Source organism: Xiphias gladius, chromosome 2 (assembly GCF_016859285.1).
Source record: "Xiphias gladius isolate SHS-SW01 ecotype Sanya breed wild chromosome 2, ASM1685928v1, whole genome shotgun sequence".
NCBI lineage: Eukaryota > Metazoa > Chordata > Actinopteri > Istiophoriformes > Xiphiidae > Xiphias > Xiphias gladius.
Genome location: NC_053401.1, coordinates 16,070,272 through 16,208,912, shown reverse-complemented (window position 1 = coordinate 16,208,912; position 138,641 = coordinate 16,070,272). Strand labels below are relative to the sequence as shown.

At 38.4% G+C, this 138,641-nt stretch overlaps 5 protein-coding genes and 1 pseudogene across 22 annotated transcripts in view; 4 read left to right on the top strand and 2 right to left on the bottom strand.

Annotated features, from left to right (window-relative positions):
• The first annotated feature begins 21,135 nt into the window (after positions 1–21,135).
• On the top strand, positions 21,136–23,570 carry LOC120803947 (annotated as a pseudogene).
• A 9,276-nt stretch (positions 23,571–32,846) lies between these two features.
• On the top strand, positions 32,847–81,836 carry LOC120800797 (cyclin-dependent kinase 17). 2 transcript variants are annotated; one of them, XM_040147160.1, is made up of 17 exons: positions 32,847–33,144; positions 56,641–56,785; positions 60,020–60,184; positions 70,348–70,481; positions 73,969–74,094; positions 75,188–75,244; positions 75,350–75,464; positions 75,857–75,951; positions 76,428–76,490; positions 76,868–76,991; positions 77,243–77,363; positions 78,221–78,318; positions 78,444–78,549; positions 78,799–78,841; positions 80,342–80,432; positions 80,548–80,625; positions 81,307–81,836. In XM_040147160.1, the coding sequence occupies exons 2-17, from the start codon at positions 56,659–56,661 to the stop codon at positions 81,345–81,347; spliced, it is 1,584 nt and encodes a 527-aa protein (XP_040003094.1). In that variant the 5' UTR covers positions 32,847–33,144; positions 56,641–56,658; the 3' UTR covers positions 81,348–81,836. The 2 variants fall into 2 exon arrangements, with proteins under 2 accessions (XP_040003094.1, XP_040003103.1); XM_040147169.1 differs by lacking the exons at positions 32,847–33,144; positions 56,641–56,785 and adding an exon at positions 60,503–60,607 and having other exon boundaries at positions 60,093–60,184.
• A 4,349-nt stretch (positions 81,837–86,185) lies between these two features.
• LOC120799409 (ETS domain-containing protein Elk-3-like) lies at positions 86,186–97,010 on the bottom strand. Of its 6 annotated transcripts, none has more exons than XM_040144586.1 (7): positions 96,993–97,010; positions 95,329–95,545; positions 94,126–94,280; positions 91,199–91,434; positions 90,311–91,036; positions 88,796–88,918; positions 86,186–86,654 (listed from the first exon to the last, which is right to left on the bottom strand). In XM_040144586.1, the coding sequence occupies exons 1-7, from the start codon at positions 96,994–96,996 to the stop codon at positions 86,559–86,561; spliced, it is 1,557 nt and encodes a 518-aa protein (XP_040000520.1). In that variant the 5' UTR covers positions 96,997–97,010; the 3' UTR covers positions 86,186–86,558. The 6 variants fall into 6 exon arrangements, with proteins under 6 accessions (XP_040000520.1, XP_040000557.1, XP_040000566.1 ...); XM_040144623.1 differs by lacking the exon at positions 96,993–97,010 and adding an exon at positions 94,471–94,501 and having other exon boundaries at positions 91,315–91,434; positions 95,329–95,438; XM_040144632.1 differs by lacking the exons at positions 95,329–95,545; positions 96,993–97,010 and adding an exon at positions 94,471–95,319 and having other exon boundaries at positions 91,315–91,434.
• Positions 97,011–97,429: 419 nt separating this feature from the next.
• On the top strand, positions 97,430–103,613 carry hcfc2 (host cell factor C2). 2 transcript variants are annotated; one of them, XM_040146786.1, is made up of 17 exons: positions 97,430–97,673; positions 98,442–98,590; positions 98,683–98,843; positions 99,021–99,223; positions 99,429–99,513; positions 99,629–99,732; positions 99,898–100,128; positions 100,249–100,458; positions 100,681–100,745; positions 100,906–101,023; positions 101,301–101,357; positions 101,478–101,530; positions 101,606–101,749; positions 102,037–102,234; positions 102,373–102,670; positions 102,768–102,834; positions 102,944–103,613. In XM_040146786.1, exons 1-17 carry the CDS (start codon positions 97,508–97,510, stop codon positions 102,951–102,953), a joined length of 2,319 nt encoding a protein of 772 aa, XP_040002720.1. In that variant the 5' UTR covers positions 97,430–97,507; the 3' UTR covers positions 102,954–103,613. The 2 variants fall into 2 exon arrangements, with proteins under 2 accessions (XP_040002720.1, XP_040002725.1); XM_040146791.1 differs by having other exon boundaries at positions 97,431–97,673; positions 101,606–101,707; positions 102,944–103,610.
• A 327-nt stretch (positions 103,614–103,940) lies between these two features.
• Positions 103,941–113,081, top strand: cep83 (centrosomal protein 83). Of its 8 annotated transcripts, none has more exons than XM_040146815.1 (17): positions 103,941–104,039; positions 106,051–106,255; positions 106,472–106,622; positions 106,811–106,903; positions 107,494–107,625; positions 107,749–108,000; positions 108,206–108,337; positions 109,033–109,147; positions 109,644–109,788; positions 110,037–110,186; positions 110,737–110,812; positions 110,920–111,077; positions 111,196–111,325; positions 111,708–111,811; positions 112,043–112,229; positions 112,316–112,356; positions 112,869–113,081. In XM_040146815.1, the coding sequence occupies exons 2-17, from the start codon at positions 106,056–106,058 to the stop codon at positions 113,020–113,022; spliced, it is 2,220 nt and encodes a 739-aa protein (XP_040002749.1). In that variant the 5' UTR covers positions 103,941–104,039; positions 106,051–106,055; the 3' UTR covers positions 113,023–113,081. The 8 variants fall into 8 exon arrangements, with proteins under 8 accessions (XP_040002749.1, XP_040002758.1, XP_040002783.1 ...); XM_040146824.1 differs by lacking the exon at positions 103,941–104,039 and adding an exon at positions 104,660–104,683; XM_040146834.1 differs by lacking the exon at positions 103,941–104,039 and adding an exon at positions 104,742–104,966 and having other exon boundaries at positions 111,196–111,283.
• Positions 113,082–113,548: 467 nt separating this feature from the next.
• Positions 113,549–138,641, bottom strand: part of plxnc1 (plexin C1) — a 26,870-nt gene continuing 1,777 nt past the window's right edge. Inside the window, exons 2-31 of one of the 4 annotated variants that reach the window (XM_040146754.1) lie at positions 138,508–138,630; positions 135,605–135,739; positions 135,358–135,458; positions 135,184–135,289; positions 134,930–135,095; positions 134,144–134,246; positions 133,766–133,841; positions 132,914–132,955; positions 132,648–132,781; positions 130,406–130,585; positions 129,492–129,600; positions 128,835–129,014; positions 128,584–128,751; positions 128,335–128,434; positions 128,086–128,187; positions 125,990–126,093; positions 125,824–125,865; positions 125,607–125,731; positions 124,811–125,009; positions 123,178–123,324; positions 120,620–120,788; positions 119,740–119,840; positions 118,242–118,317; positions 117,313–117,347; positions 117,088–117,183; positions 116,447–116,610; positions 116,134–116,281; positions 115,797–115,937; positions 115,346–115,420; positions 113,549–114,075 (exon numbers count right to left, since the gene is read on the bottom strand). In XM_040146754.1, coding sequence (XP_040002688.1) covers positions 113,971–114,075; positions 115,346–115,420; positions 115,797–115,937; positions 116,134–116,281; positions 116,447–116,610; positions 117,088–117,183; positions 117,313–117,347; positions 118,242–118,317; positions 119,740–119,840; positions 120,620–120,788; positions 123,178–123,324; positions 124,811–125,009; positions 125,607–125,731; positions 125,824–125,865; positions 125,990–126,093; positions 128,086–128,187; positions 128,335–128,434; positions 128,584–128,751; positions 128,835–129,014; positions 129,492–129,600; positions 130,406–130,585; positions 132,648–132,781; positions 132,914–132,955; positions 133,766–133,841; positions 134,144–134,246; positions 134,930–135,095; positions 135,184–135,289; positions 135,358–135,458; positions 135,605–135,739; positions 138,508–138,630 — 3,552 coding nt within the window. In that variant the 3' untranslated portion in view covers positions 113,549–113,970. The remainder of the gene's footprint in view (positions 114,076–115,345; positions 115,421–115,796; positions 115,938–116,133; positions 116,282–116,446; positions 116,611–117,087; positions 117,184–117,312; positions 117,348–118,241; positions 118,318–119,739; positions 119,841–120,619; positions 120,789–123,177; positions 123,325–124,810; positions 125,010–125,606; positions 125,732–125,823; positions 125,866–125,989; positions 126,094–128,085; positions 128,188–128,334; positions 128,435–128,583; positions 128,752–128,834; positions 129,015–129,491; positions 129,601–130,405; positions 130,586–132,647; positions 132,782–132,913; positions 132,956–133,765; positions 133,842–134,143; positions 134,247–134,929; positions 135,096–135,183; positions 135,290–135,357; positions 135,459–135,604; positions 135,740–138,507; positions 138,631–138,641) is intronic. The other 3 variants (XM_040146768.1, XM_040146762.1, XM_040146774.1) reach the window with 3 other exon arrangements.

The following is a 138,641-nucleotide window of genomic DNA, read 5'->3' as shown; positions in this document are numbered from 1 at the left end:
TAGATGAGCTTGAGGGGTCGACAACATATCTTATATACATATGTATATAGGTATGTTCCAAAAGAAACAAGCTGTTTAGACTATATTATGTTCAAATTCCCTCTCTCGTCGCGAATGAACATCAAATCAAACATGTACTGCGTTTTCAAAAAATGCTTGTACAAACTCAATTCAAAGCACATACTTAGCTTTCTTATGGAGTCTTCTTAAAGTAGAAAGTTTTCTAAAACGATCTGGCAAGAATTAAGAGCCTAGCAGCTCAAATGAATATTTGAGTCAAATGAAGTTTTCTCGGCGAATAGACGCCAAAAATCAACATCTGCTGTGATTTTGGAAAGTCTGCGCACTGAAATTAAATGAAAGCATGTTTGCCATCATCAGTCATGCAATTTCTTGAGTTCCAAAATCTTAAAGTAGTTAGATGAGCTTGAGGGGTCGACAACAAATATCTTATATACATATATATATATATAGGTGTGTTCCAAGAAGAAATAAGCTGTTTAGACTATATTATGTTCAAATTCCCTCTCTTTTCGCGAATGAACATCAACTCAAACATGTACTGCGTTTTTAAAAAATGCTTATGCAAACTCAATTCAAAGCACATACTTAGCTTTCTTTGGGAGTCTTCTTAAAGTAGAAAGTTTTCTAAAACGATCTGGCAAGAATTGAGAGCCTAGCAGCCCAAATGAATATTTGAGTCAAATGAAGTTTTCTCGGCGAATAGACGCCAAAAATCAACATCTTCTGTGATTTTGGCCCGTCTGCGCACTGAAATCAAATGAAAGCATGTTTGCCATCATCAGTCATGCAATTTCTTAGCTTCCAAATTCTTAAAGTAGTTAGATGAGCTTGAGGGGTCGACAACATATCTTATATACATATAAGTATGTTCCAAAAGAAACAAGCTGTTTAGACTATATTATGTTCAAATTCCCTCTCTCGTTGCGAATGAACATCAAATCAAACATGTACTGCGTTTTCAAAAAGTACTTATGCAAACTCAATTCAAAGCACATACTTACCTTGCTTCGGGAGTCTTCTTAAAGTAGAAAGTTTTCTAAAACGATCTGGCAAGAATTGAGAGCCTAGCAGCTCAAATGAATATTTGAGTCAAATGAAGTTTTCTCGGCGAATAGACGCCAAAAATCAACATCTGCTGTGATTTTGGCCCGTCTGCGCACTGAAATCAAATGAAAGCATGTTTGCCATCATCAGTCATGCAATTTCTTGGGTTCCAAAATCTTAAAGTAGTTAGATGAGCTTGAGGGGTCGACAACATATCTTATATACATATAGGTGTGTTCCAAAAGAAACAAGCTGTTTAGACTATATTATGTTCAAATTCCCTCTCTCGTCGCGAATGAACATCAACTCAAACATGTACTGCGTTTTCAAAAATTGCTTATGCAAACTCAATTCAAAGCACATACTTAGCTTTCTTTGGGAGTCTTCTTAAAGTAGAACATTTTCTAAAACGATCTGGCAAGAATTGAGAGCCTAGCAGCTCAAATGAATATTTGAGTCAAATGAAGTTTTCTCGGCGAATAGACGCCAAAAATCAACATCTGCTGTGATTTTGGCCCGTCTGCGCACTGAAATCAAATGAAAGCATGTTTGCCATCATCAGTCATGCAATTTCTTAGCTTCCAAATTCTTAAAGTAGTTAGATGAGCTTGAGGGGTCAACAACATATCTTATATACATATAGGTATGTTCCAAAAGAAACAAGCCGTTTAGACTATGTTATGTTCAAATTCCCTCTCTCGTCGCGAATGAACATCAAATCAAACATGTACTGCGTTTTCAAAAAATGCTTATGCAAACTCAATTCAAAGTACATACTTAGCTTTCTTTGGGAGTCTTCTTAAAGTAGAAAGTTTTCTAAAACAATCTGGCAAGAATTGAGAGCCTAGCAGCTCAAATGAATATTTGAGTCAAATGAAGTTTTCTCGCTGAAAAGACGCCAAAAATCAACATCTGCTGTGATTCTGGCCCGTGTGTGCACTGAAATCAAATGAAAGCACGTTTGCCATCATCAGTCATGCAATTTCTTGGGTTCCAAATTCTTAAAGTAGTTAGATGAGCTTGAGGGGTCGACAACATATCTTATATACATATAGGTATGTTCCAAAAGAAACAAGCCGTTTAGACTATGTTATGTTCAAATTCCCTCTCTCGTCGCGAATGAACATCAAATCAAACATGTACTGCGTTTTCAAAAAATGCTTATGCAAACTCAATTCAAAGTACATACTTAGCTTTCTTTGGGAGTCTTCTTAAAGTAGAAAGTTTTCTAAAACGATCTGGCAAGAATTGAGAGCCTAGCAGCCCAAATGAATATTTGAGTCAAATGAAGTTTTCTCGCTGAAAAGACGCCAAAAATCAACATCTGCTGTGATTTTGGCCCGTCTGTGCACTGAAATCAAATGAAAGCGTGTTTGCACATCATCAGTCATGCAATTTCTTAGGTTCCAAAATCTTAAAATAGTTAGATGAGCTTGAGGGGTCGACAACATATCTTATATACATATAGGTATGTTCCAAAAAAAAAAGCTGTTTAGACTATATTATGTTCAAATTCCCTCTCTCGTCGCGAATGAACATCAAATCAAACATGTACTGTGTTTTCAAAAACTGCTTATGCAAACTCAATTCAAAGCACATACTTAGCTTTCTTTGGGAGTCTTCTTAAAGTAGAAAGTTTTCTAAAACGATCTGGCAAGAATTGAGAGCCTAGCAGCTCAAATGAATATTTGAGTCAAATGAAGTTTTCTCGGCGAATAGACGCCAAAATCAACATCTGCTGTGATTTTGGCCCGTCCGCGCACTGAAATAAAATGAAAGCATGTTTGCCATCATCAGTCATGCAATTTCTTAGCTTCCAAAATCTTAAACTAGTTAGATGAGCTTGAGGGGTCGACAACATATCTTATATACATATGTATATAGGTATGTTCCAAAAGAAACAAGCTGTTTAGACTATATTATGTTCAAATTCCCTCTCTCGTCAGCTAATGAAAATCAAATCAAAAATGTACTGCGTTTTCAAAAATGCTTATGCAAACTCAATTCAAAGCACATACTTAGCTTTCTTTGGGAGTCTTCTTAAAGTAGAAAGTTTTCTAAAACGATCTGGCAAGAATTGAGAGCCTAGCAGCTCAAATCAATATTTGAGTCAAATGAAGTTTTCTCTGCGAATATACGCCAAAAATCAATATCTGCTGTGATTTTGGCCCGTCTGCGCACTGAAATCAAAAGAAAGCATGTTTGCCATCATCAGTCATGCAATTTCTTAGCTTCCAACATCTTAAAGTAGTTAGATGAGCTTGAGGGGTCGACAACATATCTTATATACATATAGGTGTGTTCCAAAAGAAACAAGCTGTTTAGACTATATTATGTTCAAATTCCCTCTCTCGTCACGAATGAACATCAAATCAAACATGTACTGCGTTTTTAAAAAGTGCTTATGCAAACTCAATTCAAAGCACATACTTAGCTTTCTTTGGGAGTCTTCTTAAAGTAGAAAGTTTTCTAAAACGATCTGGCAAGAATTGAGAGCCTAGCAGCTCAAATAAATATTTGAGTCAAATGAAGTTTTCTCGGCGAATAGACGCCAAAAACCAACATCTGCTGTGATTTTGGCCGTCCAAGACTGAAATCAAATGAAAGCATGTTTGCCATCATCAGTCATGCAATTTCTTGGGTTCCAAAATCTTAAAGTAGTTAGATGAGCTTGAGGGGTCGACAACATATCTTATATACATATAGGTGTGTTCCAAAAGAAACAAGCTGTTTAGACTATATTATGTTCAAATTCCCTCTCGTCATAATGAACATCAAATCAAACATGTACTGCGTTTTCAAAAAATGCTTATGCAAACTCAATTCAAAGCACATACTTAGCTTTCTTTGGGAGTCTTCTTAAAGTAGAAAGTTTCCTAAAATGGAGTACTTTGACTTGTGTAAAAGTACTCTATCAAAACGTTGTTTAAGGTTGACGTTTGGAGCGACTTTCGCTGAGAAAAGTCATTTGGGAAAAGTGGATTTGCACATGCTTGCCGGTTTCGTTCCAGAATGTTGAACAAGCACATTTCTTGTTTTACAGACGTTGCAAACTTGCAAGCAATACGAAGAAAGACGTGCTTGTTTTTTTGGTTTCTGTCAGTGCTCGTTCAAAGCACAAGCATATAAAGTTGTTTTATTAATACATTTTCCGAGGACGGTACATGACTTTGAGTTCAGGATCAAGTTGAGCTGTGTTTCCTTTCCAGAAGGTTGCAGAAAAAAAAAATCCTTGTGTCCAGACGCGCAAAACTGGAAGGGTTTGAAGGAAAATTCACTTTATCTTTGAGTTCTGTGAAAAAAAATCCATCTCAAAAGAGTTTATATGTTCACTTTTATTTACTTTGGGCCGGACAGCTCATTTTCAAAATCAGGATTGCATTCTTTTTCCTGTTTTATTTCAAGAGCTCTTAAGAGACATCCTTCTTCTTGGCAGGCATAATGAGTAAAGCTATGAAGTCAGCCACGGTTAATTTGGAGTTTGTGTCAGTGCTTGATTAAATTAAAGCACAAGTCTCCGTTTTTACTACGTTTCAAGGAAAATATGTGAGTTGAGTGTTGAGCTGAGCTCATTTCTCCTTCCCAATGGTGTAAAAAGGAAAGCCATTGTTTCCAAACACTGAAAACTTGAAGAATAAGTAGAAGAAGATGTTTTGGGTTTGACTTGTGTAAAGTACTCTATCAAAACGTTGTTTGAGGTGCAGAGCGACTTTCGCTGAGAAAAGTCATTTGGGGAAAGTGGATTTGCACAAGCTTGCGGGTTTCGTTCTATAATGTTGAACAAGCACATTTCTTGTTTTACAGACGTTTGAAACTTGCAAGCAATAGGAAGAAAGACGTGCTTGTTTTTTGGGTTTCTGTCAGTGCTCGTTCAAAGCACAAGCATATAAAGTTGTTTTGTTAATACATTTTCCGAGGACGGTACATGACTGTGAGTTCAGGATCAAGTTGACTGTGAGTTCGGGATCAAGTTGAGCTGAAAGACGTGCTTGTTTTTTGGGTTTCTGTCAGTGCTCGTTCAAAGCACAAGCATATAAAGTTGTTTTGTTAATACATTTTCCGAGGACGGTACATGACTGTGAGTTCAGGATCAAGTTGAGCTGTGAGTTCCAGAAGGTTGCAGCTGAAAAAAATCCTTGTGTTTCTGTCAGTGCTCGTTCAAAGCAAAACTGGAAGGGTTTGAAGGAAAATTCACTTTATCTTTGAGTTCTGTAAAAAAAATCCATCTCAAAAGAGTTTATATGTTCACTTTCATTTACTTTGGGCCGGATAGCTAATTTTCAAAATCAGGATTGCATTCTGTTGCCTGTTTTATTTCAAGAGCGCTTAAGAGACATCCTTCTTCTTGGCAAGCATACTGACGTGTAAAGCTATGAAGTCAGGCACGGTTACTTTGGAGTTTGTGTCAGTGCTTGATTAAATCGCAAGCACAAGTCTCCGTTTTTACTACGTTTCAAGGAAAATATGTAAGTGTGAGTTGAGTGTTGAGCTGAGCTCATTTCTCCTTCCCAATGGTGTAAAAAGGAAAGCCATTGTTTCCAAACACTGAAAACTTGAAGAATAAGTAGGACAAGATGTTTTGGGTTTGACTTGTGTAAAGTACTCTATCAAAACGTTGTTTAAGGTGCAGAGCGACTTTCGCTGAGAAAAGTCATTTGGGAAAAGTGGATTTGCACAAGCTTGCCGGTTTCGTTCCATAATGTTGAACAAGCACATTTCTTGTTTTACAGACGTTTGAAACTTGCAAGCAATGCGAAGAAAGACGTGCTTGTTTTTTGGGTTTCTGTCAGTGCTCGTTCAAAGCACAAGCATATAAAGTTGTTTTGTTAATACATTTTCCGAGGACGGTACATGACTTTGAGTTCAGGATCAAGTTGAGCTGTGTTTCCTTTCCAGAAGGTTGCAGAAAAAAAAAATCCTTGTGTCCAGACGCGCAAAACTGGAAGGGTTTGAAGGAAAATTCACTTTATCTTTGAGTTCTGTATAAAAATTCCATCTCAAAAGAGTTTATATGTTCACTTTCATTTACTTTGGGCCGGACAGTTCATTTTCAAAATCAGGATTGCATTCTGTTGCCTGTTTTATTTCAAGAGCGCTTAAGAGACATCCTTCTTCTTGGCAAGCATAATGAGTAAAGCTATGAAGTCAGCCACGGTTACTTTGGAGTTTGTGTCAGTGCTTGTTAAAATCGCAAGCACAAGTCTCCGTTTTTACTACGTTTCAAGGAAAATATGTGAGTTGAGTGTTGAGCTGAGCTCATTTCTCCTTCCGAATGGTGTAAAAAGGAAAGCCATTGTTTCCAAACACTGAAAACTTGAAGAATATGTAGGAGAAGATGTTTTGGGTTTGACTTGTGTAAAGTACTCCATCAAAACGTTGTTTAAGGTTGACGCAGAACGACTTTCGCTGAGAAAAGTCATTTGGGAAAAGTGGATTTGCACAAGCTTGCCGGTTTCGTTCCATAATGTTGAACAAGCACATTTCTTGTTTTACAGACGTTTGAAACTTGCAAGCAATAGGAAGAAAGACGTGCTTGTTTTTTGGGTTTCTGTCAGTGCTCGTTCAAAGCACAAGCATATAAAGTTGTTTTATTAATACATTTTCCGAGGACGGTACATGACTTTGAGTTCAGGATCAAGTTGAGCTGTGTTTCCTTTCCAGAAGGTTGCAGAAAAAAAAAATCCTTGTGTCCAGACGCGCAAAACTGGAAGGGTTTGAAGGAAAATTCACTTTATCTTTGAGTTCTGTGAAAAAAAATCCATCTCAAAAGAGTTTATATGTTCACTTTTATTTACTTTGGGCCGGACAGCTCATTTTCAAAATCAGGATTGCATTCTGTTTCCTGTTTTATTTCAAGAGCTCTTAAGAGACATCCTTCTTCTTGGCAGGCATAATGAGTGAAGCTATGAAGTCAGCCACGGTTAATTTGGAGTTTGTGTCAGTGCTTGATTAAATCGCAAGCACAAGTCTCCGTTTTTACTACGTTTCAAGGAAAATATGTGAGTTGAGTGTTGAGCTGAGCTCATTTCTCCTTCCCAATGGTGTAAAAAGGAAAGCCGTTGTTTCCACACACTGAAAACTTGAAGAATATGTAGGAATAGATGTTTTGGGTTTGACTTGTGTAAAGTACTCTATCAAAACGTTGTTTAAGGTTTAGAGCGACTTTCGATGAAAAAAGTCATTTTGGAAAACTGGATTTGCACACGCTTGCCGGTTTCGTTCCAGAATGTTGAACAAGCACATTTCTTGTTTTACATACGTTGCAAACTTGCAAGCAATACGAAGAAAGACGTGCTTGTTTTTTGGGTTTCTGTCAGTGCTCGTTCAAAGCACAAGCATATAAAGTTGTTTTGTTAATACATTTTCCGAGGACGGTACATGACTGTGAGTTCAGGATCAAGTTGAGCTGTGTTTCCTTTCCAGAAGGTTGCAGAAAAAAAAATCCTTGTGTCCAGACGCGCAAAACTGGAAGGGTTTGAAGGAAAATGAACTTTTTTTTTGAGTTCTGTATAAAAATTCCCTCTTAAAAGAGTTTATACGTTCACTTTCATTTACTTTGGGCCGGACAGCTCATTTTCAAAATCAGGATTGCATCTGTTGCCTCTTTTATTTCAAGAGCGCTTAAGAGACATCCTTCTTCTTGGCAAGCATAATGAGTAAAGCTATGAAGTCAGCCACGGTTAATTTGGAGTTTGTGTCAGTGCTTGATTAAATCGCAAGCACAAGTCTCCGTTTTTACTACGTTTCAAGGAAAATATGTAAGTGTGAGTTGAGTGTTGAGCTGAGCTCATTTCTCCTTCCCAATGGTGTAAAAAGGAAAGCCATTGTTTCCAAACACTGAAAACTTGAAGAATAAGTAGGAGAAGATGTTTTGGGTTTGACTTGTGTAAAGTACTCTATCAAAACGTTGTTTAAGGTTGACGTTTGGAGCGACTTTCGCTGAGAAAAGTCATTTGGGAAAAGTGGATTTGCACATGCTTGCCGGTTGCATTCCAGAATGTTGAACAAGCACATTTCTTGTTTTACAGACGTTTCAAACTTGCAAGTAATAGGAAGAAAGACGTGCTTGTTTTTTTGGTTTCTGTCAGTGCTCGTTCAAAGCACAAGCATATAAAGTTGTTTTGTTACACATTTTCCGAGGACGGTACATGACTTTGAGTTCAGGATCAAGTTGAGCTGTGTTTCCTTTCCAGAAGGTTGCAGAAAAAAAAAATCCTTGTGTCCAGACGCGCAAAACTGGAAGGGTTTGAAGGAAAATTCACTTTATCTTTGAGTTCTCTAAAGAAAATCCATCTCAAAAGAGTTTATATGTTCACTTTCATTTACTTTGGGCCGGACAGCTCATTTTCAAAATCAGGATTGCATTCTGTTGCCTGTTTTATTTCAAGAGCGCTTAAGAGACATCCTTCTTCTTGGCAAGCATACTGACGTGTAAAGCTATGAAGTCAGCCACGGTTACTTTGGAGTTTGTGTCAGTGCTTGATTAAATCGCAAGCACAAGTCTCCGTTTTTACTACGTTTCAAGGAAAATATAAGTGTCAGTTGCGTGTTGAGCTGAGCTCATTTCTCCTTCCGAATGGTGTAAAAATGATAGCCATTGTTTCCAAACACTGAAAACTTGAAGAATATGTAGGAGATGTTTTGGGTTTGACTTGTGTAAAGTAGTCCATCAAAACGTTGTTTAAGGTTGACCTTTGGAGCGACTTTCGCTGAGAAAAGTCATTTGGGAAAAGTGGATTTGCACATGCTTGCCGGTTTCGTTCCAGACTGTTGAACAAGCACATTTCTTGTTTTACAGACGTTGCAAACTTGAGAGCAATAGAAAGAAAGACGTGCTTGTTTTTTGGGTTTCTGTCAGTGCTCGTTCAAAGCACAAGCATATAAAGTTGTTTTGTTAATACATTTTCCGAGGACGGTACATGACTGTGAGTTCAGGATCAAGTTGAGCTGTGTTTCCTTTCCAGAAGGTTGCACAAAAAAAAAAATCCTTGTGTCCAGACGCGGACAACTGGAAGGGTTTGAAGGAAAACGCACTTTTTCTTTGAGTTCTGTATAAAAATTCCCTCTCAAAAGAGTTTATACGTTCACTTTCATTTACTTTGGGCCGGACAGTTCATTTTCAAAATCAGGATTGCATCTGTTGCCTGTTTTATTTCAAGAGCGCTTAAGAGACATCCTTCTTCTTGGCAAGCATAATGAATAAAGCTATGAAGTCAGGCACGGTTACTTTGGAGTTTGTGTCAGTGCTTGATTAAATCGCAAGCACAAGTCTCCGTTTTTACTACGTTTCAAGGAAAATATGTGAGTTGAGTGTTGAGCTGAGCTCATTTCTCCTTCCCAATGGTGTAAAAAGGAAAGCCATTGTTTCCAAACACTGAAAACTTGAAGAATATGTAGGAGAAGATGTTTTGGGTTTGACTTGTGTAAAGTACTCCATCAAAACGTTGTTTAAGGTTGACGTTTGGAGCGACTTTCGCTGAGAAAAGTCATTTGGGAAAAGTGGATTTGCACATGCTTGCCGGTTTCGTTCCAGAATGTTGAACAAGCACATTTCTTGTTATACAGACGTTGCAAACTTGCAAGCAATACGAAGAAAGACGTGCTTGTTTTTTGGGTTTCTGTCAGTGCTCGTTCAAAGCACAAGCATATAAAGTTGTTTTGTTAATACATTTTCCGAGGACGGTACATGACTGTGAGTTCAGGATCAAGTTGAGCTGTGTTTCCTTTCCAGAAGGTTGCAGAAAAAAAATCCGTGTGTCCAGACGCGGAAAACTGGAAGGGTTTGAAGGAAAACGCACTTTTTCTTTGAGTTCTGTAAAAAAAAAAAATCCCTCTCAAAAGAGTTTATACGTTCACTTTCATTTACTTTGGGCCGGACAGTTCATTTTCAAAATCAGGATTGCATCTGTTGCCTTTTTTATTTCAAGAGCGCTTAAGAGACATCCTTCATCTTGGCAAGCATAATGAAGTGTTAAGCTATGAAGTCAGCCACGGTTAATTTGGAGTTTGTGTCAGTGCTTGTTCAAATCGCAAGCACAAGTCTCCTTTTTTACTACGTTTCAAGGAAAATATGTAAGTGTGAGTTGAGTGTTGAGCTGAGCTCATTTCTCCTTCCCAATGGTGTAAAAAGGAAAGCCATTGTTTCCAAACACTGAAAACTTGAAGAATATGTAGGAGAAGATGTTTTGGGTTTGTCTTGTGTAAAGTACTCTATCAAAACGTTGTTTAAGGTTTAGAGCGACTTTCGATGAAAAAAGTCATTTGGGAAAACTGGATTTGCACACGCTTGCCGGTTTCGTTCCAGAATGTTGAACAAGCACATTTCTTGTTTTACAGACGTTGCAAACTTGCAAGCAATGCGAAGAAAGACGTGCTTGTTTTTTGGGTTTCTGTCAGTGCTCGTTCAAAGCACAAGCATATAAAGTTGTTTTGTTAATACATTTTCCGAGGACGGTACATGACTGTGAGTTCAGGATCAAGTTGAGCTGTGTTTCCTTTCCAGAAGGTTGCACAAAAAAAAAAATCCTTGTGTCCAGACGCGGAAAACTGGAAGGGTTTGAAGGAAAACGCACTTTTTCTTTGAGTTCTGTATAAAAATTCCCTCTCAAAAGAGTTTATACGTTCACTTTCATTTACTTTGGGCCGGACAGTTCATTTTCAAAATCAGGATTGCATCTGTTGCCTGTTTTATTTCAAGAGCGCTTAAGAGACATCCTTCTTCTTGGCAAGCATAATGAATAAAGCTATGAAGTCAGGCACGGTTACTTTGGAGTTTGTGTCAGTGCTTGATAAAATCGCAAGCACAAGTCTCCGTTTTTACTACGTTTCAAGGAAAATATGTGAGTTGAGTGTTGAGCTGAGCTCATTTCTCCTTCCCAATGGTGTAAAAAGGAAAGCCATTGTTTCCAAACACAGAAAACTTGAAGAATATGTAGGAGAAGATGTTTTGGGTTTGACTTGTGTAAAGTACTCCATCAAAACGTTGTTTAAGGTTGACCTTTGGAGCGACTTTCGATGGAAAAATTCATTTGGGAAAAGTGGATTAGCACAAGCTTGCCGGTTTCGTTCCAGAATGTTGAACAAACACATTTCTTGTTATACAGACGTTGCAAACTTGCAAGCAATACCAAGAAAGACGTGCTTGTTTTTTGGGTTTCTGTCAGTGCTCGTTCAAAGCACAAGCATATAAAGTTGTTTTGTTAATACATTTTCCGAGGACGGTACATGACTGTGAGTTCAGGATCAAGTTGAGCTGTGTTTCCTTTCCAGAAGGTTGCAGGAAAAAAATCCGTGTGTCTCCAGATGCGGAAAAGTGGAAGGGTTTGAAGGAAAACGCACTTTTTCTTTGAGTTCTGTAAAAAAAAAAAATCCCTCTCAAAAGAGTTTAATCGTTCACTTTCATTTACTTTGGGCCGGACAGTTCATTTTCAAAATCAGGATTGCATCTGTTGCCTTTTTTATTTCAAGAGCGCTTAAGAGACATCCTTCATCTTGGCAAGCATAATGAAGTGTTAAGCTATGAAGTCAGCCACGGTTAATTTGGAGTTTGTGTCAGTGCTTGTTCAAATCGCAAGCACAAGTCTCCTTTTTTACTACGTTTCAAGGAAAATATGTAAGTGTGAGTTGAGTGTTGAGCTGAGCTCATTTCTCCTTCCCAATGGTGTAAAAGGAAAGCCATTGTTTCAAACACTGAAAACTTGAAGAATATGTAGGAGAAGATGTTTTGGGTTTGTCTTGTGTAAAGTACTCTATCAAAACGTTGTTTAAGGTTTAGAGCGACTTTCGATGAAAAAAGTCATTTGGGAAAACTGGATTTGCACACGCTTGCCGGTTTCTTTCCAGAATGTTGAACAAGCACATTTCTTGTTTTACAGACGTTGCAAACTTGCAAGCAATGCGAAGAAAGACGTGCTTGTTTTTTGGGTTTCTGTCAGTGCTCGTTCAAAGCACAAGCATATAAAGTTGTTTTGTTAATACATTTTCCGAGGACGGTACATGACTGTGAGTTCAGGATCAAGTTGACTTTGAGTTCGGGATCAAGTTGAGCTGAAAGACGTGCTTGTTTTTTGGGTTTCTGTCAGTGCTCGTTCAAAGCACAAGCATATAAAGTTGTTTTGTTAATACATTTTCCGAGGACGGTACATGACTGTGAGTTCAGGATCAAGTTGACTGTGACTTCGGGATCAAGTTGAGCTGAAAGACGCACTTTTTTGTTTGGGTTTCTGTCAGTGCTCGTTCAAAGCACAAGCATATAAAGTTGTTTTGTTAATACATTTTCCGAGGACGGTACATGACTCTGAGTTCAGGATCAAGTTGACTGTGAGTTCGAGATCAAGTTGAGCTGAAAGACGTGCTTGTTTTTTGGGTTTCTGTCAGTGCTCGTTCAAAGCACAAGCATATAAAGTTGTTTTGTTAATACATTTTCCGAGGACGGTACATGACTGTGAGTTCAGGATCAAGTTGACTGTGAGTTCGGGATCAAGTTGAGCTGAAAGACGTGCTTGTTTTTTGGGTTTCTGTCAGTGCTCTTTCAAAGCACAAGCATATAAAGTTGTTTTGTTAATACATTTTCCGAGGACGGTACATGACTGTGAGTTCAGGATCAAGTTGAGCTGTGTTTCCTTTCCAGAAGGTTACACAAAAAAAAAAATCCTTGTGTCCAGACGCGGAAAACTGGAAGGGTTTGAAGGAAATTGCACTTTTTCTTTGAATTCTGTAAAAAAATTCCCTCTCAAAAAGAGTTTATACTTTCACTTTCATTTACTGTGGGCCGGACAACTCATCTTCAAAATCAGGATTGCATTCTATTGCCTGTTTTATTTCAAGAGCGCTTAAGAGACATCCTTCTTTTTGGCAAGCATAATGAATTGTAAAGCTATGAAGTCAGCCACGGTTAATTTGGAGTTTGTGTCAGTGCTTGTTCAAATCGCAAGCACAAGTCTCCGTTTTTACTACGTTTCAAGGAAAATATGTAAGTGTGAGTTGAGTGTTGAGCTGAGCTCATTTCTCCTTCCCAATGGTGTAAAAAGGAAAGCCATTGTTTCCAAACACTGAAAACTTGAAGAATATGTAGGAGAAGATGTTTTGGGTTTGTCTTGTGTAAAGTACTCTATCAAAACGTTGTTTAAGGTTTAGAGCGACTTTCGATGAAAAAAGTCATTTGGGAAAACTGGATTTGCACACGCTTGCCGGTTTCGTTCCAGAATGTTGAACAAGCACATTTCTTTTTTTACAGACGTTGCAATCTTGCAAGCAATATAAAGAAAGACGTGCTTGTTTTTTGGGTTTCTGTCAGTGCTCGTTCAAGGTTGACGTTTATGATTTGCACACGCTTGAGGTTCAATGAGTGTGAGTAACAATAACTTTTAGTTTTTTATAAAGTTCATCTCTGTCTTCTTTACTGTGTCTCTGGCGAGGTCACAGTTTGTATCTGACATAAAGAACCATTTTTAAATTTTGTCAATCCACTTAATGTGCTAATTTGAGCTTAACTTGAGGGGAATCAGAAACAAAACATGCACTCTGCACAGAAAGGCCCCTGGCAGACAGATGATTCATTCCCAGGGCCGTCTTGCTGTGAAACAAAAGTGCAAACAACTGAGCTTCTCTGGTACAGCCTAGTCAGGTTAACTATATAGACACTGACTTATTAGTTTGTTTAGTTACCCATATAAGAGTAAAATCCAGCACAAAGCATTTTGTTTTCATTCAACATAACTTTAAAGTCTTAAAAATACACCCTCGTTTACCAGCCACAACATGGGTAAGAAAAAATCCATCTTATGGATGCAAACGTCTTCAAATTAAAGTACAAGGTAACACTTAAAGACCTCCTATTGAGTTTTTATTTTTGATTTTAACTTAAGTGATATGTCGCCAAACCAAGCTGATGTAATATACTGTCTATCACAGCCTGATAAAATGACATCATAACCCTCTGTCCAACCCCAAACACATGGGTCTGTGAAAGTAGAGTCGCTGTTGGATCCTAATGCATACAGAATTCATATGGATATTCCAAGACAGATTATAGTCAATATGTACACCCAAGTATTTGCAAGAATGAGCCTGGGTAATACAAGCGTTACAGACCAGGAGTGGAGACTGATCCCTCAGATGTCCTGGATCAAAAATCATTCCCCCTATTTTCTTAGTTTTTTACAAGTAGATGATGGTCCTCACAGCACTGTACAAACTTTTTAAACTTTTTTAGACAGAAGCTTTCACTATCAAATCTACAATTGGAACTGAAAAGGTTTTGGGAGTTAATCTGCTGGTTCCATGAGACAGGGTCAATTAAGATTTAATCTGTGATCTAACTATTTACTGTAGAACCAGTCCAGCTGAAGGACTCGAATATTAAACTGCCCTCTGGATGTGAACTTTGGAAGCACTATATTCTGAGTTTTGCTATGAGTAGTGATGTGTCGGTCGTGAACGATTCTCTCTATGAGCCGACTCATTTACGTGAACAATGGGAGCCAACTCCCGTTTGAGAAACGATTTATTTTTTCTTACTTTTTTTGGTGAATTAATACAAAACAGTCTAATATTATGATCTTTTCACCACACTGATCAGCTACGGGCACTCCATGCACTGACTGAATATTTTGTTGATGTGCGTGCCCTGCAACCAATCACGTGTGATGACAGACAAGGCTAATACCAACAGGTTAAAAGGGGGAGGGGAGGGCTGACGGTCTACAGAGCACAGAGACGAAAAGAGTGACAAGATGAGTGACAGTCGCGAACACATAAAGAATCTAGAATTTGTATTGTAGAACTATTATATCGAGCAGGGTCTTGTAACAACTTTGACAGGCATATTATAACTGTATATCCAATAGTGCAAGCTAGCATACCATGAGCTGTGCATCTCGCACCCCGTTCTTTTCCTCTCTCCTTTCCTGTCTTTATGCGCAGGGGGTATATACTGAAGTGTGTGTTTATAGTCTACATTGAACCAATTAAATGTTATCAAACAAGGAAGCATTATCATTATAAACAGCAATAATAATTAATAACAATTATCACCATTATTTTTTATTGTTAGGATAATGCTGCTTCCTTATTAGATAACAATTACCCCCTGAGACAAGCCAAAATATATATGGATTGTTGTGACACTGTGGTGATTGTAAAGTGACAGCAGTTGCCAGTTGGCCACCAAAAGATACGTTTTTTTAAACTTTTAGAGATAATTACCTAGGGCAGCCCCAGCTATTGGAAAAGTCACGCCATGCCACTAAATGCTGAGTGCAGTGTAATAGAAGATTATGCCATGATAACATGACAGGAGTAAGATTTATCCTGCTGGAACATTTTATGATCTATATTCATTTGAAATTGTTAACTTTAAATTTAAACATACTGGTGTCAGACAAAGTAGGGACAATGACATAATTTTACATAGAGACTAATTTTGTTTACAGTGACATATATACATGTGTCATGCTGCGTTCACACATAAGTGTAGAGTGGCAAATGCCACAATGATTCCATTGATTTGAAAGACAATGTTCTGTTTACAGTAAGTAAAAGAAGTCTTGTAAAAGATTTGTCAAATAAACTGTAAAATAAAAACTGATTTTTGCATCTGTGCTTCTGTTTCAGAGGCGATCCATGTAAAAGAATACAAGTAAGTAAGATTTCCTCTCATTTACTTTTATAAGACCATAATTTAAAACAATGGAATCATTGTTGAATTTCCCAGTCTCCACTTGTCTGTCGACGCACAATGACAAATATGATGAGTGCCATTTTTGTCGCTGTCAACATCACATAGTTACTCATGGTGATGGGTTTTGTCAATGACCCTCCAGTGCCTAGGAAGAGGATAAAGAAATCTTTTTGTTCAATGATGCAATGGTTAGCAGGGTTTGAGTTAGTTAGAGGGGTGAACTTTCACGCTTATTCACGTACTCTTCTGAAAAGGACGAACTGACAACCTTAAGTTCAGTCAGGGAAGTGACCAAAATCCCTCATAAACAGATCTATCAACCCTTCTTTACAGCTGCATACTACATAAATACTGGATTTCTTGATGAAAATCGAAATAATTTGTAAACTGAAAGATCTGCTCCCTATGACCCTCATAAAAATCGTGTTGAACCCTTAGTAAACAGTCAGGATGTCTGAGCTCTCTATGCCGCTGTGTTCAGATTGCAGTCTCCCCTGTGGCTGTTGGTTCGAATCCCACTTCTGACATCGCAGCTTTTCATCTGAGCAGCACCTGTTCTGTGACACTGTCGTGGAAAGTGTGTGGGCATCTGTTCGACATACACGGTGCCTACTTTGTTGTTACATGGACCAGCTTTTACAGCACATAAAAACTGCTGCATTTCACATGTGCTTTGATTCGCCAGTTTGCACAATCTTGTACTGACAATGTCCACTAGAGCAGTAAACATCTGAAAGTCTGTGCATGCTGCTTAGTTAATGGTATGCTGAATTTACCAAACAGCCTCCATACTGTCTGGGATCCCACTTATACAGGTAGTTCGGTCATATTTGATCAGATTTGATGACATTATTAACTGGTCAATAAAGAATACAGTTAGATATTTATGTCATATTTAGATCTTCAGGGGAACTATAAACTTGTAAGTAAAGGGAATTTCTAGTAATATTTACAAATGAGAAATTTTATTGATAGTACATTTAAGAATCGTGAATCACTGAGTAACCCTTTAACTGAGTACTTAACATCACCTCAGGAAGTTCACAGAGCTTCAGTGTTTTACAAAGTGCTCTGCTCCTCTATAGGTGATTCCTGTAATAATATAAAATTAATATGGTAGAAGGACCTTACAGCTGATATTGAAGCTAAGGAGTGGTGAGATATCAAATGTGGCAAAAAACATCAGAGAAGTGAGAGGGAAATTTATTCACTGTAAAATTCTACACAGATATTACTGGACATCAACTAGGCTTCATAAAATGGGAATTGCTAAAAACAATTGATGAAGTGTAAGAGCAAGTTGGGCATATATTTGCGCATGATCTGGGAGTGTTCCATGGTTCACCCAAAATTGTGTAAAATCTCAGATATGGCCAAGGCTTTGCAACCATGGCAATAAGACAATGTAACCTAATATAATCCATAGCAAATCGAATATTTTAAAAGTTTGTCTTATCACAGCGGCAAGACGTGCAAACGTGAAAGAACCCTAGCTGTCCCACTGCGTAGGAATGAATTCATGAAATGATCAAGATTTCCTCATATGAACACATGTTCGGAAGAATTAATGAAGGGGGGAAACAATGAAGACATGGGTTCACTTTTGGTTGCATGTTAAACTGAATTTACAATAGAATGTAAATACGTGTTTCATGTCCGTTTATGTTAAGGGATGACTTTCAGCTTTAATTCAAGGGTTTAACAAAAATTTCACATTAACCGTTTAGGAATTACAGCCATTTTTATACATAGTCCCTCATTTTCAGAGGCTCAAAAATAATTGGACATTTAATAATTGATCACTTTCATGGCCAGGTGTGGTCTGTTCCCTCGTTATTTCATTACAGATTAAGCAGATAAAAGGTTTGGAGTTGATTCCAGTTGGCGAATTTGCATTTGGTAGCTGTTCATGGGAACTCTCAAAATGTGGTCCTAAAAGGTTTTGATGCAAATGAGGGAGGCCATCATTAGGCTGAAAAAACAAAACAAACCTATTAGACAGATAGCAGAAATTTTTTGAGTGGCCAAAACAACAATTTGGTACATTCTTAAAAAGAAGGAATGCACTTGCCAGCTCAGCAACACCAAAAGGCTTGGAAGACCACAGAAGACAGCTAAAGTGGATGATTGCAGAATTCTTTCCTTGGTGAAGAAAAACCCCTCACAGCATCTAGCCAGGTCAAGAACACTCACTGGGAGGTAGGCATATGATTGTCAGTCTACAATCAAGAGGTCCCTTCGGGAATGTAAATACATGTGTGTGTGTGTGTGTGTGTGTGTGTGTGTGTGTGTGTGTGTGTGTGTGTGTGTGTGTGTGTGTGTGTGTGTGTGTGTGTGTATGTGTATGTATAGGAAAGAGTGCTGTATGAGTTTGTGTGTGACTGGGTGAATGTGGCAGTAATGTAAAGTGCTTTGTGTGGTTGATAATACTAGAAAAGCGCTATATAAGTGCAGTCCATTTACCATTTAATATCTCATGATCCAAAGCCCACCACATCATCTGTCAAACGTGGTGGAGACAGTGTTATAGCATGGGCATGTATGACTGCCAGAGGAACTGGTTTACTGGTGTTTATTGATGATATGACGACTGATAGAAGTAGTAGATTGAATTCTGAAGTATATATGGCTATACTACCTGCTCAGATTCAGTCAAATTCTGCAAAACAGTACTTCACAGTAGAGATGGATAATGACCCAAAACATATTGCGTAAGCAACCAAAGATCTTCTCAATTCAAAGAAATGGCATATTCTTCAAAGGTCAAGTCAGTCACCTGACCTCAACCTAATTGAGCATGCTTTTAACTTACTGAAGACAAAACTGAAGGCAGAAAGACTCACAAACAAGCAGCAACTGAAGGCGGCTCCAGTGCACTCGGGTTAACACAGACTAAAGTCTAAGCTGTTTGGGTTTTTCTGTTTTTTCTATTTTATTTTTCATAAGAATTTGTTTTGTATTTTGTTATGTGGAATATTTACATTCAGTTAATACAAGGTTGAAACTGAGATACTGTGTTTGTGCTGTTGTTTCACCACATGCTGTATTTAACTGAATATGTTCATTCATACATTTCTGTATTAACATTATATTGGGGTTATTAAAGCCAGGATTGTTCCCTTAGTATCTCATTAGTAATTACCGAGAGTGAGAGTCATAGTTTACCCTAGACACCTTTATTATCCAATGAGATGTCCCTTTCACCAATTTACCAGTTATTTGAGTTTAATAGGATTTGATACTTTATTGAGTACTGCATAAAGTGTTCTTCATATCACAAGCCTATGGTGAAAGGGTTACAAATACATAAATGAGATTGTGTTAAAATATTAATTAATTAATTTCAGACTCTGTACATTTTTAATCTCCCATTGTTTATGCATGTATGTTATTTGATTTATTTGTTATTCCCCCTGGAATCCTTCTTTCATCCCAAAATAATAAAAATTACTAAAATGATTAATCAATTATCAAAATATTGTTCTGTTGATAGATTGACAGAATTTTTTAACACTTGAATATAATCAGGCTTTTAATTGAAAGTAAAATAAAATCATCAATAACTAATAAATAATATACTTTAAATATAATTGTGCAACTGTTTGTATTAAATAAATAATCAAATATAATATTTAGTTTCAGTAAGTTCATTTGTTTGAACCTACATCACTAACATATCACTGAAGTCATGGTGATGATGAGTGACTTGTTGAGCTGCCTCTATAAAAGCACAACCCACAATTCTAATTTGATTCTCCACCTGAGTGCTGACAGAAGCTGAACTCTTGAAAAGTGAAACTCTTCAACTGTGACAACCCTGAATTAACAAAACAGCCTTTGAACTGTGGACATCTTTTATCAATCCAGCTGTTTAAGTGTCAAAAAATGCCCTCCACTGGTTTACACCATGAGAAATACCTGCTGACCTTAGGTATCCATGTGCTGCATGACCGCTATGGTAAAACACAGTAGACCACATTTAAGACCAACATTAACCATTACACCTCAGTTACACTTGTTATTTTGGTGGCAAACTGTTACATACGATGGAATGTCATGAGTGTGCATGTGACGGGTGGAAAATGTATGAATATCAATGTCATGTTTGAGAAACATCAGTTTTGAGGGGGTGCACAAGTGTCGATGAGTTACCATTGAAAGTATAGGACAAAGATGGCGACTGGGCCATTTTTTTAAGAGATGCTAAAAGTTGTATGTATGTTGAACACACCATCGAGACATTGTCAAATATCGGAACAAACCAGAGACAGAGGTCTGACGTCAGTGTGGCCAACGTGGGGCCCTGTTTTTTGCATGTGGATGTTGAGTTTGCATTTTTTAGTTGCTTGGCGCTGGAGCAGAGCATCAAATCCATAAATCCAAACCTGTAAAAGTGCAAGTTTATTCAAACCTGAGTGGAAAGGTCCTTTTAAAGCATTTTCTGACTTAATTTTTGCATTTAGATTTAAAGTTCCTCTGTGACCTGTAGATCAGTGTTTGAAAAATGAGAGGTTATTTCCATAACTTTGAAGTGTACAGAGCTGAGTACTTTATCTTGTGTGCAATGACCGATATTAGGCGAGCATGTCGTTATATTGTACACATAAAATAAAAATATCACCTCACAACTTAGATGGTATTGTTACTGATCATCTGACGTTGATGTAAAGAAGAAGGTGACTAGTCATGGAATTGTATGAGCCGTGAAGACATTATGCTTTGTATTAATTTATAACAGTTTGAAGCACTTATATAACCTGCTTGAAACATGAACCTTAGACCTTAATCACTTGTCAGTCTCTGCACAGCACACCAGTCAACTTAAATGCACTAGAGAAATACACCATTGCTATAACCTACTTAAGTTCTAAATTCAAATGCAGCCATTTGAGAGAAGTAGACAGTCATTTCGAAGGATATTTAAATCACGTTTCATTGGTGTCACTTATACTAAGTGCCAAAATGTAACAGAGTTTGTTTGAAACTGTTTTAAAGTCATGACTGCAAAGCTATCTCCACATTTTAACCAAGGCTTTAAATAGTCTGATCATTTCATGGCTAATGTTTTTCATTTGTTTTCTTTTTCTTTCCATTTAGCTCATCTTCTGAGGCGAGAACAAATCCTTCAAATGATTCAACAAACTTTAGGAAACGTCAGAAAGCGGATGCAGAGCAGGTTAAGGTTGAGCAGATCAAACACTGACTCCTTGTGCAAGTCAATATTCAGGCTGTACCACAGCCTCGTCACAGGCTCTAAGGACTTCCCTGTAATCCCATTGAAAGGACTATTTTGCTTGCTCCAGATGTTTACGCTCTTTGCTCATAGTGAGTAGAGCCAGAGGGAGAATACCACACCATCTCCTCTATCACAAGCACCAACAGTTACGATGGTGCCCACTGCAGGCTCCAGCTCTTTTCCAAATTTACTGACTCCAGTTCTTCCTGAGAAGCTCAGAGCACTGAAGGACGACCGCAGGTACTGTGTCCACAGCATGGAGTTTTATGGCAGCACTGTCACCAGAGTCATCTCCACTGTGTACTGCACTGAAAGCACTGAGCTGACCAACCAGAGAGTGACCGACTACAGTGCAGTCGTTCTCATGGAGTCCTCTGTCAGTTTACCAAAATGTCAGCACAGTGTGCAAAAAATTGGACACAAGGGAATAATAAGGATACAGAGGGAGAGAGCAGCAGCCTGTCCCCACCAAAGAAGCGCTTGAGAGTTTGATGGGAAGGCCCAACTATCCATCAGTCCTCATGCACCAACCAGGACATTAAGCAGCTGCCGAGGACCTATGGGCTCCAGGTTCTTTAAGGTCAGGTGTCTGACCGGTTAATAAGAGTGATGATTTTGAACCCTGAGGGCTGGCTTGTGGATCTGGCAGGGCTAGAGACCACCCAGGTCATGTCTTTGACCGGGGCCCATGCAGACAAGCTGCACCATATGAAGGAAATAGTTAGTATTTTACATTTGTATATAGTTTGTTGATTACCAGCTCAGTGTTTTTGGTGCATCTTGGACCAGTGCATCTTGCACCTTTCTTTATTTCTTAGTGATGTCCTTTGTGTCTGATATGGTGGAAAACATGAGGGAGCTGCCAGGAACTCTTGCAATAAGAGCTCTCTTGAAAGAGAATTATTTTATTTTTTCCAAATTAATTATTAATAATTTTATCTTTTTATCAAACAGGATGAATTGAAATTGCCTGTGCCCTGTTCAGGGTTTACCTCACCTACTGATCCACCAATGAGAGACAGGTCGACAAGGAAACAGATAGAAGAAGCAGGAAATGATAGGAACAGCAAGACAGGGACCAGTGAAGGTATCAACCCCACCTGCACTTCTCTGCCAGCTAACTAGACCAGCCAGTGGTGAACAGAGTGGAAAAAATGTGGCTGTTCTTCCAGGATCAAAACCTGGGACACCAAGATGCATTTACTTTTAAAGGACTTTGACTTTGATTTGAAACCTCACTTGGTAAGTAGTTCTTGAAAAAGCATCTAAAAGTTAAAAATATTGTGTTCATGATGTAGTAGCCCCTTCTAAATTCATTTACTTACACTAAATACATTTTTTTACTCTTACTTACGCTTACATGTTCTTATATTTCACCTTTATTGGTAATAAAGGTCTCATTTAAAAAGATAAGTATACATTTATTATATATTATTATCGGGATTGTTTATAATGATAACTAGTTCTTCTTTTTACATAATTTTGATGGTGAGCCCATGGCACCAACATCACCCCTGACCATATATGCGCCTTTCTTGACCTCTGCCTGATAGCCACCTATTTCCAATTCAATGAAGCTTTCTACAGACAGAAGCACAGCTGTGCCATGGGCTCACTGGTGTCACAGATAGTGGCTAAACTCTACATGGAAGAGGCAGAGAGCAGAGCCCTGACTTCTTTTCCAGGAAATGCCTCCAGCCACTGGTTTAGGTATGTGGATGACACCTGGGTCAAAATCAAAACCAATGAAGTTGAATCCTTCACTGAACATATCAGTGCAGTGGACAGCAACATCTAGTTCACTCGTGAGGATGTCAGTGGAAATAGCCTAGCTTTCTTGGATTGTATGGTTCAATTGAAGACGACAGAAGCCTCAACATTGAAGTATACCGGAAACCTGCACACAGATCAATACCTACTGTTTGACTCTCACCACCCTCTGGAGTACAAAATGGGGGTCATCAGAACCATCGGGCTCAGAATGTTCCCACAAGGTCAGAGGGGAAAGAGAAGGAACATAAACATGTCAAGAAAGCACTTAGAACTTGTGGTTACACTAACTGGGCCTTCGTCAAAACCATCAAAAAGAGGACAGCAAAACTGCAATAAACAAAATAACATTGTCATTCACTAAGTTGCTTGATTATCTGAAAAACTCAGGAGGATCTTCTACAAACATAACATCCCTGTGCATTTAAAGACCAGTAATACACTAAGGCAAAAACTTGTCCACCCTAAGGACAAAATACCCAGGCACAAGCAGAACAACGTAGTTTACGCTGTCCAATGCAGCAAGGAATGCAAAGACCTGTACATTGGGGAAACTAAACAAGTGCTACATAAGCAGACGGCACAACACAGGAGAGCCAGTTCCTGAGGTCAGGACTCAGCAGTCCACCTGCATCTTAAGGACAAAGGACACTCTTTTCAGGAGAGTGATGTATGCATTTTGGCCAGAGAAGACCGATGGTTTGAAGAGGAGTGAAAGAAGCCATTTTTATCAATCTGGAACAACCGTCACCAATCAGAGGAGATGGTCTGCAACACTGCCTGTCAACCACCTACAATGCATCCCCAGACAGCTGAACACCCATCCACACCGGGACTCATGTGACCAACTCACATGATGGCAGGGTGGGTCAACGACTCAGTTGTCACCCTAACGACCCACAAGGTGTTAGCACCCATTCACACCTTGACCCATGTGATCCTAACGACTCACATGATGCCCAGGGGGGTCAACGACTCATGTAACCTCAACAACTCAAAAGTGTTGCTCATCTCACCAGAGGATAAATACCTAGAACTCCCCACTAGTCACTTAGAACTGAAGAAGCATTTCGGATGAGAAGCGAAACATCTTCAAGAACTTTAAACAAGTCCAGTTGCCTCCGCAAGGCACTTACAGAATACCTGTATAAATGAAATTTCTTGTGTTGTTGAGGCTGTTTGGTAAATTCACATACTATTAACTAAGAAGCACTGACCGTAAATGGACTTCCAGCTGTACACTAATGTTGCCTGCTCTCTAGTGGATTTATATCGGTACTAAACTGTGGAAAATGGCAAACATGAAATGTCTATGTGCTTCAGCTGAGGCTGATAACTCTTACCTCTACAATCTCAAGGTACAGTACTATACAGGCGCTGCTCCTATTAAAGGTTGTAATGTCTGAAGTGGGATTCTCCAGGCGAGATTGTAACCTGATTGTAACCTTCAAAATATCAAAAATTGTGGAAAAATAAATGAGAAAGAAAAACAAAAAGGTTATGCATAACTTTATATCTGAATGGGCAGAATGGGTAACAAATAACAAATTGGTGCTTTATGTTGGCAAAACAAAGTCTTTTATAATAGGATCAAGGTATCTACTAAAAGCTGCACCAACACTGAAAACGAGTGTACATAATATTCCTATTGACCAGGTACAAGAGACAAAACCTGTGGGTATAAGCTTGGATCATTAATTATCATGATCTAAATAAAATGATAACATTGCGAGTAAAATGGGTATATCTCTGTCAGTTTTGAGAAGAGTTTTAAAAGCTATGCCACCAGATGTCATTAGACAAGTACTGCTTTAGTTCTGTCACAGCTCAATTACTGTGATTTTGACCAGTGCTTTAGTCAAAGAGATTTTTTTTTTAATTACATGTTGCTCAAAATAAAGCTGCATGGGCTTTGCATTGCTTTTACAGAACAAATGGAACAAACATGCATGACAGCCTGGGCTGGCTCACTGTCAGACAAAGATCCACCTATGCTTTAGTAAGTTCAATCAGAAATATACTGGTGACCAGATCACCCAAAATATTATATGAACAGTTATTTTCTCAGTGTGTTCAAACATAATCATCAAACAAGATTTACAACACAAAGAGGGTCAATGTTACCTGAAGTGAAAACAAGTATGATACAGAAAACAGTAACATACAGAACCATGAGCAGGTGGAACTCATTACCAGAACATGAAAATACTAAAGTTTGGTTCAAACTTTCCTTAAAACAGTATCTCCAGTATTTACAGCAGGAACTTCAATTGAATTGTGCGTTTACATTAGTGACAACTTGTTTAGGAAAGAAAAAAGAAACTTTGGTGAAAATAGAATTTATTATTATATTATTACTGTTATTATTCTTATTATTAAGTTTTTTATTATTACCAACCATATCTATTCATTTCAGTGTTTTTTTTTACAATTTATTTTTTTATATCGATCTCTGTCTGTGGCCAAAATTCAATCAATGCAGCTTTAACAGATATGTTGATTTGTCTGAGACAGACTCAGACTAAGACTCAACAAGTTCTCCAACCTGAGTGACCATATAAGTTGTTTGTCCCTATACTCTGATATGACCCATTGGAGCGTGTCCTGAAATAGTTTTACTACAGTGACAGTGGCAGGTGTCATAGAACGGTCATGGTTTGGTTAGGTTTAGGCACAAAAACAACTTGGTTAGGTTTAGGGAAAGATCACGGATTGGGTTAAAGTAAGTCTTTCCTTAAGGTTAAAGGACCTTCATTGACATGGTTAGACTAATAAACACGCAGTTGAGGATGTGGAACAGTCATGGATAAAACAATGATAATTAACTATTCGTTTCAAATGAGAAATGAACAGTGAACTTGTGTCAAAGTTCTGTATTTTTCAAGTTGAGTTAGGCTACATCACTGATTGCTGCAAACAAATTCCAGACACTGACAAGCTCAGGTGAAGGCAGATGATTTCCCCACAGTGCACAAGTGCTATTCTTCTACCTACAACTTTCAAAAGCAGGTTCTACCAAGAATTGAACAGAACACTGGATTCAGAGTCCACAGTGCTAACCATTACAGCATGGACCCACTACACAGGTGTCCTGCACTATAATAGAACAGATTCAGACTGAACAGATTGCAAATTATGGTTAGTAACAACCTAGTGAGAAGTTTGTGACGTTATTGACTGAACTCAGCACCAAAAATCTTATTTATTTACCCTTTTTCCTTAAGTGCAGTTTTTGGGAGAGCCATTTTCACAAAAGTGGATACAAAGAAACAGTCCTTTGAAGAACTCAGGATCTGTATGTGTTCCCATGGGTTAGTGGTGTTGATTAATTTTTCTGCCAAGGCTCTGAATGCAGGCTGTGACTGAAAACTGCTCGGAAAATCACTGATGACCTCCTCTAACTTAAAGTTCCCTACTTCTGACTGTCCTGCACTATAAATGCTGCTAATTTATTTTATATTATTGCAATCCAATTATTACCCTGTTCTCACGAAGGACAAAAGCATACCAAAGTCCTGTTATGGATTTCGTAGTTATGGTTAAATCAGGATAATGTACCTATAGACTTCCTTTATATGCAACAATCTGGAATGGAGTGCCCTCATGTGTGCCCTTTCAATGGAAAGTCATGTTGATGTATGCCCATATGATCAGGATGGCCGAGCAGTCTAAGGTGCTGCGTTCCGGTTGCCGTCTCCCCTGGAAGTGTGGGTGCGATTCCCTCTTCTGCTATGAACATTTCAACAGGAGCAACTCCTGAACATTGGAGAGTTATTTATCAGCATCTGTCTGAGATGTACTTAGTGCCTGTTGTCTGCTTACATGGATCAGCGCTGTAAGACATTTCAAAACAAATATATTTAGGGCCCTGATTTCTTATTCTGACGGCACCGCACAGAGCGTAGTCAAGTGCATCCTTCCCAGTTTGCCTACTGCTTCTCAATCGCAGTAGGGTTTTTTTGTGCCCCCCAACTGCGGCCGGAAGTGTGGTGGGATCAGACAGAATACGTTTTCATATACTGTATTATACGTGGTCGCGTTACAGGTTGTGAAAATCATGGCCAATCACATTCTCTACTTTCCTCCGCTTCAAACACAGGACTCTCCTGTCATGACGCACTGACAGTTTGGGAATGCTGTGGAGAGGTTTTCTTAGAAGAAACTTATTGTTGTCCGGAACATACAGATTTTCAGAATATGAATGCAACAGCTCAAACATAAAGCCAAGAGCAGATCTTTTAAGTTGAATTCATCTTTGAATTCATTTTGGATGTGTTGAAGATCTTATGATCATCATATTTTCCTTGCATGATAGTGCCCCGTTTTGTTTGTCATACATTGATCCATAACCATCTGCCGTAAGTGCCATTTGTACAGTGAAATTTGAGTTCAAAATGTGGTATATTTGTTTGTTTTTGTGGGGTTTTTGTATTTTTTTATTTCTGAAATTATTTTTGGTGATTAATTCATTCTAGATTTGCCTCTTTCACATGTCTGCTTAATCTCCATATAGTGACATAAACTTGATCCTGGTATGATCCAAAAATAAATGATTACTTTTAAATTAGCATTCTTATTTGGAAACACCACTATGAAATGTAACCCGAAAAGTTGCTATCACATCATGTTTGTGATCGCAGCAACATGTCTACCTGTATTCTAGTCAAAAATGCAGCGCTCCAGGTGACACTTGGGCCAGACTTGTTAAAAAGAAGATGGAGTGTACAGCCATTGCCCCAGTTAGCAAATGTTTTGGAGGGAGACACCGGGGAAGGAGAAGGGACCAGAGTCCTCAGGGAGTTATTACCAGAGGGAGAGGTATTAATTGATCTGAGATTTTTCATCAGACTGTGTGAACTATTTTCATTGTGTCAGTATCCAGCATGCCTGTTGATCTGCAGTAGAAATTGTACTGTAATTAATACAAACAGAAAGGTGTGCACATAAGCAGGGAGGTTTCTGTTGTTATTTTGCAGCAGTTTGGTGCTGGTTGCATAAAATGTATCCAACGGATCTACCGTGCGTAATAGTGCTTTGACAGTGCATGACATCACTCCTATTAGAGCTTGCAATTGTAACAGATACCTGCTGCCTTCAGATGGCTATGAAGAGAGTGACCAGGGTAAAGAAAAGGCCTTCTGTGTAGACCACCTACTAATTGTCGTGGATTACTGGATAGCATTAATGGCATAATTGGAATACAAATTTTTTATCTGAATGACCACATAAGCTGGATGAAAAACATAATATCAAATAGGAAAGACAAGAAAAACATGAATAAAGGGGGTTGCGTGATTTTTTGGGATCATTATGCACAACTGTCATTCTTCCACCTACACAACCTTGCTGTTAAACCAAATTACACTTTCCAGAGCCAATTTCACTAATTTAGTGGTACCTTAACAACACTATCTTTTCAGTCTAAATTGGTATTCTTCTGTCTATAAACTGATTTAAATCAGGTTACACTGAGATTTTAACTCAGATCAGTGGATTCAGAGTCCAAAGTACTAACCATTACACCATGGAACAACCACATAGGTTTCCCTGACTATAATGAAGGAGTTTCTTACATGTAACAACATATGGTCGTTCAGCTTGAGAGACTTGTTGATTATTTGTCTGTGTCTGTCTCAGACAAATCAATATATTGGTTAAAGCTGCATTAATTGATTTCTGGCTGGTAGAGGGTAGAAGATCTCCAAAAGAAACTGACAGGTACACAGTGGGATTATCGAACAGCTCAGCTTCTGCTTTACACATTTTTAATACACCAAACAGTTCCAACATTGACCAGAGAGAGAGAAAGTGCGTGTGTGTGTGTGTGTGTGTGTGTGTGTGTGTGAGAGAGAGAGAGAGAGAGAGAGACAAGGCTAAGGTAGAAGTTTTTTTTTAATTTACAGTATTTATACTGATACTCAATGTTGTTTTTGCTGACTGCTTCAGATCAGAAACGGGTGATTAAAGCAGTAAGGATGGCCAAGCAGTTTAAGGCACTGTGTTCAGGTCACAGTCTCCCCTTGAGGTGTTGGTTTGGAACCTATAAGATGCGTTGCCCAGTAACATACATCACACGTTCGTGGTAGATACTTTTCACTGTTAACTCCGTATTTCTACTGTTTACCTCACGATAGTCATGATGAACTATAAAACAGTTCCTACTGTGATAATGGCCCACAGTTGTAAAACCTTGTGTTTGAATATCATAAAACATTACATTGTGTTTCACCATCTGATGATCCTTCAGAAAAACGGATCTGTTACTCCTACTTTCCAAATCCAATTTCATTGACTAAGCGGTACCTTTAACAACACTACCTTAGTGTTTATGAACTAAATCACAGTTCTTCTGTCTGTAAACCACTTTAAATCAGGTGCATACACTCATCATGTATGCCATACAGAGCATACGAAATATATAACATTTAGCAGTGACACAGTGGTTAATGTTATTAAAAAGAAATGTTTACTGGCTGTAAATGTAACTCATTTATTTAACATTTACTACATAGTCAGTTCCCTCTTTGGCAGCGCTCTCACTTAAGGGTCAATACCAAAGGTATTTGAGACAATAGAAAATTGGGTTGGTTATTTTTTCTGAATATATAATTTAATCATTAAAAGTAGTAGAAGAATTCACAGAACTTCAGTAAACTGTAGGCAAAGAAGAGGGAAAAAATTACTTATTAATGAATAAATAAATAAATACACAAATAAATGTTAAAAAATGATAAAAATAGAAATGAATAAAGTTAAATAAATAAACACTGAAATTAATACACAAATAAATTTGACTGTAAGAAATAACTAATAATAATAATAATTCAACTATGAACAAGTTGGACAGAGGCAGACACATCTTACCACTACAAGGTCACAGTACAGGCTCTGAACCATTAAAAAGTTGTGATGTCAGCAGTGGGTTTCAAATCCAGGCCTCCTTATAGTAGAGCTAGAGTTCAACACTAATTTTCTGAGGGTCTTAGGGAGCAGATTTATCGTTTTACCAAATAGTTTGATTTCATGAAAAAAATCTTTGTTCTGTACTCAGTATGTTTATTCTTCGGTGGCAAATAACTTAGTCTTTTCTCTCATCAATGTAGGCCAAAGATATCCATGCCGCAGCTATAGTTGTTCAAGACGTTCACACTAAAGAGCTATTTATGAAAGACTTTAATTGATTTAATGGACACAAATAAATTAAACCATTACAACATGGAACCACTAGACGTAATGTTACAGATTGTGCTACCAAAAACTTCAGGGACAATGACATAACTTTTCAATGGGACTAATTTTGTGATGTTTAAAATAACACATACACTCTTTCCATGCTGCATTCGCACACAAGTGTAGAGTGGGAAATCCCACAATATTTCAATTTGTTTGAAAAAATGTTTTTAAAAAAAGTGTAAAATAAATTATCAAAAAAGTCTGGTTTTTGCTTCTGTTGTTCTGTTTCAGGTAAAAGAATGCAAGTAATGCACTGTGGGAAAATTACCTGGCTTTGGAGTCTACAGTGCTCATCATTACACCATGGAACCCCTACATACTGAGTGCACTTCTACCACACAGTGGTGGCACACTGTCATAACACCTGTTTTTACCAAATAGCATTAATATCGGCTTAATGTCAACTGTAGTCCAGACAGCCTCTGAAAACATCTCAACATTGTGTCTTGATTTTAATGAACTCTTTCTGTGCGACAACTATTAAAAGAGATGAATAAATGGACAGAAAAAATGGTACAGTAATGGTACACAAACACAATCTCCATCCCTATGTGGAGTAGCAGTGCAGATAATCTTCTTTGGAGCTAGTTAAGCATAATTAGTATATTCATTTGATGTATTTCAAATTTCTCCACAGGTTGTATTTGAGTTTCTCTATTTGTGTTTTTGTAATCACACTAAGAATTATATCAAGATATGGGGTTAGTGTTTTGATATATATAAAAAAAAAAACATCCCACTAATAGAGATTACTCAGACTGGATGGCACATTTCATTGTCTGATGACTTTTAAAGGTTGTCTTTTAAATCCTCTATCTGTAATCTTATCCTAGATCAGGTTCCACTGAGGTTTGAAGTCAGGTCATTGGATTCAAAGCAAAGAGTGTGAATCATTACACTATGGTATCAATGCACAAACAATGTTATTTGTTTAACAGATGTATATTATGCAAAGAATATGACTTTTTTTTTGCCAAGGTTCATCAAGTTATCAGAACCAATAGAAACATTTATTGTTTTTTCAAATATATATATATTAAACATATACATATAAATAGATAAATAGTTAAATAAATAAATAAACACTGAATTGAATACATAAATAAGTAGAAAATAAATAAATAATTTTACGTAATAAAAAGCCTAGTATTCAACACGAACGAAACAGATGTATAAGTGCTACATTAATTGTCCCAGCTGACGATTATTTTCATCATCGATTAGATTATTATATTGTTAATGTTCTATATGAAATGTCAAGACATCTTCAAATTATTATCTATATATTTATTTTTTTGTCAATAAAAAGCCCAAAGGTTTTCACTGAGCAGCAAAATTCAGATAGTTGAGAAGCTGGTGCCCGCGAATGTTTGACATTATACCTGGAAAAAGCAGTGTAGATAACTGTTGTTGAGTCTAAAGGTACCCAAACGAGAAAGGTTATATACATAACTTTGACGTGTAAAGATCCCACAGAGATAATGTATTTTTTATCTTGTGCGCATTAGCCTATTTTATGCGCACAATCAATACACTTTTGTGCACACAAGAAAAAAAAACATCATCTCGGGACTTAGATGATATTATGTGACCGTTCGTCTGGTATTTTTTGGTCTTGCAATGTGATGTATTGCTTCACCTACTTGACAGTATAGGGACATGAGTTCTGAATGTGAGTGTATATAAATTCAATAAAAGTGAGCAGTTAACTTCTGACAATGTGCCAATAGGTCAGATAAACATCATGGTTTGTGTTCAGAATGGGACATATGCTGCAGTCATAACCTGCTTAAAACATGGAGTTAAGAGCTAAATCACTCTTGTATTATATGATTCTAGTAAATAAAGAGGAAGCTGTTTAAGCTTTACCCGCTGCTGGTAGCACACCAGGAATCAATCGGACACAGCTTACCAATACACTCCAGTAGAGTCTGCGACCTGAACACAGCGCCTTAGACTGCTCGGTTGTCCTAACAGTGGACCTAGAGTTCAAAGTGAAATCTATGAGGGCATTAGGGAGCAGATTTATCGTTTTACCAAATAGTTTCATAGTTTGAAATGCAGTATGTTTAGTTAATACGTTGGTGCAGTTTTTTCTTCTGTCTGACACATTCATTTTTTCAATTTGAAATTAAGAAAACTAATTTCATTGTTAATCTTTTTATATTCAGGCTATGGTTATAATCTTAGAATTTTATTGTAAAAAACGAACAGCAAGCTATACATGCAAGGATAATTTTAAAATGAACCATTGGAAAATATATATGGTACAGCTGAACTATTGAATGTAGAATATTGTCTTTTTTATGAATACTCCTTTTTTATATTGTTTTATTTTCTTTTAAATGTCTGTAAGCCTATACCTACCTATTTTCCATATTTCACTGAAATCTTACACAAAAAACTTAACCAATGTTTCACACAATGTTGCAATGTTAGAAGAAAATGAGAAACAAGGAATTATTCAAATAACTATTCAAATAAAAATACTATTGTTTAGTTTGTCTGCATTTCATACCCCTACTTCCAGTTTCGTCAAACTCACTAGAGTTTGCTAGCATTATAGCGGAACTAAGTTGACTTTCCTATTAAATTAGCCTATATATCATACCTATATGTCATATGATTATCTAAGAACATAACCTGAAGAATTTATGTAACGTATGTATTTCTATTTATGTCCATAGACATTATAGGATGAAAACACTTTGACCGAAAAATTTCAAAATCGTCACTGACGCGTTTTTCTTTTTGAAAGTTGTTAAATCAACATAAATGGTCGCTGTATGGCTGCATAGGTTTTATTTTGAAATTAAAGGAAGTTCCGTTATACTTGTGTGGCGCTTGACGGCAGGCTCGAACCCCTCCCGTCTTCTCTGTCGACAACGGATCCTCCTCCTGCCTCTAGAAACTGCTTTCACCACCACACAAACGACATTTCGGTGGTTCGGTCTGTAGCTCTCCGTCCTCAAATCCCTCATATTTGTGTGTGTGTTTCTGATGATATTTCTTTTTCTGTCGGAGCGTTTGGAGCCCAAACCGAACACAGACTGAGCTGTGTTTTAGGCTACTTCAGTGGGCGGATAAAGTGGAGGAGGGCATCTGGGCCTGGCAGCTCCGAAGAGTCGGCTTGAAAAGACGGAATTAATAATTTCAGGTAAATTTGCTCAAATTTTATTTTCCGCATAACATTCAGTCTGCCCGATAATGGACTCCCTGACGTTAAATTCTGTCCGGCAGCGACTGACGAAGACTGAACAGTTTGGTGTGTGGAAATGACAACACAGAGGAAACGGTAGCTGAATAATAATCCAGCCTAACTCTAGCTATATGTCATATTTTACTGCTATTTTCCGTTTTAGACTTTAATATTATGACTATAATTTTCGATCCTCGCACTTATTTCCGACATAAGAGCTTTCATTTGGTTCATTCGGATACAAATATTTTGGTTTGTTTACATAGCGTAAGTATTGGCATCGAGGCTACCCCCCAGCGACAGGAACCCCATGGTAAATTGTAGAAAGATATTATTAAGAGCAAGAAGAACATTCCTGCATTATTTGTGATTTCTGGGAAAGTATGTAATACCAAGAATGCAGGACTGTCATCCAAAAATATAATTAATTAACACCACAAATACACCATAAGACCTTATATCACTGTTATAGCAATATTATAAATTTTCATCATTAACCTTTGCCTACAACTACTGATTCATGCCTGCACCCGACTGTACCTTTTCATGTGTATTTTATCAATAAAGTGAGCTTATCCTTTCACAGTTAAAGCAAAGTTGCATTTTTGACAGTGAAAATGTGGGTATTTGAGTACCTCAGGTTGAAAAAAGTTGCATTTTGACATGAGTTTTCTTAATATGGCATAATATACATTTATAAACATGGGCTTTTCTGCTAATGGAAGGGCCTTTAGTTCTGCTTGTGTTGAGTCCAAGTCAAAAAAAAAAATGCTTAATGCAAACTTCAAAGCATCTGTTAACTCGGTGAAATGCCCATGCTTGAAAAGATTTGTTTTCAAAGTGATGGTGGCTTTTAAATGACTGTTGACTTATGCCAGTTCCATCAAGATCCTTTTGTGATTTGTGACTTCAGGAGGGCGATAATGGTGACATTCTGCTTGGAAATAAACACTAGGGGATAGACATAACTATGTTTTTTGCAGCCACCGCAAGTGTACGATAAATCCAACACAACACCAATGCACCATCGTATTGTCACCCTGGAAACTGAGATATTAAGGGAATAGATGCCAGATTAAATGGCGTCTTAACTCTTAAAAAAATTGTTAACCTGTAAAATCGTTTTTAGTCTCTTTTCCACTTCCTGTCTGACCTGGATTTACTTCCATCATCCTTCATCTGGAACAACTAGCCACTCAATTATGTGTATGTGTTTCTCTGCATGTGTGTGTATTGACCCATATTCAGATCCAGGCTGTTGGCTGTGAGAGTGTTACAACCCCACAGGACAAAGTAATTATCTTGACAGCCCCCTCCTGGGGCCATATAGCGGTGTTTGTATTGATCTGTCTTTACATTATATCGCATACAGCAGGAAGGTTAGATCTGAGAGTACATAATGTGAATATGTGCAAACACACTCATGCACACTGACACTCGTTCTTGCTTTTTCTCCTGGGATTGCAAGATAAGGATTTCAGGTGAAGTGAATTGTCTCATAGCAGAGTTAAGTTTTTAGATGTGTGAGAGGTTTCCGTTTGAGAAGTTAAAGTGCCGTGTAATGGAACCACAGCGGGTGTTTGTGATTGGCTTGAAATTTCCTGTTTGGGCAAAAGAGTGTGAGCAGAAGCCAGGTTGAGAGTTTTAGGTGAGACCGGGTGAAGCGTTCCTGTTAGCAAATGATTTTATTCCTGTTGAGAATCTGATTTTGTTGCTGCTCAAGTGTTTACTTTTTAGAAAGATGGATGCTGACAAGTTTGATGCTCGCATTTAACTATTTTCTAATCTGCTGTTAAAGGAGCACTACACTTATTTTCCACATTAAAATCAATTTACTAAGAACAGTACTGCTCAGCCTGTGAAAATAGTTGAATAATGTCTTCTGTGGCTCTGGAGGAACATTCCAAAGTCTGATAAAGTAACCCTGCTGATGTCATTAGACATCTGTGGCGCAAACCATGGTGATATCCCACCATGCTTTGCAGCAGAGGTAACTGCACTTACTGATGACCAGCCTCCAAAACACTGTTACTATTGACAACCAAGCCAGCAGCTTGCTATCTCTCTCTCTCTCTTTCTCTCTCTCTCTCCCCCTCTCTCTCATTTATACAACTCCAACTTGTGCAGTGTTTTATTGATATATATATATATATATATATATATATATATATATAGAGAGAGAGAGAGAGAGAGAGAGAGAGAGAGAGAGAGAGAGAGAGATATGTATATATAGATATAGATAGATAAATATGTGTGTATTTTCATGTGTTCACACTTATTTTTGTCTGTCCTTTTGCATGCTTTTCTATGTGTCTGTGTACTTGTGTGTCTTTCAGTGTGTGAGTTTGTTTCCACATATGTATGTGTGAGTAAACGTGTACATGAGTCTATGATTGAATGTGTTTTAATGAGTAGAGCACTATATGTTTCAGTGTGTCTGCCACTACACTGCCACAGGATGGGGATCATGTAGGTGAAGTAGTAATTATTGGGCTTTTTTGGGGTCTGGCTAATTCTAGGGTTTCAGAATGAATACAATTAGTGTGGGCTGAGAGCAGCTTGAACACACAGCTGCACACATTTGTAGCCATATGAATTAACATACACACACACTCACACTCACACTCACACTAACACAAACACACACACGCACACACTGATCAGGAAAGTTATGTGAGCCATGCAAAGAATGTGGTGTGGTGTGAGTTCATTCTCTCACAGCGCATCAAACATCTCTGTAATTTTACGGGTGTGTGGTTGTCATTTTGCAGTAAAACAAAGCTATCTTTTATTTGTGTGTGTGTGTGTGTGTGTGTATGTTTGTGTGAATGCTGTTATCCTGTATGAATGTGTTTGGGTGTCAGAAAGGATGTTTAATCTTATAGGATGGCTACAGGTGTCTTTTACTGTGTGTGTGTTAGTCGAAAAGTGAATGCAACTTGTCTTTGTTCTCCTTCAGTCACATAGACACAATTTACTTAACTTGCTTTTCTCTCTTGTACATTGTCTCTACACAGACACACACACACACTCTATCTATCATTATTCCTGTATGCTTTGGCATCATGCCTTGTCTCCCATCATGCTTTGCAAGGTTGTGTTGGGTGAATGAGACTGGCTCATAATCTGGAGATTAACCAGTGGCATTGTTAGAGCAGCAGCACACAGGGATTATACACACGCGCACACACAGTGTCTCTCTCACTGCGCACACACACACACACACACACACACACACACACGCACACACGCACACATACACGCAAACACACAAACACAGAGGTTACACATTAAAATAAAAAACCTGCAGTTTCATTCATGAAGTCACTTTCCTTCATCTGGTGAACACTCACTGTAAACTCAAGTGGTATCATTTGACAGTGAAGATCGTGAAATATTCATTACACACATGCTGACATACAAACACACACACACACACACTAGTGAGGATCTAAAGAGCACTAGAAGCTCAGGTGATGTTCCACTCTGTTTGCTCTTTATTGTCTCTGAACAGAATCTTAATATGTTATTGTGAGTTTTCTTTTCTGCGTTGCTTACAGTCACTTAACCCTTAAATTCACCTCATGAACCCAAGCTAACCTTAACTTTAAATTTTAACTTAATTTAACACAAAACCCTAGGCTGGCTTCTTTAAGAAATGCAGCGTAGACTGGAATGGTATCATGCTGCTTAAATGTTGTCACTCCTGAAATAGGACTGAAAAGTTTGAAGAAAATAACTATTTGTGATTTTTCTGACAACATTTTTTAATTGCACTTATTTCCCATAAATACATAAAAAAAACAAACTCCAGGCCTTTTGGTGATCTGCATAGCATTGAACAAGATAAGTTTGTATCAAACTAAATCACAAATTTACTAAGTATTTAAGTTAGAAAAGTGGAACAATTAAGCCTTCATTTAGTATTTTATTACATTAGTGGCATTGGCAATACTTCTGTTTAAAAATTGGCATTATGTGTATCAGTAACAGCAACATATTGACAAATTTGTGATTAGTCATGTCTAAAAAAGATATTGGTAAGGATACTGCTGACATCTCTGTACCTTAGCTTCTTCAGTTAACGTTAGCTTCACAGATTAACAGCACAAGCAAGTTTAGAGCCCCAAATCCAGAAGATTCTAAGTCAGTTCTTTCAAGAGGAGGACCTTAAAACAGCGATAAGATCTGCTTAGAAGGTTAAGTGGGAGATTCCAACTACTGTTCACTATCTGCCGGCTGTCAACAACAGCTGGTAACTGTAATCTGAAAGTTATATGACGCAACTATACTCTACTTTGGTAAGCTAATTTTACAGCTTGCTAAGTAATGGTTTTAAAAAGTGCAGTCAAATGCTGTTTTTGGTATAAAAAAATTAATTTTTCAGCTCTGTCCTAAGATATAAGTTCAAAAGGGTTTCCATAATACAAGCTCATAGTAAAAGATTGTTTGTCCACACAAACAAATACACACGCAAATAAGTGGTACAATTAGCGGTTAGTCCCAAGTACAGTCAGCTGTAGTTGTCTGCTGTTCAGTACATCCCATCCTACACAACTCTCACCATCTCCGTGCTTTTCTAAAACAATTTTTAGAGAACAACTCATAATCATAAAAATGAAATTATTACACATGCAGTTTGATTTTTTTTCACTCCTTTCACTGTCAGATTTTGTTTTTAGAGTTTGTTGTTTAATACAGTGCTCCTACTGGGGTTGAACTTGAGACAGACTGTGTAACCTTGTTCCCATTGCCTTGTCTTACCCTGCTTCCTCCTCTAACTTTAAATTGTAGTCTGTATATAAAAACGATTTTCCTTTTTAATCTCAAGTAGAAATCTCTAATTATCTTTCTTTCTTCCTGCTTGGTTAATCATTGTCTGCCAAACAGACATTATCTGCAATTAGTGTCATCAAAGTACATCGAAAGTTCACAGGATATAGTCACGAAAATTGGACCACAGACATTCATGAAGCCTAGAGAGAAAATTGTCAAGTCTTGTCGCTTATTAATTCAGCCATTTCATGAATTCTTTCAGAATTGTTGCTGTACTGATACTCCTCTTAGGTTTTATATTTTATTTTTCATGGTCTTGACTGTATTAGCATAACTAAGGATCTCATTCATCACTATCTGAAAGGCCAGATCAGTTCGAGGCCAGTATCACAGGGATGTTTACACATACACTAATAATCTGGTCTAATCAGATTAATGCAAAACTCCTGCATGAGTGGTGATACATGTAGGTGCTATGGCTGAACAGACTATGACACTACAGAAACTCAGAGAGTACAATTCTAGACAGATGGACAGGAGGTTTCTCAGACGCACCCCACAGCCATGAGCACATGGCACCAAGGATAGAAACTAGATAAAAACAATAGTCATCCCTCGTCAATGCTGCAGAGATGCAGTAAGGCAAAAATTCAATGCCCTATATGTGAATTGAATGGACTTTTACTCCTGGCTGGTAACACCCTAGAGGATTCCAAAGCCATTTTAGGAAATACACTTATTCACTTTCTTACTATATGCCTGTATGTTATGTATAAAGTTACCTTGTCTGCAGCCAGTTAGTTTTGCCTAGTATGAAGACTGGAAACAGATAGAAACAGCTACAGGGGCTTATGTGCCCGACTATTTCTTGGCCGGGCAGAGTAACATCATGTAGTCTTGTCATCTGGCCAAGAAATAGATGGGCACATAACCCCTGTACAACCACGATGTGTCGTTTTAACACTCTGGTTTTTGTATGAATTAAACAAACAAGATATAATATGTTAAAGTACTGAGCTTTAGAGGTGTTGGTAGACATATTTTCCCTAAATTGGACAGAGCAGGGCTTGGTGTTTCCAAGTGTTACTATTCTTTCTGCTAAATTAAGCTAACTGGCTGTTGGCAATAGCTTCATATTTAGTGTACAGCTATGAAAATAGCATCAATTTTTCATCTAACTAAGGGCAAGAAAGTGAATAAGTGCATTTCCCAAAAGGTTGAGATATTCTTTGAATATGAAGGCAACTAGTATTTGTTTAGATATAGAATCTGAGTTCTTTTGTTCTGACTGAATTCCAGCAATCAGAAATTCCAGGTTTAATTAAGCTTAATGCATCACAACACCTGAAGTAGGAGCAAAGATATTCTTTTGCCAACAAATGGCTGACGTACTGAATTTATGAGAAATGCTGCATCTTTGTCTCAAGCTGGGATGTCCCACCTGCCTTGGTAAAAAGACAAGAAAAAGCCCAGGCCAATTTGTTGGATGGTGTGAACAGAAAACACACACACACACACACACACACACACACACACACACACACACACACACACACACACACACACACACACACACACACACACAAAACACATACATTGCAAAACAAGCCACCTTGGGTAGGCAACACCTGTTCCTAAAGGTGTCGGGAGAATGGAAATGCATTTGGAGACTGTTCAGGGGAGTGGTGTTTCATGAGAATGGAAAGCCATAAAACAGATAGAGGAGGAGGAGAGGTGATAATAGAAGGGGAGAAGTTAAAGTCCTGTTGTTCAGTTGTGTAAGACGACCTGACATCCCTAGAAATCTCTCTGTGGTTAAGCATTGCTTTTGTTTTTGTGTTGTTGGGTGTGTTTGCCTGAAGCTGTTGTTGCTTTTATGTGACTGCAGAGTGAAGAGGTAACTGATTCAGAATTCTCTGAATCATGAATTAGTTTTTTCATTTCAATGCAGTTTTTCAAAATTAAAGCAATCGGAATTTGCCAAATTTGGCTCAATATTCAGCATTCAATTTTGTAGTGCAAGAGAAAAGAGGGAAACACTGAACACTTGGAAGCAAATTTTCTCGGCTTTTTAATGATCTAAACAAGAAGATGTCCACGCCTGTTTTGCAATAAGTTGTTTTTCAGACAGATCATCGCTGTGTCATTATTTATGAAAGAATGCATTTTAATTCTTGTCAAAAATTTTCACAATACTAAGAACTAACTCTTTGATTGAGTTTAGAGGTTTATGTTGAAAGTTTTTTTTTCCTTCCAGCCTTTCTATTTTAGAATTATGTAACAGACAGACCAGAGAAGAATGCTAGTGTTGATTTCACAAATACAATGGGGGAAACATTGTATATGTGTGCAGGAGCAGCAGCAGATCATAGTGGCTGGAGGAGCAAAGAGATAGTTAACAGCAGATGGTTATTTTTTCCTAACAAAATTAAAAGGATACAACACTTATAATAATTCTATTAATACTATAAATGATGATTTTTTTTTTTACCTCCATAAAAGGATTATCTATTTTTTTCTTCTGAAGGCCTAAACCCCATCCTAACATTAAATGCATGCAAGTGCGTCAGTAAGCTTAAGATATGCATCTATGCGCATAGTTAAAGATGGTAAGCTACAATGAGATAAACGGCCACATGAACATCATTCAGCAAAAGAAATGCCTGTCTTATGTTGTAGACAGAGATTTTTAACAAACACTTAAGTACACAGACAACAGAGTGACTGTCTACAAACTGAAGAGGCAACAGCATGACTGAAAGAAAGCAGTAACACTGACTAAAATAGCAGTAGATTCCTACTTGGCTTATTATTAACCCTAATCAACATGAGAGCAACCTGGAAAACTGATCATACAATACACATAAATTATCTCCTAAGTGTATCAGCTACTGCTAAATTCCTCCTGCTGATAGCTAAAAGCCATGAGACATGAGCTATCTGGGGCGCACCAGTAGCTCACCTGGTTAAAGGTACGTTCAAATTCCATGTCATCCCCCCTCTATCCCCTGTCTTTCCTGTCTATCTGTCCGCTATCACTGTCATTAAATGGCAAAAAAAATAAAAATGTGTGCTATCTAGTCACAGAATCTGCCCATCTTTGTATTTTAAAGCAAAAAAAAAACATTTTGAAAAACAAAAGCCAATTGATTCAGAGCAAAATTATATAAATTGCTTACTTAACAGCAGCTAATCCAGCAAACCTCCTCTCTCCACCATGTTACTTCTGAAAAAGCATTTATTTTGGTAAACTTCATACCTGTATGGAACAGTTTTTAGGACACATAGCAGCAGAGCAACGCGCTCTAAACACAACATTAACATATTATCACCTATTAAAGTTGATGTAGAGAGTATGTTAGCAAAGACTAACTTTATCAGTCTGTAGTTGGTACTAAGCAAGCAGCACAGTTTTTGCTAAAAACAGCAACAACAAGGTTGATGAGAGCAGTAAGACTTGAAGCAAAACAACAAAGTTGTGGTCTGTACAACCAAAACAATGAGCTGAAAAACACTAACTTCCTTGGTTGAGCTGAGGTTAACTGCAGTGTCTGGTGATAATTTTCTGTGGGTTTTTACCTATGATGTAGCTTTTAAAAAATCAGGGCTGCTCTTGAAAGCATAGTTTATTTCAGGCTTCTCTAGTTCCTGCTTGCTGCTGTGCTTCTGTGTGTGCTTGTTAGCTTCCAGTCAGCATTCACACACAAACTTGTATACACATGTTGGCACACAAAATACTGTTAGCCTAGGTTGCACTAGAGTAGTCTACCTGCTGCTGACTCCACCTCCTGCTAAGTTTGTGTATGTATGTATGTGTGTTTGATTACAATGACGGTGTGAACAATTGATAAGAGGATCATCTATCCTGCACACGGTCTCTGTTTGGTAATTGGAAGACGGATGAAGTGTATTACGTTTGGTGTGACCTCAAGCCAGCCCTCTCACACAAACACACACGTATACACACACACCTACTTTATACAGTATACACCTAGTGTATACCTACCTAGAGTGTCTGGGTGTGCATTTAAGCAGTGGTGTGCGTGTCAGATGAGTTCCTCAGATGAGTGTTTTGTGGCCTGTGGGCTTTGTGTTTGTGTTTGTCATATGGCAAGAGGGCCATAGGGTAATGGTGAACCACGTGCTATGTTTACATCTGCGTGTGTGTGTGTGTGTGTGTGTGTGTGTGTGTGTGTGTGTGTGTGTGTGTGTGTGTGTGTGTGTGTGTGTGTGTGTGTGTTCAGCTGTGAGACAATGCAGCTTTCATACGTAAAAATAATGTCTTTCCTCCAGCTCGCCCTTCGTCTCCTCCATCTTTATCTTCATTCTTTCCATCTTTTCCATGTTTTTCAGACTGTCTTTCTGTGCTTATCATCTGTGGCAAACATTATTCTTGGCTGTTTTTTTTCTGCTGTAAAGACATCAGGAGACTCAACTCGTTTTCACTCAAACAGATAGAGGAGGAGGAGAGGTGATAATATCGTGAATTTATTTCCTCTGTGGCAGCAGAGGAAATAAATAAATAAAATAATTAGGCTGCACCTAACTCTTACAATGGTAGGGGAAACCCTGTCATAATCTTAACTGAGATGTTATTTGTCAGAGATATGAATGACTCCATGTAACTAATATGGCCAGATTTAAAATTTTAATTTTTTAAAGCTAGTATCCTTTGGTCTGTGACAAATTTCTCCTCCGTAATCAATGAAGTCGGGGATCAAAATGTTTTTTGCTTCTATACCATCCATTTCCTGCCACTTATCCAAATCTGAGAGTGGGTTGCAGTGGGAGCCCAAGGTGTTACCAGACCAGATGGGACAGATAATCCCTGCTCCTGTTCTGGATCTACCCTGGGTCCTCCTCACAGTTATATAGGCCCGGAAAAAACTCTACAAGAATGCATCCTGGGGTTGTCCTCAACAGATAGATGAACCAACTCAACTGCGTCCTTTCAAGGCGAAGAAGCAGCGGTTCTTGGATATCCTTACTCATCACAGTGTCCCTCTCGGACACGCTGAGAAAGACTCATTTTGACTGCTTGTAAGTGTGATCTCATTAATTAGGTTATTTCCCAATTCCATAGGTGAGGGCTGGAATTTAGATCAACTGGTAAATTGAGAGCTTGGCCATCAGACTCAGGTTTCTTTTCATCATGACAGTCCAGTGCATCACCCGCATTACTGCTGATGTAACGCCTGTCATTCTCGGGCTCCATTTTCCAGTGCCTCCTAAATAAGACCCTGATGTACTTGAACGTTTGTAAACTTTGGGGCAGGGGCTTACTTCTAGCCCAATCGACCATTTTCTGGACAAATACCATTCCCTCAGACTTTGGTGATCCCCTAATGTTTAATTTAGCCAATACCAGGGGGAGGGTTAACCACCTTGGAATAATGCGTGAACACTCCCAAGTTGGAAAAACAGGTGTTTTTCTTGTTGATTACTTTCCACTGACATTGGATGAATGTAGCATAATGACTTTGTCATCGTCAGGTCAAATTTTTAATGTGTCCGTTACTTTAGTTTAAGACCCAATAATTTCAAAACTAACATTCAGACATTAGCTAATGTTAGCACACTAACATGCTAAACTAAGATGGTGAATATAGTAATCATTATACAGCACTGCTAAAAAATATACATGAGCATTGTTATCATGAGCATGTTAGCATGGTGATGCTAGCATTTAGCTCATAGCACTGCTGTACCTTAGTACAGCCTCACAGAGATGACAGCAAAGACTCTTAGTCTTGTAGACTCTTAGTCTTATCAGTTATTGCAGAATTTGTGTAAATTAGAGCACTTTCCTACACAGTACTGCTAGACTTAGTGGCATGGTATAACAGATTGCAGACCATTTACTGTAGATGTACATGGACTTCTTTTTTTCTCGCTCCCAGTGATGCTAGTAGCCTGCTATCACTTAACATGCCGAAGTGTTTGAATGGTGCATCATAGTCAACAACACAAGTGAGCAAGTCGATAATTCTGGTGTCTGTGATCTCGTCACTTAACCAGTAAACTGACCAGTAAGACTCTCAAACTGTCTCACTTCAGGCTCATTTCTCTTTAAATCTCTCCTATGAAAGATAATGAAAATGTTCTCACTTCTTCCTCTTTTCTTCCCACCTCTCTTTATCACCAGAAAGCATTTTTTCAGCCATGGTCGTTTGTAATTTCTTATTAAAATTAACATTGCCACCTTTTGTATGCTCACAGACATACACAGGGTTATTTCAGCTCACCCCTCTGGGTCAGTCATGCTGAAGCTCCTTTTTAGTTTTCTCTAGATCAAAACAAAGGGTCATTCAGTGGAAAGCGCCCACTGCACTGGGCAGCAGCACTGATGCTCTGTTTGTGTGTTCTCATATTCACACAAACACATGCTTGTGACTCAGTAGGGTTCAGTTGAAATGGCTGCTAGAAGTCTGTTGACATTGGTAATAGTTTTGTAATGAGGCTGAAGATAATCTTGGATTTTAACTTTTGCATGTCAAAAGATGAATCCAACTTTTCTTCTTGACAGGGTGGAAAAGAATCTGGAACATAGAATCTAGATACTCTTGCAACAAGGGAAATACAGGGTATATTAATTTAGTGGAAAATTGCACAATCGTGTATTGCATTTAAAGCTGGAAAACCATTTACAGTGCTAAAATACAATAAGTTCACAGAAACTAGATTCACTGTGAAATTGTCCAGAAGTTGCTTATTTAAGAAGGATTCACAACTGTGGTACTCAGAGATAACAGATGCAAGGATTCATCCACCCTGTAGGCTTTAGGGAGATGACAACCTTTGGGGCTACCGGTCTTTGAAGCCTTTGTAGTGTGTATATCATGTAGGACAGACAGTGGTGCTTGTGTGTGTGCTACTGTGATATGATAACAGTGATGTAAGTGGGCCTGAGGTTGTGCAAAACGTCATACTCATCTCTTATCCTAAAACCAGACATTTGTAAATGAGGAAAAATCAAAAGTGAGCACCTGTGTGTGCTCAGATTTTACCTTTTGGCTTTTCAGCTGAGCTGTAGTTTTTCAACTAAACTGCTTCACTGTTTTATATAAAATTGTGATTTCCATTATGTGGTGTGTTTGTTTGCAGCTAGCAGGCTGTGAATGTGGGAGAAACCAGTCAATGAGAGGCATTTACAGATAAAGGACACTTGAAAATTGAATTAATACACAATTTGCAAAGAAAACAAATGCTGGGAAACCGCTTTTTTGTTAGATAATAGTGATGATGCGGAAGATGTTTGGTGATGAGCTAAGCCTCTGAGTCAAACAAGGTGTAAAACAGTGACAAACTTAAGCTAACGTCAGGTACTGCCAAAGGGTGGAGGATGATTCTAGAAATTTATGTTTTAATTGTTGCCTTCATGACTTAAAAGATATGGTCAAAAAAGCCCATGAAAGGACCAAAACCAACAATGTCTTGGTTCCCTACCATGCCTGTTTTTTTTTTAAAAGGCTACCTAATTTCCTAACACAGCTGGGCATTTTAGTTTTCAGCAAATGTCACTCAAAAAGGAGTAAATGGTGCATTTGTTTGGGGCTATTCTTGGCTGTGGCTGTGTGTGTGTTCATAGTAATGAAGAAACATGTCACCCAGTGTAATACTGTGGCTCATTGATGTATTTTTAATAGTTTTTGAACAACAATGGGGCTGTATGGCACAGAAGAGTAAGAGATATATCAGGCTTTTGCTAGGTATTTATTATATTTCAAAAGGGGAACTTAATTTTTCCCTATACAGGCAATATTTTTTTTATTTGATCAATTCATTATTGGTTTTAGTCTTTTGTTGAAAATTAGAAAAATATAGGATATCGCCAGCTTTATCTTTTAACATTCAGTCATTTAGGCTGCTTCAGAGTGCAGTATTATATATGTTCACTTTGTTAGGTGAACTACTGTCCAATAAAACATACATATGCAATGCCTACTCCAAAAAAGTGATTGAAACAAATCCACATAGCACTTGCATATCCTGAAATAGCTGCGATTAAACAGGTTTCACAACATTTCAGTTTATAAACTAAGATAAATAAGTTTTGGCATTGTTCACACTCATTCTTGATTACATGCTACATTCAGGTCATATTGAATGAAGCAGAAACGGAAGAGTGAAACAGCATTTTTATGTCATTTTTTTTTTGAGCACATGTCCAAAGTCATTTTAGATTATTAATTTAGAGTCAACCACAAACTATAGTAGGAACTTCTCACTTCTTTAAATATAGCTGACTTCAAAAATGTGAATAGAACTGATATTACTGATGCCTTAGACGGCAGACATTAATAGATTTGTTGCCATTTTATTTAGCAGCTAGGTGTGTTGAAGAGAGCCCTAAATTTGCGACTTTAACAGGAATTGGAAGTGGTTTGTGAAAAGATTTTACGTATCCTACTTGTAATAATTTCAAGGAGGTTGATATTAATGTTATTAATATTCAAGCAAACTGCTTATGTATACAGTATATTAGACACAATAGTCGTCTTAGCCTTCCAGTCCATAAGCAGTAAATTAAAACAGCTAGCTCTTTAGAATAAGCAAACTGTCATCTGCCTGAAATGAAAGGCAGACGACAGTTTGGACTCAACTCCCATTTCATTAAGGGTACAATGTTGTCAATACATCGTGGGTACACCATTGCAGAGGGTTTTTAACCTGTATAACTGTATGTTGTTGGACAGCATGGCTCCCAGCATCTGCATATTGTTGCCAAATTTTACACATGATCAGCAATCGGTAGTCATCTTGTCAAAAATGAAAAAAACCAAGGCCCAGGCTAAAAATGACTGGTGTTATCCTTTAACTGAGCAGACCCACAAACCCTAAAAGGCTATATTACTCATATATGGCTATATGAACATAAGCAATGATAAATAGGTTTCTTTGACTCATGAGCTCATTTTCCCTTCAGGCTCTGTTGGGCTCCTTCATTTCCGTTCTCCAAAAGGAAAGCGATGATTCTGTCTCTTAAAAGTGGGTGTGATTCTCATATGAGAGGGTCTACTTTGCATAACAGTTTTAACAACATTAACTGTTGTTTTCCTTTTGAGAAGACAGCAGTGCCAGTGATTGTTCAACCTTCCTTTCAACTCTCCCTTTGTTCTTTTTTCCACTTGCTTTTGCTCCAATTTTGTCAGTTCTTTAAACTTTTATGGAACTGACAGAATTACTGGAGGGCTATTTTTTTTTTAACCTAACGTGGTGTGTGTTACTTATCTATAGTGGTATCAGTGTTTGTACATGAGCTCGGGCTCTCAATCCTGAGGCTGAGGCTGAGGAAACCTTGCATGCACGTATTGGACATGTCTGGTTCCACTTTAAATAGATGCTTAGGATGAGTTGCTCGTCTTCTGTTGCATTTCTGATATTGGTGTGTTTCCCCTAACATTCTCTGCTCAAGCAGAGCAGAGGAGAGACAGGTTGACAAGTCGTTATCTTTAGTGCAATAAAAGCTTTCCAACAAGTGTTAAATCCCTCTAAAACCAACAATGGACAGACGTCTCCCCAAACATCTGAAAGTCAGGCAAAAATATCAGTGTTTTTTTAAACGCATGCAATCTGGCAACAGTGGTGAGTATGCTGGCAGCTCTGCTGCTGTTACAGATGCACCCCCTGGACAAGCATAGAATGTCACAGGTTTGACCCATCTTGGCTGTCAGAGAGGAAATACTCCTCCTGGCTCTACAAGACCGATATTGACCGATAAGATCAGTGAAATAGTTCGAAACCATTTGGAGGAATGTGTATCACATCACATGATCCACTCCTGGTTGAAATTATTGGCACCTCTGAATTTTAGGCACAGAAATTAGAATATCTTCATAAATAAATGCAGATTAAGCAATTTTGTGTGCTCAAAATATTTTAATAAAATGTTCAAGGTTACTGAAAAAAAGAAAGTTAAAAACTGTCAGATTTCAGCTCTCTCCAAAGGTTTTCAATGGGATTTAGGTCAGGACTCATTGCTGGCCAGCTTAAAACAGTTCATCTTTTCCTTTTCAACAATTCTTTTCTGCTGCTGGATATGTGCCTTGGGTCATTGTCCTGCTAGAAAGACCCAAGACCTTCGTCTGAAACCCAGTTTTCTAACACGGGGTAACACATTTCACTCTAAAATGCCTTGTTAATCTTCTGATTTCCTCAGTCTCCTCACACGATAGTACCTCCACCATGTTTTACTGTAAGTAATGTGTTCTTTTCCTTATGTGCTTCATTTTGTTGCCTATAAACAAACTGATGCACTGCATTCCCAGAGAGCTCTACTATGGTTTCACCTGTCCTTGGACCATTATCCCAGAAAGACTTTGGCTTATCTGTGAAAGTTTTTGCAAACATTAGTCTTGCCTTCTTGTGCCTTTCTTTCTAAATTGGTGTCCTCCTTGCCATCTGCCCATGTAGTCCTACTTGGTTTATTATGCGGTGTATGGTATGGGCTAAACCACCTCTCCCGATTGCTCCAGGTCCTGGTGTTTTTTCCACAATCTGCATCAACCTTCGCAGGCTTCTCTTATTGAGTTTCTTCTTAGCATCATGTCCTGGAAGAGTCTTACCAGTTTTATGATTGTTAAACTTCTTGTTAACATTTCAAACAGTTGAAACAGAGATTTCAATATCTTTGGCGATTACCTTGTAGCGTTTGGAATTGTTGTATTTTTCGATAATAGCATTTCTGATCCTCTCAGACAGCTCTCTTGTCTTTGCCATCGTGAAAAAGATTTTCCTGCAGCAAAACCATCATTCATTTGTTAATTCAGGTCATGTATACACTGAAAATTAAGCACTGGTGAGTCTTTTTTTTTTTTTAATTTTGTTTGAAGAACTAATTTAAATTAATAAAAAGGGTGCCAATAATCATGTCATGTTTTACGTCTTTTTTTTTAAAGTTCACTTTATGAAAGCATTTTGCTGTTGTTGTTCAGTAACTGTGGACATTTTATTAAACATTCTGATTATACAAAATAGTTCATTTGCATTTATTTCTGAAGATATTCTAAATTTTGTACTTAAAATTTAGGGATGCCAATAATTTCAACCAGGACTGTACACTAAACACGGAACTATTCATAGAAAAACAACTCCATAGTGCTCCTTGGAGTCAAAAACTCCACAGGGAACCTTTAACACCAAAAAGTACTTGTGTTACCAAATTAATCAAGATTTAAATCTTATGGTTACATAAGATGGTTACTTATGGTTTAAGGAACACACATGCATGCTTGAGTTTAGGAAACAGACACACACACACACACACACACACACACACACACACACACACACAAACACACTGTTATTTGTTTTATTTAGGGAAAACACTTTTTACCAGTTATGAACATGTACTTGATCACGTTTAGATTTGAACTTATAATTTTAGTATTTTTTATAATTTCATCTGTTTATTAGAGTATTCAGTGGAGAGATCACAGTAAACGTGGGGAGAGAGAGAAGAGGTCCCTGGTCAGACTTGAACCAGAGACATTACGGTTCATGATCAGCACCTTTAACCTCTAGGCTTCCAGATCTCCCCAATTTGGCTAATACATAGTTAACAACTAAGACGTAGGAACCTCACACAATGACTAACATCATGGGAACACTACTGGATTAGGTTGAATGCAGGGAACACTTCAGACTTCATAGCTAATTAAATTCTGTAATTACAAAGGGAATACAAACTTAATGGCCAGCTGTATTTGGGTAAGACACTCACTTGGTCACCTGCAGAGTTAATGTGTTCAATTCCTAAATCTGTCATAAACACAAAATGTAGCTACTGAAAACAAAAACCCAATGTAGAGTTGGACCACCACCACCCTCAGTGAGCCTAACTCTCTCTCTCTCTCTCTCTCTCTCTCTCTCTCTCTCTCTCTCTCTCTCTATGCCTGCAGTCACTCGGGTGATTTCATGGCTCTTAAACAAACACAAAGACTCCATTATGGCTCCGCTCACCAAAATAAACTCACTTTCTTGTTCCTATCCTTCTCTTCCTCCCCGTCTTTGTGTTCTTCTTCTTCCTCCCAATGTTTCTCTTCCTTTTTAAGTTCACACTTTCACACACATCTCTGAGACTGAATATAAAACCAGACTTTAAGTCTCATTACATCACTCTGAAATGTGATTGGAAAGTAGAAGAGAAGAGAATGAGAAAGGAAGGTGAGATGAAATAGGAAGGTGGTGGTGGTGGCGATGGTGTATGTGAGTGTGTTTGTGAGAGAAAGAGAGATCATTAGCCCAGTAATTAGGCCCTGTTGCCTGTTTCCCCCTTTGAAGTGTCCTCCTTCGTACTATTCACAATACACTTGGGAGGCCTCCAGGAGGGTGCAGAGGAGTGATGGAGTGGGGGTTGTGGGCAATGTGGGTCAATATGTGTGTGTAAGAGAATTTGTGGAGATGTTGATGATGAAAGAGAGACAGAGAGAGAGAAAGAAAAACGGGGTCTTAGTTATCTCTTTATGTCTCTCTGTTGTTAGCAGATTATCATGTTGAATTCCCCCCTCACACACATCATTCATATGTGCCAGATGCTATACTCTCAATATACACACAGACGTCACATGAGTCTCTTTGGTAGGGGTTACTGCAGAGATAAAACCCGGCGCTGTTACACTCCTCTGTAAGGGAGACAAAGGGCACTTATCTCACATATAGTGAGTGTGTGTGCGTGTATGAGGGAGAGAATTTGTGAATGTGTTTGTGTGAGAGTGTTTTACAAGCAAGTAATTTTATATTTGTATTCTGATTTTTAAAAGCTTGATTTTTAGTCCCATTAGATTAAATTTTATGTGTTGTTTTTTTCCTTCACTGGATTGTCTGATAGCTTTTGTGTGTGTCTGTGTGTCGGGGGGGACGCGTCATCAGATCTTCATGCCAATAGTGCCAGAAAAGTCAGCATGACACAATCCCCCTCCACAAGTGGGCTAATCACACACAGGTTACAGGACGGACAACACATCCACTTTGTAGACTGGGAGAGTGGAAATTGTTTAGAAAAGTGCTATATAATATAATAAATGAAAAGAATGGGCATAACAGAAATGACTCGCAGTAAATGCAAGTTTCATCATAGTTGCTTCTTAGCTCGGTCAATTTTGAGGCCATATTTGTTTTTAAGCAAATACCTGTATTTGGTGAGTGAGAGCGAGTGTGTTTGTCAGCTGGTCATCTTTGCAAACTGTTTTACTGTTTTTCTGTGTTCTCATGACTTGAGTGTCTTTTTCTCATGCTACATTACCAGTGGATAGAGTATTGGAATTTGTGACTCAAGTAGAAGTGCTTTTACTTGATTTACTATTGGCTGATATGTCAATATATACTGTAAGAAGATAGAAATGTGTCAATCTTCCAATATTTTGCTATACTAATTACATTGAGGTAGCTGCTTTTAATATCACTGGTGGTATTGGGTTACTGTCACAAATCAAGGAACAGGACTGCTTTATGGTAATATTGGGCCTTTTGAATTTTTACACCAATGAGATGAAGTACCTCGATTAATGAAAGTACCAGTGATATATAAAAGAGTGCTCAACTGGTTTAGCACTCTACACTCCTATAACATTGTCGAACTCATGATGACAGTTTAAATAAAATTAGGCTAACTTTCTAGCTCCACACCTCCACATTTTTTTCTTTTTAAAAGTTGATGTCTTCAGACCCAATCAGTCCGATTTACATCTAGAACCACAAAAAGCTTTATAAAACTTTTAAAAAATATGCAGCAGTACTCTCCTACACTTGTAAACGCACTTTGATGTGTAGAATCAAGGGGAGTTCCCCTTTAATTGAGTGGATTAGCCAAAAACATTTGGTTATTTTAGTTTATTACGCTTCATCATTATTTTGATATTAAGTTACATGTTTTATGATGGAAGATTTTACTTATACTACCCCCTCAACGTGACTTAAATATTACATTTCATCAGCAGATGAAATTTACTCCTCTGTCATGGAACTCAGTGTTCAAACCTTCCATGCTTCTGAGCATTTTTAGGACTTATCTTCCATGTTTGCTTAAAAGTTGAGCTTGATAGTTCATTCTGGGCCTTGGAACAGCAGATGTCTCTGGGTTAGTTATAGGCATTGAAACTAACATTTTCTTGAAATAAATAAGATCGATAATCAGATATGTATTACTAAAAATAAAAGCCATAATATAATCAATAACATCTCATTTTAGTGGTGCCAGTAAACTGCAATTCTGAATAGTTACTTTCAGAAATTTGCTTTGCTTGTGACTGTTACACCACTAAATTAGTCTGCAACAACTCTTTCTGATTTGTTCTTTGAAAAGTCACTAAATTCACTTGTGAATTTGGTAAGACCTTTATTAAACTGCCGAGCATAATATCCCAATAGAGTGGGACAATAGTGTGGAACCATCATACTCTATAACATTCACTATAACTCACTATAACACCATCATTCCACATGTCCACAACAGGCTATTAAAGACCTCTCATGAAATTGCAGCATATAATAAAGGTTTTTAAACTTGATAGCACCAAATACCTAAGAATTTAAGAATTTTTAGAATTGTGTTCAGTGTGTTCAGCAGTCTAATACATACTGTGTTGGCAATATAAAGAACTCGTCAAAAGATACCTACAGTGCAATTAATATTTATGAAATTAAATCTTTTAATTAGCAAATTCCTCTTCCGACAGCCTGTTGGGCTTTAATTAGACCAACTGCACCCAGCTGAGAGGAAATTCAGATGGTTAGGGCAGGGGTCAGCTTGTTTTGCGCTGAGGATCAGGAGCGGGTGGGGCATTTCTGCTGCTGCTTCCTCAGTGCATTTCCTCCACTCACATACACATACATACAGTATTTGTACACACACACTACACACACTTGCATGGCCTGGTAACACAGCAACACAATGAGCAGGCACTGGCCTGAGGCAGATTGAGAAAGGTGTTTCCTGTGACCTGGACGACTGCATCAACACAAACACATTCGCCTGGAACGACACTCGCATGTGTTTGTAGACGTGAGTGTGCTTTCGGTTGACGAATTTGACTATCTCTTCATTCAATTAGAAATCATTAATCTCTCCCTGTCTAAATGTGTGAATATGAGTGTAAGGGAAAACAGCTTTATTTAACTGTGATATTCATCCTTTATTAATGCTTTGCTCAGGGTTTATTCATGTGCTGTTCAAGCATTTGCAGAGTGAATGAATATTGGATTAAAAGCAGCTTTATGGTACTTTGTTGAGTTTTTCAAGATGGCAGCATAGATTGAAAACTCACCCAGTCAATTTAATAGAAAAAACTCCACCAAAAAAACCCCAAAAACCATGAAGAGGGAAAAGAAAAGAAAACAACAAACGGCATCAAAATCAGCTAGAGGAGGATGGAATCTCTCAGCGAGGACAGGGACTTTACTACTGATAAAGCTATCCAAAACTTATGCGGATATGAGGATACAAAACCTGAAAATGGAACTCAAACAGGAAACTATTGGACTTCAAAAGTGACTTCAGAAATGACATTAAGCAGGAGATCAGAATTAAAACCGCTTCAAGACGGAGATAAATCAAAAGTTACAAAGTGTCAACGGGGATGTCCGAAGCAGAGCAATGGTTGGAGGAAACAACGACAGCTAACACTGAGTTAAGGGAGGCTCTGCTTTATTCTCTCAGACAACAGAAACTCCCTCAAGCCAAAGTAACAGACCTAGAAGGATGGTCACCCTGTTATAACATCCGCATATATGGCATTAAGGAAGGCACAGAAGGAACTCAATGCTAACATTACTTTACTTGAAGATGAAGCTGACACTCAGCAGGAATGCTGAACTGGAAATCCAGCGAGCCCACTGGTCAATCGGCGCTAAACCATTGAGATGGAAGATCCATTATGGTTAATTTACATACATTTGACATCAAAGACAAAATGCATTAAAAAGCCTGGTCAAAGAAGATCACATGTGAGGGAAAAGTGGTCGTGTTTTCACACGACTTTCCTACCGAAGTGACCAATAAACTGTGAGTGTACAAAGAGTGTACTTATACAAAGGTATAAAATTGGTCTTTTTTTCACACGCTGTTAAAATTATAGAATAAATCCTACCGCAGTAAAAATTGGTATACCTACAATACCTTCCGACTACTAATCTGTGTTCAAACAGGTAGACACATATATACACGCCTTTACCCCCCCCCCTCTCTTTGTGAAGATGGCAGGGCAGAGTAGGGCCCTGAAGTTGGAAGTCAATGTTACAGTGGTTCCTAATGTTCTTGTTAATATTATTTCTTACTGTCACAGTCCATATGTTTATGTTGCTGAGGCGTAGATTGAACTGTTCTTATGGGGTACAGTAACTTCAGAGTAGCTTTGTGGAATGTGAATGTCTTAAATAATCCAATTAAGAGGAGTACAGTAATGACAAAAATGAGAAGGGAAAATAACCAAATTTTATTCCTACAGGAAACCCACCTATCTCAAATTGAGCATGCAAATTTTTTAAAAATTGGGTATAAGAACACATTTTACGGCACATTTAAAACAGGTCACAAAAGAGGAGCTGCAATACTAATACATATCTGTTAATTTTGAATTAGGAAGATCTGGGATAGTGAGGGCAGATATATTCTAGTGCAAGGCAAAATAGAAAATAAATTGACGACCCTTCTTTATTTTTATCTACCTCCACAAAGCGATAAAAATATTATGAAAAAGGTTCTGGAACTGATTTCTTCAAAATTGTAAAACATATTTATCTGTTCAGGAAAATTATTACAGTAATAAATGGCAAATGTGATACCTTTTACAGTTAAGTACATAAAGTGGAGTCCTTTTGGACCCCATTGTAAGTACTTGGACATTGACACGATTTTTGTAATTTTCCCTCTGTACACCACCACAATGGATCTGGAATAAAGCCATCAAGATGTGATTGACGTTTGGATTTTCAGCGGTTTAACAAAAATGTTGCATTAACTAGGAATTCCAACCATTTTTATACATAGTCCCTCATTTTCAGAGGCCCAAAAGTAATTGAACAGTTGACTGACAATCATTTTCATGGCCAGGGGTGGCCTATTCCCTTCTTATTTCATGACAAATTAAGCAGATAAAAGGTCTGAAGTTGAGTCAAGTATTGAATTACGATTTGGTAGCTGTTAATGGGCATTCTCAATATGTAAATTAGGTAATTATGGAACCTAATAGAATAATAAAATTAATGGTACAGGCATACACTGGTAGTTCTAAATCAGTAGTTTCAAAACTTTACCAGGGAATTACAAAGGGTAGGGGAACTAAACTAGATCAGGGAGAGATGGGAGAAAGAAAATTAAAGGATAAAATAACCAGTCAACAACATGAGACGTGTGAAACTATTTTTTCTTCTTCTTCTGCTATGTTTTGGTTTGAAATCTGTTGGAAGAATCTTGCTTGTTTTTTCATCCTAAAATGAAAAATATCGATGTCTAATATCGATGGACCATATGTGTTGGAGAACTTCTGAGGATGATGAGCCAAATCACCACCACACTTTTTTGGAGCTGCCCAAAGATACAACTATTTTGGGAAAGTATTTGGAGAATCATTCACCATATTTTTGGACGCCAGATTTCATTGATGTGCATGTCACTTTATTCGGGCGAAAAAAGTAGTTACTCCTAAATGGTTTCTGACCAACCCACCTACAGAAGATAACTGGATTGAAATTATCAAAGAAATTCATGAGATGGAAAGAGCAAGATACACAAAATGGATAATATATTTTTTGGAATAAGAAACGTGATTGGTGGATTTTCACTCCTCATCCTCACTGTTTAAAATGTAATTTGTGTTCCCTTTGCTGTATGCTCTGTCAATCATGGAAACTTGTAGACAAATTATGTAGTGCTGTATAAAGTCCCCACCTTACATAGTCCATTTTATATAATATTTGGTATTTGGATGTAATGGTGCCTGGCAACGATATTGTTGTGCCGTGCTGTTGTTTTTGTAAAAAAAAAAAAAAACTAATAAAATTTAGTGTTGAAATAATCTGGGGTGTAGTCTCGAGCTCGACTGGTTGAGAGGTTGGTCAAACCAAATTCTTATTGGTTGGACAATCACCGGTGTTACCTTCATAAGCAGAAAAGTACTACAGCCTTCCAGGATTAATCCATTATTTTCTACGGCAGGAGAGACAGACAACCTGTGAGCAAGGGGGTATGTTTTGAATACACCCATTTTCACAACTTTGAACTCGCCCAACCTAATGGAGACTGCTCAGTCTAACATTTACTGAAAATTTACTTTACTCGTAGTCAGCTCCGAACTAATTGACAACATGTCAAAGAAGTCATCGTTGTGGCTGCATTTTGTTAAAACGAATGACCAAAAAGTCGAGTTTTTGCACTCAGTGCACGGTAGTCTATTAAATTAATCTAGAGATAATGAGCAGATTTCCCCCCCCCCCCCGCGACCAATCAGTTCGTTGAAGAGTAGGTATGATTTCAGTCGACTAAAATTTTCTTTGGTTTCGCTACAGCCCTAACAAAAAAAACAAAACAAAAAAACAGCTTAATGTTATTCGTGAGCTGAGATATTTTGGACTGTATGGAGGCTTCTGCACACACATAAACATACATACAACAACATTTGTCTTTTTGTGTATCATTCCATTACCACTGAATTAATGTAGACCATGTGTTTCTGTGTCCCACAGGTTGTGCACTGCCCTGCTATGGAGAAGATGAAGAGGATTAAAAAGCGTCTGTCATTAACACTCCGCTCCAGTCAGACCATTGATGAGTCCCTGTCCGAACTGGCCGAGCAGATGACCATCGAGGATGGCGGCACCAAAGACAATGGTTAGTGTTTGTATTTGTCAAGCTTTCTGCTAAAGACCTTTTAGAGTTTACTAAAAAGTTAAATGATTAGTGTTCAGTATTTCTACAGTTTTTAGTTTTCAAAACAAATCTGTACATTTATCAAAAATGGAATGGGTTTGTAAAACAAAATACCTCTTTTACTGTTATTCACTGTATACTATCAACATCATTCTGCAGCAGGAAACCAAACAACTTTTGGATGCGAAAAATGGAGATGTGAAGAATATCGGTAACAAAAAAAAAAAAAAAAAAAAAAAAAATCAAAAAAAACTACCTTTTATAATATTAGATAATAATTAAAAAAAAAAAAATTGGTAGTTGTCAAAAATACCTTTCTAAAAGAGCTAGTTAGTGAAAAAAATAAAAAAAAAAAATAAAAAGTAAAAAAATATGTTATGATAGGGCATTAATTAATGAAAAAAATTTGATAAAATTATTTTATTTTAAATACCTTATAAGAGAATAAAAAAAAACCATAAAAAAAAAAAAAATTAAAAAATAAGAAATAAAAATGGGTAAAAAAAAAAAAAAAAAAAAAACGTCATAGTTAAGCTACACTTTATGCTGAAGAAGTATTCAAATGTTTGTAGAAGAGTCGAAGAGAGTCGAGAGAGAGGCACCGGGAAAATTTTTTTTTATTTCTTCCTGTACATGTCTGGCATGTAAAAATCACATGTACATGTACACAGCATTTTTTCAGCTTTTTTGGTTTTTTATTTTATCTATGAATTATTTTAAGAGAGAAGAGAGAGAGAGAGAGATGTGTCAGTAACAGCCATAATGGACTTCCAGTGAATAGCTCTCTATCAAGTTATGTAACAGGAGTAAGACCAAGGAGGAGGACAAAGGAAGGTAAGGACACAAACAAGGTACATTCACATATTTACAGGCAACATTTCTTTCTTTTCTTTTTTTTGTGATTTCTCTGGGTTTTGGAACCACAGTAGAGTGGTTCTCCAATGAGCTCCTGGCAGGATAGACACATGGAAGTGATTGGTTGCAGCTTGTGATTGACAGCCACCAGAATGAACTGACACACACATCCGTCTTTCACAGAATGTTTCCCATTTCGCTCATTTCATTTTCACTCTATATCCACAAAGACTCCACAAAAACTACAAGCAGTCAGCAGTAATGGAGGTCATTGGTCAGAACCATCTTGTCTTGAAAATAATAATATGGCTACATAATAATGGTGCAAAAGCAAAGAAGCCAGATGAAGACTACTCCACCACTTCAGGCATTTAAAAGACTAGTTCCACATTTTTGGAGAATTCACTTTCTTGTTGAGCTTGATGAAACAAATGTTACCACTGTCATATCTGTCTGTTAGATATGAAGTGACAGCCAGCAGCCAAGTAGCTTAGTTTAGCACAAATACTGCATATACTATAACATATCAATTAGTGAGCTTTAGAGTTGTTGGTAGGTTGATTTGTTACCCTGGGACAGATCCATGCTAGCTGTTTCCCCCTGTCTCCAGTCTTTGTGCTAAGCCCAGCTAATTGCCTGCTGCTGTAACTTTATACTTTGCGTGCATAGTGGTATTTTGTAATGAGCATATTACCCATAATATCAAACAATTTCTTGAGATGCTATATTTTATAATCTTTTTCTGGAAAACGGTGAAGTAGGTCCAATGAAGCACGGTGTCTATATATGAACCAATAACTCTCAGTTTCTGAAAAGGTTTCCATACTGAAAATTCAACGTAGCCCTCACATTTTTACCTCCTTGTTAGTATCATTCATGCATGCTCAACTTGGAATTCTAATATGTCTGTCAAGCACTTGAAGGCAGTAAAATGAAAATTAGTTAGGTTGAGGTGTAGAAACACAGAACAATCTGTCTGCTCAGAGTTTAAAAGGTCGAATGAACTAAATAAAGTTGGCAGGGGCAGAAAGATAAACCCATGAATCTGAGAGACTTATTGCCCATCTAATGCAGTTCAGAATGGAATGATTTATGGCCTTTTTGTACAGGTGTTGCTGGACTCCACTCTGCCCACAGGGACAACACTGGGTTGTAATATTTGCTCAAAGGGTTTAAAGGCCAAAAAGAACGGGAAATTTGATTACTATTTGAGGCTCATGAACCAGCCTCATGTCTTGCTTAACAGTAGAGTAACATAATTGGCCTTTGACTATCAATTTTCAATCCTGGTAATACAATTTTTTTTTTCCTTCATGTGCTGTATGCCCACATCTGTCAGGCAGTGGGTGTTAAATTCTGATTCTCCTGGTTATGATTTTGGACATATGCTGCTTGAACTCCAGTGTTCCCCTTAAAAATATCATTTGACATGTTGGGAAATTCACTTATTGCTTTTCTTGCCAAGAGTTTATATTAAAACCATTCTCATGTCCACACGGTAAATATGAAGCTACAGCCTGCAACCGGTTAGCTTAGAATACTAAAAATACTGAAAACAGCTAGCCTGGTTCTGTCCAGAAGTAACACAATCCACCTATCAGCACCTGTAAAGGTATATTCAGAGAGGAAGGGAAGCACATTTTTTTCTGCTGGACATTTTTTGTTTATTCGCCCCAAACAGCCAATCATACATACTAGCAGTAAGCTAGCAATAGATGCACCAACTGTGTCTCCAACTCCTGTTCTTTCCTCCAGTCTCTCTAGATTCATAAAACCCCAGGATACGCACACATTGAAACCCTTTCAACTTGTGTATTCATGTGAATTTGTACCAACCCTGGCACATTTGCGTCTAATCACAACTGAACACAGTTAAGCTCACAAATTATTAACATGTTAAATGTCTTCTCATGTTATTGCTCATCTGCAAGTGAGTGGATAGGCATATTTCTAAAATTGATAAACTATTCCTTTAATTGCTCAGTTTTTTTCTTAAATAGCAGGGGAGTTAGAATGACATTTGATTTTGTTCATATTAAGTTAGTTGGTTGCAAACCCCAGTTACTTCAACATTACATAACTTTGGAGAATATTCAATGTCTTGTTAAATTTATTTATACATATTTCTCTGTAATTGAGCCAGATGGTTGGTCAAATAAAGTTGTGTTGGTCACACAACATGCTTTTCAAGTGAAGATCACATTGCAGGGGGTTGAAGAAAATAAGAGCTGATATTTAGTGTTGCCCTAAATTTGTATCTCATGTGGGTGATGTAGCTATAGAGCATCTGATTTTCAGTTAACCAGAAATTACAACCGTTGTTTTTTTGTTGTGTTTCAGAGCCCTTCATGAGGAATGGCCGCCCCCCCACCTCCCACAGCATGCACTCCTTCCTGCACCAGTACACTGGTTCCTTCAAGAAGCCCCCCCTCCGCCGGCCGCACAGTGTCATTGGAGGCACCCTGGGGTCCTTCATGGCAATGCCACGCAATGGCAGTCGTCTGGGTGAGATATTTGCACGTGTTCACTTACACAACACATACACAAATGGAAGGAAGTGAGTAGTGAGAGAGCAGATGGCATACAGCAATAAAAAGGAAACATGTCATTGTCCTAAAATTTCCGTCCTCCTCCTTTTATTTGCAAACATGCTCTTGGCCAGACTGGGTGTCTGTCCTGTGAGGCAGCTTCTCAGTCTTTGCCTTCAATAGGGCTGTTTTCATCTGAGGGACAGCAGAATGGGGCATTCCGTCATACATGACACAGTTTCCTGTGTGAACTGATTCATCACAGTCGATCTGTAGCAACGAGTCTCATCCCTAGGGTTGGAAGAGAGACGATGCTGATGATTCAAAGTGGCAGCAGCTTTCAAGTTGGGGGTCGGGACAGCCCAGAGGGTGACGAGATGATTCATAGGAGCAACATGTTGTGGGTATCCAGATCTAACAGTCTCTATGCTTTTTGAAGTAAAGCCTGATATATTTTGTAGGATCTGGAGGAATAAGTTCTGGAGTACAAAGTTATAGATGAAGATTTAATAAGGTGCATCTTAGCTAACATTTTGTTACTCCAAACCTCACCTCACTGGATACTGTCTTGTTGTACTTTCTGCTTACACTATCCTAATACAAATAAACAATATAATCCTGCTACACATTTTCATGTTCACAACCTGATAAACCCTCCCGATATATGTTGTCAAAGACCTTTATTCAAACAGCACCCCTTGGCCACTTAATACATTTACTTCACAACAAATGCTAAAGATCAAAAACTAATTTTTCTTATTTTGTTTTATTTTAGTATAACTAATTAACTTTATCATCTAACCATTTACAGTGACCATTACAGCCTCCCAGAGTTCCTAGACCACAGTCTCTTAGTCTTAGACAAAAATGCCGCACATTCTGTGCTTCCAGCTTCTCAGTTGTATGAGTGTTTACTGGTTTTTGTTTTATGTGATAGTAAACTGAATATCTTCTTCTGACGTACAAAACATGCTATTTAAAGATGTTACCTTGAGATTTGGGAAATTCTAATGGGCATTTTTCGCTATTTTCTGATATTTTAGTGATCAAACGATTAATGGAGAAAATAGTTACATTAATTGATAGTGAGAATAATTGGGAATTGCACCCTAGGTCAAAATTATATACAAAATTAAAAAGACATTAATACATTAATTTGCTATATTTTTTGCAATAAGTGGTGTTGAAAATCCCCATTTTACACATTTACCTGTTCAGCAAAGTGTCATGAGGCTTTATTTTGTTGTTGTGGAAGTCACGAGCCAAAAACATGGAAACTGAAGGAAGAGTAGTGAATGCATAAACTGAATACAGAATGCAGGGAGTTGTTTGTTGGTTTGTCCAAAACTTTGGTTCAGACTGAGATATAGCAACAACTAATGCATGGATTTGCCATGAAATGTTGTACAGGAAATTTCAAGGTTCTCATATGCTGAATCTTTATGACTTTGGTGATCCTCTGACTTTTCCTCTAGCGCCACCATGGGATCAGATTTTCATGTATCCAGTGAAATATCTCGACACCTGCTAGATGCTTTGAGAGAAGTTAGTGCTAATTAACAATGCTAGCATGCTATAACAGGCTAAACTAAGATGGTGAATGTGGTAATTATTAAACCTTCTAAACATCAGTTGTTAGCATGGCTGTAGACACTCTTGTTATTAATCATTTTCAGATTGTTACTGTATTTGTTGATGAAAGCTGACAGTTTAATTTACTGTTATTGATGAATATAGACATTCATTTCAGATTCATTATTAATTTCACTGCCTGAATAATAACATACACTTCACTGTACCAGACAGATGCTGGCTTAAAGGTTTGACAAACACTGTTAAACATTGTGTCACTGATACTTTTCCACATGGCTTGCCAGCAATAACCAGCATCTGCGTAAACAATCTGTTTGAGTCAATGTTAGAAGTTTTGCTATTCAGGGTTTCTGTTAGCAATGATATTATGTTCATTATGTAACTCTAAATGGAGCAATCATTCTGTCTGTATTTCAATTTTCTCAACAACTGCGCATCCAATTGAGTTCAAACTTTGTGTGTGTATTGTTGAGGACTGAAGGAACGCTGCACGTGTTGACTGTGAAGTTTTTTGGATTTTGGTTTTATGATTTGGTTTTATTTGCAGGAAATACGGTCACAATCTCCCTCTCTGTTCCTGAGGTTAAATAAAATTAAATAATGGCCAGAAATGTGTTTTTGCAGAACATTATGATGTCCCAGTGAAGTTGACCTTTGACTTTTTGGATAGAAAATGTCATCACTTTATCTTTTTATCCTATTAGAAATTTGTCTGAAAATTTGTCATACACCCATTGCCAGCACGGAGACATAAAAACACAGAAAAAACACACACAAATAAATACAGAACCAAATTTATTGAAGTCAGCAAATGATCTGACAAGTCAGCGGCTATAAGTGAGATGTTGCCCGTTAGTACATGTTACATATGTTTCAGTGCTCTTGCTGCATTTGTAATGATAAGATATGCTGAACCTCAAATGGGCTTGATGTAAACAGGATTCACCTTAAAAATCCTGCAAACAATGGGTATAGCGAGTGCCTCAGTAGCACAAAAACAGGAATACAGTGGATACTTATGTAGCCCACCCACTGGTTGTTGGGTACATCTAATGATGCACTTGGACACATCATCAGTGATAGTACTTGGGGTGTTCTGGGTCTTTCAATTTCAGACAGCCTTACCCAGGCGACCCAACTGGGAGTGATCAGTTCCCAGCCTGTGTCCAACAGGTGTTAGTCCACAGCTTGTCTCTCCTGATCCACAGCCAAATTGAGGCTTTCTCTGCTGCCTGTGAAGCTCTGCTGATGGCTTTTCTTTTCTGCATGCCAGTGATGCCCAGGAGGCTGTATGCTTTGCTTCCTGCAAAGCCCGTGGCCCCCACTTCAATGGACATGCACCATGCTCTCTATCCCCTTTTGCAGCACTCCTTCACCAGTTCCACATATTTCTCCTTTTTCCTCCTCCTGGCCTCCTCCATCCTCTCCTCCCAGGACACTGTAAGATCCAGCATGACCACCTGCTTTGATGTTTATAATATCAATGATGTCTGTTCTAAGGGAGGTTTCCATGATGTCTTCAGGGAACTTGAGTGTCTTTCCTAGATCCACCCTCATTTGCCAGTCATGTGCTGTTCCAAGGAGGCCTGTTTGGGCCTTTGGTTGGGGATTTGGATGTTCTCCTGATCCCTGCACCCTGCTGCTGCATCCCCACCACCACCTGGCTTGCACGTAGTTCCTCGACCCCAGCTATAACTTCATTTTGGACAAAGTCCCGCCTCTCTTTGCCCTTGGTTTTGTTGTAGTGGATTGTTGGAATGCTGCCTAAGCCTGCTCTGCCCACAGCCACTGATCCCACTAGCACTCTGTGATGCAGATGGGATTCTGCCTGGTCCACTGCTTCCTGTGCTCTACATTTCCTTCCAGTCCTCACCTCAATGCCAGTCTGGGAGACCTTGGGGTCACTGGATTCCCTGTATTGAAGCACCTCCCTCGCTCAGGTGACCCTAAACTCCTTTAGTGAGGCTATTGATACGGAGTTTAAGCTTGTTCTTGTTGCCATAGGGGGTGCTGCTGCTCAGACTTCTTGGCAATCCCAACCACCTATGGAGGTGACAGCTTATCATCCTCTCAAACCCCTCTGCATTGGACGGCAGGAATTCATATACCAGCAGTGGTCGAAAGATCCTGGGTAGGATGCAAGACTGGTATATCCAAGTTTTGAATTTGCCCGGTAGTCCTGATTTGTCGACAGCTGTCAGCCATTCCTCTCATTTGAAATCATCAAGGAAAATACACACTATTCCTTGGAAACTCCTTGGAAAGCTGTTAGGAACTAGTTTTTTCAAATGCTCTGTCCAAGATGTGAGTTGCATTGAACAACCCCATACCAACACTGTATGTGTGCATGTACAAAAGTTGGGTTATTATACTCATTTTTAATTGACAGTGATTGGATAATAAAAATTTTGAGGTAGGACCTGATAGGTTCATTGACTACTCAAAACAGAGCAGAATAGCTTACCAAACTCTAAATTTTTGCATATTAATGCAAAGGTTATTACACACCAGCGATAACTTCACCGGCCAACATTTTGAAATATACTGTGTATTTGTAAACTGAAATGCATATCAAAATGTAAACAAAATGTAGCAGGCTACTACACATAAATACACTTGCCAGGTACAGCGTGAAGCAGCTGTTACCTCAGGAGTGAAAGTCAGTTTGGTTTCTTGAGAACATAAAAATACAAGATGTAGCCAACTCTTAAACATATAAATGGGGTGGGCGAAAGAACTGACACATATCTTGATATAAGGCAGTAGAATTGAAAAGCACCATAAACTGCAACTTCCAAAATAATCATACAGTTGAATCAACAACTCTCTAAATCAGTTTCAGCAAAAGCTGAACATTATAATCTTGACTGCAGGACTGTGTTGGCCTGCATATATGTTGCCGGGTGAAGAGTGTAGTCGTGAAATCATTCCTCTCCAGAGAGTATGCAAGACTTTCACTTTACTGTCCGTCAAAGGGATACTCGGAACACTTCCAGTACACCACAATTGCAAATTTAGGTTCAGGTGATCTGAAAAAATAAAACCATTGCCATAGTTCTAATCCCTATAACTATTTCCGATTTATGCATGTTACAATGAATCTATCTAAAGCACAAAATCTATTTAAAATGTATAATAACAGGGTGAGTGTCTTTTGTATTTATCATTAATCCATCATTGCCATTTTCATCAGTGTGTATGAAAAACACAGTTAATTCTTTTTAGCACACAAATAAATTTATGAATTCGTAAATAAATGATAATAAAATAGAATCTTTGACATCATTACTTCCTTGAATATGTGACATCATTATTGCCTTTAACCTCTGACATCATTATAACTCTGCCTTTGATCTCTGATGGAACCTTTGCATATAAAACCTGGTCACCACTTGACATACACCAGAATTATTTCAGATTAATTCACACAGTGAGTAAGATGAACACAATCTTCTCAGTACGGACATAAGTGACATAAACAACGATAAACCACAAAGCAACAAACTCATCCTGTGTTCCCAGAACAAGAAAGGTGAAGTCCTCAACATAGAAGACAAGTCTCCAGATACTTGTTAGTGAAAGGGACAGGACTGCCAGAAAATAATCTATTGAAAGAGCAGAGAGGGAAAAGAAGAAGGGCAAGAAACAGAGGGCTCGGCCTAAAAAGATCTCTTTGACTCGTCAACTCAACTCTGAAGTAGACATCAGACCCAACAAAGATATGGATATGGATATGGATATGACCAAACAGTCCCTCCTTCAAATATCTGAGCTAGAGCTAAATTGACTCATGGGTGAGAAGGAGTAGAAGATAAACATGATGGTAAAAGAAATATTTGCCTTGATCAAGGAGGCAGAGCAGTTGAGAAATCAACTAACTGAGGCAAACGAGAAGAAGGTGGGCTTTATTGTTGACCTGTCCAAAGGGGTGAATATGGAATGGGATGCTGCCATGAAAATATGAAAACTAGAGGAAGCTATGAAAGCTAAAATAGAGGTCAAAAATTACCTGGAAAAGACATGATTCAAGTGGATGGAGGACAGGTCCTGGCTGAACAGAAGCTGGCAACCTCCAGCCTTAGGGCAGCGTTGATCCAGGCCCAGGAAGACCTGAGCAATGAAAGGCTCCAGTGGCATAAGGAAATATCCTGCCTCCTGGAGTCTCTCAGGATCACCAAGCAGGCTGTGAACAACAAGGAAGAAGAGAAAGCAAAATGTAGGGATAGACTGATGGGGAGATGAATAAATCTGGAAAATCAGATGAAGGAGGTTCAGAGAAAACCAAAGAAGAAATCTATAACGAACTGATACGTCCAGCTTTTTAAAAGAACTGGGGGAACCCAACCTTCCTCTGACCTTTCAAAGTAATATCAGCCCTAACCCCTAACAGTACTCCTAACCCATATGTTCTCTTTCTTCCTGCCCTCATCTCCCTCCCTCTCTCTCTCTCTGTCCTTCTCTTACTCTCTCTCTCACTCTCTCACTGTCGTACTCTTTCTAAACTCAACCGGCCGACCCAGAGCTCGGTTCTGCTCAAGGTTTCTACCTTTGAAAAGGGAATTTTTGCTTTCCACAGTCTCCAAGCGCTTGCTCATGCGGAAATGTTGGGTAAATAAAATTGACTTAGCTAACCCTACCCCCAATCCCCAACACTAACCCTAAAACAGTAAAAATAAATACATAAATAAGTGAATAATTAATGTTTTTACTGTAACAAAGTTCTAAGTTTCAAAATGTTGAACAAAATAGTCAACACAGCATGAGAGAGTCAGTAATAAAAACTATAATTACCGTAATGCAGTTGGATAACCCCGCCAACCAGTCACGTCGCAGTTTACATCCATGTCTGTCCAAACTCATATAATATATGTACTGAAGACTTTGAATGAATTTTACTAAAAGGTATTAAGTGTATTTTTTTCATAATTAGCCTATGAATTCTTGAGATATTGTTAAAAACTTGTTTTGTGAGGTCACAGTGACCTTGACCTTTGACCACCATATTCTAATCAGTTCAGCCTTGAGTCCAAGTGGACATTTGTGCCAGATGTAATTAAATTCCACCAAAGCGTTCCTGATTTGTGTTTCTCTAAGAAGCACCAAGAAGAACCCTGAGAGGAAGAGGAGAGGCAAGACACGATAAGAGAGGCATAAAAGCAAAAGGAAATAATGAAGAAGGAAGATTAGCAATTGGTTTTTGGGTTTTTTGAAGAGAAAGACACTGGTTTGGCTGTTGGGAAATTAAGGAATTATCAGTGAAAGTGAAAATACTGTCAGAGAAAAAATTTTGGGGAGTTTTGAACAGGATGAGGGTATAGATAATAGCAGAGATATATAATAACAGGATATAATGGAGAAATATTTAAAAAAAAAGAATGTTGAAAAGAAAGTAGGACAGATGAGATCATTTGGAGGCTTTGGAGAAGAGGCGCACAAGTTAGAAAAGCGCAGGTAGTGGAGGAATGTGTTGAAGCAGAGAGGGAGTCAGATGGGCCACTGCCTATGAAAACGTTGCAAAAGAGAAAACGACTGGAGAAAATGATAAACATGTCGACAAGTGGGAAGTGGAAAAGGGTGGTGAGGTTTTTGAAGTGAGGCAAGAAATGTAAATTAGAGACAGAGAAGTGACAGAAAAAGTGAAGAGATCAATTTTTAAGTTTTCAGAGTGGCGATAAGAAGGAAAGTGGGGCAAGAAGTTATTTGCGAGGTGTTTATAGAGAGAAAGTAACTGGGTTAGGAGGAAGAATGTGTGACAGTTATAGGGAAGAATTTTATGGAAGAAGTCATACTAAGATTTTAATCTCCTGAGGACTCTTTTTCAAAGCAGGCATAGAAAAATTTCTAAATTTGTTCTTTGGAATTGCCCATACAAATAAGACACACATTATTGAAACTTTACACAAGGAACATCTTGCCTGTTTTAAACATTCTCGTTGATACATGATGGGGAGGGGTAAAAAAAAATAATTTCACTTAGCTGCTTCAGTGTCAGGGTCCTGGTATTGTGTATGCTGTCACACAGTCACACTATCATGGCTTACTGGGACACTTGAACAGAGCAGTCATCGTTAATTTTATTAGTAACACCTGTGCTTTTCATACTGCAACAGGTCAAAATGTCTGCTGTGGTAAAGGCCTATTGCACTACAAAGAATAAACCTTGGAAACAGTACCACTTCAGTTGTGCGTTTGTTGTTTGCATAGAAATGAGGGTGTGTATAGAAAAACTGTGTGTATTCACAGTCGATAAATAGGGCCCCCTGGGGAAGAAACAGGAGATGGATGAAAGTGTAGAGGCAAAAGCGGGAAAAACAGATGAAGAATTTAGGAAGATTTTTGAGAATAGTAGGGTTCAGGAGGGATGTGGAGCAGTGAGATGATAGGAAAGAAGAGAAGTCATCCATCACCCTCTCCATATGGAAACCATGCAAAAATTTCCCGTTCCTCCCTCTTTTCTTCCTCTTTTTTTAATTAATTCGTTGTACCCCCCTCACCTTCTCCTATGCCATGCCTTTCTCTTCCCTTTCAACAAAAACCTCTCACACATTTTCTCCCCCCCCTCCCCATAAGTAGTTTGCACTGAAGTGCTTTGTTTTCTATTCCACTAAAAAACCTGCTATAGTATGTCGAGCTCTTCCAAATTGACCAAAAGTTCAGATGGAGAAGCAGCAGAGAAACTCGCACCAACCATCTGAGAAAAACCCGACGTGTAAATTTCAAAAGATCGGAACAGCTCCAGAGGAAAACCCTGAAAACATTTTAGTTTCTAAAAGTGTATCGGCATTTGCTATAGTCTGGGGAGACTTTGGTTTTCAACCAGATGACCACAGACAGGTCATTCAGCGGCAAAGTGTGCCTTTGGGTTTTGGCTGCACCACAGAGTAATGAAGTAACACATTATGAAGTGAAGTGTGTCAAAAAGGTGCATGAATAGAATAAGATAGCTTTAATAGGGTGTAAATCTGCATAATTGTTTTCTATAATCTTATTATGACAAATAATCATCTTTGGTGTAATATTTAGAGGATTATCATGTTTGAAATAATTGTACAAAGTTAATCTCCATCAGAAGAAAGCTTACAAAGATTTCTTTCTCCTCTCGTTTCCCGCTCTGTGCCTCCGCATTTGATGACAGACTGCATGTCTGGAAGCGTTGACACGCTGATGACAGAACTGCTCAGCCATGGCTAGTCAATACATCAATACACACTCAATACACAGCTAACTGTCTGTGTATGTGTGTTTGTGTGTGAATGAAGAGAGGAAATAAGTAGAAGAGAAAGGAATGAGAAAGGAAGGAAGATAATTGTAGGAAAGTTGTGGTGGTGGTGTTGGTGGTGGTTTTGTCTCTCTGTGTGTGTGTGTGTGTGTGTGTGTGTGTGTGTGTGTGTGTGTGTGTGTGTGTGTGTGTGTGTGTGTGTGTGTGTGTGTGTGTGTGTGTGTGTGTGTGTTTTACAGCCCTGGTTTAACAGTTTTACATCCATCTTGTAATTAAAATGTCTTCTTGCTCTATGAATACATCTTGCTAACCTGATTCTTGACAGCCTTGCAGACCTAGAGTGCTTTTGTTTCTTTATCGCTCCCAAATGAATCAGCTTTTTCACAGCAGACATTTTCAGTTTTCATGGCAGGAAGAGCACAGGTGGAACTTACAGCATTATTGGTGGCTCCGCTCCAGGAGTTAAAGTTATTAGTTACATCTGTGTTTGACAAGTCAAATGTCTACTGTGGAAAAAGGTCTATTCAAGTTTCACTCTATATTTTTGCTCTGATATGTGCGATCCACTTGCATTGGCTCTTTGCCCTCGCTGGGGCAATATCTAAAAATCATTTCAGCTTCGACTTCCCAAGGTTAACCAATATATTTGTTGATCAATTCTAGTACTACAACAGTTAGTAATTTAAGTCATTTATCAAACAAAATGTCATGTTTTCTCTGTTTCATATTGTTGTAAATTGTAATTGTTTTGGTATAGACTGTTAGTTGGACAAAATAACCAGACTTTGGACAGCACCTTAGGCTTTGAGAAATTTTGATTTAGATTTTTTTACACTATTTTATAGATCAAACAATTCATGGATTTATCTGAGAAATAATCAACAGATTAATCAATAATGAAAGAAATCAGTAGTTGCGGCCCTTATTAGTGCTACCATAAGTGCAGTATCAGCAACACTTCATTTTATGTCCCCCTATTTGCATGTATAAATGGTATATAAACATTCAATAAATGGTTTATAACACATTACAATGTAATTGTTAATGTACAACCCTTCTGTGTGCCCGCAAAATTGGAGTTGTATAAATCAAATTGTATAAACAGAAAATGAAAGACAATATAATAAAGCACTCTTGTAATATAAAAAATGTTTTCATAGGCAATGTAATAATTGTGGACAAATATAGTTCATTAATAGACACTTCAAATGTCCTTATTTCTTTTTACCACTCTATTATAGTGTGTTGTAAACTATTCAGGAAATTATTATATAGTAGTGTTACAGTAATATCAATCTAACTTAGATTTTTTTTTTTTTTCCTGTCAGACATTGTACATGAGAACTTGAAGATGGGATCAGACGGTGAGAGCGACCAGGCATCGGGAACATCATCAGACGAGGTTCAGTCTCCAACCGGCGTCTGTCTGAGGAACCGAGTACACCGACGGATCTCCATGGAGGTAAGATGCTTGTACACACACATACAGGGGAGAGGATTGTTCATCTCCTAATGGGCTCTCGATGTCTGGGCATCATGACACTGATAGCAGTCCTGCTCCCTAAGGACCAAGCAGAGTCTGGTAAAAAGATGCAGTGTAATCGTCTGTGCTGTAACCACAGTGATTTTCTACATGGTGACTGATTCAGCACTGCTTAAGAGTATGCTGGGATAGGAGTCTCCTTTGTTCCCCCTTTATAGGATGTATTTAATTGAGTTATACCTTTCAAAATCACATTGCTGTTTAAAAACCTTCTTGGCATCAGTACATCAGTCCTACTTTAATACAATTTCAAATTAAACTAGAAATTCTCTTTTATTTTTCCAGAGCCTTTTCTGCCCTCTTTAAATGAAAAACTCCACCCCCTTCAGATTGTCATTTCCATGGTTTTTTCATATTTTCTGGCTGCACAAACCTCTTTTCTAACCAAAAGCTGTTCAGAACTGTTTTTGCAAGGTAGTTTCTACTTTCAGAGTCATTTTTGTAGGAATTTTACAAGACATTTTTGCTCCGAGCCACCAGTAATTTCTCAGATTTCTATTGTTTCAAACTAGTGATTATATTAACCGGAAAAGTTGGTTGTGCAAATAAAATGATACTAAATGTCGACTTTTATGTTGGTTTACCCAATAAAAATGGGAGTGTTTTATGCTGAATGGTTTGAGCGTCTCAACCTGAAGGCCTTCTGCCCTCTGCTGGAAGAGGAATGTACATAATAAAACCCACCTTGACAGCATCCTTTAGTTATGTTGTGTCACACACACACACACAAATGCTGACTTATTTTTCGCTCGTCTATCTCATTTGTAGATGCACGAAACAGGATGAACTTAAGGATGTGGTGTGGTTACATGAGCGCAAGTGCACTGCTCTTCTTGTGGTTCCTTTTGATGCTGCTAGAGGTGTTAGGTTTCTTTAGGTTTTACAAAGCTGTACTGTGTCAGTAAGGACATACAGAGCACATTGTATTCTTACTTACTGACTCATTAAAAGACGAACAGCCTTTCACTTGTGCACTTACTCCACACTCCTGGTTTGTCCTCTCAAAATCTGGAATTAAAACTTTCTTTTTCACTTTAAGGGGCCAATCAACCAAAAAAAAGAAAGAAACACAATCACAAACACTCACTCAAACTTATAATCATTTAACAAAACAAAACAAAAATTCATCAATTTTGCATTTTATTACAAATTTAGGGTGACCAATACAGAGTTTAAGACTGTTTTCTAAGTAGAAGCTTCCAGGGACCATCAACTCTATTATTGAAGTCTTGGGGGGCTGTTACGTCCCTTTCCAAGTCCAAGACATCCCTCAGCCAGTTCTCAGTGTTACAGTTGTTGAGTTGAAGTTGTTTCCATTTCATCAGTATTATATGCAGTATCTGGTATATAGTTTTAGAAATGTAAAATGTCCTTTTTTTGGCCAAGTAAGAAATCTATTGGCTATGGCTTGATATATAGTGTACCTGCAACTTTAATACTGTACAATCAATTTTCTTCCCTATGCCTGGTAAGGCTTGTAGTCTTATTTGCTTATTATGTACTTAGATAGTTCCAAATTTAAACGTGGCTTTAAGTAGTGTGGCTTTTATTTAGGAACATTCTTGTCTTGCTGCTTGTCTGTAGACAGCATTTAACATTATAGAATTTTTTTTTTGTTAAATGTAAAAAGGGTTGTATAGAAAAACATTCATATTCCTAATGGGGAAGACTGGAAAAATACCTTTTTTTTCAAGCATCGAAATTACAAACGTGAAAATGCTAATTAGAGATACAATTGAAAGCATTAACCAAACGTAGTGATGTATTCTGCTTACTTTCAGTTACTTTCATTTTTTAAATTTGAGCTAGTTCATTCATATTTGAGGTATATTGTGTAACCTTATAAAATTATTGAGTAACTGAATGCGGATGAGCTTTTTTTAAAATTACGTGAAGTTAACACAGGTTTTACTATGACCCTGCAGTGCCTGTATGTAAATAAAAGTATGCAAGTTTGGCTGCAACTAATGAATATTTTTCATTTTTGATTATTACGTCAATGATTTATTCGATTAACTGATTAGTTGTTTAAAAATGTCAGACTAAAGAGTTAACAATGCCCATCACACGTCCCCAGATCCCAAAATCTTCAGACTGCTTGTTTTGTCTGATCAACAGTCCAAAACCCTGGGATATAACATTTTAATGATATAAAATGGAGAAAAGCAGCAGATCTTCACATTTGAGAAGCTGGACCCAGAGAATGTATGAAATTCTTTATTTATAAGTGACTCACAGATGAGTTTCTTGTTGATTGACTAATTAATGATTTGATTCTTTGAGCACTATATGCAAGTTTTTACACATGCAACAGTTTTTTTAAACCAGTTTGAAAAATGCTTTACAAGCTGAGGAATAATATAAAGGAAATGCAATAAAAATAGATGAAATGCCAAGAGGACAGACAAAATCTGTTGTAGAATGACAGTAAATGAGAGAAAAAAAAAGGCCAAAGAGTTGCATTATATAATACTTCTTCTGGATAGCGATATGCTCAGCCTATCAGAGCTTTTATTTGAACTCTCAATTGCCATAATGCTTCTTCTCTGAGCAGCATTGCCATAGAGGAGAAAGAACTACATTAATGAAATGAAAGAGGATGAGTTGATGGTATTTGTTGAGAGACCAAACTTAAAAGCACATGTGATAACCAAACAGATGTGACATCTTCTCTGGCTATATTTTTACTCCACTCGACCTTGTTTTTCCCACAACTTTCAGCATTATGTAAGTTCATCACTATCAGTTGTGGTCTTATTTTGATCCTACAATAGATATTACCAGCTATTCACAGCAATAAGATATGAGCCCAGTAATACTGACAGTGACAGCCTGCAGTGTGAGTAAGGAATGACATTAATAAACATATGTATGTTTTGTTTATATTCTCACCTGGTTGTCTCAATGTCTGTTTGCTGACGTGTGTTTTCACATTCACAATCTGATTTGCGCTTATAAAGGTTTTGCTGCAGTCACACTTCGACACGCCTTCTCTTATTTTTACCCTTCATAAGATGGTGATTGACCTGACCTCTCTCTTCTCTCTGTGGGAGTAGCTAGAGACCAGAGCAAGTTATTTGAACACCATATGTGAATGTATGTGTGTATGGGTTGTACTCCATCATCCTCTGCTTCTTGCCGCTGAAACAGGCCCTGCACTACATATAGAAAATGAGGTATGTAGCAGTGTGGCCCACAACAATTAGCTTGTGTTGTTAACTTACGATGTATATTAAAGTTTAATAAGTATGAGTGGCAAGAATTTCATTTTGCGATAGAGATGTTTGGCTCTAAATAAAGACCCAAAAAAATCTCCTTACCCAAAGAAACTCCAGATCCACTACAGGAATCTCAAACTAAAAGCTGAATCCTAAACTGATTTTTTTTTACCATGTATGTGTTGTAGGACCTCAACAAGCGTCTGTCACTGCCAGCTGACATCCGAATTCCTGATGGTTACCTGGAGAAGCTGCAGCTCAGCAGCCCTCCCTTCGACCAGCCGCTCAGCCGACGCTCCCGCCGAGCTTCGCTGGTCAGTGTGTGTGTGTGTGTGTGTGTGTGTGTGTGTGTGTGTGTGTGTGTGTGTGTGTGTGTGTGTGTGTGTGTGTGTGTGTGTGTGTGTGTGTGTGTGTGTTTTTTTTTCTGTCCATCTGTGTGTTCCACCTTTATTGCTTTGTGGGGCTCGCAGTTCTACTACCAGACTCCGTCCGCACCGGTTACCGTGGCAACTGGCCAAGTGTAAGTCTAGGCGGGTTATTCTGGAGTCACAAGAAATCATCTCCCTCCTTTAGCCCATCAAATAGATTATAATCCTAAAATGTGGTCTGATTATGCAGCTTTGTTGCAGACTGCCGATGACAAGAAGGTTTATGTAGATTTGAAGTTTGCAAACAATGGCACTGAAGCTTTAAAACGCTATTCGTGCAAAATGGACACAGTTTCTGGCAGTTTCTAAAGGATCAAATGAAACTACAAACTTTTTAACTTTTTAAAAAAAAAGTAGCTACTGATTATTTATTTAGCATTTCTTTCTTCAGCTGCAGATATTTCTAGCAGCTGCTTTAGAGAGTGTGGGGGCCCCTTTCAGACAATGTTCATAAAACCCATGTTGATGGGACATTCTGAGCCTTAGTGTGTCAAGGAAATATTGATACCTCAACATGAAAAAAGTTAGTATTAACGGAATTTGTCACACCTATTATTATTCTTTGTCTTGTTCCCCTGTTTGGGGAATAATCATGCTCTAAGTTGTGCAGTTAAAGTTCACATGATGATTTGGGGAGCAGGAAGTATAATGTTTCTATGGATTCAATGAGTTACGATGTGGGCTACAGCTCAAGTTCTGTTTTAGCCTATATTTATTTGCATTGTGGCCAACAGCTGGGTTATGTTTCGAGTTTATATGAAGAGTTATCTAAAGGTTTGGGACAACTTCAGTTCCTGAATGAAAAAATAATTCTGTAAGTCTGTTGAAATAAACTTCACTGTGATGTTGCAAGAGCAGTAAAACCACAGACTCTGTTGACTCCTGAAACCAAAAAAGGTATAGACTTATAGACCTGTCTCATTAGTAATTAATAATGTAATTTATGCTTAATCCTGACCTTTCTCTGCCTTTACTTCAGTCGGAGATTGGTTTTGGGAAGTTGGAGACGTACATTAAGCTTGACAAGCTGGGAGAGGTGAGGAGGGCCTAAAATCCCATCTGACGCACCAGTAACAAAAAATGTGCTTCATAACCTTCCTTAAGTCAGTAATATTGAGCCAGCATTGTGTATTGCTATTAGGGAACCTACGCCACAGTATTCAAAGGACGCAGTAAGCTTACAGACAACTTGGTGGCATTGAAGGAGATCAGGTTGGAACACGAGGAGGGAGCACCATGCACTGCTATTAGAGAAGGTAATTAGCTTTTGTCTTCTAGACTTTTCACCTTTTACCAACAAAACTGGGGTTCATAAGTTCCATGATACATTCTTATGGAAATAAAACTTTTGTCATATTAGTGGTTGATAATTTTTTATAATGATCACAGACTGGAGGTTGAACTGTATCCTGTCCCACTTTCGAATTCACAAGTAAAAAAAACAGTTCAACCAAATGACAAAAAACATAATATAATGGAGGTTAAAGGAACATTCAAAACATTCATTACCAAAAAAAATGTATTTTTATAACATTTGTCTGTTAAATTTATTTTTTTGAATTGGAGTCAAGTTATGGGGTATTTGTCATTAAAAAGTGTAAAAAGTGTGTGTTTCTCTGTGTGCAAACATCTGTTTCTATCTTTGTAGTGTCATTACTGAAGGACCTCAAACATGCCAACATTGTGACACTACACGACATTGTTCACACTGACAAGAGCCTCACGCTTGTCTTTGAATACCTGGTAAGGCTCACTGTTTCCCTATGTTCTCAGTATGCGATGGTCTTTCTTGAGAGCTTCACGGACAAAATGCTTCTAGAGTTAATATAAAGGAGTTGTTCTGTTTTGCAAAATTGTATAAGAACAATGCCAGGTTTCCATTATTATAGTTTCCATTATTTTACATATTCAGGAACAACAAAAGAGTAAATATCTTCATAACATACTGTATAGATGAAAGCACTGGGAAATGATCTATAATGACATAAAACAGGAAGGCAATGAAGGAAAGGATCAGAAAACAGTAACATAGACTTCTGCTTTATGAAGAAACATTTGCTGCATCAGTAGGATGTGTAAAACAGAAGACTGATGAGTCAGAAAGATAAGGTGTAAAGTATATGAAAAATATGAACTGTAAAACTTGAAAAGAATGTAGAAATGTTGTCTAGGTGTCTTTGTATCTACTGTTTGTCTGATAGAGTCTTCTCTTCCTGTAGGATAAGGATTTGAAGCAGTATATGGATGACTGTGGAAACATAATGAGCATGCACAATGTGAAGGTGACGCCACCCCTACATCTATAACTGATTTTTTTCATTTTCTCTTTCTGTGGAAAAAACAAACATTCTTCTCAACCCTTTGTGCACTTGTTCAATATGTCATTGTTATGAAATGAGACTGTATAGTATTTTGGCAGGACTAAACCATAAGTTGCACTAGTCAATGGCCTTTTGACCAAATTGTTCCAGGAACCTAACTCGGGGAGTAAAGTACTCATTTGCATATTTCTGTTTGCATTTCCATCCTATCTGAAGAGCTGGGGAAAATTAGGGAAATTACACCAATGAAGAAGAATAAAAAAATGTGTATGGGATGGTGTTTTTGCACGTGATATAGCATAATAATAACATCAGTTGTATTCCTAATGTCTTTTCAGATCTTCCTGTTTCAGATATTGCGAGGGCTGTCGTATTGTCATAAGAGAAAAGTTCTCCACAGGGACCTGAAGCCCCAGAATCTCCTTATCAATGAGAGAGGAGAACTCAAACTGGCTGATTTTGGTGAGAAGGCCCCCAGCAGCGGCTTATATCTTCTTTAGTGCAATAATGAGTGGAAGAGCAGGAGCATTCCTGTTGTCCTTGGAGTAAATGTTTTTGAAGGAAAACTTGAAAATTATATGAAAATGCTTTTGATTATTCTCTGTATTTCCTGTAGCACAATATCTATTTTATTTTATTTCCTTTTTACAAATATAATGCAACTTTCCTGTGTAAGAATCCTATCGGTTTTTATGTCTGTGGTGGGTTGGCAGGTCTGGCGAGGGCCAAGTCTGTCCCAACTAAAACCTACTCCAACGAGGTGGTGACTCTTTGGTACCGGCCTCCTGATGTTCTGCTGGGATCCTCTGAGTATTCAACACAGATTGACATGTGGTACGAGCCTCAAACAACCCTGTTATGAATAGTTTTTAAAGCTGCACCTGTGGATATTTTTACATTAACATTTCACCAAATTACTATGTGTGATGTAAAAGGTGTCACTTGTATTTACAAACCCACACAGAATTATCACCTGACTGCAGTTCCCCTCAGCTGTAGAGAGTGTTTTAGCATCTTTATTTCAGTGTTTTTGGTTTCAGCCTGCAAAAAAAGCTGTTTTGATTAACTCTCACAGTTCTCATCAGCCTTGTGTCCAGCTGCAGCATGCTGCACCCACTGCGCACTACCAGCCCAACAATTAGCGACATACACACAAAGCTAGCGACTAGCTAACTGGTTAACATAGTGGTAGATTTTAGTAGCAACTAAAAGGACATATTTCCCTGAGTAGCTGGTTGATGCCAACACAGGAAAACAAAGAGTAAATATTGGACTAAGATTTGTCCACCCATCTTTCTCCAGTTGTTCCGCTTCCCCCAAGAGGCCAAAAAATAAAGTCAGCTTTTATTAACAATACTGTACAGTACAGATATGACTAGTCCATTAATTGATGAGTTGAGCAACAAAACTGTCATCAGTGGAATTTTTTTAATAACTTAAATCAACATTCAAGTAAAAACACCAAACATTTGTGAGTTACAGCTTCTCATATGTAAAAAATAGTTGCTTTTCTGTTTCATGTAATATTATTGTATATTGAATACCTTTGTTTTTTTTACTTTAAATCAGACAAAACAGGCAGTGGTAACTTTTGAGGCAATCCGTGTTTGTATTGGATACTTTATAGACAAAGAAATTAACCTTATAGTCAAAAAAAATTGATGAAATATTCTGACTTTGTGTGTCTGCAGGGGGGTTGGTTGTATATTCTATGAGATGGCTGCAGGTCGGCCGCTATTCCCTGGCTCCACCGTGGAGGACGAGCTCCACCTCATCTTCAGGTTACTGGGTGAGTGACTCAGTGCCAGACCATATCACCATGGCAACCCCAATGTTTCACCATACCGTATTACCTGTTTGGCTGAATGTGTAAACATACTGTATGTCTGGTTTGCTGTGATGATGTTACTTTAGGCACGCCCACAGAGGAGAACTGGCCAGGAATCTCCTCCAGCGAAGAGTTTAAATCCTACAACTTCCCCAAATATAAACCACAGCCGTTAATCAACCACACTCCAAGGTACTCTGTTATGTGTGTATATGTGTGTGGGTGGGGGCCTTACATTCTTGTGTGTACATTTGTGTTTGTTTTTGGGTTTTTTTTACACATGTATACAGTAATGGTGTGTGTGTGTACCACTGGCAGGAAATCCTGTGGAACATTTCAGAGATGGCTGTTGACTTCCTTCCTCCCATGAGGACCCGTATTCCCATCAGCCTCTGCTGCAGGCAGACAGTAACCTGTTGCTCTTCCTCTTGTCTCCTCTAGGCTCGACAGCGAAGGCATCGAGCTGCTGCTGGCTTTCCTCAGAGTGAGTGTTTACTTCCTTTATATTACCCGGACTGCTCTGAACAAATTTATCTAGCTAATTTTACACCTGATGTTTGTATATCCTCTTTTTTGTTTTTATTTTCTTAGTTTGAAGCACTGTTAAGTTTAACTAATAACTAAATGAAAATACATGATAATAAATGGCTATTTATGGAAACGGCACCCCTTTTTCTTCATATGTATAATTATTATTGATAATTTTTTAATATAAATATTGTAGTGGTTTTATTAGTTTTAGAAGTATTATGTGCTAGTAATATGTTGCTTCATTTACAAATTCAAAACATAATAATCAGCATAAGCATATAATCCAATTATCATCACAATAATTATTATAATTATTAGTGGTATTAGTGTTTTCATTGTGAGCTTTTATGAATAATACACTTTTTATTTAATGGGCTTGCTAATGCTAGCTGCTTTTAATGAAATATGTTTTAAGAAAATGATAAAACAAAATAAAATAAACATGATTGTTAAAATGGCAGCAGTCGTTACTAATAAGGTTGTTGATATTTTTTATGTGTTTTTACTGTTCACTTTCATTAGACATGCTGCATTAATGTTTCTGATTGCCTGATAAATTCCTAAAGCCCGACAAAACAGGTGAAACTTTCCACTGTTCACATGACTGAGTTCACATTTAGATCATGAGATGACATCTCATACTGTTCCATTAAAACATTTTATTCGTTCCCAAAGGGCTATTGGTTTTGCGGCAGTGAGACACAAAACACAAAGCACAACGAACACATCATATACATAAAAATTCAGAATAGAAAAAAGAGTACAAGTTTGAAACAACTAAAACACAATTTTTAATGGTTTAACGTGCTGACCTTGAACTGCAGAATCACCCCTTTTTCATATCTGGCTGTTGTATGACCTTTGTTGCATGACATTTCCCATCTTGTCTAGGAAGCTTTTCTGGCATGAATGTTAAAGTTGTATTTTTGACAAAGCTAAATTTATGAATTATTTCTACAAGAAAATTAGGAGAGCGATACATAATCACAAAATAACAAATACTTTTAAAAGTGCAGTCCACTAACATTATAATCCATTTTCTCTGTCACATATTTTCCTCTCATCGCTCTACGGCCGGGTATCTAAAAAAGGCAAAGGCAAAAAATGCTAGCAAATAAAAGAAAATGTAATGATTGATTTAGTAAAAGATCCATAAAATAAATGAAACTTTGCTAGTGTAACTGTCTGTTTCCCACAATAATTAGTAATCAATTTCCAGCTGAGAAACATATTTCTTTGTCTTTCTTTCTTTCACTGTCACAAAGAGAAAGCTGTAGCTGCTCAGATTTTATTTTGGAGAAATTATTGCCTTCAGTACCAGTTGTAGACAGCAGGAGGCACATTACTATCAGTGTTATCTGACCAATTCCATGATTGCAGACACAACAACCCACCACAATATTATCTGCTAATATCACTGGATCATTGATATTTCCTGTTTCTGTCTACACAGTACGAATCCAAGAAGAGGATTTCAGCTGATGAAGCGATGAACCATTCCTACTTTAGGCAGCTCGGAATGAGAGTCCAGACACTGCCTGAGAGTAAGCACGCGCACTGCATAATAAAGCTGCTGTCTGGCTGTCTTGGACTTTCTTACTGTGTTTTTTCTACTTTCCTACTATTTGCTGTAGACTGAAGCTCTCCTCTATGTTACAGGTGTATCAATATTCACATTAAAAGAAGTGCAGCTGCAGAAAGACCCTGGCTACAGGAACTCCTCGTACCCAGAGTCAGGTGGGTGGGGAACCCATCCAGATGCTTCAGCACTTCGCCTTGTTAGATCATTAGTTGAAGAAAGCAGGCAAACAAACTGATAGAGGCTGACAGGCTTCTCAGCTATTAATTTAATTGATTATGGTAGTTAAAGGGGTACACAAGCAATTTAGTTTTGCACTTCCAAAGTTTTTGCATTGTTTGGAGACTCACAAGAGACAGAATTAGTAAGTGAATTGTCAAATCTTAAGCAGTAGGGTCTCTTTTAGTTTCTAGTGGGGTCCCAGCTCAAAAAATAACTAAATCCTACATTTCCCATGATGCAGCTTGATTAGCATCTTTAATTGGACCCTTCCTTTGCCCCTCAGATGCCCACTTCATGCAACCCTGACATCTCAAGTTTGTAATGCAGACTCTCTGTAAAAACATTTGAAGACTCAAGCCAAACCCCACGAAACCCTGATGACATCATCAGGTTTATTTTTCCAAACTCTGGAAAGATCTCTCAAGAACGACAGAGGACGTTATACAAATGTTTTCTTAGCCTGAGACATATTCTTTATTACAAGTAAACTGAGTTTCAAGTGCAAAATCAGTGGCCCCCTAAAAAGTAACAATATATTAAGGCTACAGATAGCATTGTTAATATAAAGCAAAGGCATTGTGAGTATTGTATTTTCCAAATCTTTCCTTTTCTTTCAGGCAACGGCAAGATCAACAGGAGGCAGAGCATGCTATTCTAATGTTCAGTGGAGAGGATGTCGACTGGCCAACTTCATCATCACTTCCCACCAAACCCCTCATATGGGCCCACCTCTCTTCAGAGAGATACCCACCCCCCCATAGCGCACACACACACGCACACACATGCGAGAGTGACTGGGTTGAAACTATTTGAAGACTGTGTTTATTTATTACGGGCACGGGATTTAATTTTTTGCTGCTAAACTACTACTGTCTGTATTTAACACACTGTGTGTGTGCGTTTGAATGTGTGTGCATGTGTTTACATGATGTGTACTCGAGACTCCATGCACAGTTGAGCAGTCAGTAAGGTTACTATTTTGTTTTTCTTCTGACTGATTCTCTGGCTTCGTTTTATTCAGAATTCCACTGATGTTGATGTTGATGCTGTGATCCAAGTTGTTGTTCTTTTTGTCGTGCTTGGAGACTGAACGCTTCAGTTTCCGCAGATTTTTTAAAATAAACGTGTATATCTATATCTATATCAATATACATATATATATCTATATATATATATATATTGATATATATATGAGAGAGAGAGAGAGGGGGATAAAGATATATATATATATATATATATATATATATATATATATATATATATATATATATATATATATATATATATATATGTATGGAGTTTATGTTTTTTTCTCTTCGAGCTTCCTTGACTAAAAATCAGGTTTAGAAAGACTTGGATAGCTAGATAGTCTTGGTTGGCAAAGAAACGCTTCCTCTGGATTCTCCATCGTCATTTTTCCGAAACATTTCAAACAGACCCTTCTTTGAGAGGTCCTGCTGCCCTCAGGGGGTTACACTAAGGGTCAGAAAGAAGGACTGTGATTGGACTGTGATAACCATTTTAAGCTAAGGGTTAAGAAGCACCCACAGAGTCCAGTGAAACTGGGAGAACATAAAACCAACTTTTGGTTCTTTTGTTCTTTTCAACCATTCTAGCTCAACAACAGGACCAAACCTGAGGAGTAGGAGGAGGAAAACAGTGTGGAAGATGAGCAGAAAGCACGGATGAATGAGTGGGAGTACTGGAGCTGAACACAAAGTCGTGTGACGTCCCACAGGAAGCCAGACAGCCTTCCGTAAAACCCCTCACAAAACTGCCGGGACCTAAGTGCTTTTTTTTTTTTTTTAAATGCAAGCTACACTTTTTCGCTCTGTTTGCATTTGGAGATCTCACTGCAGTAACTCTTTGTTTTTGACTTGCACTTCAGTGTGGTGTTTTGGAATCAGGGACCCAGGCCTCGACACAGCCATGTTTACCCAGCAGTATTAAGATGTGTACTCCGTATCTGTGACTTTTGACAGATACAGATTATCTGTCAAAAGTGACCGGGGTTGGCAGGGTGGGATAGCGGGGATCGGGGTGGGATGTTCAAAAGCAAAAAGGTTTTTTTCCACTTTGCATCGGACCACTGGTATCTCCAATATTTGTATACAAGAAAAAAAAGATTTCAAATTGAAATTGAAGAATTAAGTACACACTGTGTTGTTTGAAACTGACAGTGATGATACAGATGCACCTGGTTGAGAAGTCTCACTTTTGACTGCATGTTTACTGAAGCAAATAAAAGGACCTCTCCCCAGATCACTTCAAGACTGTTACAGTGGTGTGCCTGGCACTCCTGGTTTAATTTAATTGCATGTGTATTTTTCTTATTGGTAAAGGACCAACATAAGTGTAAACACATGTTGTCAAGATATCTCTAGCAGCTATGTGGTAGCAAGAAGTGTATCATCGCTTTATAGAAATAGTTTAACATTTTGGGAAATGCTCTTGTTCACTTTCTCTGTGAGAATTAGATGAGGAGGTTGATATCATGTCTTTACATTAAATATGAATCTACAGTCAGCAGACAGTAGCTTGGTACCTCTAAAGCTCACATATTAACACATTATATCTTGTTTAATCCCAACAAACATCAAAGTGTGAAAACCACAAGATGCATTATTACAGAGGATTATGTGCTAGATCATTTCTTGGCTAGGTGCAGTGACTCCCTGTAGAAATAGTGTGGCATATAACCCTCTTTAAAAACTGCAACTTGGCACACTTAGTTTTTTTTACAGCTCAAACAAACAAAAGGTTATGTGTTAATCAGCTAGCTTCAGAGGTGCTTGTAAGGCAGATTTTTTAAATTTAGATCGAATCAGGCTAGCTATTTCCCCCTTTTTCCAGTTTTTAAGCTAAATTTAGCTAAGATAACCAGTTGCTGGCTCCAGATTCATATTCAATGGACAGACACAAGAGTGTTATCGATTTTCTCATTTAACTTTTGGCAAGAAAGTGAATGAGGATATTTCCCAAGATGTATAACTTTGACTTTGAAAGATTAGCGGTAAACCTTGTGTTTTAGTGGCAGTGCCTCAGAGTTCCAGAGCTGCCACACAAAACAGTCACACAGAGAGAAATACGATTTTGGAAAAGGCAGAGACCAATTTCTATACTCACTGTAGCACAAAAAATAGAACTGAGTGCAGTGCATAAGCTTCTGCACTAAATAATACCAGGGATGCATTGAACATCACAGGTTGGACATATAAGAGTGTGAGAAGATCCGAGGGGGGGTTTATTGCAGCACTTTTCCTCAACATCTAAATAAAAATTTCAAACTTATTGTCGGTGGAGATTTAAAGGATTTATCTGAGCAACTCCTCTTGCGTACTGTAATTGGGTAGAACATACTAGAAAAGTGCTGGAAGCACTACTAATGCTCGATAAACTCATTAATAACTGGGATCATTAATGTAATAAACATTAACTTAAATACAGGTAGTGCAGCTAATAGTGTAATAATCCTCTAAACATACTGTATTTACTGTCATTTCAGTATTGTGTTCATAGTACCTTTGACCTTTTTTTTCTTTTAACATAGATGAAATTTTTTTCAGAAGCTCAATAAATGAGTTTATAATTTGATAAATTAAAGCTCAACACAAACTCTAGGAACAGAACAAATACAGATGGAAGATACTGTAAATGGTTTGCATTTTAAATAATGTAACAATTATTGTGTTCACTGGAAAACAGTCATTAATGGTAGACATCCTGTATTTCATTGACCCCTTGCCCAACAGTTTTTCCCTAGGTAGCTTTAAAATTAGGAAATCTCATATTGTATTACATGTACTGTATACATGTATCTGCCTGTTTGGTTGCTTCACTTAAAAAAAGTTTCCCCGTTATCAAACATAAGGATGCAAGATTGTTCCACTATTAACTACAAACTGTGTTTCCGCTCATAGGACTTTTTGTACACAAATAGCAGTAACAAGCATGAAAAGAGATTTCTACAGTGACTAAATATTTATCATTGTAAAACTGTACTTTTTCACATGTATGAATGATCAAATGTATGTGAACATGTCTGAACGCGTGTATGTGTGTGCCTGATGCATGGAAGGCCTGCTGTGTTGTGAACACAACCTCTCTGAAAACACTGAGCTGTCAATGAATAGTTGGTGTGTGACTCTTTTTACTGGAACTATTTATTTCTCATAACCATCAAAAGTAAAATTAATCTGTTTCATAAACAGTCTGCAGCAGTCATTTTTTGAGTGGTGAAAGAGTATGTTATCAACTAAAATGAATATAGTAATTTTGACAAGTAAGTCATTTCATTCCAAAAAACAGTTTTATTAAAAAAAAAAAAAAAAAAACATTTCTCTAAACAAAACAGCAAAAACAAGCAAAGAATACACCTCCATTAAGTTGGAAAAAAATAACCAGGAGTTATTTTACAAAAAAAAGGTTTGTGCAATTTTGACCTAGAATGTCTATTAAAGCCTTGTTTAAGCCTAATACATTTACATAAATCTTAAATATTGAAGGCACAGCTGGTACAAGGCATGAGAGTACAGTGCATTTTTTTAAAAAAGCATGAAACTATAAGGGAAAAAAGTTCACAGCATCAAGTACACTTGTCCAAGAAAAACAAAAGACAAGATGAGGACTTCCAGAGCATTTTAGCGCTCCAGCTAGCAGGTGTTATGTTAGGAGTCGGTGAAGGTTTCATCTCATGGCCATATGTCCAGCTCAGAGAATCCAGATCTGGACAAAATTTTTATCGTGTAAAACAACTGTAACAATAATTCTGAGACCTGCAGTCTTAATCATTGAATTTGTTCACATCACCAAATGACAGATTGGAATGCAGGTGGATAAGTGAGACGCTTATTGACTGACTGTTTGGAAAAACCCAAAATTGCGCACATTTTTGGGTTTTGGTCTATCAAAAGGAGGGCTTCCTACAGGGAAAAGTGTTGTAATCCCCTACTTGCTATCATTTATAGCAAGGATTCTTTACTTGCCTATAAAGCCTGTAGGGTCTAATCATCCAGTTACAGTCCCATTTTATGATCAAATTTAAAGGAAATTTTGAGATTTGGGGAATTACTTGCTTATTAGGCTTCTTGCTGAGAGTTAGTTGAGAAGATACCACTCTGTGCAGTAAAATAAAGCCACAGCTGGCAGTTGGTTAGCTGAGCCTTGCATAAAGACTTGAAACAGGGAAACAGCTAGCCTGGCTCTTTCCAAAGTTAACAAAATCTGCTTACTAGCATGTCAATGGAAACAAGCTGTACTGAGTCTCTTAGTTTTCTGACTATATTACACTTATATTATACCTGTAAACCTGTCTAAGTGAGGTCTTGTTATCTCATCATTTATGATGAGGATTTCCCCAGATCGCCATTGTTTGAGTCAGAGGTGTGGATGCTGAAATTAGTCAGGACAGGAGTTGAAAAATAGCAGTAACATTCATGAAATTGAAAACAGTTTGTATCACTGAAGTTTAAACCAGGTGGAATGAGATGAGAAGCATGACCTCCAATCTTTTTTAATTTTTTTTGCATGAAAAGAAATTCATAGGCTTTTACATCCTTAAAAGAGGAAAACACTAAACACAAGTGTGAAGAACATGAGCAGTTAAACTGTAGTAAACACACAAAGAAATGTCAGATGCAAATACTCTTCTCAGAGAGCAAAGCTTCAGAGTGAAGCTCCTGTTTCTTCATATAATACATGTAAAGAAACAGGTTTCAGGTCTAAGTATAATCAGACTCAGGGGAAGCCTGTTTCCAATGTGGTTTATAATCAGAAATTAAGGCTGATTGGCTTAGTCCTGATCTGTGCTAAATCGGATGAGCTCAGTCTGGTTTGGCCCAGGTCTCTCTTAATGGGGCTCAGGCTGACATCAGGACTTGTGGGAGCTGGGGGACAACAGCAAGGGAGTTGGAGGATCCACAGTGGGCAAAGGTACTGGCATGGGTCTGTTCAGCAGTGTGGGGAACTGCAGGGAGATAGTTACAGTTAAAAGTTGAAATGACCTAGCTAACATTTAAGCCCAAAACATCTTGCTTCTTAACAAAAATCAGCAATTATTCCATATCATGGTCATGAAGTTTTACTTTACTTTACTTTCACATAGAGTGAAGGAAGAAATCACAAAACGTTATATTTCATTCTGTATTTCATTCATTCTTTGCAAAATGAGAGTGGAGAGTTTGAAAAGTGAGCAATTTTAAAAAAAAGTCTGTTCAAAATCTCTGATTGTTTTATGGGTTACGTTTATATTTTTATGTTATCTGTCATGTCCAATAGGCTGAACTAAAGAAAGGGTTTTCCTTCTTACACCAGATGATGCACAGGGCAATGTAAGAAACAAAAGGCTGGATTTGACATTTGAAATTGACAACTTTTCACTCACACTAATTGATTGTTAAGGCTTTGTGTGTTTTTGTGATGACTGCTAAAGCCCTTATGTGAATAATTAGTTACATGATTAAAACATCTTTCAAATTATTGTAGATGTCATAAGTTTTGATTATTTGAAAAATTAGACAATACTGATGAAAACTGGTGCACTCAGTGTATGTGTTTGTGTTATTGCCAGAGAGTTGACATGGGTGGGAGGGGCTCTTGGCCAACCAGCCCTCTCCCTTTCCCCTGAATCAACAGGAAGTTGCCCCCTCTCCTTGTCCACACCAGAACGGAAACATCTGTAGCTTATTTTGAAACCCTGCCACACGTTGAATCACACATACACAAAAACACAAAACAGTGAAAACAACTGTAGAGGTAAATCTGCAGTGTGAAATGACTATAAAGACCCTATAGTTATGAGAGGGAATAGCTGCAAATAGAGAAAGTTTATAGGCAGACAGAGACTTTGTATCAATCACTGACAGAGAAAGCAAGTGCTTTCTCTGAAAGGGTGATTGAGAAAATGAAGGTCTATTGTCTTTTTTTAAATAGAACTGTCAGAACTGAAACCATCAGAGCTTTAAAGAATGCATTTACATAGTTATCCATAAAAATGTTTTCCAGCAATCTAGAGACAAAGTCGGAAATTGCATATTTGTGCTTGTGAATACATTGTATGTGTAAAAGTTTTCTTGCAATTCGACACTTCAGAGAATCAAGTCAGTTCATAAATATACTGAAGAAAGATCTGCCAACATTTTAGCATGTTCTATCTTCTTCAAGTTGGAAATAGCCAAACGTTGTGATGTATGTTCAAAGTGACTATGTAATTTTTTTGCTGAATACAAGCCATTGTAGCCACAAGTGACAATTGCATGATAACGGTAACTAGTAAAACGCAGTGTACTAGTAGAACAAGTAGAGAAGAGTAAAAAAATCTGGAAATTTACCCAATATTGTCAGTTACAATATCTTTCTAAAATAAACTGACAATAGCCACAATAAGTAACTGGTAATACCAGACCAAGTAAGACTGTAGACCCCTGAGTTTTTTAAATTGTGCAAAGGTTGAAAAATTTGTTATCTAATCTTTCAAAAGTTCCATAATCTTTAAATTAGGCAAAGGGCTGTGTTTGTGGGCTGGGGAAGTGTTTAGTTTAGGTATGTAGTGGAGAGGGGTAAAACCAGGATTAAGGCATCCATATCATTCAAAGTGTCCTTTCTGAAATTAACAATCAAACAATCAGCAACTAAACAAGGTCTTTGGAGATGAGAAAGGATTTGAACTTCTCATTCAAAGTCTATTAATTCATTATTTCCCCAACTACTATCCAAAATAGTGCACCGATATTCCAATTCCAAAGCTAGCCCATCTCATCTCCTTCCATGACAGCAGGCTTTTGGCCCTTCTTTTGCATGCCCATTTTGAACAGCTTCAAGCACTTAGTTGGATGACATGTTGTACAAAATAGTTTGTTTCAAGCATACCCCAGCCTTTAGGTATTTTGGCTTCTTCTGGTTTGAACTAGCCAAAAGTCCTGATGTATGTTTGAATAAGTGCTGAGGTTAAGGTCAATTTAGGGTTAGGGTGTGGTTGAGATAAGTTGGATAAAGGTTCAGCTTAGGCATGCAGAGGAGCTAAGAAAAATGATTAAGGGCTTAGAAAATACCAACCGTCATTGAAGGTCCTTTAGTGCATGGCAATACAAAGAAGTGTATGACCATTACCTGGAAGAAGGGGGCGTGGCTCTGAAGTCGGGCGGGGCTGAGGGGTCCCACCGGACTCAGGCTGGACCAGAAATGGATATTGGAGAGTAGAGGGCTGGGAGTGAACAGCAGACCAGATGGAGTCTTCATAGATAAAAACCCCAAATTAAGTATCAGAGGATAAATTCACCAAGTTTCATCAAGTGTTTATTCTGGCAATAACTCCAGAGAGCTGTACATAGTCTGTCTTGAAGTTTTCATGTCAGTCTCACCCAGAGCTCAAAGCCAAGTCTGCAATCCAGTGAACTCAAGTCTACCAGACAGACTGACTTGGCAGAGTGACTCCATATAGATCAGGAAGCTCCATTCATACAGAATTCATGACATCTACAGTATTTTCTCCTGTCTTGTCTTTCTTCTGTCTCTTCATATTTAGCAAAGACCAGTTTGGTTTTCTATCTGGTCCTGCGGGAGAACATAAGTCTCTCTTCTGAAACAACAACCAGGAATTAAAAATGAGAATATCACTTTTTAGAATGTGTTTGTGTTTACATTCTCACTGCAAAGATAAGTGTGAGCACTGGTGTATTGTGTTCTGATTTTTTTTTTAAATCCTGTTTAATTTTATCTTTTAGCAATACTTATCAGAATGCAATATACCTAATTCTGCTAAAAGGCAAGGAAATCTTTAAAGCTGTTTTTCAAGGGTGGCCCGGCAGCCTAGGGGTTTAAGGCCCGGACCATGAACAGCAATGCCCCCCATTTGCATCTGGCTGGGGATTCTTTGTTGCATATCTAAAAACTGCTATCAAGCTTAGTTTGGCCCAGGTACTGATGCTCGTTTCCACTAAGCTACTTGCTTAGGATCAGTTAATGATGTGCTTTTGTCAGTGTTTAGATGGCTTTTGTTGATTTGCAAAATCATGTTCAAATCATTGAACAGCAAAATCAAGCTAACAGCTTGACTAGCAAGATACCAACTTAGACAAGGAAAGATCAGCAACCACCATAAACTGGTTTCAGAGTTTTTAATCAGGTGTTGCAGGGAATTTTATTACAGGTATAATCCAAATTGAAAAAGTTCCTGTATTCTGAAAAGACGTCCTTGTGGGCAGAAAGGGGTTGTAAATACTAAAAACTCCAAGTATTCACATGAACACACTACAAATTTGAGTAATGAGTGTATGGTTTAGCATATACTTTTATTTTCCATCAGTGATGTACACATACCAGTGTATGATTACTCAGTCGGGAAAAGAGAGTCAGCTCAATGCCTGAATGTAGTCAGACTGTCCTGGTTTGGTCAGTGTCTTGTTGCCAGTGAATCAGGAGCTTCAGGAACATATGGCTTCACTTATGTACCTCCTCCCTCCCTTGCCTCCTCCTTTCTTTCCACTTATCTTTGTCTACCTCCTCCCTGTCTGATTTTCTTCATCCAAAATTTCTTCTCGCCCCTAACACCCACTACATTTACAGAAGCACTAGTGTGTATACAATGGTGTTAATACATACAGTATGTGATGTGTCATGTTGTACCTGTGTTGTGAGGAAGGCAGGGGTCAGGGAACCTGAAGGCAGTGCCGGGCTGTTGAGCGCAATGGAGACAAAGTCACTTCCTGTCAGGAAGAGGGAGGGGGCAGAGATTTCCAAGCCTTTGGGTTTCCTGCTCCTCGAAGGCGCATTATTGGCCAGTCCCCTCCTCTCTGGCATGGTAGTGGTCTCTGACCTCTCCCTCCCCCTTTGACCTGATGAAAGGTTTAGGGGTTGAGCAATCTGCTCTGATTCATCAGTATCTGTGCTCTTGCTCCGCCCCCACCATTGTGTGTGGGTGGGGCTTTGCTGCGGGGAAGATGAACAGGAGGAAGAGCAGGCCTTCTGAGGAGACAGCCTGCAGGAATGTGAAGTGTCAGTTAAGAATTGGGGTGGGGTGGAGGGGAGGGAGGAGTGGCCACGGTTAGTTATGAATCGGATGATAGAGGAGCTGTCATCATGGTGATCGGATCTGGGCTCCATCTTGATCGGCCGGTGTGGTTCTAAGGAGTGCTGCACAGAGCTGACAGTGAAGGAGGAGTACAGGCCGGAGTGGAGGTATTCGTTTCTCCCACTGCCATCCTCGTCTTCAGCATCAGGCTCTGATGTCGCCCCTGCACTTTCCTCACTGCTACGGCCTGACTCCACCACTGCAGGGTCCATTTTCAGAATCTCAGGGAACGACACAAATTTGTAGACAAACTTTTGGCCGATTACCTTTTTGATGATGTTCTGCAAAGGAAATGAGATCTGCGATTTAGCGATTTCCTGCTTCAAAATCATTTATTAGTATTTCCTGGTGTGTTCATGTCAATTGGGTGGCTCTAAAGACATGAAATTTAATCAAACATGTTAGACTTTTATCATAGTCAATTTGATGTATGTGTGGCGTACTTTGTCATAGTAGTAGCGCAGGGCTCTGCTCAGCTTGTCGTAGTTCATGTTGGTCTTGTTCTTGCGCAGCCCCCAGAGCTTGGCCACTTCCTCCGACTTGAGCAGCTTGAACTCACCGTCATTGGATGTCCAGCAGATGAGATGTTTGTGGCCTTGGTCAAGCAGAAGCTGCAGCAGGAACTGCCAGAGTGTGATGGAGCTCTCCATGACAGGATGACACCAGAGACACAGGTGATCTGCAAAGGTCAGAAAGAATTAAGACTTAATAAAATCTAGTCCAACAGCACATGTTGCAATGTACTGTCAAAAAGTCATTAGAACATCACCAAGAGGGCTGTCAAACTATAACTATATAACTAAATATAACTATGGCTAACATGTTAGCCCTAATGATTGCCCATTTACATGCCCAGCAAACAGGGGGCTACATTAGCATTATTTGAAATCGTGTTTCTGGCCACGTGATGAATGTAAGTCCAATATTCACTCTCCTTTTTGTGTCAGTTTGGTCTCCACTAGCTTTTAAATGCTTTGCTACATTCACCAGCTGTTAACAAACTTTGTCTGTCTGCCGTTTGATGCTGGGCAGGCATCACACAGTGGATTTATCAGAACTTTTTTTGCTGAAAATAGCTGCTTTAAATATGGTTTAAGAGAACAGTGAGAGTGAACCACAACAGTAAAGTTAAGCGCTATAAAATCAAAAGATTGAGCTAAAAGATGCTAAAGTGCCCCACAAAGTTGACGAAAACTGCAGAGTTGGGTGATAATTCTCTGTGGGTTTGTCACTACGAGTGCCCTTTTTCACATTACACTTACTGTAGTTCTTTGATCCATTGTTATTATAAAAGTATTGACTACTACAGCTTTAAAATTCACTGTTAAAGGTTCTAAAATAGTTTTGTTCATGAAACCAGTCTAGGAAACTGAATTACAAGTGTGAATGCAGTTCAGAAAAACATGTAGGAAGTGGAAATATTATAAAATAACTATTTAAGATCATTATATAAGTCATTTGATGCCTTTAAAAAGTCTTAAGTAGAAATAATTTCACACATTCTCAGACTGTTAAAGACTGGGACACGATAAAGACATAAAAAAAGGAAGTAAAGAAAAAAAGAAGAAGAGTAGGCAGTTGGAGAGGAGGAGGATTGTTAACGTCAACACAAATGTGTACTGTGATCCTTCCTCTGATGAAAAACCCCATTTAAAAACCACAAGCATAACATTGCTGACCATGCCCAACACCACCCCCGACTCAGACTGGGAATTTCCTGTCCCAAACCCTGAACTCACAAACACACAACAACACAAACATGTAAACAGTTTAAAGGCTCCACAGGACAATCAATTTTGCTGTGTGTCTCTCATGGTTCTTGAACACAATATCACAAAATATGTAATCTATATCTCAATGAGCAAAACCAGATGGTGACAAGCGTGAGTGAATTCTGCCACTAATGCTCAAGGATGAATTGGTTCACATGCCTTTACTTCATCTCCTTGGCCCATTTAAATCTTGGGAAGAGTGGATTTTATATACAAAAGGGTGACGAATTAAACCCGAAATTCATGACTGGAGAAGCTTAACTAATGCAGATGCTTCCACACAGGACATGAAGGGTCACTTAGTCACTTTCAGCTGTTTTTTCCCTTTAATTCATCAATCTGTAAATATATTATAATTGAAATTATATCACGCTCAGAGATGCAGTGAAGGCTGAACAAGCCTGAACTCTTCTTTACTTACTGAAAATTTGATCTCTCTTACTAAAGCAGTAATGACAAGCCTTTACAAATTTACTTTAGGACATAAACAATTAGCCCTGCCTTTATGATTGTAGGATTTCTTACCCTTTAAAATAGACATCAACTGGCAGTTAGTATGATCAAATAGCATTCTTTCATCTAGGAATTTGGACCATCAGATGATCCATGTAAATGGAATCATAGATTTTTCTTTACCCCAAGATGATTATTTGAAAAAAGAAGAAAAATAATTTGTGAGACTCTTACTACCATTGTTGGTAAATTCATTCCCTTGCTGGGTCAGTTGCTGGCCCTACGGGATAGTGTTTTTTGGGTTTTTTGTTTGTTTTTGTTTGTTCTATTTTTTGCACATTTATTTGTGTTCTAGCTATTTCCCCACACAAACTGTCAACAACCATTGGAAGTGGACATTATGTAATGGGGGAGGATGCATCATTGGTGTGACTATGCACTACAGCTGAACAAAAAGAGACATGCTAATTGAGCCATGTTCCAATTTGTTAAAGATAAATAAAATTTAAAAATGTGTGTATGTATGTTACAGAGAGAAAGAGAGGGAGATGGCCAGACATTGGTTGGTTTTCCAATGTTTCCATGGTGATAAAACAGGAATTGGTCAGTGACCTGTCAAGAAAAGCACTGGTCTAACCAACGCGATTACCTGGAAACCAGCCTGACTGAGCGTCTGTCTGTTAGTCTTTCTGACTGTCCACCTGTCTCTCCTTTGCTATTTCTCCCTTCTCAAATCAATTCATTTACAAGGTGCCTTATTGGCAGGAAATACAAAACTACTTACTGCCAAAAAAATAATAATAATAACTCATTATAACCATATTTAATTTGCAACCATAACAATATGACGGTAAGACTTGGCAGTTGCATCAGAAATCCCCATGGCAACCACATCTGCCTCCATAGTGGAGAAACATTGTAGCCAAGGACCTCACCACCAGAAGTGATGGTTATTCTACCTACCTTTATAATAACAACATATGGTTCTGTAATGCCAGTATAATCAGGCACTAATTCAAAATAAAAATACAGTATGCATCTGTCATTCTTTCATTGTCTTTTTAAAAGGAAACCAAAGAGCAGAAAGGGGGAAGTGCATGTAGTGCAAACAATGTCCGACCACCACAAACACACATACAACCAACCATATCCTTGTTTCCTTTTTCCTGCATGGGTGTGTGTGTTAAGTGATGGAAGAACTGCAGGGCCTTCTGTCTGTCTAAATGAGGACTTCCTGTTATTCAGCTTCAGGGGTGTCTTTCCAGGAGAACGGCCTTCCCTCTCTGGGAGGTAGGACTTCCTGTCACACACACATGCAAACACATACACATATGCTTCTTTATTTGTATAAAGGTCTGTTATTGTTAACACTTAGCGGATACAGAAATTGTATTTTTAAGAGCACAACCATGCCCACACCACACACACAGATGCATAACAATATACGTGGAATGCATCTATATCCTGATGTCAGAAGTTGATATGCTCACCCTCTGACGTTTCACTCTTAACGAGTCTGGACTGGAGAGAAACAAAGCAGCAGGAAATGTTGATTTAAGACATTTCAGAATAAAAGAAATCTTGCATATGGTCTTTAGTACTAAAACTTAGAGTTTGATAGTCTATGAACTGTCTGCCTCTCTACACATAAGCTCATAAGACATACAGTATATGACCCATAAATAAAGATTCCCCTTCTCCAAATGTAAATCTATCAGATGCACATTCTTGTGTGTTCCAGGGAATCCTAACCAGAAACTAACCGAAAGCTGCACATGACTCTTCATCCATATTCTCTGGGCTGCTTATTTTCTTATTTAGAAAGAAAACCCCGGGGGCGGGGGGGGGTACTGCTGGAACTCAAATGGTTCTTTGTCTTACACCAGTGACTCATTTTAAAGATGTTTTCTGCTACCAGCTTCAATCCGGAAGCGCATGGCAATTACTCTGCGAGGTCCAGACAAACCAGAAAGTCTACTACTAGATTTTAAGGGAGCCACGGCTGATTTTTCCACAGCACTCTGTACACTAACCTCTTTTCTTTTTTCTTTTTTTTTTCTTATGTGGCCTAATCAAATTGGGGTAACTAAATCTGTGCTTTGGCACAGTTTCACATGGAGACTACTTAAGACAGCTTTAACACATTTTACGCACAGCGTCAACGCTTTTTACGCGCAGTTTTAACATTTTACGCGCGGCTTTAATGATATTTTCAAGTTGACAATGAATATATTAACATTTCACCGAGTACAACAACAGCTCATATAAGTCTGCCTCTTTATCTCCATTACGCACAAGCGCTCGAACACACTTCAGAAAGTTGTAGATAGATTGAAACATGCACCTACCCAGCAGTGGAGGGCGGCTCTTCCTCTGTCCTTCTTCCCTTGCGTGATGTGTGTGGTTGTGTCTTAAAGCGGGGAGTGTGTGGTATGTTGGGGCTCCATGCTGCCGCTGCTGCTGGCTGAAAACGGATCCGCAGCTTTTCTCTCTCCCTCCACAGAGCAGGAAGTCGGGACGCGCAGACGGAGAACCGGCGCACTTCCTCTGGCGCAGTATTCCTGTCTGTGTAAAAACACACACACAGAATCTAAATTTCCCATAAACACAACCCCGCTTTTAAATTACTCTCTCTCATGCGCACGGATTCATGCCATACACAACACACTCTTTCAGACCTGCATACACACCTTAACTCATACTCTTAAATGGCCTGCAGGCAGACGCTCTCTCTCTCTCCCTCATACACACACACACAAACATACACACACACACACACACACACAAACAAATATTGAAATTCGGATTACACTCGTCCAACTGACAACTGGCGTCACCCTCTTCCTGTTCAACAGGGGTTCCTGTTCCTACTCACACGCACAAACACACAGACAAGGTCAGGTTCGGGCTTTTCAGTAACTTAAATTGTTGCCCAACGTTTGATTTCACTTCGATAAAATTCAGCACGTTGTTACGGCAAAGAAAATGAATCACTCTATGAAGGGGGAGGGGAAGGGCCGGAGTGAGCAGGGCAACTGCAGACAATTGAATACAAAAAATATATTAAATTAATTAAATTAACGGAATAAAATTATTGTTGTTTGCCTCGTGCTTAATTTAACTCATCATAATTCCCTTTCTCTGTGTGTTTTGTTGTCCTTCCCTCCTTACTTTATTTTATATTATTCTTCACTGACTGCAGCCTATGCACCCCTCATGCTGGATGTAGCTACTTTTGTTGTCAGAAAGTTTATAACACATGTAGTTGGCTGTAATACTTAAAAATGATGCACCTGATGAAAATATCTGATGTACTTAGATGAGTTTTAGGCTCAGAACTGCAGACAGCTTAAGAGGAAAAGGACTGACAAACAGTCAGAGCACTTACTCATTAGCTACCACAATGTGACAAACAATTGCATTATTGGTCACCAGGCAAAATTTAGGATAGAAATTAATAACGTCTATTTCATACTGTTGGTGAACAACCACCTTTGACAATGATATAACACAGAAGTGTTATATCATTGTCAAAGGTGGTTGTTAACCATATAACACAGAAGTGTTATATCATTGTCAAAGGTGGTTGTTCACCAACAGTATGAAATAGACGTTTCAGATGGAATGTGTGCTTGACACATTTCAGACAAATTTGCTTCAACCAACTCTGCACCATGGACTGTCGTGTTATTTGTACCTGTAAATGTGGGCTCAAAGGCCATATCAATATCTGATGCGCCCTTGATATCTTGCAACAGACTGGTCAACACTGCATCCTTAAACAGGTACTAAAGTGATTTAGTATTGCACATGCATAAAGTTATATTACTCATGAGACATGCATCAGAGGCTGAGATATCCTGACTTTGAGTCCCCAGTACTGGTCAAGCTCAAAAATGCTGGATTCCACATATCCCATAATGCAATCCAGGAGCATCTTTTGTAAGACCTTACTTAGTAAATTTCTTATATTCATCTTGTGAAAGATTTCACTTGGTAAATATCCTCTTACCCATATTTTGCAAGACTCTGCTTGCTAGATGTCTTTGTATCCAGTTTATAACAGGCTTTCTAAATCTGCATTTTCCAAGCCCAAACTGGGAGCACTCTGATGACATCATTAATGAAATCACCAGAGTTATTTTTCCAGATGTCAGATAACTCCCTCCAGAGTCACAGAAGACATTATAAAACTGTCTGTATGGGTTGAATAGTACTAAGAGGTGTAATTTCAGTGGAGTGCCCCTTCATCTGTCCTCTGGTCAGTTTTACATACAGTATATGGTTTTATATACCATCAAGAAAAGACAGTTAGACTCACGAAAAGTTCTTCTTTTTTTCTGATATTTATTAGCAAACTAGTCTGCAGTTCTCTTACATTCCTTTAAATTTTGATACGTGATAAACGGGGCAGAGTGAGACATCTCTCTGTTCCCGTCTCTCTAATTTAATTTCCTGATAGCCCTTGGCCCCGCCTACGTCTTTGAAACGTCAACAGCGCCAAACTTCAGGCTCCCTGACGTGAAAATGACCACTGATATCGAGGAACCGCAATGGAGAAAAGTCCATTCCGTCACAGGAGTGATACCGCGGTCTAGACACGGACACCGAGCTGCAGCAATAAGGGAGCTGATTATTGTTTTCGGTGGTGGAAACGAAGGGATAGCGGAAGATCTCCATGTTTACAACACTAGTAAGCCAACTTTAGCAGGACGCTAACTAGCAGGGTAGCGGCTAATGTTTTTAGCATGCAAAGGAGTGGAAAAAACCACCCCAGCCTACAAGTTCTTTGCCGCGAGCTTTTGTTGTTTGTTTTAAAGGTCCTTGACAATTTCAGCATCACTTTGGTTACGGTGTTATGGATTTGTTATCATAAACTAGCCACTAACTTGAATAGCATTACTTCAGCTGGCTAGCTAGCTTGATTAACTACTTTTTTTCTCAAATATACCAAGTTACGGCCGTTAATTGTGTTAACTGGTGTAACAAAAATTACGATCTTAAAAGAGACTACTAGTTAAAAAAAGGTCGTGTAATTTGTTTTGGCCAGTGTAGCGTTAACTGAAAACAGTTGAACTTAACTTAGAAGTGTGAAAAAACAACAGAGTTAAATGTTGCTTCAAACATACTCATTATGCAGTTAACATTGTAGTGTTAGCGGAGCTTGAGGGGGATGTTTGTATTCAGGTTTTGATGTGTACCTCGTTGTACTTAATAAGCGCTTCCTTACTCATTTAATGAGTACAATTGGGTCGTCAGGTGATCGCTGTACGAGATATTATATAAATGATGTGTTGTGGAGAGCATTGTGCATCAAAGGGCATTAATGTTAAATTTTTTTAAAAATGACAGTCCTGTTAAGGGGTTTAGGTCTGAGGTAAGATTAACCTCGCTACTGCACAAATAGCTGTGTTTTTAAGAGTTGTTTTCAGATAGTGTCTGACATGTGCCCATCTTCAAGTCTCAAAGCAGTGGTTTCTGCCTGCGGTGAGGGGTGACATCCCACCCGGCTGTGCTGCCCATGGCTTTGTCTGTGAAGGCACTCGAATACTGGTCTTTGGTGGCATGGTGGAATTTGGCAAATACACCAACAGTCTTTATGAACTTCAGGTAATGCTGTTACATGCATTCTGTGGTTATTCTGATCCTGGTGGTATTGTGTAGATCATATTAAATCTCGTTGTCGGTCCTGTGTCGCTCAGGCTAGTCGCTGGCTGTGGAAGAAGTTGAAGCCCAGAGCACCCAGGAATTGTTCACCCCCCTGCCCTCGGATTGGACACAGCTTTACTCTTGTAGGTAATAAGTGTTACCTGTTTGGAGGGCTGGCCAATGATAGTGAAGACCCCAACGGCAACGTGCCAAGGTAATGTGCAATGTGAGTCATTGTTGCATGTAAAACAGGCTTGTAGTGATTTGATCACGTTGCTCTCAGTGCAAAGGCAAAGTTATAGTCAATATTAAATTTAACATTTCGCCAGCGTGAAGATTATACTGTTTGGAATATAACATCAATCAAAGAGTTACATTGTTACTATGTTAGGTACATGGGTGACCTTTATGAGCTGGAGCTGCAGTCAGTGTCGGGGGTGAGAGGTTGGAGCATTCCAGAAACAAAAGGGGGTGGTCCTTCGGCACGGGAGTCTCACAGCTCGGTTGCTTACAAGGGCCTCAGCTCCCCGAAGCTCTACATCTTTGGAGGAATGCAAGGGTGCCGGTTAGACGATCTCTGGCAGCTTGACCTTGGTATAATGACCTTTTTTTGACAGATTACATTTACACTAAAGTTTCAGAAAGGAAAACGGAAACTATTTTCATCCTTAAAGTGCTATTTTGAATTAAATGCAAAACTGTGGTTGGCTTTTTGCGTGTCTGCACTTCCATATGGCAGTAAGAAACAAATGTTGGGATTATTTAAAGTAAATTATCTTTATCCTTCTCTCTTCTTCAGACACAATGGTTTGGTCAACACCAGAAACAAGAGGTTCCACACCACTTCCCAGAAGCCTTCACTCTGCTAGTGTCATCGGAAACAAGTAAGAATTTCTATGCTATTGCCATCATATCTCTTTTAAAGCAGACGTACAGTTTGTTTGTGACACCTTACCAAACTAGCCTTTGACAAACTACATTGTGTCCCTCTGTTTGCAGGATGTTTGTTTTTGGAGGCTGGATTCCTTTTCCAGAGTCAGACGAACACAATGCTTTAGGAACAGAATGGATCTGCACTGACTCTTTAAGTGTGCTCAACTTAGGTCAGTACTTCTCCCCAAAACTGTCATTGAAATTTCATAATTCCTAGATTTTGAGTGGTTTTGTAGATGATGAAACTTATAAGGATGTTAGAGGCTATGAACTTTTAGGCTTTTTTATTATTTGGCCCATGGGCCAGCAAGTTCACTGTTGCCTTCTTACTACAGACACTATGAGCTGGCAGAACCTGGGCCCAGAGGAGCAGGATGACATCGAGTCCCAGCTGCAGAGCCAGGGACCTCAGAGTGACGATCCTTATGCATGTAGGCCCAGAGCTAGGGCCGGCCACTGTGCCGCCACTGTCGGGCCCAGGCTTTACATTTGGAGTGGCCGTGACGGATACCGTAAGAGCTGGAACTACCAGGTCTGCTGCAAGGATCTCTGGTACCTGGAGACAGGTGAGGACTTCCAATCAAATGAGTGACAGAGCCACTCAGGCTAGTGCTGAGAAAAAACAAACAAAACAAACAAAAAATAAACACAGCCACTCAATATAATAATCTGTATTCTGTCTTTAGATCGACCAGCCACCCCAGAGGCAGTGTTACTCATCAAATCCACAGTCAGCATGCTGCACGTGGCATGGCGCCCCTTGGCTGCAGCAGACTGCTACATCCTTCAGATCCAGCCTGTGTCCCCTCCCAAAACTGCAGACAGCAATCCACCTGCAAAACGAGTCGATCCCATGCGAACAGATGGACAAGAGGGGAAGAATAAAGATCCTGCAGGTAAGGAGAGGGTACAGATTCAGTTACCTCCACGATTAGGTTAATGTTTCTTCAGAGGCTCAGCACAGGACACAGAAAAGAAAGATGGAATCGTAAACAGATGATTTCTGCACAAGTAAAAACATACTAATGGAAAAAAATTTATATCAAAATTGTCAGGATGTAGATCATACCAGGAACTTTCTGTTATTACGGTAAAATTGTGCTTCACTCTTTTCTTAGGCGTCCAGTCTCTTCAACCTCAAAATGAAGGAACCACAAATAGAGAAAAGAAAGCATCAACTAAGGTAGATGTGACTGACTTAACATATACATATATACATATAGTAAACAAGAGAAGTTGCATAAAAGAACTTCCATGTAGTTTTAGCAATGTTTAGCAGTATTAGTTAGCAGTGCTTCCTATTTAGAGCAAATAAGTATTGTCCTTTTCTTCTCAAATTTCAGGATGCTTCAGTACAGCAGGAAACTTCAGTGAAGTCATCCAGTGGCTCAGCAGAGACCCAAGCACCAGGAGGCAGGAGTGCTGGTATAGATTCAGAAGCCTCTGACCCTAAAAGCTGCTGTAAGTCTTGCTGAGTGGTCTACCTTTTAATGCTGGGTTAACCAGAATGTTTTTCTCCCAAAAATGTGATTGTAAAGGACAATAAAAGCAGGAGTAGGTATATTTCAAGTAACAAGATTGCACCAATAAGTAATATTGTCTCAGTTAATGCTCTTTCCAATATTTCCAACACAGCATTAGGGAAATGGTGCACAGAAAGGTTTTACTCTAGAGCAACTGTTTAGTCTGAAATGACCTCATCAAATGAGTTTGCACTCTGTCTGTGTGTTTTTTGTAGCTGCTGGACAGGGGACATCAACAACAGAGGTCATCACCTCAGCTCAACATCAGTCAGGTAATGATGATACTCAAGCTCAAGTGTCAGTGATTAAACCAGACTTAAGTAGATCTAGCTTTTTAAAAGTAGAGTTCAATGGGATTTTTTTTTTTTTTTTTTTTTTTAAATCTTTGACAGACAAACCTGTTTACGCTGACAAGACGGCAAATTTCTACGTCCGTACACATCAGGTCAGGTTCACTAATAAACAGTAACTTTTAGGTCTTTCACTTGGCTTGGTCTAAACTAAGAACTGTCATCTCCAGGTTCAGCAGAATCCAGATGAAGCAGTGTGGTTTGATGTCGGTGTGTTCAAAACACTCTTCTCTGAGGTCAGCCACTACTTTCTCCCAGCTGAAAGTGACCAGGTGACTATAGCTGTCAGCAACCGGCCCCCAAATACTAAAGAGGTAAAACCCATACATACAGTTGTGGATATTAATTTGGACGCTATAAAGATGCTATTCAACACTATCCTATGCGGCTGCAGCTCAGGAGGTAGAGCAGGTCATCTACTAACTGGAAAGTTGGTGGTTCGATCCCTGGCTCCTCCACTGAGAAGACACTGTACCCCAAATTGCCCTTGATGGCTGTGCCATCATTATGCTTGAATGTAAGTGTGAATGTGATGTATGAATGTGTGTGTGATGGGTGAATTAGGCAAATCCACTCATCCTCTGTCCATCCCTTTCATCAGCCCTTCCCCCAGAGGAAGCTGCCAGGCCCTCAGGACTACCAGGGCAGAGAGGAGCAGGAGCTTGCTCCAGGTCAGACCTACAGGTTCAGAGTTGCAGGCATCAACTGCTTTGGCCGGGGAGACTTCAGCCCAGTCAGTGAGTTCAAGACCTGCCAACCTGGTTTCCCTGGAGCACCCTCTGCTGTCAAGATTACCAAGGTGACATATTTAGGAAATTCAGAGACATGTACACAATCGTCTTGGGAACATAGGAAAAATCAGGATGTTTAGATGGTTTTCAGACTTATAAATTTAAAAAGAGCAGCTTATCCCCCTAATACTCCCTTTTCTGTGTAGGCCAATGATTCAGTCCACATCACATGGGAGGCTCCACCCTCTCCGTCAGGCCGGATCCTAGAGTATTCTATGTATATGGCAGTGAGGAAGAGCCGCTCCAACACCTCAGAGCGTCCAGGTCAAATGGCCTTTATCAGGATCTACCGTGGCACCAAGATGTCCTGCTCAGTCAGCTCCACCCACCTGGACAACGCCCACATTGACTGCTCCGCCTCTAACCGGCCAGCTGTAGTCTTCCGCATTGCTGCCAAGAATGAGCAGGGCTACGGCCCGGCAACGCAGATCCGCTGGATTCAAGGTGGAGAGCTCAAGTTGATTTAGATGCTGCTCATTTTTCACTTCGTTCTTGTGGACAGATGCCAACTCAATTCAAATTCCTCTTTCTGTCTTTTTAGATCCCACTAAATTGCGAGCATCTACATCCAAAGCAGACAGCAGTGCTGAGGCTGACGCTGCTGACAGGTAACGAGTCAAAACTGACATGTTTTACGTTAATCTTTACTTTGGAATTTTAAAATATTTTTTATTTATTTGTCTCTTTTCATTCTCTCTTTTTTTTTTTTTCTTGCAGCTCCAGCTGAAAAAGTTTGATCAAATGATGTGGGAAAAAGACTGCACTCAGTATTGTATGATATTTCCTAGATAGTTTTGTTAATTTATTTTTTTATGTATTTATTATTATTCCCTTGTAAATATATGTACCTTTTTCACATGAAGCTTAAGCACTTGGCTATTTTAGCTAACAAATGTTTTGTTAAGTAATAATATAGGGATATGATGTAGACCAAACTATAACTACTACCACTATTATTTGATACTTAAAACTCTTTAAAGGTGGGAGGTGCCTAATCCAAACCAGTGAACTTTTGAAATATGAATAATCTATATAATTATATTGTTGTTTTATAATCAGATTGTTTCCTGTTCTAGGTTTAAGATAATTGTTAATATGTTTTGTCGATATACAAAGCCACACCTTACTGCAAATTGTCTGTATCCATTACAAATCTGCATCACATTTCTTGGTTTATGATTTTGTAGCATTTTATTTTCGTTATTGTCATCAGATCATTTATCTTGGGGTGATGTATCTATCATTATTAGTCTATCAATATCATTATCAGTTAATCCAATATTATTTCTGACTTCAACAAAAGAAGAGCACAGCACTACTTACATTACGATTTCTACAGGCCTTCTTTAACTGGTTTAGTAAAAGAACACACAGAGACATTACTGTCCAGACCAAATCATTAAGACCAGTGCTGCACTTTTTCACCTCTTCATTTTCTTGCAATGTAAAGATTCCATGCTTTTGCTGTCATCCAGAGAAGAGCATTTATGTTCTTTTTTTTTATTGACACACTAATGTTATCTGATAAAAATGGCTAGATTTAACTTTCTTGCTGAAGAAGAGTTGTAGTTAGTAGGGTTAGTAATTAATCTGGAAACATTCTTAGTGAAAGTTTTAATCAGCCAGCTGTTCGAGGCTGGGGCTTAAGACACAGTAACCTAGTGATTTTAGTAGCTGTAGGAGGGAAAGGAGGAGACGTGCCTCAGCATCCTCGGCTGGACCTTCGGGCAACTGATGGAAGTCCAGCTGCTGACTGATACCTGGCAAGATGGAGTTCAGCAACAGTTTCTAAAGGCATCTTATAGTTACTGAGGTAGGTGCAGGTTGGAGCTTTGCCTGGTGTGCAGCTGCTCCGCTGATTCCCACATGTTTGAGGTGAGCAGGGTGTTAGATTTTGGATAGGTAAACTCAGCATTTTTACATACTTATGTGTGATAATTGTAAAGAACTGGTATAACAAGTTATGCTGAACACATTCAGTAAATATATACAAAGCTGTAGGTTTGAGTTTATTCAATTCAATTTTATTTATATAGCGCCAAATCATAACATGTTATCTCAGGGCACTTTTCAAATAGAGCAGGTTTAGATTATACTCTTTATAGTTATATTTACAGAGACCCAACATTCCCCCATGAGCAAGCACTTGGCGACAGTTGCAAGGAAAAACTCCCTTTTAACAGTTAGAAACCTTGAACAGAACCGGGTTCGTGGTGGGTGGCCTTCTGCGTCGACCGATTTGGCGGTACTAGCACAAAGCAGGTTCCACATAGAGATGTATAATAAGACCAATAATAAAAGTAATAACTATATTAATAAGACTAATAACAATCAGACTAAATATAATAATAATAATAATTGAAGCAGTGGGTGGTTTGCAGGTAGAGTCAAATACTTGCAGAAAGCGACAGGAGAGAGACGAGAAAGCACAAAACTACCGGAGAGCGAAGAAGCCAAGTTAGTAAAACTTATTATAAGGGTGATATATCAGTTACGTAGTTACTAGTGTAGGTATTTAAAGACTGTGTGGTAATATTTACACCAAATTATACCAAACATTACAAAAATATTAATTACATAACCTCTTGGTAAGGTGTAGTGAAAGTTTTTTTTTGTCATCGCGAGATATGCACTTCGGGAAAAGATTCCCATGATCCCATAGTTTTTAGTTTACAGATTAGCTAGCTAGAACTGGCTGGCGTAGCAAGTAGAAATCTAAGAGACTAAAGTTCAACAACAGGTAAATGGCTTTCAGCAGCCAGCTGCTCAACTAAGTAACGTAAAACTATGGTGTAGCTTTACAATCCTTTATGGGTTTGTATGTCGTTGCTAAAGACCAGAATGTGCGCCATATTGTACACAACATTTACCCAGTTAGCAAGCTAAATTCAGTTGTGATAACGTGAACTACTTGGATGTTTGTTGTTGGCTGTTTTTACACTGAGGGAAATTGTCTGAACCGTGCAATGGACTGCTTGTTTGAATCCTATTGCCCCGACGTGGCAAGGAAAATGCTAGAGACAGGGAGTGCTGAAAACGGGCGCACTGCAGTAGCTAACCTGCCAGTTAGCATATCAAGTCACGTGACATAGAGCGCGACATTTAAAGCAAAGTTTTTGACAAATTTTAGACCACAATTTGAAGTGTTAACTCATGTATAATGTTCAGCCAATCTAAGGAGATTTCAAGATGACCCACAGGCTAAACTTTCACTGTCTCCAGTGTTGGGTAACGTTAGTAGCTTGTATTTGAAAAGAGCTATTTTTTTCTGACGCTTAGCTGGCTGTTTCTTGTATTTACAGGCAGCTATCGTAACAGTACAGTTAGCATTAGTAAAGTGTTGGGTTAATTTATTCTGGTCGAGTGACATTGGTATGAAAATTGCCTCAAGGGTAGACAGGATGCTTGCTATTAATTGGCTAGTGTTACAGTAGTTCAGTGGTTGCAATCGAAAACTGTACGTATCCACAACAGAGCCAGCAACCAGGAAGTGGAGCTAACAATCATTTGAGGTTGATTCAGAGCCTTGACTTGACTCCTAAGAGCTTGAGCTTTTAACAAGCAGCTAGGGTACTCTTCTCAAAGCCACTATGGTTACTAACTGACAACAAAACAAGCCTTAATTTTGCCCTCTAAAAGCACCACACCACACAGAGAGAATGCAGACAGTCTTTGTCACTGTTAAAGTTTGTGTGTGTGTGTGTGTGTCTGTGTGTGTGAGAGTGAGAGAGAGAGAGGGGGGGGGGGCAGACACAGTAATTACTCTACTTGGTTTACCCAGCTTTCCTTTATCTTATCCTGTCTCTGACCCTTTTTCTGTGGAGGTGAGATGACCTCGTCCACCTTTGGCGGGTCGGCCCCTGTCGTCCCAAACCTGGAGCATGGGATGGGAAAGTCTGCCGCCATGCTGGGGTTGTCTGCTGGGCTGGGTGGAGCAGAGATGGAGATGCAGAAAATGCTCATCAATGAGAGGATGAAATGCGAAAACCACAGGACCAACTACCAGACGCTAAAGGCTGAACATTCCAGGTAAAGCTAAATGAAATTTGCTATTTAGGGTTTTTTAAATTCTTTATCACATTAGAGAGTGTGGAGACTGCAATATGAATTTTACAGTGAATTTAAGTCTTTTTTTTTTTTTTTTTTTTTTTTCACCATATACTTGGATTCACGGTTTGCCATGGCAGTTAGGTATCTGTTGGTAGCATCATGTGTTCCATCCCAGCTGTGATATCTTTTTCATAGCCTGCAGGATGAGTTCACGCGGACACAGGTTGAGTGGAAGCGCCTGCTTAGCGACAGGCAGGCTCAGCAGGAGAAACTGCAACTGCTGTTGGCTGAGCTGCAAGGAGAGCTGCTGGACAAAACCAGGGAGCTGGAGGAGCTTCGACTGCAGGTACAACTTGGTCAAGAAGAAAGAAAATCTCAAAGAGGAAACTTAATTCCTCTGACCCCCCCCCCAAAAAAAAATGTAGATTCACATTTGATTAAAAGGTTAGACTCTACATTTACAGATCAAAAAAAAAGAAGGATTTTTGGATCTGTGTGTGTGTGTGTGTGTGTGTGTGTGTGTGTGTTGACCAGGTAATGACACCTCAGCGGTTGGAGTTACTCAGAGCTCAGGTGCAGCAGGAGATGGAGGCTCCAGTCAGAGAGAGGTTCAACAAACTGGAGGAGGTCAACATTTATCTTTTTTTTTTTTTTTTTTTTTTTTTTTTCTTTCTTCTTCTCTGTGACCTAACAGCTATTGACCGGAGTACCTATGAGAGAGAACAGTCATGTGATTGATTGACTGATAGAGCTACAACCCATTTGCTTCTGTACTATGTCTGATTTGCAGTTCCCTGTCATTTTGTAATGCATTTGAATGAAATTATAATTAAAGTTAATAGTGTCAAACCTAGCTTGACATGAATTGCTGTTCTGCCTAACAATGATGCTCTAAATGAAAAGACATGGATGTACTAAATGATTTTTGAGGGATTTTTTTTTCCTGGGGAGACCTCACTTTAGGAATCAGTATGATTGACAGTAAGCCATGTACTTTTAATACAGTACAGCACTGATACGAAGACACTAACTTTAGTGTCACGAAACAGCATAAGCAGATGAAAATGGCCTCTATTGATAAGGGAAATTGCTGCTATTATCCTTTTGTACCTGCTCTAAATATGGCATTACCAGTTGTGGCTCTCAAATCCATGTCTTATTGTTCCTTCTGTCCTCACTCATTTCTGGCTAATATGTGTGCTTGTGGTTCTTCATAGGAGACAGAGAAGTACAGGTCTGAGTACAACAAGCTGCGGTATGAGTACACTTTCCTCAAGTCCCAGTTTGACCACCAGAGAGAAGAACATGCTCACATAATGGACCAGAAGAAGATTCGCTATGAGGCAGAGGTGTGTGTGTGTATGTCTATGTGTGTATATTTGCATCATGAATTTAAGTTCTTCTGATACACTTGTGACATACTGATAAATTAAAAAAAATTAGATCTAAGATATTCAATATCCTGTTGTCAGCTTTCTCGTCTGGAGAAGGACAGGGAGGACCTGGTGGCTCAGTACCAGGGTTCCGACCCACTGTGTGATGGGAAACGTGTAGAGGCTCTGCTGAGGGATAAAGCACAGCTCCATCTGCGGTTAAAGGGGCTGGAGTCAGAGGTGGCTGAGCTTCGAGCCCAGAAAGAAATCTCCGGTCAGCAGGCTGAGAATGTGCAACGTATCCAGATCAGACAGCTATCAGAGTCTCAGGCTACAGTGAAGTCACTGGAGGTCAGACACCAACAGTCATGTTTTCATGTTACTGCACTTGGGATTGGATTAAAATTGCACTATTATCTGTTTATGTCTGCTGTATCTTTTTGTTTTTTGCTGCAGCAATTACTAAATCCACAGGATGATCACTTTTCATCATGCATTATGATTTTGCTATAAACATCACAAGGAAAAAGTTTAAAAAAAAAAAATTGTTTGACAGGCAGAGCATCAGTCATTGCGCCTGCAGCTGGAGCGGACTGAGAGTGAGCTACATCTGAGCGACGAGCAGAACAGCCAGCTCACTGGGCAACTGCACAAAGCTGAGAGAGAGGTCAACTCCCTCACCTGTCAGGTATGCTGCTCTTTAACCTCTGACCCCTTGACCTCTGAGATGTTTTATTAACCGTAACATCATTATGAGTCATTATTAAGCACTGTCTGGATTTCAGTGGCAGATTAAGTGGGAAGGTTATGATGTTGGAAAGGTTTGTGAAAATTGAAACCCTTTTCTACCTCCACGTTTCATTCTCGTTCATGTTAATTGGATTTTACTGTTTTTCACATCATGAATTCTGATCTGTGTTTTATTTTCATGAGATGATTCTGCCTAAAATCCAGTCGGACCCATTGGTAATTTTTAGAGTTACTTTTTAGAGATACCTTATCTAATTTGTTATCTAATTTCTCACTAACTACATGGGTGGTTTTAAGCTGGCAAAAAATTAGTAAATGACCAAATTTACATTGGATGAAGTGAAAAGCTGATGTAATTGTGCCGATGAAACCTAAAGCAGCCTGTTGAGTCATAGCTAGGAAAAAAGACAACTACAGCAAATATACTTGTAATGGAAAATACCTCACTAATATACTGTAGTTACTAGTGCACACCCCTTAGCCATATTCAATTGCAAGAAAAGTAGAATGCTAAGACTAGAGAAAAAATGTTGATGATGGTAGAAGGAGACATTTTTAATGACAGCATCTAGCAAATGTTGCCTGTCACTATAGTAACATGCTTACTTATTTTTTTCCTTTTCTGGTTCTCAGATTGAAAGCCTGAAGCATTCCAATAAGATGGAGGTGGCCAGTGTCAAACTGGAATGTGCCCGCTCTAAAGGGGAGGTAGTGAGGGAGAGAGACACACTGCAGGGGCAGATGGATGGTATGGGTTTCACAGACACAAGGAGCAGTGTGTTTTAAGCATCCTCCTCTCTCTGCAGTGAGAGAGCCTCAGGTCCTTACTTTCTGTTTGTCTCTGTATCAGTTTTTTGCTTTCTCACAATCTTGATTTATTTTGTTTTGATTCCATTTATTGACTCAGGACCATGGTTACACGGTATGGAGTATTCAGTCCTTTATGTCATCCATCTCTCCTCACACGTTCATCTTGTGGGACACCTGTCAAAAGGCCAAAAATAAGTGTGTTCATAACCATGTGTCCCTATTTAACCTGACTCTGTATAACTTGTTTATGTATGATATCACAGTCATCTTATCCTTAGTGGAAATTTCCATATATGGTCATGTTTATATTTAACAAAAAATTCAAAATGTGGTCCGAACTTTCACGTCTTGAAGCAAAGCTTAGAAATGCTTTTAACTTTTACAGTTTATATCCCTACCGTCCTTAGACTCTGACATTAGCTTATGTGTATCAGGTCTGCAGGCAGATGTGGAGGTCCTAAAAGCTGCAGTGGAGCGACACAAAGAAGTTCTGGTGGAGAAGGAGAGGGAGATGGTCAGGAAAGTGCAGTCTGCCCATGAGGAGGAGTTCCACAAAATTGCAACTTTGCACGAGGAAAAGTGCGAATCACCTTTGTATTATTTCAGTTACTGATATAAGAGGTTTGAATCCCTGGAAAAGTATGGATGCTGTTCTGTCAACCTCCAGCGTTGATTGTTCCAGCTAAGTGGACAATTTAACTTCCTTATTGGTACAAACCAGAAAGATGATTTCTGTGTTAGCACTCCAACAGAATCTTTTCCGTTGTTGTTCTTTCTCCTAGTGTAAATGTCATTTTAGACCATTTTGTACTATTTTATGTTGTCAGGTTAGAGTTGGAGAACCGTCTTGCAGCACTGGAACAGCAGAGAGCGCTGAAGGATGCTGCAGATCATGCCCAGAATGAGGAGAGGGAAGAATGTCTCCATAGTGCCCAGCAAGGCGAGGAGTCAGCCCGCAGAGAAGTGCAGAACCTGAGGTCAGCTTTGTACTGAATGCTGCTAATACATAATCTACACAGCTGCATTAATCAGAGGGGAAATCTGCGGTGTGTAAGCTACGTGGTGACATCATCTGAACTCTTAAGGTTTAGATACCATTAAATAAAACAAATAAGTGCGCATGTAGGGGCCACAGCATATTTGTTGAAACAAATTTAGATGAAAGCAAACTTGTGGTTTTGAGATGATGCACTGCATGTAAAAGCCATCATTTCCCTGTGGTTGGCTGTGGAAAAGCATCTCAATTTAATTTTTCAGCCTCTTTACCCCAATTTCACTTCCTATACAAACATTTTGGGGACCACAAACTGGTGTAAAGAGGTCAACTACCCAAATAAATGGTGTCAGAGCTAGGCTTGCCCAATTTTTGTGTGGATTTTTTTCCCCCCATTTTAGGCCAGCAGGACAGTAGGTGTAAGATCTCCATTTGTGTAAGAAAAAGGAAAAGAACAGCAAAATGACCAACAATAAAAGGAGCTTTTCTGCGTGGTGCCGTTATATTTAATGTTTTATTTTATGTTTTACCAGAAACAAACTTCAGCAGCAAAGCTCACAGCTTGATGAGCTGGAGACACAGAAAGCAGAAATTGCTGAGCTACAGCAGGTTAGTTGACATCAAGATACAAGTCCTGCAGTTGGCATGCCAAAAAAACCCAAAAAACAGAGGACTTTGTATGCTATATATTAGTGTGATTTTGTTTGACTTAACAGCAGAACCAAGATCTAGGTGTCCAGCTGGGGACGCTGTTGCACTCTGAAAGGGATTTGATGGAGACAAACCAGCACCTCAGTGAAACACTGGACAGGGTCAGGGAGGAGCTGAGGATGGCCCGAGGCCAGGCTCAGAAAAGCCAACACGAGGCAGATAGGTACATCTGCTGTACTGTATTCAAATAAATAAGCTTAACTTAACATGAGACTTGAATTACTTTTCATTTGAAACACTCTTTTCTTCTATCTTCTCTCTGTGTATTGTTCCTTCTCCAGGATGCTGGAAGACCGTCAGGTTGAATGGTTTGAGGAGAAACACAAGCTGCAGGAGCGAGAGGTCGAGCTGCAGGAGAAATACTCTCAGGTCAGAGAGAAACTGCAGAGAGCAGCAGTTGCTCAGAAGAAGGTACTGCTGCTCCCTATAGTGCCTTTCAGTTCAGCAGGTTGTAAATGATCAACATTTTAGCTCTCAGAAAGTTTTTAGATGCATTAACACAGAGGTTTGTCTGTGCTACATTTTTTCTTATTCAAAACACATTTAGCACAATCTGGTTCCTATCTGTAATACGTGTGATCGAAAGTGGACTCAGTGAGCCATTCTTTTTGCCCTTTCACATGTCGACAGATAGTTTTTAACATTGTAATGCTGAAATAGTTTTAAAAGAGACCTGAATTTTTTTGTTGTGGAAGCTGCAGATAATATAATATAATATAATATAATATAATATAATAAAAAAAAAATTGTGTGTGTATATATTTGTGTGTGTCTCTGTGTGTGTGTCGTATAGAGGAAAACGCTGACAGAGAACAAAGAGAAGAGACTGCAGGATAAGATCCAGTTGCTGGAGGCAAAAATAGAGGAACTGAAACTGGAAGCAGCTGCAACAAAGAAGTAAACATCAACTGTCATTTTATGAATGAAATAATCCAATCATGTTAAACTGCCAGGAACTGCTATGTCACTGGTCAAAGTTACTTTTTTCAGAGTAACATGTCACTAGCTATTTTATGTGACATTTCTAGTAAAGATGAGGTCCAGAGCGAAATATCAAAAAAACTTAAAACCTAATGTCCTTATTTGTTTTGTTTTGTTTTTTGGTGCTTGTTGTTTTTCTTTGTACAGACGGTCATCATTCTCAGAGGAACAAACTCAACTCAGCAGACGGTTGAAGGAGCTGCAGCGACGACACAATGAATTTCGACGCCTCCTACTGGGTGGCCAGGGTCCTTTCAGTGTAGGCCCTGTGTTCCTGACTTCCTCACCCACCCCCTTCCTCTTCAGGTCTGAGGGGCCGTTATCAAACATCCCTGTAAGCATAGCAGTAAACAGACATTTTTGCAGCTACAGAAAAATCATTTGTACGAGAGGCACACAGACTAATTTCTGCACCCACAGGAGGAGGAAATAATCCCGAATGCAACGCAGCATCAGCACAGGTTGAGTTTTGAGGAAATGGAACGTCCTACTCGGACTCTCCCTTCTCACACACACACACACACACACACACACAACCCACAGCTGAATGCAACAAGCTCACACTTCTTCTCTCTGGGTTGTTAAAAGGGCATTCCTTAAAATGTTAGATATCACAAACAAACAAACAAGGCAGAGGTTGACTGGTAAATCATGGTGATAATCTCACAATGTAGGTTTGATGATAACAGCTTTCACAATTTGGAGAAGTTTGAGCTGCTTTACCACGGTAAAACCAACAAGTGACCAAAGAGGGATGTGTCTTTACTCAAGTACGAATTAACACACAGGAAGCAGGGTACATGTGTAAATGCAAATTACTTCTGTGGCAACACAATGCACAACATAACAAGGCCAGTATTATGTGTGTGTTTGTGTGTGCGTGTGAGGAAGAGCACAGTGGAGGGATGCATTAATGCAGCAATGTTAGTAAGGCTGTCGTAACATTTCCTTGCTTTTCCTGTGTGCGGTGCAGGAGGAACAGCATCAGAGGGAGCTCTCTCTGCTGCGTAGGAGGCTGGAGGATCTGGAAAGCACTCAGCAGCAGCAGCTGGAGGAACTGGGATCTCTGGTGCAGAGGGACCGGGACCCCACTCTACAGCCTGACCTCTGACCACTACTTCCCATAGGACTTGCAGTATAATTACAGATTGAGATGAAGCCCTTTTTTCACATAAAGGACAGCAACAGTATTTTTAAAGAATATAAACATTATTTATTGGCACATTAACATAAAAATGGAGCGATGAAAATGCATTTTGTCAGCATTTACATGTCTCACCAATGTGATGAAATGCTGCAGCACTTTTTTTTTATTTTTATAAATTGACCAAGATATCCTCAGGGTTTGCTTTTGTATCGAGATGCTTGTTTACAAATGTTTGCTCTGAAGGCACTGTGAAGAAAAAGTTTTAAGGAAGAGTTGATACAAAGTTTCAAGACACAACAGGCTGCGAATTGCACAGTATTTATTCAGGCTGTTGATATCATGTCCAACATTTTTTACTTGAATTGTATTAAAAAATACATGTTTTACAGATAAGCTTTTTTTGTGACATATCTGTAATTTTGACTTTGTCTGCCTGTGTATATGGGACCTCAAGTTATGATCTTAACTGTATTGGGTGGCAACAAAGCTGTTTAAGTTGACTGAGTATTAGTTCTTCTCGGTGAAACAGACACAAGACCAATCAGCAGATGTGTCACATAGTCACAAAACTGCATTCAGCAGAATTGTCCTAAGCTACTGACAGGATATGTGCTTCACTTCAGTATCTTCAAAAGTTGATTATTTTAATGCCAATAACTTCACAGGATTCAGAGTTTCCAATAGAATTCTTGTCACGTTAGGGCAGAAAACCCTGAGAATGTATTTTATTGTAAGACATAAAACTCCTCACTGACTCATGAAATTACCGACATGATTAGCAGCTCCTTTCAGCTACTCTAAAACAATTTACTAACTCAGTGCCTCATTTCCATCTTAGATAATAGATGCTGGCCAGAGTCTCCTCTTTTCTGTCACTATGTTGCTCTAGCTCCAGTGTGTTCATTCATATGAGTGAAAGACAGGTCGCTCAGTTCCAGGAGCAACTCTTCAGTCCATCAAACAAGTTTTTAACATGATGTAGTTGCTCCCTCAGCTCAGTTGGGGCTCCATTCTGGTCAAACTTATCTTGTATCTGTGGAAAAATAAATCCAGCATAAGGCATTTTGCATTTTAAAATAAATTCTTTTAGTCAAACTTCTGTTCAGTGGGGTGACATCTTTTCCTAACTAATTTTTCTGCCTGTGTCTTATAAATGTACACTCCAAAAACATCCACCTTAATAATTTTTTTAATGTGGTACTAAGCTGTGAAATACTGATGTTCATGAAAACAAAAAGGAAATACTCTTCTAGTTTATAAAGCTGTTTTATCTTTTAAGGAAATCTCAGGCAAATTAGTCCTTTTGTATTAAGAAAGTCACACTTGATTTAAGAAGGCAGTGATTTATATTGGACTCAAGTCAAATTCTTATTTTATTGCACGTAAAACCCTTTTGCAGTGTTGCGTTTTAAAAAAGTGCTACTCTGTGCACAGGAACAGGAAACGACAGCCTGATAAATGAAGTAAAGGGAAAACAGGGTTTTAAATCTCATTTCCTCTACACACGGTGTCTCATGTGACTTGGTTTCACAAGTGAAGTTGCTGCAGTCTGTTGCTGGCACCATTCCCCCACATGGTGACTACAAATAAAATGTGGGTTAAGTTAGGAGCATTTCTGCTGATAAAAAAGAAACCATCAGTAAAAACACATTTCTAATATGGCCTTATTTTGATGCATATGATGAAATTTTATCGATGATTCAGCTTAAAGAAAGGCACTGTAATAAGACGGTGGGTAATGCTAAATTAAATTTAGGTAGGTTTTCTCTCCTCTGTCTCTTCATATTGTTCACACTACAGCTAGAAGTTCCCCATTTCAGATTTTTTGTCATCCACACATGACTCAAACCTGATGATCTATAATCAGTGTAAAAAGCAAAAGGCTCCACTTGGCTGCATTTTCTTTCCAATTCCAGTCTGGGTTGGTTTTTTTTTGCTGTTTTTTTTTGTTGTTTTTTTTTGTGACAAAATCTGAACCAAAATTATGCAACTTTTCACCAGTGGTTAACCTGAAATTCTCACTGTTCTCCTCAGACAGCTGTCAGTTTGTCACCCTCAGCAGCTTTACTGAGGGGTGTCAACATGGATGCTAGCTGAAAACAAAGATGAAAAGGTAGCTCTAATACACATTTAAAATGTGTTGAAACAAAACCGGATGTGGCGTCGCAAACATCTTTGTCAGGCCACATTGGTATCATCTAAGGGTTTCATTCACCATTAAAAATCAAGTAAACACATACAAAGTGATTCTGAACTACCATGAAAGCAAAAAGAAAGCCGCTCTTGAATTGAAAAGGACTGACCTCCGTGAAGTATCGCTGGATGAATTTGTAGAGCTCTCTGAGGGCTGCCGCTTCGTTGAAATCATTTTCATGTTTCTGAAATAGTAAAAAGGTAAATAGAAACTGCACTGCTTTTCTAGTCATATTGAGCACTTTACATGTCTGTCGAGTAAATGTGTGCACGAATGTTCACCCATTCGCATACACATTCATAGTTCGCACTTAAACATGCTGATGGCACACAATGTGCAATTTAAGGTTCAGTATCTTGCCCTAGGACACTTTGTAATGCACACTGGAGGAGCCAGGGATTGAACCACCTACCTTCCAGTTTGTGGACAGCCTGAGCTACAGACACCCGGGACAAAACAGTCATCCTTTCACTGCTTGTCTTACTTGTGCCACTTTTTTTTTTTGTTTGTTTTGTTTTTTGTTTTTGTTTCTTTAGATATTGTACTGAAATTGACATTACCTTTGACTCCTCCTGCAGAAAGTCCTTGAATTCTGAGTCTGTGATTGGTGACTGGTCTCTGATCTGCTTGTAGTAAGCCTTCACTTCCTGTTTGAATTTGGGAATATCTCTGGCATATAGGAGCTTGTTGGTTGGTGCATGCTGGAACACAACATTCAAGGTATCGTGACTTTTTTTTTTGCATTCCTAGATGCAAAACACCTGTGGGTAGATGCATGATTTTGCTTTTGTATTAGGGTAGACATCTCTCAGAGATTTCAATGTCTCAACAAAAAAAAAGGAAAATTGACTTTTTGCTCTTCTTATGAGAATATGAGACTTTTGTCTGGTAGTTTACCTTCCCCAGCTGGGTCTCACTGAGTGAGAAGCAGTCCATGAAGGCCTGAGCGATGACTGATAGGCAGCTGTCCAAATGTGGAGTCTTCTCCATGTCGAAAACAAACTGCGGGTTTTTGAGGATGTTGACCCAGAAGCGCAGAGGCAAACTGTCAAGCAGAAAAACAGGTGAAGTTTTAAGACTTGGACATCAGCAGACTTACTGCTCTAGAATCCCTAAATTCCTATTTATCTGAACAAATACCTTATTTGTTCAGACTTCTCTATTAAAACTTTTCACACTGTCCACAGCGCTTTGAATGACCTGGCTGTACCTGTTGGTCTTCCAGATGTGCAGGACATCTGTGTCAGTGATCCTCATGTTGTCTGCCTGAGTGTCCAGAAAGTCAAAGAAGTATTTGACAGCATGCGGAGCTCTGCTGTGTGGCATCCCCCAGATAGACTTGAACAGGTTCTCCACAAATGAATGCACCGCCACCTTAGGGAGAGAGAACAAGGTAATGTAATTTCTGCCGTTCACAACAGTAAAAATAAAAACCTTTCGAAACAAACAATAAATTGAATTAGTAATGGTAGCAGCTGAAGGTAGAGAGCAGCAAAATAGATATTCCAAGTTTCAAATTTAGTTTGAATCCCCTCCCCTCTGAAATAACAATATATATCCCCCACTCTCACCAGAACTCTGTACTGTTGCTTATTAATTTCCTGTCTTAAAAAAAAAGGGAAGTTCAAAGTGACACCTGCTCTCTTTTCTAAGTTGAAAACAAAAAGCTCTCCAAATTCAACAAAGTTGTGCTCACAGTGCAAGTGACACAAAAATAGCATGCTTCCTTTACAGCAATAATACTCCTGCTGGTGGTAAGAATAACCATGTAAGAGGCAGATTCTGGTATCAGTTCTGCCAGTGTTGGCGTGAGTTTAAGTAAAATGAGGCATTGTAACTGGTTCCTCTTACCTTGGTAGAGAGCAGCTTGGTGAGGTGCACTTCCTTCAGTTTTAACTTCTTCCTCTCTGGGTTCTTTCTTTGGTGCTCCTCTATATCAGGATCAATCTGCAGTTAAAGAAGATACCAGTCATCATAATGAGTTAATCTCAATCCAAAATAATCTTCAATATTATGTGATTAAAACAAAATTTAATGATTCACTTCAGCAATCATGAAACACAAACTGTCTCTTACCAGGTGGAAGTATTTTCCAGAGAAGTTCTCATTATCTAGAGGAAAAACGAACAGAAATCAACATTGATCGTTAGCAGAAATAATTAACTTCTTCTTTTCTGGCATCTGTTTTTTTTTTGGTTGGTGGTTGCAAATTTATAAGAGATGTAATATACAGCTCTTTTAAAGAAAAGCTCTGAATAGAAGTTATGCGTTACATGCTTTACATTATCCGCAACTGACTATGATCCATTTCTAAATCCTCCTATAGGCTTTAAAGGAATATTGGGGACATTGTTAAAGGTGACAGTAGTAGCAAGAGAGCTGGTAAAGCAACAATAAAAGTGTGCAGGAAGCTGACCCACGGTGCCATCCCTACAACCATGCTACTTGTGCATCTGAAAATATTCTTTGTGTTTCTCCCATGGAACTAGCTTGAAGTATTTGCTTGAGTAGGACCTTGAATGTTGACTTGAGCTTTAACAACTAGTTTATTAATTGGCAACTATATTAATAGTCGGATAATCGTTTCACAAATTTTTCAAGAAAAATAGTGATAAAAATAGCAAAAAAAAGTCTGTGATTCAAGATTCTTCAAAGTCAGGATTTAATGCTTTCCTCTGCTCATTGTTAACTTAATATATTTGGGTTTAGACTGTTAGATAGCTGAGGATGTCACCTTGAACAGTTTGACATTTGACAAGCGAGATACAAGGTTTTAACTGCTAAACTTCAGTTGCTAGGGATCATTTTGAACTTCAAAGAGTTTCCACCTGCATCCAGTCTTTATGCTAAGATAAGCTAATCACTCCCTTGTTCTATCTCCATACTTAATGCACTGACATGAGAGTGGCAACAGTATTATCATCAAGCTCTCAGCAAGAAAAATGTTGCCAAATTTTTATTCCTTTAAGTGTTCAGTCAGCAATGTATTTCTTCTCAGCTCTTACCCCTCAGACTCCCCTGTGGGCTCAGAGGAGGATGAGTTTTCTTAGAAAGCACTTTAATTGTCGCTCCATCAGGAACCTACAGGAGTACAAAAAGACCAACACACAGAAAGGTTAATTATTTAAATTTTTGTTAATTTTACACCCTTTGTTCCAAAGTTTTAACGCACCATGTGATTAAAAGGGACACTGCTACGAAGTGATTATTAGTGTGAAGTGGGAACAAATAATTTAATGTTTAGAGTCCTGCAATAAAACCTTCCATTTACATCAGGTGTGCTTTCAGTTTTTCCTTTCTCTGTGTTTTGCTTCTACTGTTTTGTGTATGTGAGTATGTGTAAAAGAAAACCACAATCACCCACAGAAATCCCCCAGAAATTTAGGTGTATACTGATGTGGGTGTTGCTGTTTTAAGGAGATGATCACCGAACATCAGCTTTTTTAGAAACTAAAGAAACACTTCTTTATTTAACTTTTGCTCCATACCACTCCATACCACTTAAGTTAAAACATAAATTTTCCCAGAATAGGGTTTTTCAAGACTGGAACACTTACTGTGCGTGTTGTTTCTTGCTTGACTAATCATGTAACATGTAGCATGTCTTTGTTATATGACAAACACAGACCAGGACATCAGGCTATCACACAACACATGTGTTGGAGTTGTATCTTTCCCAGGCCCTGATGGTACTCTGATAGATGATGAACACATAGCACAAAAGACTCCATGATCCCAATATGAAGACTTTACAAACCACTCTCCCTCCAGTATTTTTTTTCTTTTATATAAAATCCTCCCTTGCTATCGGCTTTAATGGCAAAGTGAGACAGAGAAGAGCTTCCCACCTCCTCACACTGAGCTGCTGTAAAATAACTGGGTTAAATTAAATTATGTTGTGGTCTACAGGGAATTATGAGTCTAAAATAAACAAGTTTCAAAGTAAGGAAATTTAAAGTAAATTTTTTAATTAAGTTTCCATACAACAGTGAGCAAGTGTTCAGCACAATGACATCAGGTTAAATGCCTTCTGTTCGTTTGGTGTTACTACCACACAGACCACCGGGGTCTATGATGGGTTGTGCGTGTGCGTGTGTGTGCGCGTGTGCTTGTGTTAGGTGTTAGGTAGGTGTGTTACAGATATTTGCAAAGAGTGGTTTATTATTTACATTTTAAATCCAGTTTTTTTCAAGCTGCCACAGAAAAGACCTTTATACATGCTTTTTTCCAGTAGGCAGAGATAGGAGCAACAATAATCAAAGTGATAGGAGTCTTATGGGCTAACTTGTAGGGACTGTGATTACTGTAGTTCATGAAATGCAGCATTGTAGTGGGCATATTTCAGTTTCTGTTAAGTTACACCTCAGCAGCATCCTCTATCCAACACACAATTGGCCCACACAACAACAAAACACAAGACTTTCTGCATGAGAGGTAAGTATGTCAGATTTTGAGAGCCCTCTTCCACTGGCACATCTTCTTCTTAACACTCACACTCCTCACCTTGTAGTGCTTGAGTGTGTTGAGCATTGTCACCTCCCCAATAATCTCAGAGCTTGCATCCACTTCCTCAAGAGGAGTAAAAGATCTATCCTTCTCATACTCTGCTGGGAAAAAGTGGAAAAGGTATGGTTAAACAGTTTGAAAAGACTTTTTTTGAGTGAGTTTATGGCAATTTAATGTTTTATGACCATGACGATATTTAACTTGATGAGCAAAAATGTGCAATAATTAGCAAAAATGTGCACTAATACCCTTTAAATCATCCATTATGCTTTAAGAATATAGCTGGAATTATTATTCTTGTTGTCATCAACTTTCCAGGTTCCCTACCCTGTCTGTGGCACTCACTCCCAAATTCCTACTGAATCTTTTAAAATGTGTCACAAATATACAGTTTAATTTAAAAAACAAACAAACAAACAAACAAAAAAATAGTTAACTATTTCCTAAAACAGCTGGGCACTGTAGTTTACAAATAGTATATTTGGTGGGGACCATTTTCAGCTGCAGATTAATACACATTTGATGCACCACCAGGACGGTGTATGTGGGACTGACTTATAAAAAACCACAGTGCCCATGTTCATGGTAATGAAGGAACTGATGAGTCTTAATAGGTTTTGGGCAAAAATAGAGCTCTATGGCACAGAGGAACAGATGCATATGTCAGGCTTTGGCTACAAACACAATACCTGTTGGCAGGATTACATCATTGTTGGTTTTAGTGTTGTCATGGGATTTGTCGACAAAAATAAAAATATAGAATCTCACCAGACTTATCCTTTGAAATGCACAGCAGACCAGACTGATGAACAACTTAGTTAAGGCAGAGATGGAGGCAAAGAGATGAGAGTAAAGAGACTAAACTGCTGTTACTGACCAATACAAACGTCCCTGAGGGAAATGTTGTAGGGGAAACCAAATTTGGCCTTGAAGGTGGATAGGATTTTCTCTTTGACCTGCTCTACTGTGTCACAGCTGAGTGTGTTGACCTCCAGAGGCTCACTGACCTCCCCATCACTGCCCACTGCAAACAGCACCTTCAGCTTCTGCAGACAATAGACAGAAATGTACAAAACTGACACATCATTGTATTTTACCAGCAATAATCTAAATCTAATCTAATAATATAATCTAATTTCATAATTCATTCATTCATGAGTTTAGTCACTATTCGGACATATACACTCAGATACACAGAATCCATGCTGGAGTACATGTGTGAATGGTGACTACCATGAAAGCAAAAAGAAAGCCGCTCTTGAATTGAAAAGGACTGACCTCCGTGAAGTATTGCTGGATGAATTTGTAGTTCCTCACTAACACATGTACACAGCTGCTTGTAAACTTGCATTCATACTGGTCAAAAACCACTAAATAACCACTAATGCTAATCTCTGTTTCACCATTAACTAGATCCAGCTAGTTTCACCAAACTGCTGTCATTTGCAACCTTTTCTCAACTTAACATGTGAATTGTTGTTTATTATTTGCAGCTATGTATTTTTTCACTACATGTACATGCTAATACAGTATCAACCAAAATTAGAATTTAACTCACACTAAACAAACACCTATGTCTGCCTCTGGTCTCATAAACTTCTCTATCTATTCTCTGATCAACTGGGTGTTTTCAAAGAAACCTTGTTCATACATGTGGGTTTACTGATATGTTTAATCTGAGAAATGCTAAGATGTTCCACTTCCTTGAATTAGATGTTTTTGACAAGACTCGGACTGTGAGTTGCTACTTCCTTAAACTGGGTTCTGTCACAGCTTAAATGTGATGTATTTTAGGGTTCCTCTTAATCAGGAACAGCACAGTAATGCTAATCAGAGAGTGTATAAAATTTCTTTCCACTTTTAAAACTGTCTGCATGTAAAAACTGGCTAATGGCTCCAAACTGAGGGATCTGTAACATTTGATTATTTAAATTTGACAAAATTGTGTTTTTTCCTCTTAGGGATATATGGGAATTAGCTGCAGTGGTTGTGCAAGTAAAAAGTAAAAAATTTAATTAATAAAAATCCACACTAAGAGTGGATTATTGACCAACCCCTAACCCAAGCCTTCTCAATATTTAGTTTCCTGTCACCATACTGAACACATCCCTCACTGCTGTAACCAAACATCTTTCACTCTTATTTTCAATCTTCCTATTTGACAGCAAGCATATATTTCCTGCCAGTAGGATGACATGGTACTGTTATTCAGTTTCACTTGTGTTACTAAATTCCTGGAAGCTATGTCCAAATCACAAGCTGTAAATGTTGTTTTTAACTGCTTGATAAGTCTAAAGGTTAATAAATTTAATTTGTCTCAACAAATTCTCTATTAGGCAATGGGCTGAGTAATCTTTTATACAAGTAGTGTGCCAAATTTTTAGGCACTTTAAATGTTTAAATTCTTATCGATCTTGCAGTGCCATCAGGAAAACATCTGAATGGTCCCAAATTCATTCTGCAGCATGACAATGAGCCCAAACATACAGCCAGAGTCATCAATAACTATCTTCAGAGACAAGAAGAACAAGGAGTCCTGCAACAGATTATCTGGCCCCCACAGAGCTGTGATCTCAGCATCATGGAGTCAGTCTGGGATTACATGGAGAGACAGAAGACACTGAGACAGACTAAATCTGCAGAAGAACTGTTTCAAGTTCTTCAAGATTCTTGGAACAACCAACATGCCAAGAACCTTGAAAAACTGCATGTAAGTACCAAGGAGAAATGATGCTGTTTTAAAAGGAAGGCTCGTCAAAACAAATATCGATTTGATTTACATTTTTTTCTCTTTAATGTACTTTGTATGAAGTTTATTGATAAATAAAAAGTTTTCATGGCATTATTTTTTGAAAGCATCATTACTTTACTTTAGTGCCTAAAACTTTGCACAGTACTGTATATTTTTGAGTGCTTCAGGAACTATTTGCGTGTGTTCAAAACTTAGAATACATGGAGAAGGAAGAGGTTCAATATCAATCTGACAAGCTGTCTCCATACTCTCAATTAGACAAACAGCTAGACCTGAGTGATCACACTAAAATTCTAAATGGGTTTACATTAGGTGTGAAAAAAATCACCCACAATTTGGAAATTTAATATTTGTGATAAAGTGTATATATCGGAAGATTGGAGTAGTGTGTATTAATTTAGTTGAAACACAGAATTAAGTAAGCACAGTTTTGTACCAATATACCAAAAACAGAAGTAAGAACTGGGAAGTGTTAATGATTGATTCAACATGTTCAACCACAGCTGACTAAACTTGTGATGACACAGAACAATATGTAAATGTTACACACATAGTTTGGTGGTTATTCCATGTATCTGGAGTAAGTAAACCACCACACACAAAAGGACCTCTTGTTTGGACTCCAGTAATCCACTCAAATGTACAAATGTCTTGAAATGTAAAAAGTGTGTGTGTATGTGTACCAGGGAGCTGAAGTCTGGAGCCTGCCACAGCAGCCAGTCCTCACTGAGTGTATACAGAGCTTTCTCTGTCACAAAGTCAACAGGTCCTTTGGCCATCTGCTGCGTGACAGCGCTCACCATCAGGAACAGGTGCTGGCCAACACTTTCCTGTACAAAAACAGAAACAGGAACTCGTTTGATCATACAAGGTCCTGAAGCTATGGTAACTTTGTGCAAAGTGTCCACCAGAGTAGGAAAGTTTGGTTTGTGCCATTTTTGTATTTGCTTCATTCTGGTTTACACCATTGACAAATGAGGCAGGGCCTGTAAAGCATCATCACATGGGCTGTGTAGACACTACAAGAATTTATTACTGACATACGCATTTATGAATAAGAATCAATGTGTATACAGCATGTATGGTATGGAATTTAACAAAGCTAATTAAAATACTGAACTGTGAACTAATAACATGAATAACTCCACTGACTGCATGACAGCTGTAAAGAGCTAAAGACCGTCACCATTTGTCTGGTAACAGAGGAGGTTTAGAGAGGATCAGATGTGGTTTATCAAATGGCTGAAGTGACACCTCGAGTTTCTAGACTGAAAGTAAATAGCCTGCTGGGACTTTACAGAAACTCCCTGATAAGATCTGAATAACCAGAGGTAAAACATAGCACAAAAATGCAGCAACATAAACAGCTTATAACACCTAATAGCATATTAGAAGGACAAAAAAACAATTTCTTGCTCCTGCATATCATGAATGGTAACCCACACACAGTGCCTTGCCCTCAGGAGTTACTTATCATGTAAACTGGGAAAAAAAATTTTGGGAGGACTTTCACTAAATACTTGTGTATTATACAAATTATAAAACCATTTGGTTTCAACACTTGGATCCTGATGCATGATCCGTATGGTTTAATTATTTTTTGTAGCTCCACAGAACAAGTTCCTATTTACCTCACGCAGTGTGTTATTTCCCCAATATTTTAACTAATATGAAGATAAGTCACAAGAAATGAGAGGACTAAGAGTTTAAGATAGTTGATCTGTGAAGCCATACTTAAGCACAACAGTGTTTAAGGCTAGCACCACCATGCTATCATACTCACAATGATGCTAACATACTGATGTTTAGCACGTATAATGTTTACCATGTTTACCATCTTAGTTTAGTCTGAGAGTATATTAACATTTGCTAATTACCACCAAAACAAAAAATAAGCTAAAAATCAGCTGGGCCTGATGGGAATGTCATTCGTTTTGCAAGTATTTGGACATAAACCAAACTTCTGGAGACATTTAAATTTTGACCCGATTATTGTGCTAAAAGAAAAGTTGAGAAATCACAAGAGTCATAAGGATGCATTGTCTGGAGACCATGAATCTCTCCACCAAATTTGTGCCTACCCTTTTAGTAGATGTTGAGCCGTTTAACTGGATAAGTGAAAACTTTAACCTACTGGTTGCACTGGATGAAAAGTAACCAAAGTAATTAGGATTCATTTTCTGGGGACCATGAATGTTTTTTTCCCCCAACCAAAAGTTGTTGTGATATGTGTTAGCCCTAACCTGGCTAAAAGTAGTAATATAGTGGTTGTAACACAGAACAGCAAAGACTACAAGAGACAAAAGAGCAACAGACCCGGAGGAAGCCATAAAGGCATATGGACATCCAGTTGGTCAACAGTTTCTCCACTGTGGACTCGGTGCGTCGTAGCAACAGTTTGGGCTGAGCATTGCTGTTTTGATGCATCAGTGCTTTCAACAGAACCTCCATCATCTCTGTCAGGTACAACAAGTTGCTGTGGAGTGCTACTGTTAGTAGGGATGCCAATGTACACCTGAAACAGAATGGAGTAAAATGAGAGTAGACAAGAACAGGTTACTGCACGTAAGCTTAAAGCACAATATAATGCAGACAAAGAGGAGAAAACAATACTTAGCAAAAGGATAATTGAATCGATGAATAGGTAGGAGATAATAAGAAGAGAATAAAACAGCAGACGAAAATGTGTGAAAAAGAAGAATAGAACTTACATGAGTAGGTAGTTAACAAGAGGATGAGTAGATTCATAATAAGAACCAAGAATGTAAGTGAAGGGGAATTGAATTAAAAACACTACAAGAGACAATAATAAGCAAGAAAAAAACAATGAGAGAAGAGTGGAACAGAAAACTGAAATTTTAGTAATAAAATAGATTAGAGCAGACAGTAAAGGACAGCAGGTGAGAACAGAGCAGTAACCAAGTATGGTAGAGAAGGTGAAGAACAGAACAAAATAAAGCAGAATAAAACAGAAGGGTCAGTATGGCCAAACACAAAATGGAATATATAGAATTATAACTGCATTGTTACCAAACAAACATCTTTTTTCTATCGTGATGTAGAGATACAGTCACATAAACAGACTTTTAGAAGTAAAACATGAAAAACTGACTTGTCTTTGATGGTGAAGCTTTTCTGTTCCTCCAGAGCTTGCACCATAGATGTGAGGAAGAGCGGATCCTGGATCAGCCTGGACAAGCATTGGCAACATTCATCAAGCTGAATCTTCACTGCATCCTGATCCCAAGTCAAATACAATAATGCATCCATCACTGACAGTTACAAAACTGTACATCATTATATTTACCAAAGCTGGTGTTAAACCTTACCTGAGCAATGTCTTTGATACAGGACATCATCAAAGATTCACTCTGGGAAACAGTAACAAAAATGTAACTTTGTTAATCTGGCAATGATAATATACGTGCTATTTCACTATTTACAACATCAGTTTGTCAGATATGAACATTTACTTTCTTTCCAGCTCCACTGTACCTCAGGAAAAAAGATTCTGGAGGCAAAGTGCTTGTAGTCCAGGAAAGGAATCGCTCCAACATTTTCAATCAGGTCAGCTTTTTCTGTCTGCAGATCCACAAAACCTGTGCAGGACAGTTAAATGGGGCTGCTTTCATGGACTATAGACCTGAGTGCCACTAAATCTCATTTGGCATGGCTGGAGAAAACACTTGAAACAACCATGTTTTCTCCAGAAAAATAATACAAAGGACAAAGCAGATTATATATAATTCTCTGTAGGTTTGAATAAAAAAGTATGCTTGCATCATTTTGCAGGTAACAAATAAAAAGAAGTAGTGAAAATGGGTATGGTTCTGCAACTCAGTAACTGATCTTTTCCCTCTCAAAGCTGATTACTAAAAGTCTGCGCATGAATGTATGTGTATATAACATTTTTCTGTTTTAATACCAATTGTATTTGTGTGACAAGTTTGACATCAGAAAAAGGAACACGTTCAGAGTATTTCACACCCTAAAAGTGATCTGCGCGTGTATGTGAGCCTCGGTGAGAATCTTTGTAAATTCAGTGCTAAAATGAAAAATGCACACAGTAAAAGCTGCTCCCTGCATTGTTTTCTGAAATTAGGACTTAAAAACGTAAATGCTGTTCATACATCAAAATTTTTTCCAGTGCTGGAAACCATGGAAAGCTTTGTTTCATCTAAGTACCAAATTGCATTTGTCTACAAGGACCAATGTATCATTTTGTGGAGGCTTTTAAATTATGATGTGTCAGAAAAAAGTACCATCAAAGAGAATGCAACAAGGCTCTTTGATGCCATACTTACACAGACCAGTTCTTTGAACTAAGTTAGCCTCATCACACTAACGTGCCCACAAAGACAATGCCAAAAAGCCAATGTTTAGCAGGTATAATGTTTAATGTTTATTATATTCTACTTATTTTTGGTTTAGCATGCTAACATTTGCTAATTAGCACTAAACATAAAAAACTGTTGAGGGTGATGGGAATATCATCAGTTTTACAGGTATTTGGTCATAAACAGTACTGGATGAATTAAAATTTTGACCTGATGATGGCCCTGGATGAAAAGTTAAGAGACTGCAAAGATATTACATGTCATCATAAGGGAAACATGAATGTCCCACATTTCATGGCAATCCATCCAACTCTGTGTTGACTAGTCCTTAATGGGAATTACCATGACCTTGATAAGGCTGGGTATTGTTTGAAATTTTATTGCTGATACAATACCTCAGTTTAGGTTCAGATACCAAAACAAAACTGAATATCTTACCTGTTTACATGACGAGGTAAACAGGTAAGATTTTATTAACATGTTTTTTTTTTTACAAAACCTTATTTTTCATTTTTTAATAAAACACAAAAATGTTTTATTAATAAAATAAAATTAACATTCTTAATGCTAAAGCCAAAGTCGCTGAATGCCATCTATACACTAGCAGACATACAAGAACTTTGCCTAAATAGAGCACTATGGCTCTGTGGTGGCCTAATATGGCTACATGCACAACTTCCACCTCCACCCTCTGGCCAATTTATTTATTTATTTAATGGTCTATTTAAGAGGGACAGTGCAGATTTATAAAAACTACTGTAAATGCACCAAAGTTAGCTAAAAGGCTATTTTTCATCTGTATTTTCCTGGGCAGATGTTACAAATTCCTTGAGTTTCCACGCAGGTGCCTGTGTTGGTTTGTGCATATCTTTTTCTTTTTTCTTTTTCTCCTTCTCTGCTGAAGCTGTGTCTATAGCCATATTTTGCCAAAAAGAGAGCATTTGGAACCTACTGAGAATGCAGATATTCAGCAGAGAGGGAGGTTATGATGCAGGATGGAAGTTTCTACTGAAGTTTTGATACTTATTCACAACTGATCCTTTTTTTCACTGTTTAAACTGGTCAGATTTGGAATCCATTGTAACTGACATGAATCCAAGCTAACCACAGCCAATGTTATCCAGGAAAAACAAAACTAAAAACTGAAAAAGTCTACAGGGAGTAAGTGCTCAATACTTAAAATATGAGCCTTCATCCGTGCCTTACTGATGAAGGCAGTAAGGCATAGATACATTGTGAAAATTTGTGACTGACCTTGTCTGATGTCATTCCTGATGTTGAACTCCAGATCCTCCATACGCCTGTTCATCTCAGCAGTGAACTTCTTCTGTTTGCTTCGGTAGATAATTGCCACCACTGAAAGACAAAAACAAGCATTCAATTTCGCAATAGAATTTCGCACTCAAAAGGAGAAAATGATTTTCGCTGTTAAGGTTTGAACTGTATTTCTCTCGTAGTGGGGAAAAATGGGTCAAATCCCTCAACCCTACTTTGTGTACTCACTGATAATAATGCAGGGTATCAGCAGAAGGACAAGCAGCATCAGAAGGAACAGTAATGAAGATTTAAGGTACAGTATTACTGTCTCATCTCCATACTTGATCTGTAAAAAAGCAATAATTACACTTTATTTGCAAGGAATTTTACTGAGCTCAAATACATGTTTACTACTTTGAAAAAAGTTATTGAATAGAAACTAGTATACTTCTGAGGACTCTACAATATAATTTAGCGTAGTTTATTGTGATTTACCATTAACTGCTGAAATTTAGCATTAGGTGTGCTCTTAATTTCACACGTGAAAAAGTCAGTCTCGTTGTTAGTTTCTTTGGCCTCCATGATGCAGGGGTATTGTTTTCCTTCCTGAACGCCCCATACTGACAACTCTGCTGTTGTCATCTCCAGTTTGTCTGCCTTTTTCTGAAATGAAAACAGAAACAAATGCTGACGTTTTATGTATTCACGTCCTATGTTTGTGCATGTGTGACAAAAATATTCATTACCTCGATGGTGATGCGCACATCATCCCCTGTCTTTGTCGGTGTGAAGCTGGTAAACTCAGGCTCTGGATAGTAGGTGATGCTTGTGGAGCAGGGCAAGGTTTCATTGGCTACTTTCACAAACACAGTGCTGGTAAAAGTCCCCTGAATGTTTTCAGCCGCAGGTGTGTCATAGGTGAGATTCTGCAGTAAATTAAAGGAACAGTCAGTGTTATATAAACATTATACAATGTATGTATGGCATAGCATTATGATGTAATGTGACACGATTCAAAATGATATAACATAATACTATGAAACAACATGACACTGGTTGATGTAAAATAACAACACATTCTAACACAAGATAAGAAGAAGAATTTGATGTCAAAGAAGTGGAAGATAACATATGACATGCTTCACTTTGCATGTTTGTCCATGTGCATAGATGCATGTGACAGCTATAATGTAACTTCTTTAACTGTAATGTTACATTGCATATGCTAGAAGATGTACATGGAATACATGGGATGATGTGGCATGACATATTCTTATATACTATAATTTTGGCATTTTGTGATATAATGTGACGGTGTAGTGTAATGCAGCATGATATATGACATGATATAATTAATGTAAGATAACAATACAATGGAATCTTGTGCTTGTCTACAGACCCACCTGACAGTTGCTGTTTCCAGGAAGCCTGACTTCCTGCGGTGCGTGGCTGTGTGTGACCCCCTCCACAAAATCCAGGTGAGAGCCCATGAGTGTGATCTTCCTCTTTCCACTACAGGACACAGAGCAGCAGCCAATCAGCAGACAGAAAATGTAATACACAAACTCTCCTGTTCTTACATTTTGTTGTGACTCTTTCAACTTCGTGATACGTTCTTTGCACTCAGTGATAATCACTAACTAAATGCACTGTGACAAGCCTCAGAAAACCATTTAATCAGCAAGTTACCATGATGCTGACAATAACTATTTTTTTTCATAAAACTGGCAATACCTTTTTTGTCTTTTTAATAATACCTATGGGAATATTTGTGTTTTTTGTGTACATGTTGTGTTATAAAACTCTGAAATATCTTAACTATCATGTCAAAACTGTGTTGCTTTTTGAGGTGCAAAAACAGAGGCAGAAGTGGCAGTTTCAGTTGCTGCAACTAAAAAGGGAAGTGGTCTTATGGTGAAAGAAATTATTTTGGGAAGCAGCTATCTTTCCCCATCAGATGACCCTCAACCTGTAACTGTTCCTAAGTTACTAACATGTTTCCTGGAATAAGTCTCAGCAAAATCTACTTCCATAGTGACAAAGCACTGAGGGTAGATCCAAAAATAGCCTACTTAAGTTTTCACTGCCTTTTTCTGTAGTTATCAAGTGTGAAGTGCTCAAATGAAGTAGCAAATTAACTCGGTGTAATACAATGCAATACAACGAATTAAGTAAATAAGACCATGATGCAGACTTTTTTGTTTTTCCATAATTAAGACCACATTTAATATCTACCCATGTCGCCTCATGCCAATTTTCCCATTAATATCCGTGCATTTTGTTAGGCATGTAAAAGTACCAACAAATCCAAACATACCTGGCCCAGGTGCTGCTTGGTACAATGTTGTTGCAGGATGGTGATGACCGGTAGGTGATTTTAGTGCTGCCATGGCAACTACCATCTGGGAGGAGAGCACATGCTTTGACCATGCCTTTACTAGCTGTACTGGGAATGTGGAACGTCAGATTCACGCCTGTGTTGTTCCATACAGGAGATCTGACAAGAGCACACAGGATGACAGAGAGAGAAACCAGTTAATGTCACTGAGTTTAAGACTTGCTTTTTTGCATAGGTAACTTGTTAAAACATCAAAACAACAACAATGCAGAAAACCACAAGCATATTGAATGGTAAATGGACGGCACTTATATAGCGCTTTTCTAGTCTTATCAACCACTCAAAGCGCTTTACATTACTGCCACATTCACCCATTCACACACAAATTCAATACAGCGCTCTTTATCTATACATACTGCGCTTTCTTGACACACACACACACACACACACACACACACACACACACACACACACACACACACACACACACACACACACACTCACACATTGATGATACATCAGAGGCAATTTGGGGTTCAGTATCTTGCCCGAGGGGATCGAACCATTGACCTTAGTGGACGACCCGCTCTAGCTGCTGAGCCACAGCTGCCCAGATACCAAAAAGTCTGTCTGAGAGAGACTTTTTGGTATCTGATGCTGTGAAGCAAAATGTGTGATTCTTCTACTTTAATATATATAAATATCACTGATAATGTCTGTAGAGCAGAACCATTTTTTTACATTAAAAAAAAAAATCCTGTTTCTGGCTTTAGGAAAGAGAAAAACATTGATACAGTTCTGGTTGAAATAATTAGCACCCCTGAATTTTAAGTACAGAATTTAGAAAATCTTCAGAAATAAATGCAAATTAACCAATTTTATATAATCAAAATATTTTAATAAAATGTCCTAGGTTACTGAACAAAAGAAAATTATAAAAGATAACTTGCATAATAGTGAAATAATACAAACACAAAATGTACCCCAGACACAATTATTGGCACCCTTCACAAATATTTGGTTGCAGAACCAACAATGACAGCCTCTAAATGTTTCTTGTAGCTATCTAAAAGCTTCTTGCACGTGTCTGCTGGTAGTTTCTGCCTCTCTTCCTACTTTAAGTTTTAAGCTCTTTTAAGTTTGCAGGACTCCTTTTTTTAATGGCAAATTTTAGCTGTCTCCAAAAGTTTTCAATGGGATTTATTCGGGATTCATTGCGGGCCGGTTTAAAACAGCCCATCTTTTCCTTTTCAACCATTCTTTTGTGCTACTGTATGTGTGCTTTGGGTCATCCTGCTGAAAAACCTTCACCTTAAACCTAGTTTTATGATTTCCTAATTCCTTTGATACATTCAATGCCCCCAGTACCTGAGGTAGCAAAGCACCCCACAGCATGATACAACATCCACAATGTTTTAATGTAAGTAGGGTGTTCTTTACCTTATGGGCTTCATTTCGTCACCTATAACCCAACTGATGCACTGCATTCCCAAAGAGCCTGAAGCTCTTTAGATGTCTTGCATGGTGTTTTTTCCACAATCTTCATCAACCTTTGCAAACTTCTCTCATTGATTTTCGTCTTAGGATCCCACCCTTGAAGTGGTTTAACAGTTTTATGACTGTGAAACTTCTTGATAACATTACAAACTGTTGACACAAAGACTTCAACATCTTTGGGGATTGCCTTGTAGTCTTTGGAATTGTTATGCTTTTTGATTATAATATTTCTGATGCTCTCAGATAGCTCTCTGGTCTTCACAATTGTGAAAAAGAAAAACCAGAAACAATCAGCCCCTTTTTATGCAGTAAAAGCGTCATTCATTGGTTAATTCAAGTCATGCGAACACCTAAAACTAAGCACAGGTGAGTCTTACTTGTTTTTAATTTCTTTTAGTAACTAATTTAAATTTGTCAAGCTTGTGTCACGTGTAAATTTTATATCTGTATTTTTATTTCACTATATGAAAGCATTTTTTTTGTTGTTGTTGTTGTTGCAAATTGGTTAATTAGCATTTATTTCTGAAGATATTCTAAATTCTGTACTTAAAATTCAGGGGTGCCAATAATTTCAAGCAGGACTGTATGTACTGACTGGACAGTCACTGTACAATGTTTCAAATTGTACAATGTGTCAATTCATAATATGGGGGGCATTTCCCTATAATAATTGCTATCTTTCAAACGTCGTAAGCTTATCTTAGTCACCCGTAAACTGACTCACTCTTGTGGAGTGCAGTCCATATACTCCTGCATCCTCACGCCGGTCACATCACCGAGGTTATGACCTGACAACAACGCATGGTTTCTGCCAAAGAAAGACACGACACTCGGGGTGATGGAGGAGATATCTGGCCTCTGACAATAAAAAAAACACAAAAAAATAATAATCTTTTAATGTATTGTCTTCTACTGACATTTTAACCACTATTGAATATGTATAAGGTGAACAAAGAAAGAATGTGTGTGAGAGTTGAGGTTCGGACTCACAGAAATGTTCATCCCTGACTCAATCATTTGGCAAACATTGTCCTGCAAGAGGAAGTGGGGGGAATAAATTCAGCAGGTTTAGGGAGTTGATTTAAGACCTGTTTCAGCTAAAGTTAGCATAAAAATAGAAAATAGAAATAGAAAATGAGACATTTTGGTTTAACGAGCAGTTAACTTTGCGAGTTACTAATCTGCAACAGTTGTGCCCAGTGAAACACACCTAGCAACACGGATGGTCTTCACAGTGAAGTTGCTATCTTTGCAAAGTTTCTAAACTCTGAACAACAGCGAGCAGACAGCTGGACGGTTAGTCAGTTACTGACTCAGTTGTTAATGTTAGCAAACAAGACACAACATGTATATACGATTGGTGTTGTTGGAAGGCATTTCTTTTTGTAACTTTTGATGGCTTTATCTCCTTTCCCATTTGATCTAAGCTAGACTAAGTACAGGCTGGGTGAGGTTAGGCTAAGTAAATGATTGAATTTCCGAAAATGTATGACTATTTCTTTAACATAACGGTGTAAAGTTCCGAAAATAAGAAATATTTTCAAATTGAAAACTGTCTGGAACTGTCTGGTATTTTATCTGGTATTTGCTAACTGTTTCCAGTAGCTAACATGAATTACTCATATCTTTTCTTGCTGGCAGGTGTTGAGCTTTCTGTCTGTTGAAACATTCTTGTTAACTGTTAGTAACAAATATCTGAATTTTTAGAGGGTTTTTTTAGGGTTCCAATATTGTTCGTTTATTCTTCTATTTTACAAATGTCTGAAGTTATTGCGGTGAACAGCATGTATGAAGAATGGAAAAGCCTATGTTAGAGTAATACATAAAAACATGCATAATTACATTCCTCACTCCTTCATTTGCCCAGGTACATTCGTTTTGGCTCCAGCCACATCCAGTCTTGATACACTGCTGACACCTGAAGAGAAAACAAATCTTATAACATGTTGGTGTTAAGATCAGCAACAATATAACACTAAAAATATGGATCCCAATGACCTGATCGAAGACCACAACATAGTAATATATGCTTCCTGGTTGTAAACAGACAAGATTCAATTCTTTTTTTTTTCACATAACTGGGACCTGATAATTTCATCCGTGCTGCATTTGACAGATTATGTGTTTCAATTTTTTCGGTTCTATCGTCTATTATATATATTACACGTTAATTGTTCACAGTAAGTCTCTCTGATTTCTTGAAAATGGCAGTGGACTTACAAGACAGAACTTGGCGGTCCCCTGATGTCAGAACAGTTGGTTAGCGTCAGTTGTTCTAATAACTGCGTCGTCCCAAGTCTAATTCTTACACTGACTGCCAGGCCTGACATGCAAATAATACAATGAACATTACAATAAGGTAGTTCTATGTCATAGTTTTCAGTGATAAATTTGTAAATGTGTGCACAAAATATAACAATGTATACCATGAGGCATCACAGATTTGTCAACCGGCAAACAACTGCATATAGTTACTCCAGAGAAAGACAGAGGCATGTTGGCAGGTTTCTCAAGCTTTCGGTTTTACTTTAAAGCCATCATCAGGAGCAGGCAGAGATGACAAGTACACAACAGCAAAAAAAAATACCAGGTATGCCAGCTGAATGCTCAGGTACATCGGTTAGGCTGATGATGTGTAGGCCTGGGTGTTTAATATTAGTGGATCTCCTGATAAACAACTATTCATCCCAAGTCTAATTCTTGCTGTGACACGCAGACCTGTTAAGTCTTTGTCATATAGTGTTCAGCAATACATGTTTTTTTTGTGTGATGTAATATAACAAGAGACAACACACATTTGTCAAAAGATAGATAATTTTTCATCTGTAGGAGTCTGCTCTCTCATTAATATTTCTGGTTGTATTTAGCTGTTTTGGGCAATGTTGCAAATTAATAAGAAGACCTGATTTATGGCAATATTAAATCTATAGAATTATTGTGACAGTGTTAAGGTCATTGATTGCCAGGTATTTAATTCACTGAATTTATTTATCAAAAGTTACTGACCTTCAGCAGGAAGTATGCTATCAGAGAGGATGCAAGTGCATTGTGGGAACTGTGGAGGAGGGCCATTCATGTTACAAAGTGCACTGGAACTCGCAGAGAATTGACAGGCGAAGTTAGACAGTGGCGTCTGGCCCACAGTCAGGTGTGTCTGGATGTTAAGTATGATCTGAGAAAGTTTGGGATGTGAGTTTTTAAAGGACAAATAACTGACAGACACAACTGATTAGAGATAAAACCTTGTACTTCCTCTCTACCTGGCCTGCTGGGTCCTTTATAATTTTGTAAGAAACCATTTTCTGTTGGTAATCAGCAGGAATGGATAGCCAGTCTAAATCTTTGCAGTCATCTTCAAATGTGCAACTGGGAAAAGAAAAAAATGTTACAACCAAGTTTCTAATTGTTTAAGATATAGATGGTGTTTCCCTGACCTTCTTTTAGAGCCACACCAGACACAGTGTGGATCCTGTGCAGACCAACACTCCTGCACATTTGTGTATGCTCTGCACTTTGACACAGGTACATGCATCATCTAGAAAAAAACACAAATACTTTAAAATACAGTATACGTATATGTGACATTGTGGTAATAAAAAGATGATCTGAAAAATTCAAAGTATTCAAAATCGTCTAGTGTTTACCACCGTCTTACAGGTGGTACAAGTACAATGCACCCACCTGGTTTCGAAATGGCACATACACATGTTTACGATCCACTTGATCCAGATGTATTTTGGGAAACACTCGGCGGTCATCATTGGCCCTGTAGAGTATCATGGGACAGGCGGTGTGATAGTCCTTATCTACAGCGAGCTGACGACAAGAATGTAGCTTTGGTTATGTTTCTGAGAAACTGAGCTGCTGTGTTGGTAAATATTTAAAGGCTGGATTCAAATAGGTGGATCAAAAACTACTTTTGTCAAATTAGAATCAACAGGAGCTACTCTGATCAAAATGCAAATAAATGCCAAAGAAACATGTAAATGTCAAATTGTCTTTCATCAATTTGTTCATCTGTTTATGACCAAGGCATTCATGTTGGCCAGTCAGCAGACTACAGTATAACCAGTTGTAAGCTCATGTGGCTAGTTTGAATTTGGGTGGTTGGCGAGGCTAACTTGGTAACTTAGATTACTTTTATGACTACATGCTAGGCTTCATAATACTCAAAGTTTTTGTTGTCATCAACAAAGCCCATGAAAAGACCCAAATATTGTACCGCATATATGTTTTCATTTTTTAAAAAGGCTGGTTTCAAGAAAACTGAAGAAGGCACACTGGTGTGAAAACATAAGTTTATGGAATAAAGTCTGTTCCTATAACCTTCAAAGTGGTCCTGCCTCTTTTTTTAATTTTTTTGTTTTGTTTGTTGACTACGATTATTAAGGTGTCTTGTGCAGATGAGTACACCTGGATTAACACACATTAGATATGCTTGTGAGTATTTATGGCAGCAGGACGGTGCATGTGGAATTGACTTAAAATAAACTATAGAGTCATGTTCACTATAATGAATGACCATATCCATCAATGTAATGGTGTGGCTCACTGATGTGTTTTTATACAAAAATTGGAGCTTTATGGCACAGAGGATTAAGCTAAATAAGGCTTTGACTACACCAACAATACTCGTTAGCAGGATGAATTCAGTGTTAGTTTTGGAGTTTTCATTTGTTCACAATAAGAAAAATATAGAATTTCAACAGATCTATCCTATTATTGTCCCAGTCTTACCTACTGCCTTTTTCACAGTGAACTTAAACTCAGTATTATATCCAAGTTCAGTCCAGTCTGGTAAAAACATCTGCATATGTGGCTTTCTTTACTAACTCCTTAAAACAGAATGTAACAGAGGATATTATGTCCCAGTATATCAAATGAGACCTGTACAAACGAAATAATGGAAAATTTATTTGCTGCTGTAGTCAATGGCTGTGGTGAAATGGTGGACTTAGCTGAATTCTTGTTATGCCTGTGGTTTAGGCATTGTTTAGGTCAGGCCACTAGCTAATGACCATTATGTTTGTTGAGGAAAACCTTGATCCACTGTTGCCTTTCATTCCTAATGGGGATGCTGTGTTTTCCCCTGGCACCACTAAGAGCTCACACCATCACAGAAAAAAAGATGTGTGTTGAAAACTTCATGCTGATGTTTCTGTTAAGTGTCTGTCACCATGTCCACATAATGTCACTTCCATGGTGTTGCCTCACTTTACCATTTACTGGTACACAGGATATGATACAATTGTATTTTGTGCTGCTCAGGGTAAACGGTTACTCAGAAATGTCATGGTTATGCCTGCACTGTCTCCCTCATCAGCTGTCTATGTGTGTTCTGGAATATTTCAGGTTCTGTCATGCTTCACATTCCACCCTAGTGAGTTTCTCTGCTCTGGGGATCACCTGACTACTCTCCCATCTGCACACTCGGACCTCATTTCCTCAGTCAGTCTCAGTGTATATATAGTAGATACCATCTTTTAGTCAGCCTACTTTTCCATGCTGCTGTAGTTTATCGTCAGAGGATTATACTTGGGTATAATTTAACAAAATGGAAAAAACTTAATATAGACAAATAATGCTAAGTAAACTGAATTTGGTATGTCTAATACTTGAACACAACCAGTTAAATACTCATAACTGATAGGCTGCATAGGTTTCTATGTATGTTCCAGTTAATTATATAGGTCTACAACTCATCCATAGCAACAGCATCTTACTATCATCTTTAACAATAAAGGCAATGAGTGGTCAGCTTTTTTTGCAACATTTTTTCAATTAGATTTTTCTATCAGCTGTCTTCCATTACATGCTACATTTGCCAGTTAATTGAAAAGCCATTTTTCTCTGTTAGGCCTCAGCTGTAGAGCTGTAAGAAAGGGGTTCTTGGGGGTTTATGAAGATTTGTGAAGGTAAACTCATGAAAGAGCCTATTGTGTGTAGCAGAATGTTCCCAGATTTCTGTTCAGTTCTTTAATCATGTGAATGAGTATGTATAGAGTGTCTGCAGAATATTAGCTGTATTATCTAGGAGATAGAAAAAAGACAGAGGATGATGTGATGGAGAAGTGGCAGAGGAAATAAAAAAGGTGACTGACAGGGAACTGGCCATTGTTACTCAAGAGTAATTCAAGACATGGGAATTGGGACATTATTTTTCAGAGAGTATACAATATGAAGAGTTCCAAACTGAAATGTGAGTTGGAACTAACTTCTGCACTTACTCAGATCAAATAAAACTACAATAATGATCAAATAAAATTACCTTATGTATGTAAAGTAAGCAATAATTGAAGCATTTTAGAGCATCTTCATTATAACAAATTGTTGTTTAGGAAAAAAATACTCTGGGTTTTTTGCCATTCAATTTTACTATGATTGTAGTATGACACTGCCAATTGGCTGGTGTAAACAACTTTTCCACATCATTGTGACAATAAGTTCATGTATAGATGCTACTTATTTATTATAACAAAATAGATAGTGCTTGATGAATGCTATAATTTGCGTTGTCGAAGAACTGATTCTATGTAAATGTTTTCTTTTTCCAATAATAGCTACATATCCATTCTTATACACACCTTAATCAGCTGCCCGTCTCCTGTCCCGATGAAGAAAACCACCCAGGCCTTCTGCCTCACTGCCAGCAAAGAGGTCATGTACTTCTGCCTGAAGAGCACTGCCTTCGGCTTCAGGCTCTTTGATTGTGAAGCAC

Bases quoted from the DNA above. Each gene is read 5' to 3' on its own strand.
- cep83 (XM_040146815.1), top strand. From the start codon at position 106,056: ATGACCTCGTCCACCTTTGGCGGGTCGGCCCCTGTCGTCCCAAACCTG. The intron at 108,338-109,032 runs GTATGCTGCTCT...TCTGGTTCTCAG, and splicing joins TCAACTCCCTCACCTGTCAG to ATTGAAAGCCTGAAGCATTC. The intron at 109,148-109,643 runs GTATGGGTTTCA...TATGTGTATCAG, and splicing joins ACTGCAGGGGCAGATGGATG to GTCTGCAGGCAGATGTGGAG.
- LOC120800797 (XM_040147160.1), top strand. From the start codon at position 56,659: ATGGAGAAGATGAAGAGGATTAAAAAGCGTCTGTCATTAACACTCCGC. The intron at 77,364-78,220 runs GTACGAGCCTCA...GTGTGTCTGCAG, and splicing joins TCAACACAGATTGACATGTG to GGGGGTTGGTTGTATATTCT. The intron at 80,626-81,306 runs GTGGGTGGGGAA...CTTTTCTTTCAG, and splicing joins CTCCTCGTACCCAGAGTCAG to GCAACGGCAAGATCAACAGG.
- LOC120799409 (XM_040144586.1), bottom strand. The intron at 91,435-94,125 runs GTTGGTTGTATG...TGACCTTTGCAG, and splicing joins AAAAAGGAAACAAGGATATG to ATCACCTGTGTCTCTGGTGT. The intron at 91,037-91,198 runs GTACGCCACACA...TTTCCTTTGCAG, and splicing joins TGCGCTACTACTATGACAAA to AACATCATCAAAAAGGTAAT.
- hcfc2 (XM_040146786.1), top strand. From the start codon at position 97,508: ATGACCACTGATATCGAGGAACCGCAATGGAGAAAAGTCCATTCCGTC. The intron at 101,358-101,477 runs GTAATGATGATA...AATCTTTGACAG, and splicing joins CTCAGCTCAACATCAGTCAG to ACAAACCTGTTTACGCTGAC. The intron at 102,235-102,372 runs GTGACATATTTA...TTTTCTGTGTAG, and splicing joins CTGCTGTCAAGATTACCAAG to GCCAATGATTCAGTCCACAT.